General features: G+C 47.6%; 1 pseudogene; it reads right to left on the bottom strand.

Annotated features, from left to right (window-relative positions):
* Positions 1-47,273: 47,273 nt before the first annotated feature.
* Positions 47,274-136,525, bottom strand: LOC101601261 (annotated as a pseudogene).
* Positions 136,526-144,179: the final 7,654 nt, after the last annotated feature.

Genomic DNA, 144,179 nt, shown 5'->3' with positions numbered 1-144,179 from the left:
GCGAGGTAGGTAGTCATGGAGAAGGTTCTGGAAGATGAGGTATGTTGAGCGATCTGAGTTTTAGTTGCAGCTCGATCTGCTGTATGGACCTTGTGGGCTCTGTATGGCAAAGGCTCTCACAGTCCAGGCTCTTTCATTGTCACCTGCTCTCAGCGTGTGGGACTTTGTTTCTGCATGTATGTGTGTGTTTGTGTGTGGGGGTATATGTATGCCTGAAGGTATGTGTAGTCACATGTGTGCACATGCATGTAGAAGCCAAAAGGAGATATCAGGTGCCTTCCTAGATCTTTCTCCACTTTTGTTCTGTACTTGGTCTTAGCCCAAAAGACCAAGAAGCGATTCCACTTTGACTCTTTGAGACAAGTTCTCTTGCCAAACCTGGATCTCACATATTTGGTCAGACTATCTAGCTAGTGAGTCCCAGGGGTCCTCCTGCCTCCACTTCCCCAGGGCTGGGAGTATAGGCATGTACCACTACATCATGGTGGGCATTTCGTCTGGCACTGGGAATCTTAACTTGGGTCTTAAGGCTTGTGTGGCAAGCACTTTATTCACAGTAATTTCCCCAGTCCTAGTGTGGGACCTATTAAATGGTCTCAGTTAAAATTCTGTTGAGAGATAGATAGATGATAGGTAGATAGATAGATAGACAGACAGACAGGATCCTAAACTCCAGACCTAATTCCCTGGAGGTGAAGCATCACATCTCAGTCTTTTAGGCAGTCTTCCTCTACTGGCTAGCTTACTCTGGTCTAGGTGATTGTGAATATCCAAGTAAACATCTTCTCTGAGTCCTAATAGATGGTCTCCCGAATCTAGCCCAAGTATGTAGTACCTTGACAGCTTGCCCTGCCCACTTTGGAAAAGAAACAGCACCCAAGGTATTTGTTCAGTTGGATGGCCAATCATTTCCATAGCAACCAGCTGAAATTTAGGATAAACTGCATACTGCTCTAGCTGAAGGGTGGCAGGTGAGGGGATTTAGTGTCTCAGCGTTCAAAAACACCTTAACGTCTTTCATCTAAGCCCGGAGTCCCCACACGCTGTAGCACTCTCGGATGTCCACTCCTTGGTGTGTTCAAAAGATCACATGATGTCTTGGTCTTGCCTTTTATTTTTTTTTTTTTTGTAGAAACATCCCTGTCTTTCTCTCTCACACAACTGCCCAGCTGCAGTCCTGGGAGTTCTTCGCTCCCTGTCCTTTCCTCGTTGCTCTCTTCCTGCTTGGATTCACATTCTCCATCTGTTTGCTTGCTTTCTTTTCCTCCCTCCCTCCCTCCCTCCCTCTCTTCCTTCCTTCCTTCCTTCCCTTCCTTCCTTCCTTCCTTCTTTCCTTCCTTCCTTCCTTCCTTCCTTCCTTCCTTCCTTCCTTCCTTCCTTCCTTCCTTCCTTTCCTTTCCTTCCTTCCTTCCTTCCTTCCTTCCTTCCTTCCTTCCTTCTTTCTTTCTTTCTTTCTTTCTTTCTTTCTTTCTTTCTTTCTGTCTTTCTTTCTCTCTCTCTCTCTCTCTCTCTCTCTCTCTCTCTCTCTCTCTCTCTCTTTCTTTCTTTCTTTCTTTCTTTCGTACACCCTTATTGGGCTGGCGCCTGGGGGACAAGATCTGAGAGTACTCAGGAGAAGTTGAGCACCACGATGCTTCTCCATCTTCTGTATACAGCAGACTTCTTCTCTTTCCTTTATGGTGGCTTTTGAATCTTCTTTTTATCTGTGCTGCTTTGAAATTTCCTGGTGAAGCATTTTGGTATCAGGAGCCATCCATCTGGAGACCCTCTGCTGCTAGACATTTTCTTAAGTGGACGTTGGTGATAACAGTCACACCTCTGCTTTCTCTCTCTTTTTCTCTTCCTCTCTCTCCTGGACTGATTTTCTGAATCCCCAGTCATTTTTTTTCTTCAGATTTTTTTCTCAAATTTATTAACATTTTCCATGATTATAAAAAATATCCCATGGTAATACCCTCCCTCCCCCCTCACTTTCCCCTTTGAAGTTCCATTCTCCATCATATCCCCTCCCCATCTCAACCAGTCTCTCTTTTATTTTGATGTTATGATCTTTTCCACCTCTTATGATGGTCTTGTGTAGGTAGTGTCAGGCACTGTGAGGTCATGTATATCCAGGTCATTTTATGTCTGGAGGGAGCACATTATAAGGAGTCCTACCCTTCCTTTGGCTCTTACATTCTTTCTGCCACCTCTTCCGCATTAGACCCTGGGCCTTGGAAGGTGTGATCAAGATGTTACTCAGTACTCCAGTCACTTCTTTCTATCACTATGATACCTTCTGAGTCATCCCAAGATCACTGCCATCTGAAAAGAGAAGATTCTCTACCCAAAATGAGAGTAGCATTAATATAAGGGTATAAATATTAAGAGAAATGCTTACTGGGCAGTTTGATAATCATAGTATATACATTTAGCCAGACAACAGCAGACATTACACCTCTAGGGCTCATGACTACCACTGTTTTAAGTTCAGTATCAGGGATGTATTCCCTCTCATGGAGTGGGCCTCCAGTCCAATTGGAGGGCAGTTGGTTTCCACCATGATAGCCATGCCACTATTGCACCCATTGGCTCATTTGGCCTGGCTGGCCAATTATAAGGCTTGCAGTGTCCAGTGTTGAGTATCTTCACTGGTGGTATCTCTTTCTCTTATTGAACTACATGTAGAATGGCTTTTTCCAGCTTTCTGTGAGCTGGTCTACATGGAGGAGTTTATCAGCTCAGTTAAGAGCAGGATTTCTCAGTGGCCTTGCTGCTCAAGTATGTGGAGTCTTCAGTAATAAGGTCTTACCATCTATACCTGGTGGGAAACCAAGGGCCTCGGCAATTGCCTATAATGTTTTGGTGGCATCAGGGACCTCCCTGGCCAACAACTCACTGGGAGGTATCCCATCCCCCAGTCATTTTTAATTTTTTAAAAATATTTTATTTATTTGAGAGAGAGAGAGAGAGAGAGAGAGAGAGAGAGAGAGAGGGAGATTGGGAGAGAGAGAATGAGAATGGGCGCACCAGGGCCTCTGGTCACTGCAAACAGTCTCTAGACACATGTACCACCTTGTTCATCTGGCTTATGTGGGTACTTAGAAAATGAACCTGGGTCCTTAGACTTTGCATGCAAGTGCTTTAACTGCTAAGCCATCTCCTCAGCCCTGAATCCCAAACCATTTTTTCCTCTTGATCTGCATTTATATTCTTTTTTGTTTAAAAGCTTTTGTTTTCGTTTATTTTTATTTTTTTTTCCTAGTCAGGTATGATATATGTGTATGTATGTGTGCGTTCATGTGTTCACATGTAAATGAGGGCGTTCATGTGTCACACTGTATATGTGGAGGTCAGAGGACAACTTTCAGGGGTCAATCTTCACATTCTACCACATTCAGGCAGGGTCTCTCATTTACTCCTTCTATTCACTGCTGTGTTCGTCAGGCCAGCTGGTCTGAGAGCTTCGGGGAGATTCTGTTGCTTCTTCTTCCCATCTCACTATAAGTGTGCTAGGGTCACAGAGACCCATCGCAGCTTCTGCTCTTACATGAGGTCTGGGTATCTGAACTCAAGCACTTGTATCGCCAGTACTTTATCCACTGAGCCACATCCCCAGTCCTCATTTGTATTCTTTTGACTCTTTCCTAGCAGATTTTCTCAACAGGATCCTCTAATAATCCTCCCATAAACACTTTCTGCCTTTTAATTTAGTTCCTGGAATTCTTTTCTTTTATTTATTTATTTTTTTGAGGTAGAGTCTCACTGTAGCACAGGGTGACCTGGAATTCACTATGTAGTTTCAGGGTAGCCTTGAGCTCATGGTGATCCTCCTACCTCTGCCTCCCCAGTGCTGGGATTAAAGGCATGCGCCACTACACCCGGCTTTATTTTTCTTTCTGAGGTGGGGTCTTATGCTAGTCCAACCTGGCCTGGAACTCACTCTGTAGTCCCAGGCTGGCCTCACACTCTTAGTGATCCTTTTACTTCTGCCTCCTGAGTGCTGGGATTAAAGGCATGTGCCATCATACCTGTCTTGGAAAGCTTTTGGATTTGTTCCTTGGATTGTTCCCCCTAGCTGATGCAGATGGCTTCACACTGGTAGCAGAAAACATTTAACCAAGAACAGCTTGTGGCAAAAAAAAAAAAAAGTTTATTTTGGCTTACAGACTCAAGGGAAAGCTTCATGATGGCAGGGGAAAATAACGGCACGAGCAGAGGATGCACATCTCCTCCTGGCCAACATCAGGTGGACAAAAGCAGCAGGAGAGTGTGCTAGACACTGACCAGAGAAAGCTGACTATAACACCCTAAGCCCACCCCCAATAATACTCTGCCTCCACCAGACTCCAATTCCTAAATTGCCACCAGTTGGGACCTAGCATTCAGATCACGTAAGTTTATGGGTTGACATCTGAATCAAACCTCCGCCTTTCACCCCTGGTCTCCATAAACTGATAACCATTCATGATGTAAAATGCAAGGCATTCAAGCCTAACTTACAGTCTGCATAGTTTTTTTTAATTTTATTTTTTTCTATTTATTTATTTGACAGAGAAAGAGGGAGGAAGGGATGGAGGGAGAGAGAGAGAGAGAGAGAGAAGGAGAGAGAGAATGGGTGTGCCAGAGCCTCCAGCCACTGCAAATGAACTCCAGATGAATGAGCCCCCTTGTGCATCTGGCTAACGTGGGTCCTGGGGAATCAAATCTGGTTCCTTTGGCTTTGCAGGCAAATGCCTTAACCACTAAGCTATCTCTCCAGCCCAGTTTTTTTTAAAGAGTCATATTCTTAGCTTTAAAAAAAACTTAAGGGGTTGGAAAGATGGCTTAGCGGTTAAGCGCTTGCCTGTGAAGCCTAAGGATCTCGGTTCGAGGCTTAATTCCCCAGAACCCACGTTATCCAAATGCACAAGGGGGCGCACGCATCTGGAATTCGTCTGCAGTGGCTGGAAGCCCTGGCGTGCCCATTCTCTCTCTCTCTCTCTACCTCTTTCTCTGCCTGTCGCTTTCAAATAAATAAATAAAAATAAACCAAAAAAAAATTAAAAAAAATTTAAAAGTATTTTATTTTTATTTATTTATTTGAGAGAGGGAAAGAGGGTGAGGGTGAGGGAGGGGGGAGAGAGAGAGAGAGAGAGAGAGAGAGAGATTGAGAGAGAGAGAGAGAGAGAGAATGGGTGTGTCAGGGCTTCCAGCTACAGCAAAGAAACTTCAGATGCATGTACCACCTTGTGCATTTGGCTTTTGTGGGTGTCCTGGGGAATCGAAACAAGGTCCTTTGGCTTTGCAGGCAAGTGCCTTGACTGTTAAGCCATCTCTCCAGCCCTACATAGTTTTTATCAATCCCAATGATGTTTAAACATCCCCCATAGCCCAAGGTCTTTGAACCATAATACCAAAGAAAAAAAATGAACCCATAATGGCACAGAATAAGCATTCACACTAAAAAAGATGGCATTACATATAGCAAGGAAATATTCAACCAGTACCAGATTTAAACAAGGAAGCATCAAACTCTGTAGCTCCAAAGTCTGACAACCCTAGCCAGTGCCAATTCTAACCAGTGGCGAGTCTCTGGAGTTCCAATTCTACTTCTCCAAGTAGGCTACTCACCATCAGGGAAAACATCATCTGGTGCCAACATCTCTCCTTGGAAGCAATCCCATAGTCCTGCATCTCCACTGGGTCCAAACCCACAGTTCATCATCATGGCTCCATTGAGCCTCTACTGAGGTAATTCAACAAGCCTGCTTTGCACTGCCCATGGCCATTTCCAAAACACAAAACCATGTTCCAAATTTAATGACCCTCATTTCCTGCATATGTTATATTCCATAATACCAGGTGGGCTACAAACTTGTTAAGCCAGGGGGATAAAGCAAACTTTGAAGATCAGGACACTGTTTCAGCATTAAGACCCCTTTTCAAAGAGTCTGCAATCTTTTTTTTTCAAAAATATTTTTTTTATTAACAACTTCCATGATTATAAAAAGTATCACATGGTAATGCCCTCCCTCCCCCCATTTTCCCCTTTGAAACTGCATTCTCCATCATATCCCTTTCCCCTCTCAATCAGTCTCTCTTTTATTTTGATGTCATGATCTTTTCTTCCTATTATGATGGTCTTGTGTAGGTAGTGTCAGGCACTGTGAGGTCATGGATATCCAGGCCATTTTACGTCTGGTGGGGGGAGCACGTTGTAAGGAATCCTACCCTTCCTTTGGCTCTTACATTCTTTCTGCCACCTCTTCTGCAATAGACCCTGAGTCTTGGAAGGTGTGATAGGGATATTGCAGTACTGAGCACCCCAGTCACTTCTTTCCAGCACCATGATGCCTTCTGAGTCATCCCAAGGTCACTGCCATCTGAAAAGAGAAGATTCTCTACCAAAAGTGAGAGTGTCATTAATACAAGGTTATGAACATTAAGAGAAGTGCTTACTGTGCAGTTTGATAAGCATATTATATACATTTAGCCAGACAGCAGCAGACATTACACCCCCAGGACTCATGACTACCCCTGTTTTAAGTTTTCAATATCAGGGGTGTATTCCCTCTCATGGAGAGGGCCTCCAGTCCAGTTAGAGGGCAGTTGGTTTCCACCATGACAGATGTGCCACTATTGCATCTGTTGGCTCATTTGGCCTGGCTGGCTAGATACAAGGCTTGCAGTGTCCACTGTTGAATATCTTCACTGATGATTTCTCTTTCTGCCATTGAACTGCATGCAGAATGGCTTCTTCCAGCTTTCTGTGAGCTGGTCTATATGGAGGAGGTTATCAGCTCAGTTCAGAGCAGGATTTCTCAGTGGCCTTGTGGAGTCTTCAGCAATAGGGTCTATTCCTGGTGGGAAACCAAGGGCCTCAGCAATGGCATATAATGTTTTGGTGGCATCAGGGACCTCCTTGCCAACAACTGACTGGTAGTGACAGGCACTGTGAGGTCATGGATTTCCAGGCAATTTTGTGTCTGGGGGGAGCATGTTGTAAGGAGTCCTACCCTTCCTTTGGCTATCCCATTTCTGGCACTGGGAATTTTCTAGCAACAATCTATGGCTCCTGAGTGTTCCATTGTCCAAACAAGTAGGTTTCCATGTGATTTATTCATATCCTCTTAGATTTTGATTAGCTCTTCCTCCACCTTTCCTTTACTCAATCTCTTCCCCTGACCTCACTTAGGCCTTTTCACCCCCCATTAATCTGTTCTTCTGCTTACATATATACATTACCATCCTATTAATTACCTTCCTCCCTTCCTTTCTCTTCCCTTTATATCTCTTTTCTAGATTACTGGCCTTTGATACTGAGTTTTCTTCCTACTCACACAGAAATCCAGTCATCTGTAGCTAGGATCCACATATGAGAGAGAACATGTGCTGTTTGGCTTTCTGGGCCTGAATTACCTCACTAAGTGTAATTCTTTCCAGATCCACCCATTTTCCTGCAAATTTCATAACTTCATTTTTCTTTACTGCTGAGTAGAACTCCATTGTATAAATGTGCCATATCTTCATTATCCACTCATCAGTTGAGGGACATCTAGGCTGGTTCCATTTCCCAGCTATTGTGAATTGAGTGGCAATAAACATGGTTGAACATGTATCTCTAAGGAAATGAAATGAGTCCTTAGGATACATGCCTAGGAGTGCTATAGCTGGGTCATATGGTAGATCAATCTCTAGCTGTCCTAGGAACCTCCACATTGATTTCCACAATGGCTGGACCAGATTGCATTCCCACCAACAGTGTAGAAGGGTTCCTCTTTTTCCATATCCTCACCAGCATTTATGGTCATTGTTTTTCATGATGGTAGGCAATCTGACAGGAGTGAGATGGAATCTCAACGTAGTTTGAATCTGCATTTCCCTGATGACTAGGGATATAGAGCATTTTTTGGATGCTTATGCACCATCCATATTTCTTTTTTTGAGAACTCCCTATTTAGTTCTATAGCCCATTTTTAATTGGCTTGTTTGATTTCTTATTATTTAATTTTTTGAGTTCTTTTTATATCCTAGATATTAATACTCTATCAGATATATAGCTGGCAAGATTTTTTCCCATTCTGGAGGTTGCCTCTTTGCTTTGTTCACAGTGTCCTTTGCCATACAAAATCTTTGTAATTTCATGAGGTCCCAGCAGTTAATCTGTGGTTTTATTGCCTGAGCAATTGGGCTTATATTCAGAAAGTCTGCCAAGACCTATGTGTTGAAGGGTTTCCCCTACTTTTTCTTGTAGCAGTTTCAGTGTTGCAGGTCTATGTTAAGGTCTTTAATCCATTTGGACTTAATTCTTGTGCATGGAAAGAGAGAAGAATCTATTTTCATTGCCTACAGATACATATCCAGTTCTCCCAACACCATTTGCTGAAAAGGCTGTCTTTTCTCCAGTGAGCATTTTTGGCATTTTTTATTGAATATCAGGTGGCTATAGTGACCTGGACTTACATCTGGGTCTTCTATTCTGTTCCATTGATTTACATGTCTGCTTTTGTGCCAGTACCATGCTGTTTTTGTTACTATGGCACTGTAGTATATATAGGCTAAAATCAGGTATTGTGATACCACCACCCTTATTTTTGTTGCTCAGTATTGTTTTAGATATTTGAGATATTTTGTGATTCCAAATGAATTTTTGGATTTTTTTTCTATTTCCATAAAGAATGCCATTGGAGTTTTGATAGTGATTGCATTAAATGTGTAGATTGCTTTTGGTAAGACTGCCATTTTCACAATATTGATTCTTCCAATCCAGGAACAAGGGATGTTTTTCCACTTCCTAGTGGCTTCTGCAATTTCTCGTTTGAATGTTTTAAAGTTTTCATTGTAGAGACCCTTCATTTCCTTGGTTAAATTTAGTCCAAGGTACTTTATTTTAATTTTATTTGATGTAATTGTGAATAGGAGTGATTCTCTGATTTCATCCTCTGTGTATTTGTTGTTAGGATATAGGAAGGCTACTTATTTCTATGTATTTATTTTGTATCCTGCTACATGGCTATAGGTGTTTATCAGCTCTAACAGTTTGCTGGTAGAGTCCTTTATATATAGAATGATGTAATCTGCAAATAATGATAAATTGATCTCTTCCTTTCCAATTTATATCCCTTTTATGTGCATATCTTGCCTTAGTGCTATGGCTAAGACTTCCAGTACTATATTAAATAAAAATGGAGACAGTGGACACCCTTGTCTTATTCCTGATTTTAGTGGAAAAGCTTCTAGTTTTTCCTCATTTAGTAGTAGTATGTGGGCTGTCGGCTTGTCATAAATAGCCTTTATTATATTGAGATATGTTCCTTCTATTCCCAGCCTCTGTAGGACTTTTATCATGAAGGGATGTTGGATTTTTATTAAATGCTTTCTTTGCATCTAATGAGATGATCATGAGATTTTTGTCCTTCAGTCCATTAATATAATGTATTACATTTATCAATTTGCGTATGTTGGACCATCTCTGCATCTCTGGGATAAAGGCTACTTGGTCAGGATGAATGATCTTTATGATATAGTCTTATATTCTGTTTGCCAATATTTTGTTGAGAATTTTTGCATCTATGTTTATGAGGGAGATTGGTCTATAATTTTCTTTTTTTGTTCTATCTTTGCCTGGTTTTGGTATCAGGGTGATACTGGCTTCTTAGAAGTAGTTTTGTAGTATTCCTTCTTTTTCTATTTCCTAGAAAATCTTAAGAGTCAGTGGTGTTAGTTCTTCTCAGAAGGTATGGTAAAATTCAGCAATGAATCTATCTGGGCCTGGACTTTTTTTAGTTGGGAGATTTTTGATAACTGCTTGGTTCTCCATACTTGTTATAGGTGTATTTAAGTGATTAATCTCATCTTGATTTAATTTAGGTAGGTCATATAAATCAAGGAAATCATCCATTTTTTTAAGATTTTCATACTTAGTGGAGCATATATTTTATAGTATGTTCCTATGATTTTTTGAATTTCCCTGGTATCTGTTGTGATGTTGCCTTTTTCATCTCTAATTTTATTAATTTGTGACTCTTTTCTCTTTCTTTTGGTCAGATTTTCTAAGGGTTTATTAATCTTGTTTATCCTTTCCAAGAACCAACTCTTTGTTTCATTGATTCTTTGGATTTTTCTCTTTTATTATTATTTTTTTTTGGTTTCTGTTTCATTAATTTCTGCCCTAATCTTTATTATTTCTTCCCATCTACTGATTTTTGGTTTGCCTTGTTCTTCTTTTTCCAAGGCTTTAAGATGAATCATTAGGTCATTTACTGGAGACCTTTCTAATTTCTTAATATAGGCACTTAAAGCTATAAATTACCTCTTACGACTGCCTTCATTGTGTCCCAAAGATTTTGGTATGTTGTGTTCTCATTATCAATTGACTCTATGAAATTTTTGATATCCTTCTTGATTTCTTCGTTGACCCATTCATCATTTAGTAGTGTATTATTTAGTTTCCATGATTTTGTGTATCCTCTATAGCTTTTCTTGCTATTAATTTGTAGTTTGATTCCATTGTGGTCAGATAGAATGCAAGGAATAATTTAAATTTTACCATATTTGTTAAGATTTGCTTTGTGTCCTAATATGTGGTCTATTTTAGAGAATATTCCATGTGCTGCTGAAAAGAATGCATATTCTGCAGTATTTGGATGAAATGTCTTATATATATTCTGTTAGGTCTATTTCTTCTATGATCTCATTTAATCCAGATGCCTGTTTATTTTTTGCCACAATGACCTGCCAATTGATGACAGTAGGGTGTTGAAGTCACCCACTATAACTGTGTTTGGTGTTATCTGCGACCTTAGTTCTAGTAGCATTTTCTTGATGAATTTGGGAGCTCCCATGTTAGGTGCATATATGTTTAGGATTGTAATGTCCTCCTGTTGGAGTGTGCCTTTAATCAATATAAAGTGACCTTCCTTATCTTTCCTAACTAATATTGGACTGAAGTCTACCTTTTAAGATATTAGGATAGCAACCCTGCTTGTTTTCTAGGCCCATTTGCTTGAAACACCATTTTCCTACCTTTCCCCCTAAGATAGTGCCTATCCTTTGTAGAAACGTGAGTTTCTTGGAGCCAACAAATTGAAAGATCCTGTTGTTTAACCCAGTCTGCAAATCTATGTCTTTTAGCTGGGGCATTGATGCCATTGATATTAAGAGATGTAATTGATAGGTGTGTATTTATTTTTACCATTTTTTTGTAGTTTTCTGGTTTTACCTTTGTTCTCTTGTGTTAAATAGTATTTGAGGGGCTGGAGAGATGGCTTAGTGGTTAAGCACTTGCCTATGAAGCCTAAGGGCCATGGTTCGAGGCTTGATTCCCCAATACCCATGTTAGCCAGATGCACAAGGGGGCACATGCATCTGGAGTTCGTTAGCAGTGGCTAGAAGCCCTGGTGTGCCCATTCTCTCTCTCTCTCTGCCACACTCAAATAAATAAAATAAAAATGAAACAAATTTTTTTAAAAAAAAATAGTATTTGAGTATTGTTTGTTTTTTTCCAGGTTCCTTACATGTGTGCTTTTCTTTCTCTTCAGCATGGAGGATTCTTTCAAGTATTTTCTGTAGAGCTGGTTTTGTCTTTAAATATTCCTTTTGCCTGTTTTTGTCATGGAATGTCCTTATTTCTCCATCTATTTGAATGGATAACTTTGCAGGATAAAGTAACCTTGGTTGACAGTTGTTATCTTTCATTCTTAGAATACTTCACTGCATGCCCTTCTGGCTTTTAAAGTTTGTGTTGAGTAATCTGCTGTGATTTTGATGGGCTTGCCTTTATAGGTAACTTGATTTTTCTCTCTAACTGCTTTCAATATTTTTTCTTGGGTTTGTATGTTTGGTAGCTTAATTGTAATATGGCGAGGAGAGGTTCTTTCCAGGTTTTGTCTGGTTGGTGTTCTAAAGGATTCCTGTATCTGCATTGGCACCTCTTTCCCAATTTGGGGGAAGTTTTCTTCTATGATTTTGTTGAAAACACCTACTCTGCCTTTGGAGTGAAATTCTTCTCCTTCTACTATGCCCTGAATTCTTATGTTTGATCTTTTCATAGTGTCCTGAATATCTTGAAATTCCCATTCATACTTTCCTATTAGTTTGTCTTTCTCTTTGTTGGACTGTATTAGATCTGCCACCTGGTCTTCTGGTTTAGATATTCTGTCCTCTCCTTCATCCATTCTACTGGTGAGATTTTCTACAGAGTTTTTTATTTCATTAACTGTGTTCTTCATTGCTAGTAATTCTGACTGGTTTTTCTTTATTATTTATATTTCCTCATTTATGTCTTGTATTGACCTCTTTATTTCATTAAATTGGTTTCCTGTGTCTCCTTTGATTCCTTTGATTTCCTCTTTGATTTCTTTGAGAATATTTATAATCATTCTTTGGAAATCTTACTTAGGCATTTCCTCTAACTCATTCTCACTGGAGGTCATTTCTGATGTATTAATACTTTTTGGTGGATTTATATTGTCTTGATTTTTTGTTGTTTCTTGTGTTATAATGTATGTATTTTTTCACTTTGGATTAATTTAATGATTGGATTTTCTAGTTAGTTGCAGTATTATTAGATGTATCAGTCAATCTGATGTTATATATCTTCAGGGTAGGAGCTTAAGGTGCTAGGTGTGGCTCTCAAGACTCTCAGAGTATCTACAATAGTGACCCTAATTGTTGGGTTTGCCTGCTATAAGAGTATTCAAGTAGGCTGAGTGGAACAAAATGCAGGCAGATTCTAAAATTTAACTAAACAATGTACATATTCAATGAAAAACAGCACAGAGTATTTGTGCAAGAGTAGGTATTATGACCACCAGATCCTTTAGCAAAGTCATTGTCCCTTAGGTTGTGTGGTGCCCCACACCCTTAATCCTGTCAACAAGGAAGTTAAGATTTCTTGTCTGTTGAGAGTTCAGCTTGTGACCAAGTGAGAGCCTTCCCTGATGTACAACAGAAGAGGAAACAAAACCACTATAAATCAGGAAGCAACAAATAACAAGCCCAAAATATTTAAGAATGGAAAATCCAACCATCTATCAGATTTAACATATAATGTATCCTGATATGGAAGGTGCAATTAGCACTTCCAGTTCAGGCCTATATACCAGACTTATTTGGTGGGTACTGACCTGGTGTAATCCCAGTTACCTTTGGGAATGATTTTAGTCTCAGTTATGCTGTATTTCTGCTTGCATCCCTCTTTGGTGCACTGTGGGTTCAAGTAGGCTAGCTGGGTCATTAGATTGCTGTGTTGGTCACCAGTGCTGGGTGCTATGCGCTCCCTTCCCCTGGTCTCTGGTGCTTGCTGGTGTTTCTGCTGGTGGGAGGGGAGGGGAGGCTGTGGATGGTGGCTCTACCACTGGTCCTCATGATCCTCTACCTCATAATCTGCTCCTCGGTTGCTAGCTGCTGTTCTCCCTTCATGTTTCTTTCTTTTCTTTTTTTTTTTAAAGGCTTATTTTTTTTTAATTTTTTTTTTTGTTCATTTTCATTTATTTATTTGAGAGTGACAGACATAGAGAGAAAGACAGATGGAGGGAGAGAGAGAGAATGGGCGCGCCAGGGCTTCCAGCCACCGCAAACGAACTCCAGACGCGTGCGCCCCCTTGTGCATCTGGCTAATGTGGGACCTGGGGAACTGAGCCTCGAACCGGGGTCCTTAGGCGTCACAGGCAAGCACTTAACCGCTAAGCCATCTCTCCAGCCCTCCCTTCATGTTTCTTGAGTTTGGGAAGAGCTCCAGTGTGAGTGGAAGCATCTCCTCACCTGGCTTTTCCTGTGGCTCAAGCTGAGCCTTGCAGCTGTGGCCCTGTGGACCTGGTGCCACTGCTATTGGAGCTGCTTCTGCCTGCCTCTGTGGGCTCTAAGTGCTCTGGGTCTCTCCTATTTCTCTGCTGCTGTTGGTAATTTCTTATGCACCTCACTTTTTAGTAGAAGAGTGTGTTTTGCTGCTTTTTCTTCCCTAGGCTGCTTTGGCATGGTTTCTATGCTGTCATTTTAACCAGAAGTCCTCAAGTCTCCATTCTTCCTGTTGTCCCAATGCAGGTCATCTGGCTCAATCTCATTGGTTGTAATCTCTCAAACAATTGCAGCTGAACGTGCAACAGTTTAGGCCCAAAGATTTCATTTCTTTCTGTGCCATAACCCACTGCTCACACCAGTCCAGTTCTGTGCAATGCAACCCTGGACAAGTTCTCAGGGCACTGTCATAACAGCAAGCCTTTCACACAAACTGCTTCTAGCCCAGTCCTGTCCAGTCCAGTCCAGGGAAAGCTCTTTTTCACCCTCATCAGCCAAATTTCACAGTCCATATTTCTTATTGCATTCAAGTCTTTCAACTCTGACAAGAATAGTCCATAAAGCTGTACTTACAGCACTGGTAGGAGTCTCTCAGGCCAAAGTTTCAAATCCATCCACATTCCTCCTACAAATCAGTTCCAAAAGGCCAAAACCCATGCAGTCAGGTTTCTAGCAGCCATGACACCACTTCTTGTCACCAACTTTATTGTTGCAGTCAGATTTCACATTGCTGGCAGAAAACATCTGACCAAAAGTGGCTTTTGGGAGAAAAGGGTTTATTTTGGCTTACAGACTCAAAGGGAAGCTCTGTGATTGTAGGAAAAATGATGGCATGAGCAGAAGGTGGACATTACCTCCTGATCACCATCAAGTGGACAGCAGCAGCAGAAGAGTGTGCCAAATACTGGCAAGGGGTAGCTGGCTATAACACCCCATAAGCCCGCCCCCAACAATACACTTCCTCCAGGAGGCTCCAATTCCCAACATTCCTCTAGCTGGGGACTTAGCATTCAGAGCACATGTGTTTGTGGGGTGCACCTGAACCCAGTAGCATACTGGATGTCAATTTCTTGTTGCTGGGAGAAAATACCTGACAAAATCATTTTAAGGGAGGAGGGGTTTATTTCAGCATATAGTTCCAGGTTACAGCCCATCAAGGCAGGAAGGTATAATAGCAGCAGCTGGTCACATTCAGCACATGAAGAAGCAGAGAGATGGATGCTGCTGCTCAGCCAGTTCTCTCCTTTTTATACAGTCCAGGATCCAGTCCATGGAATAGCAGCACCCCCAGTTAGGGTGAGTTTTCCCATCTCAACTAACTAATCTAGAAAATCCTTCACCTACATGACCAGAGATTTGTTTCCATGGTGATTTTAAATCCTGTCAACCTGACAACCAGAACTGAGCCATCACACATATTTTTCTTTTTCATGGGTGCATCTCCTGTTTCTCTGCAGATAATTTTAGAGACTGGGAATATATGCTTTTGCTTCCTGCCTTGCATGTTTAATCTGAGTCTCACCCCACTCCACAGCTTAGGTTTTGTGTTTCCCATCTATCAATGAATGCCCCTGGCTGTCTGGACTCTCCATGTGCGTGGGTCTGGTGTGGAGTGGGCATAAAGGGCAGTGGAGGGGAAGGAATGGCTCTAGGCTGTCCTATCTCAGCAAGAAGTGCCTCCCATGATGCGGCAGGGCTGTTAGGAGCTGGGTTGAGGCTGAAGGAGCAGAGAGCTTTGTCTAATGCCGCTGCTTTAAGCCTTCCAGCAGTTGCCCTTGGCCAGGCAGGTTGGGTTCTGAATTTTGAACGTCTTTACACTCCCTTTCTCTTCTCCCCTTCTTCAGGAGGGCCTGCCTGCTTTATAAGCTGACTTTTTGGGCAGTCTGTCTATTTTTAGCTTGATTTGAGGCCCCCATCTTCGAGGCAGCAGGTGTCACCATGCTTGAGACTTGCCAACCTGTCCCTGGGCTTGCCTCCCAATGTCCATTTACCTTGAAGCCTCCTCCGGCCTCCAAGTCAGTTATTAGTCAGCCATCTGCTTCTTAGTGTCCAAAATTTTGTTTCAGATTGCCTCCTCTTGTTCTCCATCTCAATGAAATCCCTCCCTCACTTTAGTGAGGCAGAGAGAAAGAGTGAGAGAGAGATGTAGAGAATGAATCTCTCCAGTGTGCATGGCACTTGAGAATTTGCACAGCCCAGCCTGCCCAGCTCCTCAGGGATCTCCACAGGAGCCTGGTGGTCTAGGCAGGGAAGAAGGTTTCCTCTGCCATGCTTGACCAGCGAGTGGAACCAAGCTCCCTAAACAGCGTTTACAAAAGTGAACAAGGTGGCCTTGGAGGTGAGAGTAGACTCCTTCCTTCCTCTGCTTCCCCAAGCTCCCCGTGTGGAATTTAATGAGAAGCAGAATGCCAGTGGCACCGAGGGCCCAGCGGGAAGGGGAGTGTGGCATCGAGGCTGCTAGAAACAGCCTTGGGACAGGGAATCTGCAGGAAGATCACTTTGATGTCATAACTGATGATGTGAAAATTAAAAGTTGAAATCAAAGGCAGAGCTGGAAGCTGGGTGAAGGATGTGGAGGGAGGCTGAGGGACTCTCTCCCTCTCCTCACAACTACTCTTTAGGCCTGACATCCCCAAATCTAGGAGAATATATGTGGATGTGTGTGTGTGTGCATGTATCCTCTGTGTCTGCACGTGTAGCTATGCATGTGTGTGCCCCCTTCTGTGTGTGTATGCACTCGCGTGATCGTACATGCATGTGTATCTACCTATCTGAGATTGCGTGTGAATCTATGCTCATATGTTTCTATCTGTATGTGTGAATACATGCAAGGCATGTGTGAGAATGTGTGTGGTGACCTGAAGTGTGGCTCAGATATGCAGCGTGGCCCAGTGGGGAGCCCTAAGGATACTTATTAGCCTTGAGGGCAGGGTACTCCTTGTCTCCCTCTGCCGAGGCTGCTAGGCTGCAATGGAGGGCTGGCGATTCAGACACAGCAGTTCTTGAGGTTGTGAAGAGGCTGGGAAGGTACCTGGCGAGGGCCTGCTTCCTGGTTTGTCCATGGCATGGTCTCGGTGGGCCTCCTCATGCCCCCTCCGACACTAAAGTGTCCTCAGTGCTCTCCTCCCAGGACTGCATCACTTCCTCAAAGGCACCGCCTCCACATGCCACCACGGGGGTGGGGTTCCAACGTGGGAATTTGGATCCGGCCACAGCACCCAACTGTTTTTAAATTTCAAGCTACTCTCTTACATTAAAAAAAAAAGATTTATTTTTACTTATTTACTAGAGACAGAGGGAGAGAGAAAGAATGGGTGCACCAGGGCCTCTAGCCACTGCAAATGAACTCCTGACACATGTGCCACCACGCGCATCTACCTGGCTTACGTGGGCACCTGGAGAATCGAACCTGGGTCCTTGGGCTTTGCAGGCAAGCGCCTGAACTGCTGAGCCATCTCTCCAGCCCCTGCTCATTCTTAATTTGCTCTTGAACTCCATAAATACTTAGCTCCTCCTAGTGCCTGTCCTGCTCAGAATGCAGCGCAGGATGAAGCCACCCCCCCCCCTCCAAGTGCTCGGCCCATAGGCAGCTCTCCCTGCAGCCGGCAACCTCTGGATCTTCAGGCTGCCTGTGGAGACTCGCCCAGAACGATGCTACTGCAGAATTTTATGCATTCCCCCCTCTTCGAGGGTATGTCTGCCAATAGCTTTTATGATGCTGAGTAAAAAAGCATTTTTCTCCCTTTAGATATTTTTATTTCACCTTTAAAGCATGCACACAGTAAGGGCGAGAACATCTCCATGAAATCTCTGCAGTAAATAACTCCTAGAACCCTCACTTACTCAAGCCAGAGGACAAAAGGACAGGCCAAGCTGGAGATGGCCCTTACCTTCAACATCTTTACGTGGGGTGGGGGTGGGGAGCTCTGCTAAACCTCCAGCGGGGGTGGGGCCTGGGGATGGGTGCCTCCCCTGCTGCTCCTAGGAAGGCTTGGCTTCCCTCTGGAGTCCCTGACCAGAGCTGTCAGTCCTTGGCCACATGTGTGCTCCATGCTGTGATGAGCACTCTGTGTGTTTGTGGAGGCAAGGCCTTGGCTCTGTTCTCTCTGAACTGGGCTTCTGTCTTCCCCTCCGCTGGCTGACAACTCTCTGCCTGCCGAGTCTCTTGGGCCTTTGTCGTCTGGTTTTCTCATCTCTGTAAAATGCAAGTCACAGCAGTGTCTACCTGCCAGGGTTGTTGGGATGAGTGAGTAAGTCCATGCAGGTAAAGCACTTGCAGGAGTGGCTTGTCTCCTTCTCCACAGTGGAAGACTTGAATACTCAAGGAGTGGCTGGAAACATCTGAAAGGTCCTCATTTGCTGGCCTGACTTCCAGGCAAAGACTTCTGGGAGGAAGTGTCCAGAGCACTGTGAGAGACCTGGTAGTCTTTTATAACCCAGTGGTGGAGGTCACCTCTGTTGCCCTCTGGTGGCAGAGGTAGTCGTAAATCTGCCTGGGTTTAAGGAGAGGGGACCTGTCCATAGGCCTGGATCCAAATTAAGTGAGACACTAATGAATCTAGAAGAAAACCTGAACTATAATATTATTAGAGTTGTTATCAAATGTTAAGTATTATTTAAATTAGTACTGCTGGGGGCAGGGGGTAGTAAAGAAGGGCTTTAGGGAGGTGTTACTTGAATAGAGTTTTTAAAATATTTATTTGAGAGAGGCAATGTGTGTGTGTGTGTGTGTGTGTGTATGTGTGTGTGTGTGTGTGTGAGAGAGAGAGAGAGAGAGAGAATAAATAGGTGATCCAGGACCTCTAGCAACTGTAAACAAACTCCAGACGCATGCACCACCTTGTGCATCTGGCTTTACAGGCATACTGAATCGAATCTGGGTTCTTTGGCTTTGCCAACAAACACCTTAATGGCTAAGCCATCTCTCCAGCACCCTTGAATAGAGTTTTGAAGAATGGATAAGAGTTGGGTAGAGGAAACAGCTTGGGCAAAATCAGGGAAGGCTTGAAACAGTGATGTGTTCAGGACACCATGAGCAGTTTGCTGCTGTTGCAGCATTTGGGGTGCAAGGAAGAACATGGTCAAGGGAAGTTGGAGGGTATCTTGTGGGCCTGGCTTTTGTCCTGAAGGAGCCATGGAGGGTTACATGAAGGAAAAGTGACTCAGCCAGTTGTATCAGCTCTTTCTGGCAGCATTGTGGAGGCAGGGTTGGAAGGAAGAAGGTGGTGTCTGTGGGTCAGAGGGGCGGACATGACAGAATGTTCCATGAGGCACCTGGTACCCTAGGCTGAGTCTGTCCCTTCTCCGGCATCCCAGGAGGAGACAGAGCTGTCCAGTGTACTCTCCTCCTTGTTTAGCCAACTGGAGGACCAGCCCAAGCTTCCAGGGCATCCTTCAGCCTAGGTCCGCACACATCACCTGGGAAGGAAAGCATAGAACGGGGGTTTTGTCAAGGTACAGCCCAGAGCCTTACATCTTTGGCATTTTCTTACTAAGTGATGCTGGATAGCCATTTCTCCTCAGCATCCACTTAGTCCTGAGTCTATTATGTGTCCATGTTGCCTGGGACAGCATGGATGAGGGACTTGGGCAAGACACCGTCGTCCTGTAAGAGCACAGCACAGAGGTGGGGACCTGGCCTCAGAAGCCTCCACAGGCATGGCTCTGTGACCACACACAGAGCAATCCCCCTCTGCCTTAGCTTCCTCATCAGCAAATGGCCGCGCAGTAAGAAAAGCTCCCTCAGTATGCCAGGCTTGGAGTCATGCAGATTCTCCGAGAACATGACCCATTGCATCCATTGAGGGGCTACCATATGCCTCCCTCCTTGACGTGCAGTGGACTACACTTCCCAGCCTCCCTTGCAGCAGGGCCTTGTGACCTTGATCTGGTCAGGGTGGATACAAAGGGAATATCCTTCCACACTGCCCTCCGTCCTCTTCTTTCTCCCTCTGCTGGCCAGTGGCAGAGGTACTGGCATGACAGACCTCAACCAGGACGGTTTTTGCCTGTATGGCGACACTTGGCAATGTTGCCATGACTTGTAGGAGAGCTAATGGCATCCGGTAGGCGGTAGTCAAGCAGGTATGTCGCCATGCATGGTGTGGCCCTTCAGAAAGAATTATCCAGGGCTGGAGAGATGGCTTAGCGGTTAAGCGCTTGCCTGTGAAGCCTAAGGACCCCGGTTCGAGGCTTGCTTCCCCAGGTCCCACGTTAGCCAGATGCACAAGGGGGCGTCTGGAGTTCGTTTGCAGAGGCTGGAAGCCCTGGCGCGCCCATTCTCTCTCTCTCTCTCTCTCCCTCTGTCTTTCTCTCTGTGTCTGTCACTCTCAAATAAATAAATAAATAAATAAATTAAAAAAAAAAAAGAATTATCCAGCCCATGTCCCTAATGCTAAGTCCAGGAAACTGGTCTAGAACGTCCAAGTGCCTTTACAGTCTAAATGGAAGAGCACGTGTCCTTGGACGGTGTGTGGCCCCAGTCCCTTGTGATCTCTCCCACTGCTGAGCCGCTGGCCCGCAGGCCGTTGTCAGAGCGGCTGGTCTCCCTGCTTGCTGCAGCGTCACTGCGCATGCCTGTTTCCTTGACGTGACCATTGAGGGCAAGGCGGCAGGACTTGCATGTTGACATAGTGCCCTCTGCCTGCATGCCCGGGGGTTTTATGTGGAGACCCTGCACACCCATCACCAGCTCCCCTGCAAAGACCTTCCACTGCTGGGGGCAATGTGCTCCCAGGCTAGGATGGCTCTGTCCCTCGTGGTCCCACCTTGGGAAGCCTAGGTTGATTATCGGTGACACCAGACCCTTCAAAAGGGTTAGGGCACGGTCCCCGCACCCCCACGGTTGCATGGCCTTTGTGGTGCTCTGTATCAGGAAGCCTTTGACTCAGCACTCCTCTCCCCCAAGGCAGCCCCCACCTAACCCAGGTTTAGGTCTCGGTGTCCAGAGGCGTCTCAGCTCATTTCCTGATTCGGCTTCCCGGGAGATGAGAGTGATAGCAATGTCTGCCCTGGCTTCCTGCCTGTGGGGACACAACTCATCTGCCTCCCGCGCCACCGTCTGTGTTTGCCTTTCATACAGAGCTGAGGGTGGGGACTGGCCAGATGTAGGTGGGCTGCAGAGCCTCACCAGGGAGGAACCTGGTGTCCATGGCTGTGAAAAGCCCCTGTGTGGTCCTGAATATGTGTGGAGGTGTGTTTATCTACACCTGCTATCCCCAAGAGCCTGAACACCTCCAACTGGTCTCCTGGCCCAATCCTCTGTGTCCACACAAGTTGGTGTCTTTTCAAAGGATTTCCAACAGGTTTCCCCTCCCTCACCTCAGGAACTTTGAACAGTGAATTCAAGTCTATGCCAGTTCTCTGGTAGTCCTTCCTTAGATCTAGTCCAAGTCTCTCTTGTTGCACTCAGAGACCTTTGTCTTGAGGCTGTAGAAAGAGATGAATGTCCTTTTTATCTTTTTTTTTTCTTTTCTTTTTCAAGGTAGGGTCTCACTCTAGCCCAGGCTGACCTGGAATTTACTATGTAGCCTCAGGGTGGCCTCGAACTCAGGGTGATCCTCTTACCTCTGCCTCCTGAGTGCAGGGATTAAAGGTGGGTGCCACCACCCCCGGCTGAGATGAATGTCTTTTGGCCACCAAGATATTAACCTGCCAAGTATCTGAAAGAAAAACTAATTCCCTTTCCCAATATACTTTCCAGATTCTATTTTGCAGACCTTGTTGAACCCATGGCCTTGGATGGGGACAATTGCCCAGGACATGTATAACAGGACAGACCTGTCTGCTCAGCTCCTCTCTACTCCTCTGACCCCTTGGAAGTCCCTGTGGCTGCAGAGAAAATGGGTTTGGTGGGCCTGGCAGACCTAGTCTCCCGAAACTGCTGCTGAGCTCCGCCCCTTGACCAGAGTAATCCCAGAGCAGGTGCTCCACAGCTGTTTATTTCTCTCCCACCTTCCTGCAGGAGCCCCTGTCTCCCTTCATCCTGTCCTGTTTCTCTCTTTTTAAAAAATGTTTTATTGCTGGGCGTGGTGGCGCACGCATTTAATCCCAGCACTCGGGAGGCAGAGGTAGGAGGATCACCGAGAGTTCGAGGCCACCCTGAGACTACATAGTGAATTCCAGGTCAGCCTGAGCCAGAGTGAGACCCTACCTCGAAAAACCAAAAAAAAAAAAAAAAAAAAAAATCATTTACTTATTTGAGATAGAAAGAGATACAGAAACAGGCAGGTAGAGAGAGACAGAGAGAATGGGCACACCAAGGCCTCCAGCCACTGCAAACGAATTCCAGCTGCATGCACCCCCCCTTGTGCATCTGGCTTACGTGGGTCCTGGGGAGTTGAACTTGGGTCCTTTGGCTTTGCAGGCAAATGCTTTAACCGCTAAGCCATCTCTCCAGCCCACTGTTCCTCTGTTGATGGTGCCCTTGAGAAAGGACCAGAGCCTGTTGTGCTCTCAACCTCCTCAGCTAGGTGGGCATGGGCAGGAACACAGAAGGCAGGGCAAGGGCTTTCCCTTTGTCTCTGGCCTCCGAGGACTCTCAGCACCTTCTCTGGTTCCCATGTGTCTCTGGCTCCCATAAGTTGATCAGCCTTCCCAGGTGGTTATGGGGTCACTTGACTCCATTCCAGCAGGATGCCCCAGATTTCCCAGACAGCTAGTGGGTGGAGCCACTTTCCAGGTGGGGAAAATGTTGTTTAGTGTGGGATATGATCTGCCCAAGGCCTCCTTCTCCAATGTCACTCAGCCTTACCTTGAAGCTTCCTCTAGGGGCCTCAGACCTCTCCACTGCCACACAGAGGTCTCTGAGCAGGGAGGGGAGGAGAAGGTCTGGGCTGTCCCACCAGGCCAGGGAGGATCAAAGCCCATGATCTTCCATTCTTACTATGCCTGCAGCTGTCCAGATGGGCAACTGCCTCTGAGGCCCCACATTACATAAATCCTCCTATGGTCTGTCAGACAAAAAGCAATTAGGAGGGAGGGGAGAAAAAAAAGAGAGGGAGGGAGACACAGAGAGAGAGAGAAAGGGGGAGAGTTGGAGTCACATAGGCATACAGAAAGGGAGCAGAGAAGTGGAGAAAAAACATCAGAGAGAAGGCAAAAAAAAAAAAAAAACCAACAAAAAACAAAACAAAAAAAAAGAAACAAGGCAGACAGAAGCAAGCCTGGGACTCGGAGGAATGAGACAGGGAAGGGGAAACAGAGATGGATTGGAATAGAGAAGAGGGAGACTTGGACAGACAGCCACACACACCACACAGGGCCAAATGAGAGAGAGAGAAAGAGAGAGAGAGAACGAGGGAGCTAGAAAGAGAGTCGGTATTGCAGAGCTAGCCATGCAGCATGCCCAGGAGGCAGGGAGACTATTTTCCTCTTGCAAGATGTAGGTTAAACTGGCTATGGGCAAAGGGGCAGCCGAGCACCTGCTCTCAGAATTTTGGACTCATCGGCTTGGGTGGAGGATGGTTCAGGGACTAGAGAACTAATTGCCCAAGTTTGCATTCTCCCATGCGTTTGTGCTTTGCCCAAGCTCTGCCGGGGAGAGCGGACGCAGCTCAGTGTCGCCCGCATTGTGGAAACAGGGAGCAGAGGGTCAGTGAGGCGTGACGGGATCCCCAAAGGCCCTAGGTGGGACATGCTGGGTAGGGATCTTCCCCTGGACCAGCCTTGTGGCAACCCGGCCTTCTTACCCTGTGTAGCCCAGAACCTGCCCCTGCAGTGCTGGCCCCAAGATCTAGGAACCTGTGACTGAAGTCTTGCCAGCATCTCTGGAGAGTGAGGACGGGCATAGGGGAGTTTCTGTGAATCCTCGAGTCCTGGAACCTTTGGCAATGTTGGGAGCTGGGTGCCTGCCAGCCTCAGCTCCTCCTTGCAGTTAGCCTCAGCCCCGCTGAGACCGAGAACCAGCCTGAGCCCGGTGGCCCAGTCCCCCCTCAGGATGGGCAGAGCTCATTGGGTTTCTCAGACTGCAGCCAGGGACCCGAGGAAGCTGTAGCTCTCTCCCCTCCCCCTTCACCTTCTCCTATTCATTTTTCAAACGTTATTTATTTTTCAAGTGTTCGCTCTCTCTTATTCATTTTTCAAATGCTCGATATGTACCCAGCAACTGTTCTAGATATCATGGGAAACAGAAAGGAACACAATGGATAGAATTCTCGGCCTGAAGGAGTTTACATTTTAGAGGAGGGAGACAAAAAAAAAATGAACAGCCAAAATAAATAAATAAATAAAATATAGGCTGTTATTAATGATGAGGAGGACTATGTAGTAGAAAGTAAGAGTTGGGGGAAAGATTGGGGTGCTTGCAGTGCAGTTTGGAGGAGATAGGTAGGAGAAACCTTGTGTAGTTAGACGACTCCTGAGCCAACTGCTGAAGCAATAGGGAGACGGTGGATCTGTGAATGTACAAAGGCCCTGAGGCAGACCTAGGCTTGGCAGGTGTGAGGGGTAGCCTGGAGGGGGTGTGGCTGCAGCAGAAGGGACCTAGGTGAGAGGACGCTGTGGGCAGAGAGCCAGTGAGGAGCAGAGAGGGGGCAGTCTTGGGGTGCTGCTGTTACAAGTCCGCTTCTACCCTGAGTGAGATGTAGAGCTCTTGGAGGGTGGGAAGCAAGTCAGTGCCCTGACATGTATTTCATGGGGATGCCTCTGATGACTGGATTGAGCCTAGTGTGAAAGATGGAAGCTGAAGGAGGAGGATGGAATTTCAATACCGTTCAAGTTCTAAGAGGAAGTCTCTCTCTCTCACACACACACACACACACACACACACACACACACAAAACACATGCACATGTGCATACACACATACCCTCACTACTACTCTTGCAGAGAGTAACACGTGTAGAAGGTGTGAGGATCATGGATACAGGTGACTTTGACCTGCACATTGCATGCTCCCGGAGAATGAAAAGGGCTGAATTTACAAGCAGGTTCCTGAGTGGGAACGGAAAGAGGTAAACTGTGGCTGCGTACACATGAGGTGCTGAGCACTGTTTATTCCATGCAGGTTGATATAAGCCACCACACTGGCCTATGAGGTGTTTTCCCCCTTTTTTAAAAAATTATTTTTATTTATTTATTTGAGAGAGAGAGAATATTGATACTGCAGGGCCTCAGCCACTGAAATTGAACTCTAGACGCTTGTGCCATCTAGTGGGCGTGGGCAACCTTGAGCTTGCCTCGCCTTGTGCGTCTGGCTTATGTGAGATCTGCAGAGTCAAACATGGGCCCTTGGGCTTTGCGGGCGTGTTCCTTAACTGCGAAGCCATCTCTTCAGCCATGTTTTTCCCTTTTATAAAAGAGGTCTCCAGGCTCCGAACCACTAAGGTGCTTCACTGAGCTTATGTGAAAACCAGGAGCTTTGTGGCTACTTGTAAAGCATCCTGCTGGGTCACGTGCCTCTGCAGGTTATCTCCATTCCAGTGTACAAACTTCAGGGTCTCCTGTGTGCAGAGCATCCTGGTTCCACTCCCACCACCACTGGAGCCCAGCTGGAAGGGCAGTCTCAGCCTCCGAACGGGGAGGTGGCCCAGTGTTCTCTCTCCCAGGTCAGCTCCGTTCACTTCCTGCTTCCTCCAGGAGGCATCTCATCCCCATGTCAGGCCTCCTCTATCTCTCCAGCCTGTACTTAAGTGCTAGGCCAAAATGGGAGGGGAAGAGGGAAGAGTCCCATGGAAGGAAACGCAGGGCATGGGGCAGCAGAATATTAGGGTGAGAAACTGGCGCACACCTTTAATCCCAGCACTCGGGAGGGCAGAGGTAGGAGGATCACTGTGAGTTCAAGGCCACTCTGAGACTACATAGTGAATTCTAGGTCAGCTTAGGCTAGAGTGAGACCCTATCAAAAAGCAAAACTAAATAAATAAGTAGAAAAGAAAGAAAGAAAGAAAGTGGCTATCGTGATGATGCTAGAAAAAAAAAGGCTCCCAGGTAAGGGGACCATAGTGGGTTGCAGGGAGTGCATAGCATCTGTGTCCGCCTCCCCCTCCTCCCATTTTGACACCAAAATCTCCACGGTGCTTTTTGTCCTTTTCTCAGCTTTCCCCTTCCCTATACTCTGCAAAGAGTGGGTTGATCAGAGCTAAGGAATGAGACCCTGGAAACATGAGGTACTTGTCCCAAACACATACAGCAGGCTGGTCTTGGGCAGGAACAAGGGTGCATGAAAGTAGGCAGCTCCATTTCCAGATTGGATCCCCTGCCATCAAGCCACGAGCCTGTCTCCAAAGGCAAGGCCGGGATCCTCTTTGCCCTCTGCCTTCTCACTCCTCCCAGTAGCCACCGAGATCGAGAGAGATCCAGGGGCTGTCTCGGGCTACACAGGTCCCTATGCTATAGTGTCAAGAAGACCTCCCTCCTTTCTTTCCTTCCTCCATTCTTCCTTCCCTTCACTTAGAGGGGGCGGTTGAGGCAGTGTCACACTCTAGCCCAGGCTGACCTGGAATTCACTATCTAATCTCAGGGTGGCCTTGAACTCACAGCGATCCTCCTGCCTCTGCCTTACAAGTGCTGGGATTAAAGGCATGTGCCACCACACTCAGGTTTAAAAATAATTTTATTTATTTATGAGAGAGAGAGAGAAAGAGAGAGAGAGAGAATGGGTACACCAGGGCCACCAGCCACTGCAAATGAATTTCAGATGCATGCCCACCTTGTGCATCTGGTTTACATAGATCCTGGAGAATCAAACCTGAGTCCTTTGGCTTTGTAGGCAAGCACCTTAACCACTAAGCTATTTCTCCAGCCCCACTTGAAATTTTTTCTACATACATATCATATATTTTGACTAAAGTCCTTTCCCAATACCTTCTTTTGTCCCCCTTTCCATCCCTTCCCACCAAGCCCCTTCTTCTTCTTAATTCATCCTCTTCTACTCTAATGTCCCTCTCTCTCTCTGTGTGTCTCACTGAGGTAATTAGGGTTGTTTGCATGCATGACTGGGGGATTATTTACCAGAGCACATGCAATTTAGCAGTGGCTATACCACTGAAGAAAAATGCCTTCCAGAGAGAGATGTTTGTGTTCCAGACCTGGTTGTGCTTGCCTGGTGGAGTGTTTGGATTGGAGAGGTCATCTATGAATTATGTCAATCACCTCAAATGGTGGCCCATGGGTCTGTGTGCCAGAGCCACCTGACTGTATGCCAAATGTCCAGAAGGCCAGGGCCCTCTACAGACGTCAGAACCAGTGCATCGGGGTAGTACCTGAGGATTTATAGTTTCATAAATCCCACCATAGGATTCTGATGCATGTGAACTGGGACCTTACTGTGGTTTGAATGTAAATTCTCCCTAAGCCTCATGTTTATGACTAGGCCTCATATTTATTCTCCAGTTGGTGGAGCCTTTGGGAGGTGGAGCCTTGCAGGAGGAGGTGTGTCACCATGGATAGGCCTTGGGGATTACTAGTTTGGCCTCATTGAGTATTCACCATTCACTCCTGCTGCTTTCTCTCTGCTGATGTGACAAGATGTGATGCCCGTCTTCTGCCATGCTTTCCCTACCATGAAGAAACTTTTCCTTGAAACTGTCAGCTGCAATAAACTCCTTCCATCAGCTACTTCTGGTCATGTCTTTTGTCCAGTAGTGAGAAGGAAGTTGCTATAGACCCGAACATGGCCAGAGCAGATAACTCCTAAATCCCTCTGGTGTGAGCACTCTTCCATCCTGATTTCTGTATGCCTTGGTGTGCGGATGAACAAATGGGGCTGCACACCCATGTTAGGTGTCAAGTGAGTTCCCACAGGAAGATAAGAGAAGAGAACACTCAGTGAAAATGGTAACTGTCCTTAGAGGTCTCACAAGGGAAGGTCTTAGAGACAGATCTAGAACTTGGATGAAGGAATGTTGTTACCTTTGCATTGCTGTAACAGAACACCCAACCAAGAGCAGCTCACAGGAGGAAAGGATTGATTTTGGTTTATAGTCTCAAGGTGAAGTTTCATGATGACAGGAAAAGATTGTAGAGCAGACACTGGGCATCATTTCTGCCCCAGCAAGTGGAAAACAGTAGCAAGAGAGTGAGCCAGATTAACTCTGGCTAGCCAGGGGCTAGTAAACCTCAAGGTCAGCCCCCAGTGACACAACTCCTCCAGCAAGGCTCTTCCTCCAATCAGCTGGGGATCAAGCATTAAGAACATATGAGTAGGGGCTAGAGAGATGGCTTAGCCGCTAAGTGCTTGCCTGTGAAGCCTAAGGACCCCAGTTCGAGGCTCGATTCTCCAGGACCCACGTTAGCCAGATGCACAAGGGGGCGCACACGCGTCTGGAGTTTGAGTTCATTTGCAGTGGCTGGAGGCCCTGGCATGCCCATTCTCTCTCTCTCTCTGCCTTTCTCTCTCTCAAATATTTTTTTTAAAAAAAGAACATATGGGCTGGAGAGATGGGTTAGTGGTTAAGCGCTTGCCTCTGAAGCCTAAGGACACCGGTTCAAGGCTCGATTCCTCAGGACCCACGTTAGCCAGATGCACAAGGGGGCACACGCGTCTGGAGTTCGTTTGCAGTGGCTAGATGCCCTGGCGCACCCTCTCTTTCTCTCTCTCTCTGCCTCTTTCTCTTTCTGTCTGTCACTCTCAAATAAATAAATAAAAATAAAAAATTTTAAAAAAAGAACATATGAGTAAGAGTACATCTTATTCAAGCCACCACAAGGACACAAAACGACCTAACTCTCAGTGCTGCACACGCTGCCTGATGCTTTCAGCAAAGGGCAGCACCCCCCCCGGGGGCAGGGGGTGGGGGAGTGCAGCCAGCGTTGTACACTCACTTGGAAACACACTGAAGAGATTGAAGCTGCAGGTGGGAAGAGCCTGGTTTGAAGAGATTTAAAAAGATTCTTTCAAGTCAGAACTGCTAGAGACCACAAAAGTCTGTTAGCTTTACACCCCTTGTGTGCTTGTGTACCAGTGCCTTCACACCCATACAGAGACACTTGTGTGCAAGCCTTCAGATGTCTGCACATGCATACGTGAGTATACATGTTGTCTATGAGATGCAGAGTATGTTTTTCATATAGAACAAGTACACCAACACAAATACACATGTCCACACGCATGCGAATATATGTCAGTCCTTATATCACACACATCTGTCTCCACCTTTCCCTGGCTGTTTAATTTTCTCCCCGGAGCTGACGTCTCCCTTTGCACTTCCAGGCTGGTCTCTGGAGTGAGAGCCTTGTTTAATCTCCATTAGCTCCTTTATTTCCTGCACCAAATTAAAAGTGTGACCAAAAGTTAATTATTCTAATTCAATTTGTCCCTAATGTGGTGTGCGTGGTGCCGGGGGAGGCCCCGGGTGGAGGTGAGCCGAAAGTGGGCTGGGGGAGGAGGCGTCAGCATTTAATATGTCTTAATGGATCATACAGGAAAATGCCAGAAGATTTCTTTCTTTGTGATTTCCCTGCCTCTCCCCAAGGCTCAGCGTTTAGATTTTCTAGAAATCCCAGGGGGTGTTTGGGGAGCTTGACCATGGGAAATATTTGAGATTAGAGGTGGCAGGCTGTGTGTGCGGGTGTGTGTGTGTGTGTGTGTGTGTGTGTGTGTGTGTGATGCGTGTGCACAGGTGTGTGCTGTGCTGATAAAACTCTGGCCCCAGAAGCAGGCTGAGAGGTAAGCCAGAGCTTTCCTCATGAGAACATGATGCCGAGCCCCAGTCCTTGGACAAGCTGATATTATTGCCTCTGTTGAACACTGGAGAGCATCCAGCCTCTCCTCTTCTCCTTCTCCAGCTGCTTCTCAGATTCCCGCCCCTCTTCTCTCCTTTCAGACCTCTCTGCTCCTTCCCCATCCCTTTTGGCTCAGGAATGAAGACTTCAGAGCTAAGTTCAGCTCTCCAGGTTGGGGCAAAGCTCATGGGCAGAGTGTTTGCCTACCATGTATGAGGATACAGGTTTGATTCCCAGCACTAGAAGAAAAAAATTCTTTAATCCCAGCACTTGGGAGGCAGAGGTAGGAGGATCTCCATGAGTGCAAGGCCATCCTGAGACTACATAGTGAATTCCAGGTCAGTCTGGTCTAAAGTGAAACCCTACCTCGGAAAACAAAACAAAACAAAACAAAACAAAACAAAACAAAACAAAACAAAACAAAACAAAACAAAACAAAACAAAACAACAACAACAAAAAACCCCTGTAGGCTGTCAAACCCAGCTTTCCCAAGTAATCCTGTCCTCCCCATGTGGCCCCTACATCTGAACATAAGGCCTCGGATGGCTGCTGAGGTCAGAAGGAGCCAGGCCCTGATACTCATGAACGAGGCCAGCTCTGGTCTGGTGCTCCTGGCCCTGCTGAGTTGTAGCATCCTAGCTGGAAACGACAGATGATGACTATCAAAACGAAAGCCTTGGAAATATGTTTGGAATGCATAGCTGAGATGAAGTTCTGGATGACCCTCTAGCACATTTTGTGACATTTGCCCCAAGGCATGACACCCAAGGGGCAGAAATCATGGTCTCCTAAGATTGCCCATCTGCCTCTTGCCCACTTGGTGTCCATCTTTCCTGGATTGATCTGAACACCCTTGGTCCTAGGTAAGCCCACTTTGCCTGATGATGGTGAGCGAGTATTTGAGGACCATGTACACTTGGTCTCAGCTGAATCTTTGCTTCTCTGGGCAACCATCCCTCAGCTACATGTCATGGGCGTTGAGACCATCTGTGTGAGTCATGACAGGCTACTTGCCATAGCACACCAGGGCCACATCTTGGCATAACAGAGGTTGACTTCTTACTGCGGTAGCTGTCCAGGAAGCTCAGTGGCAGCCTTTGTGGATAATTCTACATCCCTACTTCCTTCCACTACTAGGAGTCTGTGGGGTGGCCTGGGAGGCTTTCTGGCTTGTGTCTGGAAGAATTTTACATTATTTTTACTTTCTTGCATGTCGATGGCCAGTCCTCAGCCCCATGGCTGCCCTAAATGCAAGCCATTCTGGGAAGAGCCAGCTGGTGATGGGCCAAGAAGAACTAGTCAGTTTCCAACATCTCATCCTTTGGGAACTCCCCCCCCCCCCCAATATTCTAGCTTGTCCGGGTCTCTTTTAAAGATGATGTTGAAGTAATTTTTTTTTTTTTTTTTTGCTTAAAAAAGACTCAGTTACTAATAAGAATTTATTACTTTTGTAATTCACCCTTTTTGAGCAGCTAGTACATTCTAAGTGGTGCCATTAAACAACCAGCTTTGGAAAACGAGTCACACAGCCTTTCCCAGCTGGGTTCTCCGTGACATTGCTTTGAAAAGGGCTCTGACCAGAGTGAGGAAGTGAAGGACATGGTCCACGCTGTAGGGGAGGTCCCCACGGGCTTTCCTTGTCACATTGCAGGCACTTTCGTTTCTTTTCTGCTCCTCTTTGACGGTTTCAGAAACAGAGGTCCTGGGACTTGCACAGCCAATTCCGAGAAGCCGGACATTGCAGGCCTGTCCTGCACGTGGTGTCTCTGGGTTGTTTTCTTCTGGTGGGCATGACTAGTCCAGGAGAGCTGAGCCCTTACACAGCCTCTGGTCTCAAGAAGGGAAGCCACGTTTCCTCTATGGACTGGCAGGGACCAGGTTTCAGTCTTTGCTCGGTAAAGCGTCGGACACAGAGCGAGGTCAAGTAAATATCTTGTAACGCAATCCAGCAGTCTCTGGTGTGAGACAGCCTCGGCCCATGAGAGAAGATGGACCTTCCCCAGACATGGCTGATCTGATGGGGGGAGCTGGAGCCCACTGGGCACCCGGGTCTGTTTACAAGTGGGACAGCAGGAATGGAATACAGGGCCTTGTGCATGCCAGGCAAGCCCTCTACCACTGAGCTGCATCCCCAGCCCTCACGCCAATCTGAGTAGAGCTAAAAATCCATAGGCACCTTGTCTCCCTCCATTCCCTTGAGAGTCTAGGGACACAGAGAAGCTCAGGGGACGTGTGTGTTACACACACACACACATACACACACCCTTCTCATGACAGCTTGTCCTGGTTTCAAAGCTGAAGAGGATGTGAGGCAGGGGTCAGGGAGGCCAGGCCAGTGGCTAGGCTCTTCTAAGAGGTCCTGTGTCCCACTGTTAGGAGTCCTGATCTATAGCATGAATTAGGAGGGAAAGGAAGGAAATTATCTTCCCTTCCTTCCTTCCTTCCTTCCTTCCTTCCTTCCTTCCTTCCTTCCTTCCTTCCTTCCTTCCTTCTATTATTTTGAGTCATAATCTGACGATATAATCCAACTTGGGCCTTGAACCAGAGGTTCTTCCTAGCCCAGCCTCCAGAGTACAGGCATAACTTACAATATCAGGACAAATTCTCAGATGCCGGTAGTCTATGTCCTACAGTCTCTTTCTGGAGGTACTGACGAAGTTGTACTCACTCTCTGGAAGTAAGTGAGCAGCTTTCATCTTTCTTTGTATGTGAAAAGAGTAGAGATTCCAGAAACAAAGAGAACTGACTCTGAGGCACTTAGCATACACAGTGCCTCAGCTCACTCCTTAAGATTGGTTGTATGAGGGTTGGGTCATCTTTTCTCTAAGGCACCTTTTATTTCTAACTACTTAGAATTCCATGTTTCACAATGTCTCACTTTTTCTCTTGGTTAGAGATATCTATTGAAATCTGCTTTTGTACACAGCACCCAGCCTCTCCTTCCTCCCTACCTCCTCCCAGGGAATGGTCCAAATCGAAGTCACAAAGCACTATGTCTCATCAGCTGTCTTGGTACCTAAACAACAAAGGGGAGTTTCACCCTTAGTATCCTGTTCAGGGTGTGGCCTCTGGGTGTGGACCTCTCCGTTAGAATCCTAGCTCCATCCTCTATGAGTTGTGTGTGTGATCTGCCTCCTTGGGTGCCACTTTGCCCCTCTACAGAAGTGAGGACACTAATTGTCATCTTTCTGGGTGGCAGTGAAATGAGGTTCTCTTGGTGAGATGTTTCCCACAGTCTAGGCCTGGCAGGAGTGTCTCCCTACATGCTAGTGACGGTTGTGTGTCTCGTTCCTGATTTCGGCAGTGTGCGGTGCTGCGGGTTTCCGCCTCGCCAGCCCCTCAGGGAGGCCACGGTGTTCTCCCTCACACAGCCTCTGCCTGCAGTCCTTCCTTCTGCAGTATCCCAATACTCCCCAACTGCTAACCAGCCCCTGAGACGATCGCATCAGGGTGTCTCTGCAGGTGCGAACCTTTGCCAAGGATCACTATTGTCATCTTGTCTTCACACCCGGTCCACGTGTCCCTGATGTCTAAACCTTTATGGAGAGGCCCTAAGGAATTATGCACCCAGAACACACTGTCCTCAGCTAGAAGGCCATAATGTTAACATTTTATTTTACTAATCTACTTTCTTCTCTGTGAGCTACCTAATGGTGGAGATCATTTTCTCTCTATTCCCATGTTATATACCGCTTCAATGTAACTGCTGTAATGAAGTCATCATCGCACATAGACCACCGTCGGTGCTTCACGAAACTTGCCCAGCTCTGTAAGTAACACAAAAAACTGCTGTTGGGTGCATTGAGGACATGCAACATGGCTGTAGGGGTTTGAGATGCAGGGATAGTCAAAGAAGGCTTATTGGAAAGGAGGTGGCCCAGTGACATAATGCTTGCCTAACATGTACAAGGCCCTGGGTTCCATCTCAAACACTGAAAAAGAGCTAAGCCTACCATTAATTTTGGAAGTTAGTTTAAGGTCTCCTTCATGGGAACAGGTGTACCTTGAGGGCCTGTGACCCATTATCATTTTAAAAATTATTTTTTATCTTTAAATTTACATTTATTTATTTTGAGAGAACAAGAGTGAGTGAGTGAGTGAGGGAAGGAGAGAGAGAGAGAGTGAGAGAGAAAGAATTGGTGCTCCAGGGCCTGAGCCATTGTGATTGAATTCCACGTGCTTTCACTAGCTAGTGGGCATGTGCAACCTTGCACTTGTCTCACCTTTGTGTGTCTGGCTTACATGGCACCTGGAAAAAGATCAAACATGGGTCCTTAGGCTATGCAGGCAAGCACCTTAACTGCCAAGCCATCTCTCCAGCCATTAAAATTATTTTAAAAAATATATTTATTCATTTGAAAGCAGGAAGAGACTGAGAGAAGATGGAGAGGAAAAGAGAGAGAGAGAGAGAGAGAGAGAGAGAGAGAGAGAGAGAGAGAGAGAATGGGTATGCCAGGGCCTCTAGCCACTGTAAACAAACTCCAGAAACGTTAACCACTTTGTGTATACTGGGTAATTAAACCCAGATTATCAGGCTTTGCAGGCAAGCACCTTAACTGCTGAGCTACCTTTCCAACCCCTCAGTCCCTACTTAGGAAGTACAAGGAGCACGCAGTTTCAGCTGATCAACATGTCCGGATGAGGGCTTCACTCTCCTGCTGCTGATACTTGGGTCTGGGACATCCTTAGATGGCTCCTAGTATCTTTCCCTCAGTTCTCCTCCCATAGATTTAAGTTTCTGCCCCATCTACTTCCTCATTCCTGTAGTCTGTGTCCAAGGGCCCATCACCCTTTGTCTGGGTCCTTGCAACAACTTTCCCTTTGATGTATCTGCATCCACTGTAGGGCCTTATCCTAGTCTGAATTAGGTTACATCATGAGGAACATAAATACAAAAGGATGTGGAAAGCTCTGCATGGAAGAGTTCAGGGCTGCCATGGTTTTTGTTTTAATACTCTGCCATTTTACTGTGTTACTTCATGGACATCTGCAGTTCCTATTTTCTTGTTTTCATCTTACAAGACAGCTGGCTGCCCCTGAGACCTTGCTTCAGGTTATACTTTTAGGGAGGGGGTGACAACTACATTGGCTGATATGAGAAGTTTCCCTAGAAAGTGACCAGGAGATGGTGAAGTAGGACCCTGGGCCTCCTATGCCATCACCTGGGAGCAGCTGGCCTAAGAGAACATAGCAGTCATCGATCACAGGCTTGGAGAAGTTGTCAGCTTGTGAAATGCAGTGTACGGTCCTGACTTCCAGTATGTGGTCTGTGCTTTGAATCACCAGCTTAATGTCTGGTGCCGTGTCACTAACAGCCAAAGCACCTCACAAAGAATACACGGTTTCTGTCACCCCAACCCTAGATGGGAGGGGGACAGGTTCTAATTCCAGAAGGGGACGTTTCTGCCAGGAGATGGTGCAGGATTCTTCTGTGAGTGACACTGGGAAGCTTGTCTTGTCACTTTGATGCTTCATGTTGGCAGAACAGTAAGCAAAGAAAAGGCAAAGTGACTGGTCATGATTTCCATAAGAGGCTGGATCTGCTCCCTAAATGAGGACAAGGGGAACCCGGGGATTTCCTGAGGCATCTCTTGATGCTTCTGACTTGGGGACAATAGTGAATGGGTAATGGCAGCAAACATGGCCTCCTCAGGGGCTTCCAGTCCTCAGGAGTGTTGGTCTGGGTTCCCCCTCCAAATAAGCAAGCGAGCCTGGCCAAAGCATTGGCTGAGGGATTAGGAAATACAGAGCACGTGGTACAGCACAGACATAAATATCAACTGTGGTCTCAGGACTTGCCATAGCAGTTGGTGCTTTCCTTTTCTTGTTGATACAGGATCTCCTCACTCTGCAGCCCAAGCTGACCTCAAACTTCCCATCTTCTTGCCTCAGCCTTGTAAACTCTGGGATTATAGTTGCCATACCCCCTACCTGCTTAGAACCATTCCCTTATACATTCAGCTTCTTGCCTGAACAGAAAGAGAGAGAGATATCACAGCCTGCCATCTCTTGAAAATCCAATGACAAAGCGAACACATTTGGGGTCTGTGCACTAGAAGGGGCAGACCACAGCAGACACTTCCTCCTCCCTTCCCCATGCACGTTACCTCTGGAGCTGTGATGTGATGTTGGAGTGCAGTGGTGGACAGTTCTGGGCAGGCTGCCAACATCTTACCTCCAGCATGCTGAGGGGATGTCTCTGTTTTTTGTGTGTGTTCAGCTTGTACATGTGTGGCAGGGAGGGCAGGAAAATGTACATCTTCAGGGGTCACCATCCAACCGTGGGGACGGGAGTCTAAGGGAAATGTTTCCACCTGCTTCTTTCAAAGGGGTTATTTGGATGCAGTTCTCTGTGGTTACTCAAAGATCCCGAGCTTCCCACAGGAGTAACAGCTCCATTATCGAACCTTGGTGGGTATTCCCTTCTTCCCTGCTGCCTTGCTCTTTTCTCCTGGGATCATTTCCCAAGTCAACAATCTACCCCCTTCACTTTGCTCTGGGTTCTGTTTTGAACAGAATCCAAATGAAGATACTGGTTTTTCTCCTTTGAGCCCATAGAATTGCCACGCATATTTTCCTGTATGCTACTTCTTCCTGAATCCTTCCTGACCAGTGGGCCCAGGCGAGGGCCTGCCCCCATATTGCTACACTCTCAGCACCTGTTTAGTAGGTGTCAGGCTTCTAAAAGGCTGGGTAAACATTTGTTAAGCAAATAGTTTCCCCAGTGGATTCTTCCCAGGAAGAGAGAGTTGCCAGAGATGGCTGAGAGTCTCTCTCCCCTCCCACTGGATGCTGTAATAAGGATGCCCAAGCCTGCTCTCTGCATGAGGACAGAAGTCCATTATCTGGTTATATCAGACTTTAATACACCTCAGCAAGGGACCTGGGTAAGTAGGCTGGCTAAGAGTGTGGAGACCCTCCCTCTCCTTGGCCCTCCCCACCCCTCCCCCAGCCAGCCACATTAAGTGAGTAAGTAATGAGAATGGTTAGAAATTGAATTTTATGAAAAAGTAATCTGTGGCTTAGAGCACAGGCAAGAGGAAGGGAGAGGGATTTGGCGAGGCCAGGGAGATGATTGCAAGGGCTGTCAGAGGGAAGGAAGGAACATGGGAGGCGACAAGGAGAGAGTCAGGCAGGAGAGCCATTCAATTAGAGAGGCAGAGATGGATTTTATCCCCCTTCTTCTGTGCTGCCCCTTTCTCTCTCTCTCTCCATTCTTTTCATCTCATCTGTGGGTATTTTGCCTTCGTGTTCATGGGGTGGAGAAGAAGGAACTGAGACAGAAAGGCAGCAGGGGGGAGAGAAGTCATTCAGAACGCAGAATAAATTACTCTTCCTGCAATTCCAAGAGCAAGCGTGAACCAACAGGGAAGGTGTAGGGTTGGAGGAGGTGTGGAGCCAGTGAGGATGGGTGCGTTGGCCTGTCCATCACCCATTCACCCCCACTTTGGCTTCCCCGATGGCATCTCCAGTCATCCAAGGCTGTGGCCAGGTTTATTGGTTACTGGTTTCCAGGAGGTGAATGTATTTATTAGGCATCCTGTGATGTGTGAATCCCTCACTGAGTGTGTGTAAGAGTGATCTTGGGCTGGGGAGATAGCTCAGTGGATGCAGTGCCTGCTGTGCAAGTGAGTACTTGAGTTCAAATCCCTAGACTCCGTGCATAGCCAGACACTGAAGCTCTAGCAGGTATAAGCCCAGTGCGAGCAGGGTGAGAAGGAGCTGGAGCCACGAGACTCTAGAATTTCACAAGCCTCCTAGCCTGGCTGACACAATGGCGAACAACGAAAGACCCCACCTCAAACAAGGTGAACAGGGAGGGTGTGACACTCAGAACTGTCCCCTGACCTCTACCTGTGCCCCTGCACTCACACACATGAACACACATGCCCACACAGACACAGATCTTGTTGCATGCCGAGAGAAACTGGTGGGCTGGGATCTGTGTGGATCTTCATGGAAGCTGTGGTAAGGCCAAAAGCCCCTGCTGACCACTGCTCGTAACCCTCATCAGGAGATGGCCAATGAAAGGCCTGACTGTGGTCAGGGCAGACCTGTCCCCTAGATGCGCTCATTTCTGCTACCCAGCCAGCCTTCATCACAAGCCTCATCTACATCTGGAAGTGTACCCTACCTTGGTATCTTCCAGTCACAATGCCCTACGCCCCCTCCCTAGGTTTCAAGCCTTTGGTTGACACCTCACCCCACCCTACGGCCATTTGCAAACAGCTAAGTGGAGCTCAGCTGGAGCCTGGTGCTGGCTGGTGATGAGTCTCCCAGCAGGAGAAGGCTTGCTGTGCAGAGACAGAGACCGAAGCAGTAGCATTAAGTCTTCCTGCTCTTCCATGCGAGCTGTAAGGATGCTCAGGCCGATGCTCTATGAGAGCACAGTCGGGTACAGCCAGGGCCAACACAAGCCCCAGGGGGTTAAATGCCAGCCGTAGTGATGCCCAAGCAGGGGCTGATGGGATAATGGAAAGGGGTATGTGCTTGGCCATTACCAGGCAGACAGAATAAGATAAGCATTGGGGTGAGGGGGAGGGTCTCTGTGTGTCTAGCTGGGCTAGGAAGGTAGAAACTAGGCATAGATTCTGCCACCCAATCATGGAAGGTTTGTATTCTTCAAAAATCATCATGTTTGTCTAAATAGGAGAGATTGTGTTAATTTTATTTGTTTATTTTTAAGTTTTATTTACTGGAGAGAAAGAGAGAGAGAGAGAGAGAGAGAGAGAGAGAGAGAGAGAGAGAGAGAGAGAATTGGTATGACAGGGCTTTCAGCTACTGCAAATGAACTCCAGACACATATGCTACCTTGTGCATGTGGCTTATGTGAGTCCTGGGGAATCAAACCTGGGTCCTTTGGCTTTGCAGGCAAGTACCTTAACCCTTAAGCCATCTCTCCAGTCCTGTTTTTTTTTTTTTTTTTTTGAAGTAAGGTCTCACTCTAGTCTGTGCTGACCTGGAATTCACTATATAGTTTCAGGCTGGCCTCAAACTCACGGTGATCCTCCTACCTCTGCCTCCCAGGTGATGGGATTAAAGGCGGGCGTGTGCCACCACACCCAGCAACTGTGTTACTTTAATTGCAGATAGTGTTTAATTAGTCAATGAGCTTAGCAGCTCCTCTGGGAAAGTGACTACGTTTTTAGCACAAGTCCTGCATCCAGAAGGGTCTTGTTCATCCAAGTGTGTAACCAGGTGAACAAAACAAGTCTAAACTTTGCCTTCTGGAGCTTCTGTTCTCTAACAGAAAGAGACATTAATCAAGAGCACGCAAATATCTACATCATTACAACCACAGTCCATGCTGGGAAAGAAAGTGGGGGTGTTGTGAGATAGTGTTACGTGGAGATTTAATTTGAACGGCAAGTTTAGGATGGCTTTCCCAGGGGATGTGAGGCTGAAGCCGAGGTATGAAGCAGCAATATGAGAAGTGGGAAGAGAAATTTCCAGGGGATGGAATCCGAAGGGAGAGGGCCTTGACAAGGTTGGCGAGTGTAGATGAAGCTCACGTGGCTGGAGACCAGGCCTGATGCTGGAAGGGCAGATGGGGATGGAAATACCAGGATGGGAGCAGCCAGGGTCCTGGGTGATGGATGGTGCTGTCCACGGTGCTGATCAGGAAAGGCACCGAGGTGCACAGCGACAGTGGGTCCCACAAGGCAAGGACATGCTCAGGAGGGCTGTGCCTTCAGAATAGGGTAGGCAAAGGATCCCTCTCTCCACAACACCCCAAATCTTTCTTCCTCTGACCTTTGGGCATTTGACACTTCTGTGTCCCTGGCACTTGTTTTTTTTTTTTTTTGTATTTCATAAACTCACTTCTCTGTGCTGATGTCTGAGGGAGCTAGGGGCAGGAAAGATATTGCTTCCCTGCCATAGAAAGGCATAAAAGAATATTTTATAAATGTTTTCTCATAAAGAAAGCATGGAACTTGGCACTCACTAGACAATCATCTCCTCTGTCTTCTGCTCATTCATTCATTGACAGAATCTAGAATCAGGATGCAGAGATTTCAACCTAAAGCCACAGGAAAGTAGCAGAAAGGAGTGGAATGGGTCAGGTGTGGGAACTGCAGAGGGCAACAGGGAGGTGTGGGGCAGGATATGGGGTCCACACACCACACAAAGGGTACAGGTAGCTGCTCTTTGGGCCTCATGTTGTCATGTCTTATGATTTCTAAAGAAGTGCCAGAATTTGGGTTTTAGATGGATTTTCTACTTGTGAATTTCTTGAAGCAACTGAATAACAAAATATCCCTTCTCTTTTGGGCTATACAAAACACATCTCTGGGACCAAATAGGTCTTCGCTTTGCAGTTTCTTAAGTCTATTCCTTCTTCATTTGATAGACAGATGGTGGGGTCTGTGGGAGGGTGACTTGCCCGACATGTCCATTGTTGTGAGCTAGAATGCATTTTCTCCAACTTGGAGTGCATGATAACTAACATTCACTGTCAACTTGATAGATTTTAAAAATCACCAGAGAAACACATCTCTGGGTGTGTCTATAAACATTTCCAGAGATGTTTAACTGAAGAGGGAGATCTCACCTTGAATGTGGGCAGTCTCGTCCCATGCAATAAGATCCCAGGTTGAGTAAAAACAGAAGCTGAGAGGAACACCAGCATTCAGCCCTTCCTGTGGCCCCCGACTGCAGGGGAAATGTGACCAGCCACCTCACACTCCTGTCACCATAGCCAGAGCTGCTCTTGCCACCACACCTTCCCCACCGCGATGGACTGTACGCTCAAGTTGCGAGCTGAGATAAACCCTTCCCTCTTTAAGTTGCTCTTTGTCATGTATTTGATCATAGCAGCAGAAAAAGTCACCAATACAAAGTGTATGCCATACCCTTTGCCCAGTAGACCAAAAGATGCATACAAAATACAGTCTTGCCTTCAGAGGAGTTTACAGTCTGTGGGGGGGGGGCAGTTCCATCCCCCCAGGACACAGTGAATGCCTAAGGAATCAGAGAAGAGGCACCCTACAAAGTCTGCAAAACACAAATAATAATGGGGTAGAGAGCTCTTCAGAGAGCTTTCCTGTTTCTTTGGCTCCAGCAGGTCAAAGGCTGTCTGGTGCTTGGAGGCCCAGCCCCACTGGGAGGTCTCAGCACAGGCACAGGTCCTCAGGTTGGAGATCAGGGCTCCTTACCAGAGCTTGGATGAAGGTTAGGTCATGTGGGTCCCTTGGCTGTAGCCTGCAGAATATGTCTGTGTGGCAATTTACAGCTTCTCTCTGCCGCCTAATTGCACCATCAGTGTGCTGTGTCGCAGGGCCGGGGTGAGGATGGATGGGCTGCTGTTATGGGCCTAATGGCCGCAGTAAAGTGCTGTGTTTACAGTGTTAAATAGCCCAGCCCACCACGCTTGTGGCCATCCCTCAGCTCCACCTTGGGGCCCTGGAGCTGTGCAGCTGGGCCAGGTTTTGTGGGTGGTTGGAGATGGGGCACCTTGTGAGCTCCCTCTGTTCCTTACATCAATCTGACAGTCTTTGAAGAAGGAAAGGTGAATGTCTTATTGGCCCCTTTCTTCTCCTCTCCCTGGGTCTCTGAGCTCACATACATCCCCTGAAGGAGAAGGGCCTCCAAAGGCAAAGGATAAAACCTACCGAACTGGGGAGGGGATTGTTACTGCATAGGACTTTATGCCTGTCCTCTGACTGAGGACATTCACCAAAATAAGGCTTTATTTCTCCCTTTGGACTTGGGGCCCTGATAATAAGGACTCTCCTTAGTCAAGGTGTACATGTCTGCTATCTTCCAACAGAGTCAAAGTGGGCCAAGGATTCCTTTTGTTGGTTCTTTAACTTTCTTGTTGGGTTTGAGACAAGGTTTCCATATGTAGCTCAGGCTGGTCTCATGATCCACCTAAGTGCTAGGTTTATGAGAACATATCACTATATTCAATGGTTCTTCCCCTCTTTAAGCCTCAGTTTGTTTTAAGAATTTTTTTAATTTATTTATTTATTTGAGAGCGACAGACACAGAGAGAAAGACAGATAGAGGGAGAGAGAGAGAATGGGCGCGCCAGGGCTTCCAGCCTCTGCAAATGAACTCCAGACGCGTGCGCCCCCTTGTGCATCTGGCTAACGTGGGACCTGGGGAACTGAGCCTCGAACCGGGGTCCTTAGGCTTCACAGGCAAGCGCTTAACCACTAAGCCATCTCTCCAGCCCAAGCCTCAGTTTGTTTTAAAAAATATTTTGTTTTTACTTATTTATTTATTTGAGAGAGAGAAAGAGGAGGAGAGAGAGAGAATGGGTATGTCAGGGCCTCTAGCCACTGCAAAGAAACTCTAGACACATGTGCCACCCTATGCATCTGGCTTATGTGGGTACTGGAGAATGGAACCTGGACCCTTACACTTCACAAGCAAGCGCCTTAACTGCTAAGCCATCTCTCCAGCCCAAGCTTCAGTTTCTTTATCCACCAAAGAGACTCAACACCCTTGGTAGGAGTCATCCTTGTTCCTCTAAGCTTCAGTGTCACCAGGAGCTCATTAGAGAGCCAACTCAGACCCACTAAGTCAGAATCAGAGTTTAACAAAATACCAGGATGTTCATACACACTGAAGCATGAAGAGCCAGTCGACAAAGCGCCCGAGACAGAGCCTAGCTGATGGGGGTCTTAAGACACTTTCTCTTCCCTCTCACTTATTTTCACTTTCTTTTTATAAAAATTTTTTGTTTATTTTTATTTATTTGAGAGTGACAGAGAGAGAGAGAGAGAGAGAGAGAGAGAGAGAGAGAGAGAGAGAGAGAGAGAGAATGGGCGCGCCAGGGCTTCTAGCCACTGCAAATGAATTCCAGACATGTGCGCCCCCTTGTGCATCTGGCTAACATGGGTCTTGGGGAATCAAGCCTTGAACCGGGGTCCTTAGGCTTCACAGGCGAGCGCTTAGTGGCTAAGCCATCTCTCCAGCCCCATTTTTACTTTCTAATGTCCCTGCCACAGTGGATGGGAGTGGGGAACGAGTCAGCCTAATGAGCTGGGATGAAGTGGGTGCTCAGTTCAGTATTGAAGGTGAGAGCAGGTTGCTGTTCTGAGCACACCACACCACCCCACCGGCTTGTTGGCCAGACTTTGGTTTTGCCCTAACTCTGTTTTTCTCCAGATTCCTCACCTCCCCTGCCAGCTGAGGAGAGAAAGGAATAAACTCCAAGAGTCAGAAATTTCCATGCTGCTTGGGATGGTGTCTGCTGGAGCCATTTTACTTGGGGATCTGGGAGAAGAAGGGTTGGGGATGAGCACCATTCTGCTCCCCAAAAAGGGACTCCAAGTACCTGGGTCAGCTTCAACCCACGTTGTGGAGAACCCTAGGCTAGGCACTCACCCTCATCTCTCTAATTTGCTATGCTTCTCAGGGTGAGTCTCTCTCTCTGGAGAAGACTAGTCCTGATAAGGTGTGTCCACTCGGACTTGGAGAAAGAACCTTGGTGTGCCACCTGATCTCACGTTCAATTTGAAATTGCCTCTGGAGAATCTCTGAGGAGGAGCATTAGTGTCCACCTCCTGGGGTGGCCTCTCCATATCTGGAGAGCTCTTGTGGTTATGAGACATCTGGATTACAGCCTCCCTGTATGTCACTTCACTCCCACTCAAGGACAAGGGAAGGTAAGGCATGGTTTTTGCCTACAGCGCACACATCTAGGAAGTTGGTCCTGTGCAGACTCCTGTAACAGGATTTTGATTTGGCAGATGCTAAGGGTCTGAGAATGCAGGAGATGGAGCTAGTGATTACTGTGAGTGTGTAGCAAATTAGGGAGGGCGCGTGGAGGAAGGGGTGTTTGAATTGGGCTTACAAGACTAGGAAGGTGTTTGGCAGGTGCACTGATTATCCTTCTAGATGTCTCTCAAATCCAGTGCTCCCTGTCATTGTCTCTGCCCTGCCCTAGGTCCAGTCTTGGCCCCCCGCACCTAAACTAGTACAATGATATCTTAGCATTTATCCATCACTCTTCTAGCCCATGGCCATCCTGTGCTTAGTGTCAGAGCATATTCTTTTTTTAAATTTTTTTGTTCACTTATTTATTTATTTGAGAGCGACAGACACAGAGAGAAACACAGATACAGAGAGAGAGAGAGAATGGGCTTGTCAGGGCTTCCAGCCACTGCAAACGAACTCCAGACGCATGCACGCCCTTGTGCATCTGGCTAACGTGGGTCCTGGGGAATCGAGCCTCGAACTGGGGTCCTCAGGCTTCATAGGCAAGCACTTAACCACTAAGCCATCTCTCCAGCCCTCCTTTTTGTTTTAATTTTTTTTCAAGGTAGGGTCTTGCTCTAGCTCAGGCTCACATGGAATTCACTATGTAGTCTCAGGCTGACCTTGAACTCATGGCAATCCTCCTACCTCTGTTTCCCAAGACCTGGCATTAAAGGTGTGTGCCACCACACCAGACTTAGGGCACATGTGTACACACAGCTGTAGTGGCCCTGTGGCATCCTGCTTGACATGGAGGCCTGTAGGTTCCCATTGAGGCAGGAGAGAAAGACAGGGGAAATTTTACAGACACAAGAAAGGAAAGAAGCCCCTTGACCCAGGGTCTGGTTAACACTTCTAGCCATCAGTGAAGCAAGAATTCCAGTGCGATTCATAATTGCTTAAGGACTTTCTCCCTTCCCAGCTGCAAACCTGAAATTGTCTAGGAATCACATCTGAAACCCACTTAGAGGAAAAGGACATGTTCTGAACCCCTTGTGCAATGCTGGTAGTTTCTGGTTTTACTTGATCAGGTTATAATTCCATCCAAGGCATCTCCGGGCCCACTCTGTAACCTTGCATATGAAAAGACCGAGAAAATGAAAAAAATCGTTTCTTAGAAACCCTTTGGGATAAAACTTGTGAGCTACCAAAATGGCATATATGACTAATTCTAAGACATTTAATTACCAGCATCCCTTCAGGAGCCTGTCCCTACTCTGAAGCATGTGTCTTACTCTCTGTTTTTCTCCTGTGAGGGGCCTGTCCCCAATATGGGATGTATTTCTTATTTCTTACTCTCTGTTACTCTCCCTTGGGAAGACATATCTATACTTGGGTATGTCTTCATTTCCTTCTGAGTGACTTTTTTCTCCTGACCCTCATGCCTAAGCCTATACTAAGATATTTTTTCATAAGATCTCCAATTCTGCTTTATACCAGCTAGTCCTTAAATATTTTTTAGAGCAGAATCCATAAATCCTGGGTTTAGCCCTAAAACTCTAGCCAAACTCCTTAGGCTGCCGAAGGTGAGAGTATTCAGGCATGTGTCTGCCCCCTCACTGCTGATACATGTCTGACCACCGTGTCACCCAGCAGTCACACACTGTTTAGTGCTCCCCAGACACTTGTGCCCTTAATGTCACCGAGTCATTGCACATGCTATTTCTCTTTTAAAAGTTATTTAAGTCATCTTTTTGTTTTTAACTCTTTTGTTTTTATAAAATTTGTAAGCAGAGAGATAGACAGACAGATAGGTAGGCAGATAGGTAGGCAGATAGGTAGGCAGATAGATAGGTAGATAGATAGATAGATAGATAGATAGATAGATAGATAGATAGATAGAGAGTGAGTATTGGCATGCCAAGGCCTCTAGCCATTGCAAACAACCTCCAGATGCATATGCCATTTTATGCATCTGGCTTTACATTGGTACTGGGGAATCAAACCCAGGTCTTTGCAGGCAAGCACCTTAACCACTAAGCCGTCTCTCTAGCCACACGTGATTCATTTTGCTTGGAGCACCTTTCCCTCAGCTGTCGTAATCGCTTGTGAAAATTCCACTAATGCCCCAAGACCCAGACCCATGCTGCAGACACCCTTTGTAGCTCTCTCCTCCCCTGCACCTGCACCTTCTTTATTTTTGGAGAGACTATCCTTTGTTCTCTCTCAGCGCTTCAGCCAGCAGTAGCTGCTCAGTTCATGTGACGGAGCAGGCGCCTTAGTTATGAGGTGGCCTTGCGGGCAGAGAGTTCAGCCTTGGCAAAGGCCCAGACGAGGGACAGGATGGCGAGCGGATATCAGGCTGTGCTGTACTGGGAGGGAAGATGTCGGCTGCAGCCCTTCTGGGTTCTTACGGTACTCTTATGTCCTGGGGTCACAGTGGGGATGGATGGGAGAGACTGGGAGCTCTTTCAACTCCTTTAGCTTTGCCTTCCTCACTGAGATTTCTCCCAGTGGGCAGAGGGTGGGTGGCAGCAGCTATCAGATGTGTAGTACCCAGCCCAGAGAGCCAGCCGGCTGACATATATCAGGGGCTTTGTCATCTTGTTGCTCGCTGGAAAGGGAAGTGGGGGAGATAATTGTGTCTCCTCGGGAAGAAATACGGATGCATGCAAGGGCATCTTTCTTTCTGCTTTGGGAGAAGAAACGTCTGCTCAGCATCCTCCTGAGTGGGGTGCGGCTGGGGAGTGTGTTTAACGCTTAAACTCCTGCTGGAATGTCACTTCCCATCAGGTAAATCATGCCTAATTATGCCCAAGAGATTTGCAATCATTCAAAGAGGCTGGCTGGGCACAACCTTGGAGCTAGGAGGGCAAACAGGAGGTCAGGAGGCCGTGAGCAACCAAGGGACAGTAGGCAAGCTGAACGGGAATCAATCCAGAATGTGACCATGATGACCATCTTTGTCTTTCATATCTACTCCATGTCTGTCTTTCTAGATGCTCCAGTTTGAACCAGTCCAGGCATTTATTTACTTTTTCTTTCACATTTTAAAATTGATTTTTTTATTGTACACCACTCTTGTATTATACTGATCTGGAAAAAAAAAAAAGATTTAGGAGTTATGCCCAAAATGAGAACCAAGCCCACATGGCAGGACCAAGTAACTGGAACATGATTTATAAATGAGACATGGTGAAACACACACTTGGATGTGATCAAGGGGCATTCCATTTCACTGCCACAAAACCAGGCAGAGGAGGGATTCTAAGACACACAGCAGGAGGCGCTCCTACCTCACCCCTTCAAGGCCACAGAGCTGAACCCATTTTGGTATGAGGAACGGCTTATTTTTCGTGACCACATGGGACTATTTCAACAACCACTAGAAACCCTAGAAGGGTCTTTTTTTTATTATTTATTTTTAACTTTTATTTATTTATTTAAGAGAGTGAGAGGTAGGTTAAAGATAGAGGGAGAGAGATAGAAAATGGGCATGCCAGGGCCTTCACCCAGTGCAAATAAACCCCAGGCACATACACTACCTTGTGCATCTGGCTTACGTAGGTCCTGGGGAACTGAACCTGGGTTCTTTAGCTTTCAGTTAAGAGCCTTAACTGCTAAGCCATCTCTCTAGTCCCCCAGGAGGTTTTTGTTTAGCATTATTTATAGATGTGTATGTGTGCATGTATGTATGTATTTTCATAAACTAAATGCAATGCATGAACTTAGTTCAAGATTGATCCCAGCGTTCTGGGATCAGGAAGGAAATAGTTGTTTCCTTAAAGTCACCATGTAGGCTACATTCCGATTCCACTGGAATGACCAGAACAGGCTCTAGGACAAATCATGCATTGTGGTTTCTCGCTGGCTGTGCTTCAGCATGTCTCCTCCCTTACCAACTCCCCAGACAGGTCCTTAGTAAACAAAGCACTAGAAGAACTAGAAGCACTCCCTCAACTCTGCTGGGTAAGAGGAGCATTGCCCAGGCCTGGACCCAGAGGTGCTATTTGGACTAGATTCTATGAAGGGAGTGGGTGCAGGAGACAAAGCACCAAGATGGAAATGGAAGCCACCGGTCCCCATCTGCAGCTACAACTTAAGATCCCAAAGATGTGGTCAGTGTGACAGGTGTCAGGGAGAGGGGCACGGGGCATGGGGACAGGGAGGGTGCTCCTTGGGGTCGCAGTCGGCCAGCTGGCCTTCACTTCTTGGTCTTGCCCTGGGCGGCCACAGTTTCCATGGCTTTACACCACAGTGTCTATCCCCCCAGGAACTGCATGGGCTTGATGGGCTTCCAAGTTCTTGTCCAATTCGTAGACAGTGGGAATCCCAATTGGCACGTTCAGCTCCATGATGACCTCTTCAGAGAGACCCTCTGTGTGCTTGATAATGCCCTGAAGGCTGTTGCCATGGGCCGCCATCAGGACTCTTTTCCTTTCCTTGATCTGGGGGATATTTTCTTCATTTCAGAAGGGCAGTGCTGTGGCAATCGTGTCCTTCACACTCTTGCAGGAGGGTAGCTGGTCCTCAGTAAGGTCTGCATACCTGCGATCCTTACCGACATCGCTGTAGAAGGGATGGTCGGGCTCCATCGGCAGTGGTGGGACATGGCAGGGGCCCTCCATCTTTACCTGGGCCTCACCATGCTTGGCAGCAGCTTCTGCTTTATTGAGACCAGTCAAACCCCCAAAATGCCACTCATTGAGGCACCAAGTCCTCACTACTGGCAGCCACATCTGGTCAATGGCATCCAGCACTGTCCAAAGGGTTCGGGTTGCTCTTCTTTGTCACGGAGGTGAAGCAGATGCCAAATTCGTAGCCAGCATCTGTCAGTGCCCGCCCACATGCTTCACGTCCTTGTGGCCCTTGGGGCTCAGTTTGGCATCCTACCAGCTGCTGAAGCAGTTCTCCAGGAAGCCATGGCAGAAGGCTCTGAAATACTTTGTTTATTTGAGGTAGAAAGAGGCAGATAGAAAGAGAATGGGCATGCCAGAACCTCTAGCCACTGCAAATGAACTCCAGATGCATGTGCCACCTTGTGCATCTGGCTTATGTAGGTGCTAGGGAATTGAACTTGGATCCTTAGCCTTTGCAGGCAAGTGCCTTAACTACTAAGCCATTTTTCCAGCCCTCTTTAATATTTTTTGTTTCATATATGTACATATATTATAACAAATTATACTCTTTTATCCCCTCATCATTGCTCCCATTACTCTGGAACCTTCCTCAGTGGGGTTATGGTATTCACTGTAGGTCAAAAAGGCCTCAGTCAGTCCCTGTAGGGTAGTTAGGGGACTGTGCCTCAGGATTTCCTGCCAACCCTGGGGCTCTTGCTCAGGTCCAGGCAGCTGTCCTTCCTATCACTCAATTAACTTGCTTTCTAAATGTGTTTAATCACACTACCCCCCTCATAGTCTCTATCTGCATTTTCCACTAATTAACCATCACAAATTGCTAAGTAACGAAGCAACAATGTAGCTATTATGAATGGCTGGGAATGGATGGAGATCAGAGTGTGGGTGTTGAGGGACTTTTTGCCGGGGAAAGGCCCAGGAGGCCTACAAAGAGGACAAAGTGACTATAAAGAGAACCCCAGGTCTGAGTCGGGCTGTTGGAAGACTTGAAGCTTACTGACAGCCCCTACTGTTGGCTGCAAGATTCGGGAGGACAGGGTTGAGGGTTGAGAGAGGGTGGGTGAAATTGACTCCTAGGTATGGAAAATTGAGAGATTGCATCAGATGCGGCCAGCTGGAGTAGCAAAGAGATCCATCGGGACACTTGGTGACAGCGTGTGTGGTGAGAGGCTGTCTGGGCCACCATCAGTTGCTGAGTGCAGACTCCAGGTGCTCAGGGTTGGCCTAGCTCATCACAAAACATCACCAAGCTGGGCTCCAAGGCAGACGACAGCCATGCTTAGTGAGAACATGACTGAGGAGGAGGAGGGAGAAGAGAACTAGATTCGTCCTAGAAGGAGGCTCAGAGAGTTCACAGAGGAACGTCTGACGATGGGGAAGCATGGAAGTGAGGGGGGGGGGGAGCACCCTGGGTGGGGAGGGGCGGCAGGGATACACGGCTAGTGCGCTCCAGGAAGAAGGAATGGTCTGAGGTTGTAAAGTGGACGCTTGTCCTCCATGATCGTGCTGGGGTATTCTCCTTGTCTTTCCCTGGCCTCACTCTGCTCATCTATTAAATAGGAACTCAGTGATAAGCAAGTCGTGAAGCTTTTTGTAAGAATCAAGTGAACCCACAGCTGGGAAACGCATAGAGTGATGTTTGACAAGGATATTGGATCCCGTGGACCCTGGTGGTGATTATAATTACTCTGTGGGGATTTCAACCAGTTGCAAGAGTTCCCAAGGGTCCGTGGACAGAAACTCAGGAACTTGGAACTGAGTGCCCAGAAGGGCATCTGGACATGGGTTTTTACAGTGACGGGAGCCGCCCCTGGCTTTCGTTTATGTGAGGACTGGGGGTGGGGGGGAGGCTGATGCTCACCTCAGTGCTCAGGTATGTCAGCAGAGGACCCTTCTGCCCAGCCCACCAGCTGGGCCGGGTGGGGAACTCAGCTCAGATAGCTGGCGCGGGCTCAGGGGATGGGTGGCTGCTGGAGGGAGGATGGAGGTCAAGTGCAGCTTTGGGTCCATGGGACCACATGTTGCTGAGGCACCAAATAAGGTTGCTTTACAATGCGGGACAGTGAGGAGTGTGGGGCGAGGTGAGCAAACCAGAGAAGCATCTAACCCACATCTAAGCTCCATATTAAGGTTTTGAGGCTGTAAGAAACAGAGGCGCTCAGGCATTCTCTCAAGTCTCTCCTATGAAGGAGCTCACTGTAAAGCCTCCATAACAGGCTTGGCTTGGGAGGCATGGGGTTTGGGTGCCAGTTATTGGACCCAGGGAAGATAATTCAGAGTCCAAGGTGGCAGCTGGACTTGGCTTTCTTATTCTCCTGGAACCATGTAGTGTTGAGATTTCTCTCTCTCTCCCTTTCTCTCTCTCTCTCCTCTCTGAGACATAGTAAGTACAGATCAGCTGAGCCCCACAGGTGGCTTCGCTCTGGTTCACCCTGCTTCTGCTGTGGATAAATCCTTCCAGTGTTTCCCCAGTGTCTGAATACCTCAAAGTTTCTACTCACTTGTAACTTCAAGTCATTCAAGATCCTCTGTGGTCCTGGCAACATCATGACCTTGGCTTGGCCTTTCTTCTTAACTTGATGATGTCTTTTCCATTTTGAATTCAGAATGTAGAGAATTTGATGACTCAGACCAGCCTTACTAAGGTAGAGCCTTTCCAGCTTGGCCATCTCCAAGGAGACTATGCCTGGTTCATCTGCCTGTGACCTGGTCACAAGACAGTGGCCACCTATCCTGGCATGGGTGATGCCTTCATTATCTTACCTTGTCCAAGAGATTGGAACTGGGGTTTCATATCCACACACACCCTTCTTTTTAAACAACACTGAGCAGCTTCTCAAGCTTGACAAGCAAGCACACAATACTAAGTGTGTTCCTCTGTCTATGAATGACAGTGACCAAGTTGTAAACACATCCAGAGATGAGGTGAGGCAGACACTTTCAGAAGTCCCCATCTGTTGTGTGACACATTTGTGACCGCTTGCAAGAGCCTCTTAAGACTGAACTGGCTGATGTTCCTCCATAGGAGTGGGGCAGATAGGGTCCTCACACCCTCACCTGAGATTTCACACACCCTGGGCTAGCTGCATGCAGTGACGCCCATGATCCCGTCATCTCAGGGGGAGAGTCGAGTCCATAGAGCATAGAAGGTCACAGGACAGGGAGTTCCATCTAGGCAGCTCTGGGGAGGTCGTCATCCATGCTGCGATGGGACTTTGATGTGATGGGGATAATCTGTACTCGTGTAAGTAATCCCTTGCCAATGCTCTGTAAGGGAACACATTTGTTTCCCGGGTTGAACTTTGGTAGAATCATACTTTAGTCTGTTGAGGGGCAGAGGGTGGGGGCAGGAACTTGTCAGCGTCTCCTCAGCATCTCCCCATGAAAGACATCATGCAGTGCCATCCCTACAAAAGCCTTCTTCCCCCTGCTGCAACGTGTCCACTTCCTGATGGAAAATGCCTGATGCTTTTCTGATCCTATTCCACTTTGGTCCAACTGGCCTAAGAGCCTAGAGATGTGGGACCTACTCTGATTGTGTAAGAATCTTGCTCACCCCTGAGGGTGCTGTCTCCTTTCTTGGACTGTGATGTGGTAGAGAGCACAGCCTTCTGGATGGAGTTTGAACCCAGCTCCATCATTTCCTCCGTGGGACTTGGCACATTGAGCCTCTGTTTCTTCATCTGTGGAATGGGGCAGAAGTACCAGCATCATGAGTTCCCGTTGAGTGACTGGCTCATGACACTGGCGTAAATGATTGTTATCTGCTTTTAAGGACGTGGCTCTTCATCACTTGTCATGGTGGTGACAGTGATATGTCTAAAAGACCCTGGATAATGCGCTTTCCTCCGAGTGACGGCATTGATTTTGGTACAATCAGGTCGAAGGAAGGGGTGGCAGAGCCTGGAAGGTAGACTCTCTCTCTCTGTCAGCATGTTCCAAATCCCTTTCTTGCATTCCTCAGTGCTCCTCGCTCTCTTTGATTTTTGTGCCTTTCGTGGCTCCTCTACGTTTCGTGTTCCCTGCACACACACTGTCCCAGAGCTCTGTAGGCTGCTTTTCTTTCTTCCTTTCTTCCTTTCTTTCTTTCTTTCTTTCTTTCTTTCTTTCTTTCTTTCTTTCTTTCTTTCTTTCTTTCTTTTTTTTTTTGGTTTTTCAATGTAGGGGGTGCCCTCTAGCCCAGGCTGACTTGGAATTCACTCTTTAGTCTCAGGCTGATCTTGAGCTCACAGTGATCCTCCTACCTCTGCCTCCTGAGTGCTGGTATTAAAGGCGTGTGCCACCGTGCCTGGCTCACCCTACATGCTACTCTTACTAACACCAGCTCTGTGGCTTGACACGATTTTCCCATGTCCTCTTGGGCTGGAGAACTAGTAAGGGACTCATCATCCCCAGTACACTTTCATGAAGCTCAGCATCTACTGGCTCCTTCTCAGTGTTCTGGCCTTGATTTCCCTTTCTTCCTCCACATCACCCTTAACTTGGGTCCCATGGCTGCTAAGCCCATAGCCAAGATGTCTCCACAGAGCCTGCCCCCACCCCTTCTAGTCTCAAAGAGACTGCTAGACATCGGGAAGGACGTCCTCACACCCTGTGTGAGCAAAGCAGCTCTTTGAATGTCCTTCGAAAAACATAGCTCGACCTCTACCCAGGCCTCTGGGAGATGTGGGGCTTAGAGGAGGCTGGGTGGGATTTGCACTGTACCCGGGGGATTTGAATGCAGTATTAGTCTCTGATTGTTAATTCTTCTCCACGAGTGTTGGATAAGTTAAAATCTTTAAAGATTTTTGGCACTAAATAAGTTTCAGTGGAGGATTTTTTTTTTTAAAAGCCAAATTGAACAAAAACCCAATATTTTTTGTCCCCTCCTCTCTGCCAGCTTTGTTACCATGCAGGTGTCCTGCTTGGCTGTAACCAGTGTGAGAAGATGCTTTCTCTATTTAGCAGTGTCTGTCTCATGTGAACATTTCTATCATGCCCACTTTGTTTCCAGAGCTGTCATTTTTAACAAGGATAGCACATTAGTATGACCACCACTGGCTTGCTGCTATTGTTGGGCATTTGAGTGGTGGCCAGATTTCCAGTCTTGTAAACCATACTGCCATGAACAACTCTGTGAAATGACATTTCCCCCACCACCCCATCTCTCTTTGGATTATTTCCCAAAAGGAGAAGTACCAGGTCAAAAGGCATAACAGCTTTGGAGCTCATGTCACACATTGCCAGATGGCTTTTTGAAGGACAGACTGAAGTTGTCTAACTTCAGCCAGATACATAGGGATGAAACTGTGCCATTTGATGGGCATTTCTGTTTCTTGTCATTAGGGTGCATCACCAGTTTGCTGCGTGGCCTTGGGCACATAAGTTTCCCTCTCTGGACCTAGGTTTTCTTGTCAGTGAGAGATGTAGGTGAGAGGATCATCAAAAGTCTCACCTGGATCCTTACTGGGTCCCTCAGTGGAGGTTAGATAGATGGGTAGACATTGTGGTATCTGTCATGTTGGGATTTGAGTTGTCTTTCTCTCTCTCTTTTGGTTTTTCGAGGTAGGGTCTCACTCTAGCCCAGGTTGACCTGAAATTCACCATGTAGTATCAGGGTGGCCTCGAACTCACAGAGATCCTCCTACCTCTGCCTCCTGAGTGCTGGGATTACAGCCATGCACCGCCTGGGTTCCTTCTCTTATCAGGGAACCAATGCCTGATTGGCGTGCTTTTGGCATATTGGTTGGATGGTGCAGGGTGGGGAGGATGGCTGGCAGTTGTTGGCAGCCATCTGCTCAGCTGCATTGTTTCTCTTGGTGTCTAATCTGCCTGGTGGATGTCTCTGCTGGGCTGGTCATGAAATGTGATGAATTCCATGTCGGGGCAGGTGGAAAATATCTGGGAGTAAGCGATAACTGGATTTGAACCCAACCTTGCCACTTGCCAGATTTGAGATGGTTGAGCAGATGAGTTAATATTTTTGGAGCCTCGGTTTCCTCATCTTTGAGATGGAAAGGAAAATACTAAAGGGCTGGAGAGATGGCTTAGAGGTTAAAGCGCTTGCCTGTGAAGCCTAAGGACCCAGGTTCAATTCTCTAGGTACCAAGTAAGCCAGATGCACAAGGTGATGCGTGTGTCTGGAGTCCTTTTCCAGTGGCTGGAGCCTGGCATGCCCATTCTCTCTCTCCTCTTCCTTAATCTCTCTCTAATAAATAAAACTAAAAAAAAAAAATTAAAAAAGAAAAATGCTCAAAAGGGTTTTCTGGGAAACTAAGTAGGCAATGGATGAAAAAGACTCTGACACTACCTGGCCCACTATCATCCTTAATAAGAGCGATGGTCTCCAAGGGCCGTATGAACTCAAAGGGTGCTCTAGGGACTCTCAAGTTGGGTGCACACATCTGCTATCTGCTCTGCTCCTACAGAGGGTTATAGATGCCAGTGTGCTGGGATGGCCTAGCTTCATGCCTTTTCTGGATTCTGCCCACCATTCACCCTCCTGCCAGCCCCCTTCCCTCTGGGCCACCTTGCCCTTGGGTCCTTCTAGAGTGCTAGGCAGTTGGAGAGCCTGAGGCCAGTGGGCCCAGCCGACCTGGATTTCTCCTGCTGTAGCCTGTGTTCTGGACTCCCCTCCACAACTCTGCCTCGTCCTGGCATTTCCCGTAATCACGGGCTTCCAAAGTGGACTCCCCGATGCTCTCACTAGCACCTGGAGAACCTGGAGCATCTCCTCGGAGCAAGTTATTGTCTCTTGGGCTTTGCCCAAACTTCTGCCCAGGGTCTCCCGAGTCCGGGCGCCTTTGCCCATCACATGGTGCGCAGATCTTCACAGAACAGACTCTCCATCCTCCCCTAGCCTTGCCATGGAGAGAAGAAGTGCAGGGAGACCGTCACCACCACCCCAGGCAAGGCAGCCAGCCAGCCCTTGAGAATCAGGACGGGATCTCAGGCCTGGAAGCTTCCAGGCTTACACGTTTGAAGATGAAGGTGGCCTCATTCTGGACAGGAAGCCATGCAGGGTTTCTGGCAGGAGAACAGGGGACCTTGCTGCCCTTTTCAAATGTTGCCAACAACAAGGGACCATGGCCTTCCATGCTACTGTAACACCCACATAGGGGGTAAGACTTGTCACATTCCAGCAATTCTGCCACCTGCAGATGGAGACCCAGGGGACCCCAGAGGTATGGTGTCATTCTTCTAGAACTTTCAGTCTCAGTGATGGTGCTCTTTCCAGCTCCATTAATAGTGACTTGCTTCTCGAGGAACTAGTCTTACTTTGGTGTTTTCTTGTGCCAGGGACTGGAGGACCCAACGGAGTTGCAGCTGAGCAGGTTGGCCAAGGCCAGTCTGTGGGCTCTGTGGGCACTGCCTGTTTTGTATGTGCAATTCTATTGGAATAGAGCCGCGTGTTTTATATTGCCTATGCCATGCCATTCATACGTATGAGCTGGTGCAGAGAGCATAAACTACGAAGAGCAAAGCAGTGACAGAGGTGCTAGACAGTCGAGATGGAACGTGTGCAGGGCAGGGGTTCAGCTCCTTCTCAGGGACCTGCTGTGATTGGTGGTAAGGAAGGTGGCCTTCCTGCCTTCCATCTCCAGGGCCAGGGCTGGACTAGGTGCCCCGGTGTAGATGTCTGAACCTTCCCCAGCCCGTCTCATACTCCCCCAGGAGGCTCCTCACCCTTTCCTCTTTCTCCTCTTCCTCTCTCCTTTTCCTCCCTTTTTCTTTCTTTTGTAAAACAACTTTTTTTATATTTTAAAATACTTTATTTATTTATTTGAGAGAGACAGCAGCAGATAGATAGGTAGAGAATGGGTGTGTGAGAGCCTCTAGCCCTGCAAATGAACTACAGACATATGTACCACCTTGTACATCTGGCTTATGTGGGTCCTGGGGAAGGGAACCTGGGTCCTTAGACATTGCAGGCAAGCGTCTTGACTGCTAAACCATGTCTCCAGCCCTAATTTATTTTAATTTTAATTTAATTTAATTTTTTTCCTTTTTAAAAATTTTTTAAAAATTATTTATTTATTTATTTGAGAACGACAGACACAGAGAGAAAGACAGATAGAGGGAGAGAGGGAGAATGGGCATGCCAGGGCTTCCAGCCTCTGCAAACGAACTCCAGACACATGCGCCCCCTTGTGCATCCGGCTAACGTGGGACCTGGGGAACCGAGCCTCGAACTGGGGTCCTTAGGCTTCACAGGCAAGCGCTTAACCTCCAAGCCATCTCTCCAGCCCCTTTTTTAAAATTTTTATTAGCATTTTCCATGATTATAAAAAAAATCCCATGGTAATTCCCTCCCTCCTCCCCCTACACCTAATTTTTATTTTTATTTATTTATTTTTCATTTTTCGAGGTAGGGTCTCACACTAGTCCAGGCTGACCTGGAATTCACTCTGTCATCTCAGGGTGGCCTTGAACTCACTGCTATCCTCCTACCTCTGCCTCCCGAGTGCTAGGATTAAAGGCGTGCGCCACCACGCCCGGCAAGCCAGCCCTAATTAAAAAAAAAAAAAAAACAACTTTTATTTATTTACAAACAGAGGGAGAGGGAGAATGAGAGGAGGAAGAGAGGGAGGGAAGAAAGGAGAGAGAATGAGCATGCCAGGACATCTAACCATTGCAAATAAACTCCAGATGCATGTGCCACTTTGTGCATCTGGCTTTACATGAGTACTGGGCTGTTGAACCCAGGCAGGAGGCTTTGCAAGCAATCACCTGTAAATAATTGAGCCATCTCGCCAGTCCATAAGAATGGTTTATTTTCACACGTGTGTGCGTGCGTATGTGTATGCTAGGGTCTGTTGCCACTGCAATCAAATGCCTGTTCAGCCTTGTGAGTCGCTGAGGAATTGAAACCCATGCTGGCAGGCTTTGCAAGCAAGGGCCTTTAATTATGGAGTCAGCTGCCCAGGCCCTTTCTTTCTTTCTTTGATTGTGTGTTGGGGTGCGTGCTACAGCACACGTGTGGGGGTCTGAGGACAACCTCAGGGTGTTTGTCCTCTTTCCATTGTGCTGAGACAGAGCTTTCCTTTGTCGTTTTGTTTTCTCTGCTTCAGTCTGAATGCACCAGTCTAGCTGGCCCCCAGTCTTCTCAACTGTGCTGGCTCCACCTCCCCTCAAGGCGCATGTGCGCATGTGCTATTCTGCACCTGGCTTTGCATGGATAATGGGGAGCTGAACTCGGGCTTCCAAGCATGTGCCCTTAATCACTGAGCACCTTCAGCTAGTTAGATCCCCCCCAACCCCAAGGTAGGGCCTCACTCTCTAGCCCAGGCTGACCTGGATTTTACTATGTAGTCTCAGGATGGCCTTGAACGCACAGCAATCCTACAGCAATCCACTGCCTCTTCCTCCCAAGTGCTGGGATTAAAGGCATGCACCACCATGCCCAGCCAGTCTATTTTTTTCTTTTCAATATTTATTTATTTGCAAGCAGAGAGAGAGAGAGAGAGAGAGAGAGAGAGAGAGACAGAGACAGAGAGACAGAGACAGAGACAATGAGCATGACAGGGCCTCCAGCTGCTGCAAACAAACTCCAGATGTGTGTGCTACTTTGTGCTTCTAGCTTTATCAGGGTACTGGGGAACTGAACCCAGGCCATTAGGCTTTGAAGGCAAATACCTAAGTGCTGAGCCATCTCTCCAGCCCTTCTTTCCTTTCCTTTTTTTTTTTTTTTTTTTTTTGAGGCCGTTCTATGTAGCCTAGGTTGGCTTTGAACTCACTGACCTCTTGCCTCAGCCCCTCAGGTGCTGGATTATGGGAGTGAGCCACCAGGCCCAGCCCTCCAGAAAGCTTTCCTGACTTCCTGTTGGAGCCTAGGGCTGGATTCTTGAATCTCTTTGCTTATACTTTCTGCTTCCTATGAGGCCAGAAGGTTGTGGAAGAGTCTGTACCAGCCCAGCCCTGCCTTGCTGACCTCCCTGTTAGATTCACAGTACATGTGGTGGTTGACGCTGTGGGAAAGAGTCCCTGCTGCCCGGCCATGGAGCCATGGCGCCCTGTGGTCTTGGTTTGCCTATCTGTAAGGCCACAAGCATTTGCCTGGGTCCCAGAAAAGAAGTAGAGCCTTTCATTCTGCAGTCACGTTGGCTGGCCTTGCAGTTCTGTCGTAGGAAAAAGGGAAACAGAACCTCTGCATGCTGAGATCCATGGCTTTTGCTATGGAGCCCAAGGCAGTAGACTCTCATTGCTGAAAATCATCCTCAAAGTCCTAGAATGATGCAATTAGCAGCCTCTTTGTTCTGGGTGTTAATTAACTTGTGTTTTCTGCACACACCTTCTTCCAGGTACAGCCCATCGTCTCTGGGGTGCTGGCAGGGGAAGGCAATTAGATCCTTGTTACTGTGCAATTAATTATGGCTTGGAGACTGCTTGAGGAGGCTGGAAGGAATTCCTTGACAGCCCAGCCCTAGGAAGAGCCTTGCTTAGGGGCAGGTGCTGAGGTCCAATTCAGGGTCTGAAGCAATGGCTGTGGAGTCATGGTGAGGAGGCTGCAGAAAAGTAGATTCGGATGCCTCACTCCCCTGCTGAAGAACCTCACCAAGCTCCTTCCCTGAACATCCAGACATTAGACCTGTCTTTCCAGGGCCATCTCCATCACAACTACACACAGTTGACATGTCCCTGGCAAATCCAAGGCCTGTACCACCTGAGTGCACTTTCCATGTCTTTGTCACATAATTCTCCCCTTGGGAGACCTTTTCCCTTCCCCGTGTGTTTGCTGGCAAGTCTCTTGGTCTTTTAGCTTGAATGGTGACATCATCACCGTGAATGAAGATCGTCCTGAAAGCCTTTCCAGAAGGAGCTGAGGGCCTGGCGAGGCGGTCCAGTGGGTAGAGATGGTCCAGTGGGTATCAAGTGTTTACACATGGCAGGAAGACCTGAGTGGGGAGCCCCTGCAGCCACGTGAAGGCCAGGCATGGTGGCGAGCACCTCAATCCCAGTATCGGGGAGGCGGAGGCAGAGGAGGATCACGGGGACTTGCTGGTTTGTGAGTCTAGGCTAATCAGAGCACGCTGGGTTCAGCAAGAGACCCAATCTTAGAAGCGAATGCCTTTGCCTTTAACTGCTGAGACGTCTCCCTAGCTCCACCCCGCCTCCACTCTTGGAAAGTGAGGTAGAGGAGGCTTGCCAAAAACACCCAATGTTGACTCCTGACCTCCACATGCACCCACAAACCCACATGAGCCCACGCGCATACACACGTGTATGCACACCATATACACAGGGTGGGGGGGGGATGGGATTTGAGACGCAAGCAAACTTGGACTCTAATTACTTCATTTTCCAGGGTATCAGCCCTGTGCCCCTGTCCCATGCAGAGGAGCAGATCTATAATGTGTGCCAGCTGTCCAGCTTAGGAGAGGGTCCTCTGCACCCCACACCATGGTCAAGTTGTGGTTCCTTGTGTCTTTCCTGTAAAGACAACCTCACCTGACTTGGCCATTTGTCTACAGGGTTCCTCAGCTCAGGATCCTAGACATACATATATATATATACACTCACACATACATTCACACACACAGTCACACACATACACGTATACACACTCACTCACACAGACACAGTAAAACAGAGGCCGGGGGAGGCCTACAGGACCTCAACACTGCCCCCCTCCCGGCCCCTTCCGAATCAGAATGGGACCCAACCTTGGATTTTCACAGCCTGAGCTCATTATACCTCCGAGAGGGTTCCAGGCAGCGGTTCTGATCCAGGGCAGTACCACCACCTCGGGCACTCTGGACCTTCACCACGATGGGTGCCCCTGGCACTGAGGAAGTAGAAGTAAAGAGGCTACCTGTCTAAGCAGGGCCCATGTCACTCACGTGTCCAACCCCTGGTATTTGTCAGAGGCTAGACCATAGCCCCACAATGCTTAGAGAGCCACTGTCTCTCCACGTGGTACGTGTGCAGTCCCAAAGGCAGCAGGCTGTGTTTCATGAGCATTGTACTCAAAATTGTTTCCAGCTGGAAAAACATCGTGGTGACATTCCTCCTAGTGCCTTGGTCCCATAAAGAGAATACATCTGCCTGTGGCGCTGTTTCTAGGTGCTGTGTTCAGATGCTCGAAGTTCTTCCTGGGGTTGTCTTGGCTGGCCCAGCTCATCGGCTCACAGATGGAAGTATTTATCATATTATTATTATCATTATTGCTGGGATTGAACTGGGGCTTCACACTTGCCAGCTAAGTGCTCTACCACTGAGCTCCTCACCCCATGCCTCACATTCGCTTATTATAAACAGTTTTTATTTAGATCTACAATTATGGAACCATTGTGCATGGAGGTGGGCCCTATAGCTTCATTTTATTTCAATAGGATGTTGTCAAAAGAGGTGTAATGAGCTCAGGCCGTGAAAATCCAGGGTTGGGTCCCATTCTGATTGGGCAGGGGCCGGGGGGGAGTGTTGAGGTCCTGTTGTGGCTGTGGGCCTCCCCTGCCTCTGTTGTTCTGTGTGAGTATGTGTGTGACTGTGTATGTGTGTGAATGTATGTGTGAGTGTATGTATGTATGTATGCGAGTATGTGTGGCTGAATGTGACCGAGTTTATGTATGTACATGGATGTCAGGAGGGGTATGAATGTGCATATCTGTGTGACTGCATGTGTTTATGTATGTGTATGTGTGTCGGGCTGTGTATGAGTGTGAGTGTATGCATGTGACTGTGTGTCTGTGTGTCAGGCTGTGTATGAGTGTATGCATGTGACTATGTGTCTGTGTGTCTGTGTGTCAGGCTGACCATGCGCAGCAGCAGAAGCATGTCTGTGTGAGAGCAGGCAGGGCCCGTGCGGGCTGCTGTTCTTGAAGACCCGTGCTTGTTCCTGCTCCTGTCCTCACCCATGTCTATCTGTCTGTCCTCAGAGCCTGTTTGATTTGGCAGCTTTCCCCGCTGTAGCTTTAGCCATTTAAGCCAGAGGCAAACAATTATTCAGGTTGAAGAGAGCCTACCTCAAGGCCTTGCTGTTCTAGGGGACATGCACGGGGACACCTTCCAGTTCTGCCAAGGGTCCTGCCAGCCCCACCTTACCCAGGCCATCTGACCTGTTTCCGTCACCTCCCTCCACCCTCACGTGTGCCTTCCTTTATCAGATACGGGATCATTGGGGCTCTTGGCTTCAGCTGACCTGAGCTCCCCATTAAATTGGGACCCTGAGCCTTAGTTTACCCTCCTGGATAATACAGGCATGCCTCCTGCACTCGCATTTTTCCAGCCTATACTCTTCTCTTGGATGGTAAATCTTCATCCCACACCCTTTGCCCCTTTTCCCACTCCTTGCCTGCTCCCTGTAGGAAGCAAGGCAGCCAGTGCAGTGGACAGAGAACCAGAGAGTAATGCAGGGCTCGCTCCTTCCCCACGCAGGCCAGCGCCTGCCCTGCCTCTTCTCCAGGGCCGTGTTTGTGTTTGCACTGGAACGTGGCTTCTAACTGAAGCTAATGTCCCAGGACAGCGGTGCTCGCCTTTGGGAAAATGGGCTGTCACACCATGGCTAATTGGCTGGGGGCTGTGGTGGCCATATTGTGGCTCCGTGGTGATGATTCTGGAGAACTGGCAGCTTTATCTATTCTCCATGTCCAGTCAGATGTCCGTCAGACCTGGAACAGGGAGCTAGGGCTATGTTGGGAGGCGTTAGGGTGTGAGTGAGTGAGTGTGTGTGTGTGTGTGTGTGTGTGTGCACTCACACACGCATGCCTGGAATGTTGGTGGAATCTAGGGGACGTGGTAGTGTGTCCCTTTAGGAACGGGGTGTCAGGAGCCGTGGATCCAGGCTGCAGGGAGACGGGGTGGGGGCGGTAGTGAGATGAAGGGTCTGAGCATTGGGTTCAGCCCTGGTCTTGCAGCACCAGGTGACTCCTCTTTCCACAGCAAGTATAACTCCATCTGGTCCTAAGGCCAGCTGAAGTCCCCTCTCCTGCCCCCCGCCACAGGTTTGTGTGGTGGGGTGAGAAGAATGTCACCCATAAATGATGGCTGGTCTCTGGTATCTTTTGCTTTCCTGGAATGACTGGGTCAGGAGTGGGAACTGGCCATCCCAGACTCTTTCAGGACTTTCCCTCCCAAGCCCAACGCTCCAGCCTACGCTTGCCATTGGACGGTTCTGCCGGCGGCCTGCTCTGTAGGCCGTCTCTCTTCCTGCCCCTTATGCCCTGAGGAATAATGGGTTGGCTTGCTGCTGTGGGCTGTGGGCATGAGCTGACTACATGGGGGTGATGGAGGGATCTGAGGTGACTGGGTTAGTGGTGGATTGCTGGAGCTCTAGGCTGCTAGAAGCTGATGTCCTGACCCTTGCTGGCAACTGGTCTCCAGAGATTCCATCTGCAATGCCCCCACCCATCCCCAGCAGATAACCCAGGAAGGCTTCTAGCTTTTGGAAACCAGGTGTCTTGGTGCTCCTCCCCGCCAGATTCTGGACTCAATCTATGGAATGGTTTCATACTTCTATTGAGAGATTGTTTATCACTCATTTAAAAGTCTAGTTTAACTGAGCACCATGTGTTGTTTCCTAAATTTGGCAAACCCATAAAGGGACCTGGTGACTGGAATGGGTGTGCTGGGACCATAACCTTGGCCCTTGACTGTGGCCAGGTATACCCTGAGATGTGAAGGGGGTCGATGACCACAAGATGGGTGGGGGACACCATACCTGGCACAGCCTCTCCTTTTCATTTTATTCTATGACCTAAGAAGGCCGGGTCTGAAAGGCTCCTCCCAACCTGGGCATCATCATTCCTGCAGGGACTAAATCCACAGGCTCATATAGACGCGACAGACAAGCTGGGAGGTGACATGGTCCAGCAGGTGGGAAGGGCAGGCCCAGTACGGCCTTTCCATTGCACAGTGGACATGGGGAGGGGGCCATACCTTGAGCCTCCAACCCAGCGTTCCTGCCTGGACTTACCAACTTTGTTCCTGCTGCCTTCTCCCTGGGGCAGGAGCCCCACAGAGAGCGGTACACATAGAACAGAAGACAGAGGGCCTGGTCACCGTGACAGGGCTTCAGTATTCTGTTGTGACTTTTGGCTGGCCCTGGGGCCAGACGGAGTTGTGGAACGAGGAGCCACCTGGGGCTACAAGGCCTGGGCTGTACCCAACGCTCAGACCCTTTACCTCACTGCTGGCCCTGTCCCTCTGCAGCCTGGATTCATGGCTCCTGACAGCCCCTTCCTCACTGCCTTGTATCCCTTGCTTCCACCAACAGATCTCATTCACGCTGTCACCCTTTTTCTTATGCTGGACTTATGCTTTTATTTATTTTTATTTTAAATTTAATTGCACGGGGGGGGGGTGGATGGATAGGCATGTTATGTCCACCTGCCACTACAAATGAACTCCAGATGCTTTACATGGGTATTGGGGAATCAAACCTGGGCTGTAAAGCTTTGCAAGCAAGTACCGTTAACTGTTGAGCCGTTTTTCCAGCTCTTGCTTTTCTGTAAATCCTACATAGCCTATCACAAGTTGACCTTGCCTCCTCAGGGCTTAGTGTATTGCGGGCAGTAGGTGTTTAATACATAGCCATTGAACAGATGGATGGAGGGACACAAGAGAGTTGAGAGTCTCAGATTCTTGCCTTGCCTTGGTGGCTGGACAAAGCCCTTAAGCTCTCCCTCCACAGCCATCATGCCCCAAAGCTGTGACAAGCTAAACACTGACACCGGTGACTTGCTTCCTCCTTAGCCACAGTTTCTTAGGCCCTAAATCTTTTTAGGACACTTTTTTTTCTTTTGTTGTTTTTTTTTTTTGTTGTTGTTTTTCTTTTTTTTTTGTTTTTCGCTTTTTCGAGGGAGAGTCTCACTCTAGCTCAGGCTGACCTGGACATCACTCTGTAGTCTCAAGGTGGCCTCGAACTCATGGCAATCCTCCTACCGCCACCTCCCAAGTGCTGGGATTAAAGGCATGTGCCACCATGACCGGCTGGGTTTTTTTTTTGTGTGTGTAGTTTGCATGCATGTGTACACACATGGTCGTTGTGTGTGAGTGCATGTGTGTGTGTTGTGTGTAGGCTAGAGGTTAATGTGTTTTCCTTAGGTGCTCTTCACCTTGTGTTTTGATATTTTGATTTTTGATATATTTTTCACTGTCTCTCAGTGAACTCTGAGCTCCTTTATTTAGGTAGTTTAGCTAGCCAGAAATCCCGAGGAATCCTACTGTCTCTGCCTCCCCAGTGCTGGGATTCATTTTTCCTTCCTTCCTTCCTTCCCTTCCTTCCTTCCTTCCTTCCTTCCTTCCTTCCTTCCTTCCTTCCTTCCTTCCTTCCTTCCTTCCTTCTTTCTTTCTTTCTTTCTTTCTTTCTTTCTTTCTTTCTTTCTTCTTTCATTTTCTTTATCAGATAACCTTCCTCTGCGTCACTTCCTCACTTAATAGTCTTCCTCTGTGTCTCTCAGGGTCAAGTGCAAACCATTTCAGTATGGCCTGTGTGCAACCCTGTAGGACTGGCCTACTTTCCCCTTTAGCCTAGGCTCCCAACACCCCACCCACTCCAGTCCCCTGGCATCAGTCATTCTGAATGGACTGTCCATGAACCCAGGAACCTGCTATTTCTTTCTCACCCTGGAACCTTGGTAGATGCTTTTATTCTAGATCCTTTGGGGACCTGACTGCTGGGAGCTTTCTCTGATGACCTGGGGACCCCACTGTCACACCTCATCTGTTTTTCCTTCTGCATTGTGCTGTGACACCATATTCTCATCACAATTTTGTCATCTTATGTAGCCAACACACACCACATGGTATTGCTACGTCTTGAGTATGCTGCAAGCCGTGACTTCTTCAAGGGGACTGTGGCTGGTTCATCTCTGCATTCTCAGCATCCAGCGCCATGGCCGGGAGGGGTGGGATGCAGAAGGCACAGTATCTGGGAATGCAAACCAGCTGGGCAGGGTCTAATCCAGCAGCCGCAGGGCCACGCGTGGCTCTTGAGCCCTGCAATGTGGCCTGTCTCCAAAAATGCACCGTGAGTTCAAAACTCGCTCCAGGTCTTCTCTCCCAAGCTTCTTGTGCAAACACAGGAGTCAAGTATCTCATTAATACTTTTTAAATGTTTTACATCATGAAAAATTGACTATGGATATATTGGGTTAAATAAAATGTCTCATTAAAGTTAATCTCATCCACTTACGTTTTACTTTTTGAAAAGGGGTAGAAATTGCACATCTGACACTTAATTAATATCTGTTGGTGACTGTTGCCCTTGATATAGCTTTTCCAGCCTCAAATCCTTGCTCTTTTAACACTGGACAGGCTTGGATGAGTGACTTAATTACCTCAGTTTCCCCATCTGGAGATGGGGATGGCATTGGGATCCTGCTTGCAGAATTGCTATAAAAATTAAATAGGTTCACACTGTGGGCTTTACAGATAGGAAACCCAATATAAATATTAACCCTCACTCACTCTGATTAGTTACCCAATTAATATTTGTGGAATGAAGCATTAAATTTCTGAATTCTAACCACCTCACCCCACCTCATCCCTGCAGCAAACGTTTATCTGTCACCCAACATTTATTCAGCAAATATTTATTGAGACACGACAATGCGCCAGCATCGTGATTGACACTGCAGGCAAAGAGGAGCATTTAATCAATCAATGAATGAATCTCATGACTCTTTGCAGAGCCTGTCTTTGATGCAAGGGGCTGACTAGAGTCTAGGATCCACACAGGCTGCATGCTGACCTCGGGTTGAGATTATTGGCCACAAAGACAAGACAGCCCTTAGCAAGAGCTTTGTGCTGTGTGGGCTGCCTGTGGGACAGGGCGACCATAAAGATGGGTAGAAACCAGGTGGGGAGAGGACAGAGTGTCAGGAGATGTCTTAGGAGAGACAAGTGGAGGCCTGGCAGAGGCTGGCCAGGTAGAGGAAAGCCACTCCCAGGAGAGGAGAGATGCCTCTTTCATCCTCCATTGAACACAGAGCAGAGAGAAGCCAGGGTCACAAAACTTAACCCGAAGCACACAGCCGCATCAATATCAGCCGAGACGGCTGTTTGTTCCTAAGTGGACAAGCTGGCTGGCTGATTGAATTTTTCACTCATCATTAGGGTGTCAAACAGAATGTACAAAACACATCCCTCCAGCCAGAGGTCTCAGCATCCTTAGGCTTGAATCCCCAGACAGTAGCATCCTTCCAGGCCTCCCTGCCAGACCCTAAAGCCAGACTCTGTGGCCATTTCGGGCACAGCTGGTAAGTTAAAAGCAGTTTAGTGATAATTCCACCTAGAACTGAAGACTTCCAGCGACTGCTAATGAATTTAAATGCTGGGGATTTTCTCTGCCGCCTCATTGCATATGCTCCTCACATTAACATGCTAATGAGGGGTCTGTTGACGGAGGCACTGGAGCTAGACCAGGGACGGTGGCCTAAAAAGGGTCATTGGCTGCGCAGGGCTTTTCCAATGCCTTATTGGAGCTGGATCAGTGACCTCTCCAAGTGGGTCAACTGGCCCTGGCTGCCATGGGGTTGGGCGATGTAGTCTGCTGGGACTGGTTCACTCCAGTTCCTGAAGCTAGAGCTATTGGCAGAGAGAACAGGGGAATTGCTGTGAGATCCAAGGCTTGGGGCCCCATCCAAGAAACTCTGCCTTACTCAGGGACCCAGATGGATTATGGGAGAGGCTCAGACTGCAAGTCTGCGTTCTTAGACAACTCTAAATTTTCAGGGAACCCCTTCCCCCCAAAATCATGAGGATGAATGTGGAAGAGACAGAGGGTACTGAGTGGTCCCAAATGCATGGAGGCTAGGAAAGGCCAGGATGAGACCTGGGCAGCCCTTGAAAACAGCAATAAGTGGTAGTTGGCTTAGAACCCCCACGGGGATGAGAGAATGGGTCTCCCTGGCTTCTCTCCATTTTGATAGAAGACAGCAAGAAAAGAGACTAAGGATATAGAATAGTCTAAAAAGTTCCATTGCTGACTTTTGGGGCCAGAAAGCCTGATTGGGAGTCTACTTCTGCCACTATTAAAGCTGTGTGACCTCCAGCAATGGGAGACTGAATCCTTTGGTGCCTCAGTTTCCCCATCAGTCAAGTGGCATTACCAATAGGACCTGCATCATTCATATCAGTGGCAGGAGATAGGGTCAGCTGGACGACTCAGTGGGGAAGGTAGCTGGTCCTTTCTGACCTGTGTGCTGGTTGGACTTTTAGGAAAGAGTTGGGAAGAGGAGAGGTGCAGAGGAGCCGTCCCTGCCAGCTGGGGCTGGGGAAGGGGCTCTGAGGCATGAAGCCTCCTGCCTTGCAACTGGCACTGCCCACCACAGGGAGCAGCTGTGGGCTCCCCACCAGAAAGCACTTTCCTTAGCTTCCTACAAATCCACTGACAATTCTGCAAATTTGCTTAAGGATTAAATTAATACGCAGCTCTTCCTTTGGCTCCCGTAGCTGCGCAGATACCCTGGGCTCTCGAAGGAGAGTCTTCTGAGGTGGCGCATGGATAAAGAGAGGCCACCTCAGAACCCGCCTTCTCCAGGGGGACTTCTTGGGATTGACCTAGGACCTCCTGCAGCCTCTGCCCACCCCCATTTGCTTTCATATATGTGCACTGGCCTGCTCAGCACCCATTGTGCAACACTGCAGAGAGCCAGGGACGCCGGCTGGCAGCTATGACCATCTTAAGTTTATCTCTGTATGCCCTCTTCCTCCCTCCGGCCAGGGTCCTGGACCTCAGAGCTCTGGCAGACAGGAAGCTCCTCTGGCAGAGGGAGGGTCTGTGTCTCTCCAGGGGTGTGTCTGCATCTGGGACTGAATTTTCATACTTTCCAGAATCCCCACCCCACGTATTTCCTAATGGAGTGAGAGGCCTTCACAGGGCAGAGACCTGAGACCACCTTGCTCTGGTGGTCTCTGGCAAGGCAACAAACAGCTCTAGGTTAATTCTGAAGGTGGGACGTGGCCTGAAGGCTGACTGTGGGGGTATGTTCTGTTCATGCTGTCCTTCTGGGACGGTATAGGGCCAGCAGGTCCTTCAGGGTCACATGGAGGACTGGGAGGAATGGGTGTAGAAGGGTTATCTAAGCTATTCTAAAATGTCTCTGTGTGTGTGTGTGTGTGTGTGTGTGTGTGTGTGTGTGACAGAGAGAGAGGGGAGAGAGAAAAAGAGGGATTGACCTGTAACCCCACAATAGGATTTAACATCTTTTGGGGTCCTATCACCCACTTCCCCAGAACCACCAGCGCCAGGACTATCTTGAGGCCTCACCTCTCTCTCATGGCAGGATGGACTCTCTCATCCTGGCTGAGGGACCCCAGGGGCTGCAGCTCAGTGGGCCTCGTAGGAATGCCCATGGGACAGACCCTCCTCTCTGCCTCCCGCCCAGGGCTTCCCAGGACGGGTCACCTTCTTCATCTCGCGGTCTCTGTCTCCAGCCAACAGATGAACTTCCTGCTGAGAACTGGAGCTGGAGAAACAACCGCACCCATGCTGGCGCTGTGCTCAGAGCCTTTGATTAAGGGTCGGGAGGGTTAGCGTCTTGCCATTCAGCGTGTGGGCGGGTGTGTTGTGTGGGGGGTTCTGATTGCTTCGCATCCCAGCCAGACTTCTGCCTGGAAAGCAGCAAATGAGACTTCTGGGGACTCTGGGGTGGGGGCGGGGTAGACCATGGAATTTAGAACCCGTCCATCCCTAAGTCACCCTGGCTCAGCAAGGACAACCCAGGGGCTCCCAGAGAAGGCTCAAGCTCCAAGAGACATAAAGGGGCCTATCTTCCTACAGAATGCAGCCTCGGCTTACATGCTTCCGGGTGTGATCTGCTCACATCACCCTAACGCTCCCATTGCAGAGAGGGACAAGTTCCACCTATTAGGAAGTTCTTTCTCCTATCAGACTAAAATGTATCCACTCGCCATCCACCGTGTTTCTGGCCTTTGGAGATATTCAGAATGAAGCTCATGGCTGTTTGGTGCCTGGCCTTCAAGACTTATTTAAGGCAGATCATTTCTTCCTGGTTGGAGAGCTCCCCCCCGCCACCCCGCTACACTTTAGAGGTTCCACTTGTTTTTGTTCATCTCCAGACATTCCCACAAGCTTTGGAATGAAAAGAGCTGGGCCCTGCATGTCCTCATAGCAGCTTTATGCCATTAGGCATGGCTCCTTGCCTCGATCTTAGCTTCCAGATCTGTAAAATGGGTTCAGATTAGTGACTTGTTCTCACTGGAAAATGGGTCTGAATACATAGTCCAGAGCCCAATACGGAGTAAGTCTTTGAGACCAATAGCTTGTTCCTCTTCCTTATCCAACAAGACTTTCCTTCCCCACCATCCACCTTACTTGACAGAACCCAGCTGGCTCAGCCAGGCTTCATTGCCTCAGCCATCATCAAAGGAGATAGTCCTGTGCATGGTCTGAAAATGGCCTCTCGTGTTAATCAAGAGTCCTCTCCTGTGACATTGCCTTCCCTCTGATTGCCACACTGGGGTGTCTACTTTGTCTGGCCTGACCTTGTGGAGAGACTTCTCTAAGGCTTTCTGACCCCGGGGAGCCCCTGGTGGCCACCGTGCTTGTAGAGGCACATGGCACGTGGCTGTGGTGCTATTTCAAGACTTCCTGTCTGAGGTTTCCATTATCCCTGGAGATTTGTCTGAATTGCAGACCCCACAGGCGTGTGGCACACGCTGCTGATGCTCCGCCCTAAGGAATTGCATCTTTGGTGAGTCAGGCAGTCTGGTGGAAAATTAACAGGTTGGGGAGTAGAGCCAGAGATGGTAAGAAGGTCTCAGTGGCTTCCGAAGCCTGTGTGACTAGGAACTATGTGAACCAGACCACCCTGTTGGGTAGCAATGGGCATCTCCAGGGCAGTGTCCTGCGTCTTACGCCACCCACTCAGGTGTGCTGTGCTGGCTCGTGTTCTGTCCATTTCATCGCATCTACTGATATCTTTCCATTTGCTGTTTAGAGTCAGGGCCTTGTTCTGTAGTCCAGGCTACCCTTGAACTCACCAGCTTCCTGCTATAGGCTCCCGAGGGCTCGGATGACAGGTGTGTGCCACCACAACAAGATACTGGTGACTTAATTAGGGGTGAGTCCTCCCCAAAGGTCCTCCTTCTCTTAATCCACCCCAGAGGAATTTTGCTAATGGCCGCCACAACCTTTCCCATCCTGCATGCAGTTCCTATCTGGAGTTGGGGCCAGTTTCCCAGCCCTTGAGGCTGCTCTGGTGTCGAGACACCTTGTCCTGCAAAATGGCGTGTGGAGAATGAAGTCTGAGGAGCAGGGTCTGGACTCAGGTGGGGAGGGGCTGGGCTTTGTCCTTGGCCAGCCTGAGGACTGTCCTGAGGCCATCGTGGACGGCAGCCAGGGTGGCTGCCAGGACAAGGAACCCTGAGAAGAATAGAGAAACCTTTCCTGGGCAATGGTCAGTGCTACATAGGCAAAGCCAGTGTCGCCTCCCAGTTGAGGGAACATGCAGCTGAACACAGCTCTGTGAGTGACCTGGGGGAAGCTTCAGAGGAACCCCAGCTGACCTGCTGAATGAGAAGAAGGAAGAAACCATGATGTTTGAAGTATGGCAGGTGGTTTGCTGAGTAGCAGTGATACGTGAAGCACCCTGTGAAAGAAACCCGGGTTTGAGACGTGATCCCAGGAAGGGCTCTGAAGACGGGGAAGGGACAGGAAAGAGGTAAAGCCATGCGGCATGTGAGTGAGGGGTGGCTCTGAGGGCTCCCTGCGTCTCCTGGACAACTTGGCAGAGCCATCTTTCCTCCACATGACCTTCAAGCAGGGGAAACCCTGCTGATAATTAATGACTTGAGCCAGGAGCCTAACTCGAGTTAATATGTGCACGTGAAGTATTTCTGTCACAGTTTCAACCACACAGAATTTCCTAGGAGCACCGTCATTGTGCAGATGGACCAAAACTGGACTTTGTTCTGCTGGAAACTTCTCTAAGAGTTACTTACTGTTTTTGGAAAGTCACATTTGTGATGGCAATACTGTTTGTGGCCATTGAACCCCATTCCCTGAGTCAGACTGCCTTTAGGGCTGTGCCCTTGTTCCTCATAGTGACCTGATTGGGGACCATCCTCATGGAGACTCATACAGGGGAACTGGAGCATCGACATATTGAAATATACATTTTATTACAAATTATCTCCATTCTACCTTTCCTTTATGATACAGCCAGGACATTATGTTGATTCATTTCCAAATGATGTGTCTAGGTAGGTTATACTAGGTATGAATGCCATCTCTGGATGGCAAGGGAACCATTGCAAAGTCTTTGTTATTAAAGGGAGGAGGGGGTCTGATAAGGCTACGAGTTCACTGGCATTTCTACCCAATAACAATGACACGTGGGGAACCTAGGCTTTGTGGATTGATGCAAGGAAGGGCCTACTCTGGTTAGTAATGATGGGGGCTTCAGGGCAAAGAGTTAGGGGATGCTTCACAGGGAAGTGACATGTGAGCAGGTCCCACAGGATGAATCCACAGAGTCTCCTATCATTCCAATATGGCTGTAAGAGCTGGCAGCGACTCTGAGATATTGGTGTATGCTAGCTGAATGAATGGTTTGTTTGTATTTGTTTTGTTAAGACAGGATCCCACTGTGTAGACCAGACTGGACTCAAACTTGAATTGATCCTCCTGTGTCTACCTCTAGCATGCTGAGATTAAAGTGTGAGCCGCCATGCCCCACTGGGTTCCATGAATGTTTGTGCCATTTCACAAATGAGCAAGTTGCAAATTGAAGCTCAGGGAACTTCAATGACTCACTGAGTTCACACAGCTGTTAAGTCACGGAAATGATCACATACTCCCTCAGCAAACCTTTGCAGTCCACCTGCCACATAAAGTCTGTTTCTGTAGGCTCCGTGAGTCAATATATAGCATGGGAATATCTGAAAGGTAGATGCAAGACAGAATACAACAGAACTTCTCAGAGGAGACAAAAGCAAACAGGCAAGCCAGGACTTCTCTGCTTCCAACATTTGGGGCCAGATGACACTTGCAAGGGGCTTCACTGTGCAGCCTCCCCTCTACCCACTCAATGCCAGTAGCAGTCCCCCTGCTAGGTGGGACAACTGAAACTGTCTCTAGATCTTGCTGAGGTTTCCTGGTGAACAAAATCACCCCCGGTGGAGAGTATGGCTGTGAATAAACAAGACATTGGTAGTGTTGGTCCTATGAATAAGATGAACTGGGTTAGTAAGCTGGGCAGTGCCAGGAGGGTGTCTGACTAGCTAGTGTGAGCAGAGAGAGTGTCTGTGAGGAAGCAGCCTTCGAGACAAGGTCTGGACGGAGCAGCCAGACAATAAAGAGAAGGAAGAGCGTTTCTCTTTACACCATTCTCCTTGTCTTCTTCCTCTTCTTTTTTTGAGGCCAGGTCTCACTCTAGTCCAGGCTGACTTAGAACTCCGTAGTCCAGGCTGTCCTCGAACTCACTTCGATCCTTTCGCCTCACCCTCCCAAGTGCTGGGATTAAAGGTATGAGCCACCGCACCTGGCTTTTCTTATCACCTCGGACTGTGCACCTCTTTATTGTACCCTCACCTCCCTGCGAGGTAGGTGTGGTTGTTTTGTCAATTTAACCAATGGGGAAACTGAGGCACAGAAGAAGCAGCAAGAGCAAGGTTCTTGAGGTTGATCAAATGAAAATCAGTGTGGCCAGAGTGTACTGGGGGCTGGGAGACTGGTGGGAGAGGCGCTAAGGCTGGGGGGCTGGCCATGCTGGCCTTGTACTTTGTATGTATTGGATACCATGTAGGCCTAACTCATCAGCGAGCTACGGAGTTCCCCTCTAGGAACTTCTCACAGTTGCAGAGAGCTGTGTGGTCCAGGGGAAGGCAGCCTGCTTCCCTTGGCAGGTCATTGCCAGGGTATAAGGCGTATCCTCTTCTCTGGGACAAGGGTGAGTTAATACCTTGCTCTGCAGCACCTCAGGTGTGGCTACGGAGCAGCTCTATGCATCCTTCATTGGAGTAAGTGCCCCGTTGCTGGGATGAACATCCAACCAGACAGTATTTATGAAAGGAAGGAATTTATTTCAGGCTTACAGATCCAGAGGGAAGTTCCATTAATGGGGCAAGAAGCTGGCTCCCATTCATAAATCCAAGCAGAAAGAAACACTGCCACCAGCATCCAGCAAAACCAAAAAGCATCAAGAAGCAGGGACCCCTCCAGAGCTCACTTGCCTCTGCATACCTTTAGGCTGAAATTCAGATCTGCTCCCAGTGACAGCGCCTCCAGTTGGGTGGATGGAGACCCAAGAGACAAGCTTTTGTTAAAGTTTAATTTTTATTTATTTATTTGAGAGCGACAGACAGAGAAAGAAGGAGAGAGAGAGAGAGAGAGAGAGAGAGAGAGAGAGAGAGAGAGGGAGAATGGGTGTGCCAGGGCCTCTAGCCACTGCAAACAAACCCCAGATGCATGTGCCCTCTAGTGCATCTGGCTAACGTGGGTCCTGGGGAATTGAGCCTTGAACCAGGGTCGTTAGGCTTCACAGGCAAGAGCTTAACTGCTAAGCCATCTCTCTAGCTCCAAATGACAAGCTTTAATAAAACACTTGACTCTTTGGGGGACATACATTCAAGCCACCACACCCATCATGCCCCGTTCCTTCCTTCCTCAGTGGCAGGCCCTGAGAATCTGTCCAAATACACCTCCCAAACGCTATGCGCCACCACGATCTTTCCAGGGAACTTGATTGGCAACATCATGATATGCTGTTTGGTTTTATTCTGGTTGTAGGGAGAAGCCACTGGAGAACAGGTAAGCTGTGATACCGTGTGATCTGACTTTTGCTCTTGAACAACTGTTCTGGCTGCTGTGTGAGGTAGCAAGAGTGGCAGTAGGCAGGCTGGGGGTGTGGGATGGCACAGGCTGGCATGGGGCCAGGAGTGAAGGTGGTAGTGAGCAGTCAACCCCTCTGCATGTCTAGGGGACAAAGCCAAGAGCACCTGTGTGTAGTGGGAGGGAATTCCAGTCACTCTGGGACATTTGGAGCTCTCATTCCAGCCTACAGGCTCAGGTCCCAGTCTTGACACCAATTCCAATGTAGATCTTCCTCCCTGTCTCAGAGTTTACCTGTGGTTGTACTTCCTGAGACGGGAAGGCTTGTCAGGCCAGGAGGAGGGAACTTGACAGGCAGCTGGGTGTTTCTTGGAGTTTGGGATGCCTCCTACACTGAGCAGGCAGCTGGGGAGGAGGGGCCTGGGGTTTGCTAACCTAGCCCCAAGTCTCATCCTCACTCTTCCCTTGTCCCTAGCCAACAGTTGCCGTCCTCTGCAACAACTGGGGAAGTCTGGATCCAGTCTCTTGGGTTCCAAGACGGAAGGAAAACAGGGAAGTTGTTTGGGGGACAGGCATCAGGATCTCTGGTGTCCTGAGTCAGGTGTGTTGGAAGCATCTTCTGCTGGGACACTCCTACCTTTCAGGTCTCTCGCTCCCCAGGACTGGAGTCGATTTGTCCGTGTCCCTTCTGCAGACAAGCCTCTGGGCTCCAGTGTCCTCAGCTGTATGTGGCAGGGGTAGGGGTGGGTGCCCAGCCTCCCTCCTCAGCTTCTCCCCATTTCCTGGCCACAGTGTGAAGGCCAGGCTCATGGAGGGTGCATAACATGGCCACAAGTCACAGAATCCCCCTGGCCTGGATTAAGAGGGGCTCTGTCCTCCCAGCCCTGCTTCCTGCTCCAGCGAGGAGGGCAGACAGCAGGCAGGGTCACCTCCCTGTAGCTTTTGGAGGCAGGTCCAGTGTGCACATTTCCTAAGAGGAAACAGAAGCCCAGAGGGATCAGTGGTTTTCTGGTCCTGCTCGAGTCACTCATGGAAGAGGTGTGTTTGGAATGGCTTCCTGACTCCAAACCTAGTGCTGTCTCTGCTGCATGGGGCCTCAGTTTCCCTTCTTTTCTGGTCAGGGGAATGTTTACTCTATTTATCTAGAAATGTCCTCTCTGCCTATTGCTTTCAGAAATCTCCCACAGAGCAGTGTTTTCTCATGATCAAATGTCTTGGGAGGGAGGGAGGGACATTGTAAGTGCTCAGTTCTGGCCCAGGGTCTCAGGCTCATGTCTTTAGATCAATTCCAGGTGTGGCTTTCTGCATGGTTTCATAGCTTACCTATTGTGCTCCAAAGAATGGTTTCTCCTACAATGTTAAACTCGATCTTATCAGCAGACCACACCATCTGTAGCATATTATGAATTAATTAAAAATAAACCTGCAATTATCTTCTTAATAGAGCAATTATATTACATTGTAATTTTTCTGTTTAAATGTTAAATTGTTAAATGTTAAGATGTAATATGTACCACAACTTTTGTAAGCCAATTTTGGCAAAATCTTCATTGTTTTAACACACTGGCAACCTTGAACAATGGAAGTGTCCTCACAGGGTCAATGTGGTCACAAGCTTTTCTTCGAACCTGGACAGAATGTTCAGCGGGAGCAGGATGTAGACACTGTTGTTTATTTCTCAGGATTTTCTTCAATTATGTTCTCCTGGTAAAGAGCTGCTTTCTACCAGAGCTCGGAAGTTCATGGCCTATTAAATAATTTGTAAAGGCAAAATGGAAGGAAACTATCAAAGAGGACAGAGCCCTGACTACAGGTTCTTTCTTGGGCCTTGGACCGGGGTCAGAGGTCAGCCTGGTGGGAACATGTGGTTCCGTTGGTGGAAGGAGGATGGGGCCAGCAGCGTGCACATGTCTTGGCATGTGTGTGCAAACTCTCAAGCTTGTTCAAGAGGTACACCCAGAGAGGGGCAAGCTGAGACGAGGGAGAAGGGCATTCAGTGCATAGTAGGCACTGAGGGACCTCCAGCAGTAACTTGCACTATGATTACTGCTCACTACACACAGGGCTTTTGTTCGTCCGTATCCAGTCCTCTCTCTGAGTGCCATTCGATTCAAATGTGAGGACAGTTGGAGGTGATGGGTCCTCTTGCTCCCTCATGCTGGACCGAACTCCACCCCTCCTGTGTGAGTTTGTGAAGTGGGTCAAGCCCTCGCAGGGTTGCCAGAAAGACAGTGGTGAGCTTATGCACACCACGTCGGTGGCCAGTGAGAAGATGCCTGCGCTGGGACACACGCAGGGTCTCTCTCACGCAAGACAAGCACTCTACCACTGAGTTTGTACCCACAGCCCCCTAGGGCTAATACTAACCCTGAGGGTAGATTATTTTCAGTTGGAGGGTGAGTGACTTGTGGGAAAGGAGAGGGATAGTCGTGTAGTGGTTTAAATGTATGGGCCCACAGACTCAAGCTTGAATCTTGAGTCTCCAGTGGACGGAGCCCTACTAGGGAAAAGGTCTGTCGCTGGGCATGTATCTTAAGTCCAGCCTTGTGTAAAGAGTGGTTGGAGCTCTGCTGGTGGTTTTGTGTCTGTTTAATGGTGTCTCTCTGCTATTGATCGATGGAAGTGAGCCAGCTTCTTCTACCATTAGTGGTATTCTCATGGAGTCTGCAAGCCCAAAATAAATCTATTTCCTCCCATAAGCTGCTTCTGGATGGATGTTTATCCCAGCAGCAAGAAACTAACTGCAACAGATCCCACTAGAGGTCTTTGTGAAAGCAGTCAATATGGGGGCCTGAGCTCCCTGACTCTTCCCAGGCTCAGACACCATGGTCATGGGGCCAGGCATGAGACTGCACTGAATCAGAGATGCCTGGCTAGCTGAGGTATAGCCTGGGAATGAACCCCAACCCTGTCCAGGTGGGGAACCAAGCATGGCGGAGCCTTAAATCATAACAGCTATAACTGGACTGCAGGTGACATTGACTTCTCAGTGTTTCTGTTTCTCAGAGGGGGAGTGAAAACATTCATCATGCACCAGCCTCCCAGCCTCCCTTTTCTCTTCCTCCTTTTACTCCCTTTTTCTCTTCTTTCTTCTCTCTCTCCTCCATCTTCCTCCTTCTTCCTAAAGCTCTGTGGCTGTGAACACGGAGGCTGAGTCCAGGCGATGTGAGGCTTGAGATAGAGCTCTGGGGGAGGTAAGGAAAGACCTCTTCCTCCCCCGTCCCTCCCTTCCTTCATCTTCTGCTTCCTGTACTCACTTACACGCTCATTGCCCACCCTCCCACTGACTTGTTCCTCTATGCCATTACCTTGTCATCTTCTGCGGTCCCTCCACCCTCCTGTCCCCACAGCACTCCAGACACTCGGGTGTCAGGCTGACTGGGAGCTCCTAGGGTGGCACTGGTGAATCCCAGTGTGAGTCACAGCATGTGGCCCTGCTCATGGTCCCTGGGCACTTGTGTACCAGCTTTATAGGTCCAGGTCCACACTGATATGATCCCCCAGTGTGAGCTCTTCCCGACAAGCTTGTCTCCTCACTGCCGTGGGGTCATCTTGCCGCCGCCTGCCCTTGCCCTGCTCTGGCCTGTTCCGTCTACAGCTGCCTTCCTGACATGTGCTTTTCCTGATCTTCCCCTTCTACAATCTGTCCTCATGTGGTCACCAGTTCAGGGCTCCAGTCTGTCACCGTCCTGCAATGCCTCCACGCTTGCCACATAAAACCGAGCTTTTAATGTTAGCTTGTGGCCTCTGTCCTGATTCTCTGATGTTGTCTTTGTCTTGGTCCATGTACCACCCTTCCACGCAAGGGTCCATTTCCTTCTACCTAAACCATATCCTTGAATTTCCCACTGTGATGTGTGTAATTGCTTATGGATTTCTCCCTGCATTGGATGCCCATCTGGCCACATATCTACGCGTCCAAATTCAACCTACAACCAAGGTCATGCTGAAGTGCCACTTACTCCATGCCTCTCTACGGTCTTGCCCCTCTCCCACATGGAACCCCAAAGCCTCCTTTAGGAACCTATTGCGTCATGCTTCCTTACGGCGTAATCTTCTGCTAAGCAGGTACCTACTATGCTGGGTGAATATCATCAGGATCAATTTCATCTCCAGCCTCAGTAAGGAAGTTCACTTTCTCATGGCTTGACTTTCTGATCTGTAAAATGGGTTCCTGCTGGGTTTCTCTGAGATGCTGTTGAGATCAAATGAGGTACCAGATGGCTTGTGTTAGTGACGGTGGAGGATAGCCATCCTAGCAGCCCGTCAAATGAGATCAAGAATGTCATTGGTTCTTGTAACTCAGTCACAGGCAAGAAAGAGCCGGTGGGGCTGGGCACTCTGTTTTCATCTCTCATCCAGATCTTTTTGTGTATAAAGACTTCATCTTTCCAGTGAGCATGGGTAGAGCTGAGCCCTGGTCTCACACCGGAAGACTCTCCAGCAGTCAGAGGGAAAGAAATTCCAGAGAAGCGTCTCATCGTCTCATCATCTCATGGGCCTTCACCTATCAGCAGGAGGTGGAAAAGGCTGTTCCCTGAGGAAGGGGGACAGAGCGTTGGTGGACAAATGAGAGAGTGTTCCTTCCGATGAAACAGCCCTTCCCTGTGTGCCTAGAACTGTGTTAAATGTTAAGGAATCGAGGTGAAGTCGCACATGATCGCCACTCACAGAGCACACGATGCCATACACAGGATAACAGGACCAAGGGAGTTCTGTGAAATAGCATGTCCTTTCCCGAAGGTGCATACTGCTACTTTCACTATTTCATAGTACGCAACATGTACTGGAATCTCTGGGAGTGGCGGGGGTGGGGGAATGTGAGCAAGAAGGAAGTGGATGCTAGAATAAGAAATCATAGACAACCGTTTAATTGTTTGTCTCCGGCCATTTTGCACACACTTCCTCACACCCTCTACCTGCGACCCTTTCAACATAGGAGTTATAGTCTGCCTAGGAGGGAGAGGTGATCCCCAGAGGTCACCAGGCAGGGAAGTAGCACTTAGAATGAAGTGTACCCCAGGGGGAAGCCCAAGCCTTCTTGTTCCATCCGTGGCAGTGCATGGTCAGCTCTTGCCTGAGAAGCAAGGTTTCTACTGTTGGAACAACCCAGGCAGGGCTTGGCTGCCTGCAGCTGGGGAATCAAGCATGGAGTGAATGAACAGCCCATGGAGAAATGATTTGGGAGGCAGGTTGAAGGAACAGAACCTCACAGGGGTGGGGGGAATCCCATGCCTGAGTTTCCCTTCCCTCCCCTCCCCCTCTCTCCTTCAACCCAACTCCAAGTGGCAGATTTATTAGTTTTAATTAACAGCCCCAAATGCTGGGAAAACGTCCAAATTCCAGCTCTCGCCATCACTGGGTTTCCACATGAAAAGGGGAGGGAGGGAGACCGTGCCAGGAATAGTAATGAGGAGGGGGGCAGCACGAGAGACCACCTTCTCTGCCTTGGCCTGGTCTCAGGCCACTACCCTCCCCCGGCCCACCGCTGCATCTCCTTCCCCAATCTGGCTTGACTCAAGCACTACTCCAGAGGTAAGGGTTGAAGCTGGCTTGGTTGAGAGGAAGCATGGAACGTGCCGTGTACCCACACATTACCCCGGGCCAGGGTGAGGTCAGAGTGTTTCTGCTGCCATGTGACTTTGGCCACTGGACTTGTCTGGGGTCATGTGAAATTCATCTGGAAAACCACAGGATGATTTGAAGCCCGCTAAGGGTCCTTGCTGGCAGCTTGAACTTGTTATTCTCAGTTCTTGTGCAGCTGGTGGGGGAAATCCCCGATTCTCCAAGGCTGCTATCAAGGGAGCTCCAGTCCCTTCCTCTCCCCTCAGCCCAGGCCCTTTTCCCATACTTGGCTTTCATCATGCTGGGCTGAGATCATGCAAAATTATTCAGCCGGCAGGAAGGATACCGCGAGCAATCATGGTTTGCTGCTGGGAAGCTGCAGCCTTAACTTAGGCTGGACAGCAGGAGTCAGGGCTGTGGGAGGCTGGCTTGTTTCAGCTCTTCTGAAGATGGAAGATGCTGGGCTCCCTGCCACTGCCATCCGCATTCTCCATCCCATGCTCAGCTCAGAGCTCAGAGCGAGTGGCCAGGCTGTGTGGCCCCAGCTTGTTGCCTGGCCTTGCTCAGTGCCTTCAGCCCAGGCTCCAGATCTCTCTGAGTTCCAGCTCCACCAGGCTGAAAGCAGCAATCTAAGCAAAGGGGTTTGGGGTTTTTCAAGTAGCCATCTTGGCTCAGAGAAGTGTGTAGGTCTGGGGGCTTTGGGGGAGGGAGGTGGAGGAAGAAATGACGTGGAAGAGCAGGAAGAAGGAAGGCGAGCCGGGAGGTTGCGCACAGGCTGGCTGCACCTCAGGGTGTACCTCTCTTGTGCAGCCCTTGTCCACGTGCGCTTTGCTCATAACCCCTGCCGGGGTTGCAGTGGAGAACAGGGAGGGTCCTTCGGACTAAGTGTACTTGATCCTTATCCCCTCCCTCTTGCAGTTGACCTACTACCTGTCCCCCCAACTCCCATTAATAACTCTAGGGCAAGCTCTTTGCGAGGAGGCAAGTGAAGAATACAATGCCGTGAGCCTTCTAAATCAAGCCCCTCAGCGATCACACCTGCCCTGTTGTCTGATTCTAGGTCTCCCTGCTGGAAACCTGCCCTACTCCCGAAGCCCTCCCCCGAAGCCCACCTCAGCTCTCATTCTTCCTTCCAGCTCACTTCACCTTCCATTGCCTTGTCATGGACTTCCCGCCATCATTTACTTGCCTCCCTCGCTCACCAGCATCCGGGTCCTCCCAGCCAGGACTAGAGAAGCAAGACCGAGGAGGGGGCTTAGGTTCACTTCCTCCCTTGATTATTTTTGACAGAATTGGGCACTGAATGACGATAAAAAGTCATGGAGTGGGTCAGGTCTCTGCCCTGGGTACACTTGCCTAGACCCAGGCCCAGGGCAGGAGCCCAACCCCCTGCCCCAAATATAAGAGTGTTGAAGGCAATTGGGGTCCCCCAGGCTCCCCCCAGAGCTCCAGATGTAATCCCAGGAAAGAAGAAATCCACATAGCCTCTTGGAGGCGCCCCAAACAAGGTAATATTAGATTTCCTGGCTGGGGCTGGGTAAGTCCAAAGAACATAGCTCCAAGACCCCCTGCAGGTCTCCAGGTAAACAACCCCAAACTCTTCAAGGGGGCCCTCTGTCCATGCCTGCAGCTGGAGCCACATCGCGGTCCACTTGCAGCAGCTGGTACCGTGTGTGTGTGTGTGGGGGGGTGGTGGTGGTGGTGGAGCATGTCTCCTTCCCAGAAAGGGAGGAGGGAGATAGAGCAGTGAGGAGCTGCATCCAATGCCCACTGGCTCACCCACCATCCTCCCACAAAACTTTCTTCCTAGTCTTTTAGGATTGGGAGTTGGAGGAGCTTAGGAGCTAGGACTTGCCTCTTACTTCCGGGTCAGTTCCAAGCTTTTGGGCTCCACGTAGGATAGAAAAGAGGCTTCCTGCAGAGGTTGGGTGGTGGCTTCCCTGAGTGGAGGGAGGAGCAGGCTCTGGGGTGGGCATGCGCGGGTGTCTGGGCATGCCTACCACGTGGGCCTGCTGCCTGGGACCTGGGAGGTTCCCTGGGTGTTCACTTTATACAACTCATTAAGCTCTCCATTTATGGGTTATTCAATTTTTGGTATTTGTGTTATATTTCACAATAAAAAGGTTTAAAAACTCTAATAAATCTCACAGAAACCAATTACACATACAAAGCATGCCTGAGAGCTCTGAGGTGTCCAGGCGCAGGCTGGGGCCAGTGCTTGTCTGTGCGGTGGGTCCGTCCTCCCGTTCTGCTGCCCAGGGACAGGCGGACCCAGCAGACAGGGCATTCACTGAGGAAAACACGTTTTGTCACAGGAGCATGGTGGGCAATTGTGGCCTCCAGGTGGGAGTTGGTGACAATGCCCGGAGGTCATGGTTGTCGGTGTGGTCTCCAGCCTCACCTTAGAGGCAATATTTATGAGCTCACCACACTGCCCAGCCCTAGGGGCCAGCAGCTACTGGGAAGTTTGCAGCCAGGGTCCCCTCTGCTTTCCCTTTCTGCAAAATGGGAGGACTGAGGGGATCAGGAGATTGTACCTAGGTTTTATTCACTGAGGGGAGGTGCATGTGGTCCACGGTCTCAGAGGGGTCATCTTTCCATACCCAGCATTCATCCAGGCCTGAACCGAGAACCTGTTCCCAGGGGCTCTCTGGAAGGCCTCTACAACTCCGCTTCTCCCGTACTTCTGTCCGTCCTCCCTTCCTTCTTCCTCTTGTCCCTGGTTTGGTCCCTCTTGGGGCAGCAGGCTGACTTGTCCTGAGAAGGCTGCGTGCTCACTCTTGTCTCTGGTGATGCAAGCCTGCCCCCCCGCCCCCCCCCCCCGGCTCCCCTGACGAAATCTATGACTTTAAGTTCTCTGAGATTTAAGGCCTGGTGGTCGGTGGCCTCCAGCTCCCCGGGCTGTGGGTGGGAGGAGGGCTATGATTCATTTCTCCTCTCCCAGTGCTTAATAAGAACACGGCTATAAATGTAACCGGGCTGTTTACGAGCCCTGCCGGCTGCTGCCTCCTCTCCATGCCAGTGGTCCTGCCTTTGGTTTCTGGCCCCTTCTGAGTGGCCAGCCCAGCCTGCTCGATGACTCTGGAGCAGGGGAAAGGGTGCTCACCTAGGCTCCTGTGGAGGAGGAGCAGAGCCTTCCTACCGTCTCCCGTGGCCCTAGTTCTTCTACTTCTCTCAGAATGCCTCTCCCTTCCTATCTTCTGTGCCCATGCTGGCTAGCAATGCGTGTGTGTTTAATGCACAGCCATCCCCAGGACACCTGAGGCTAGGCCAACCCAGAAAGTCCCATATATAAGGAGCTATGGGGACACTCAGCGCTCAGCCCACATGTCACCAGAGATTTCCCCAGGTTGTCACAAGGTGTCTGTGCTGTGAATCTGCCATCTGTTTAAGGTGTCTCCAACCCAGGAACAGGAGGGATGAGCCAAACACTCCACTTGCTGGTGGAAAGGTCGGGGGGTGGTGGTTGTGGGTGTTGGACACTGTGACCATCCCTCCACTGAGCCTCACCCTTGCCAGCTCCCTTACTCCCCCGTACCCCCTTCCCTGTCATGCTATCCTGCCCTTTAACTTTAGATCTTTATAAGTTCAGTTTCCCACGGGGGCACTAACCCACATATGCTGTTGTACTGAGCACAGCTCTCTCTCTCTTTCTCTCTCTCTCTCTGTGTATGTGTGTGTGTGTCCACAATGGGCACTGGCTAGCACTTGTGGAGAGCCAGCCACACGTGAAGCTCACATCTGTAGGCAGTACTGTGGGCTCCCCAGCATACACGTCTAGTTTAAGCTTTGCCACCTTGAACGGGTGTCTGAACCCCTCTGAGTGCCAAACTGATCACCTGCAAAGCAGGACAAACTGAACAGCGCCTGCCACACTGGCTGGTTTTGTTTTGTCAAAGATGGAATGAGACAATTGGCACAGGCCGCCCACACAATGCCTGGCATGAATAGATGCTCTGCACTTGTGAGTTTCCTTCTTTCCTACCTGGTCTGCGAAAATACAGGAGGCATTTGAGGCAGGCTGGGAGAAACCTAACAAAACAAAAGCCCACAAAAGACACAGACTCCAGGAGCTGCCCCGTCAATGCTCAACACAAACAGACCCAGGATATCATTGCTTAACTGATTTTGCAGACGGGGAGGGGGAGAGAGAAAAAAAATCAAAGGATAGCTGCAAATGGAAAACAAACTGAGGAAAACCAATACTCATTTATCTAGAACAAATTCGCTGCCAGAAGAGGGGCCGGCGCCTCCGCCCAAGGACCTGTCGATTTCAACTGCGTAGCGCGAAGACAGGCTGGGAATCTGCTTTCTTCCCCAGACCGTGGCAGACATGGGAGAAGAAGAGAAGAAGAGCTTCAGGGAAAGAAGCAAGAGGAGACCCCAGGCAGATGGGAAATGATGTCAGGCAGCTCCCGGGTGAGCTTCCCTCATCCTGCTACAAGTGTCTCCCTCAGTATACAAGGCTCTTCTGGCTTGGCACAAGGCTGGGGGAGGGGGGTTGTTACAGAGAAGCAGATGCCATCACTGGACCCTAGAGCAAGGCTTCCATGAACTTCTGGGCACATCATGCATTGCCCGAAGCTTCTCGGCCAACAGGACAAGCGGGAGTTGAAATTCAACCTACACTTCACTTTGCAAAACACATGGTCTCTGCATGGGGAGTAGGTGTGTTCAGACTCCCAGGGTCATGGGGAGGGACCATCGTCCCAGTAACCCAGATGGGTGCTCCCTTGCATCTTCTTTACTTTTGTCTTCTGCGGGGACTGGGAGCTTCTCAGGGGCGAAGTGGAGCCTCCGTCTTCTGGAACTGATCTAGACACGTGGCTGACTGCTTGGAAGGAGTCTGGAGCAGAAGAAAACGAAGGCACAGGAAGAGAAGTGGACAAGGAAAAGGGAAAGGAGTAAAGAACAAGGAGGAGATGTGACAGAGGGAGGCCAGACAGATCCTGCAGGAGGGCAGAGGGGCAGGTCTGGAGAAGAGAGTGAGTGAGGTCAGGGATTCCATGTGAGAAGGTGGTGTGTGGCCAAGAAGCCTGAGGTTAGGGTAATCTTGAGGGGTGGCATCTCCCGAGGTCTGAGTGGCTGTGTTTCTTTCACCCAGATCTGTGAGTGGAAAACACACCCTCAGGGGAAAGACACATGTGGGTGGGGTCTGTAGGAGGTGATCAGGGCAGAAGGCTATGCCCTGGGGAACGGGATTAGTGCCTCTGCCAAGCAAGGACACAGCAAAAAGGTATCTCCTATATGCTGTGGCATGGGCTTCCCTAAGACCATAAATGCACTGGAGCCTTGACCTTGGACTTCCTAACCTCCACCACTGTGAGAGACAAACCTCTGTTGTTTATAAGCCACTCAGTGGATGGTGTTTGGTTTTGATTTTTGTAGCCTCAATGGATTAAGGCTTGTGATCCAAGGACCTGCCTGTGCATCCATCAGTAAGCCTGGGGTGTCCCCCATGCCCTGAGCTGGCAAGGCCCTGAGTCCTCGTGGACTCTTGCTTCTGTGGGTTATGTAGGGTGCAGGTCTGGTGGAGTGACCTGGGTGATCCTCTATCTCTGGGAACAAGGTATTTGATAACTAGCTCTACTGTCCTATGGCTTCAGATCACGAAGCTGCCTGCAGCATTAGATGAACCGAGGACATCATCCTGGAGTGGATATGCTCCTGGCATTGTGCCAAGCTACCTAGGGAGATCTTGGGTCTTCCATTTACTTAGTGTGTATCTCAAGAGAGGCTGGTTACCCTCTCCGAGCCTCAGTTTTCTCATACCAGCAATAATGTCTCCTTCAGAGATACCATAATAACAAAATAAGGTTTTATGTGCCAAGTGCTTATAAAAGGGCCTGGCACATTGCATGTGACAGTAGGGATTCATAGATGTGCCTCTCCAGAAACTTCTATATGTTCTCTCCTCTCTTTATTGAAGTTTAACATGCAAACCTTAAGTTGCTGAGTTCTCAAATGTCATAACCTGCCCCCCTAATGAGGCTCCTTTTGTCCCACCTGAGAGATATGTGAAGGTCCTGTGTCCCATTTGCACCAGAGGGGACAGACTGTGAAGGGACAGGTTCTAGCGCCAGCTCCAATGGAATAAACACATGTCTCTCTGTGTCTGCTCCTGGCCCCAGGTGGGGTTATAGTGATGGGAAGTACACAGCAGCTTTCTGGCTGGAGGCCTGAGGAGAGTCCCAGGGAATCATCAAATGTGAAGGTAATGGTGGAAGGCGGGGGGTGGCTTGGGAATCAGATCCTATAATGCTGTTTGTGAACATGAATGAATCTGATCCTGAATAGTCTATCAAAGACTGAGAAACACACTGAAGGTCAGGCTCATGTTAAATCCCCCAAAGTGCCGTGGGCCATGCTTATAAGGGACAGATCCAAACAACAAGGTAGCAGCTTTGACACCTGCGTCGATGTCAGAACCACGACCCGCAGGAGGGTGGTTGGAATTCATGACCTGAACCAAACTGGCTTGTGTGCAACAAAATAGCAACAATGAAAACAGCCTTCTCCATGGGTGTCAACTAAGAGCCAGGGCCACAAGTCGAAGAGGCCACCAAAGTCACCTGGCATTGGAAGAGTCGAAGAAATTTCAACACTCGCAGGAACAGACAACAGTAGACACTCACAGCTAAAGGGCACAGACGCTGAACCATTAGACAAAGAGTTTAAGACAGGGATCGTAAGCACGCTTCCAGAAACATGGGCAAACAGTCTTGAAATAAATGAAATGATGAGGAGACTCAAAAAAGGTAATAGAAAATGAAAGCAGAATCAATTGGAAATCTTAGCAGTGAAAAGCGCAATAAATGAAACAAACACGTCTTCGGAGGTGGCTTCAGTTTCAGCATTTAAATAGCAAAGAAGTCAGTAACTTGAAAATAGGTCATTAGAAATTACCCAGTCTGAATGACATGGAGAAAAGTTACTTAGTAGAAAGGATCAGAGCCTCAGGATCTGCGCTACAATACTAACAGGATATTCCGTGGAGCTATTATTCAGGAAGCTCACTGACCTCATGTCTCCTCTAAAGGAATGGTTCAAGAAAGTTCCTGGAATAGAAGAGAATTTGTGCCAGAGGGCAGTGTGGAATGTTATGAATAAAGAAAAATAAACAAGAAAAAGTCAATGTTTGGATCTTATCTGGGCAAATACAATAAACTTAATCTTGGGTTCTTTAAAATGTGAGGACAGTGGAAAGAAGCCTGTTACTCTATTTGGGTTTTCACTATGGGTGTAATATGAAAGACAGCATGCATAGGTGAGGGTAAGTCTCCTCACCCCACTTGTTTGGGTGGGTACTGAAATGACTCATGGGCTGAAGGCTTGATTCCCCAGCTGGTGACAATTGATTCCCAGCTGGCTAAAGATGGTTTATTGATGATGAGGGTGCCAACTTCATTGTAGATAATCCATTGGTAGATTCAAAACTGAACAGACTGTGCTGGAGAGATGGCTTAGTGGTTAAGGCACTTTACTGCAAAGCCTAAGGACCCTGGTTTGATTCCCCAGTACCTATGTAAGGCAGATGCACAAAGTGGCACATGTGTCTGGAGTTGTTTGCAATGGCTAGAGGCCCTGGTGCAGTCATATTCTCTCTCTCTGTCTTTCTCTCTTTCTGTCTCTCTCTGCCTCTGCCTTTTTCTCTCAAACAAACAAATAAAATAAAAAATAATTGAATAGACTATTGGGAGGTGGTATAAATCGGGAAGTAGAGTCAGGAGGAAATGAGTCATGATAGGAGTGCTTTACATGGGATATCTTGCCCCCTCCCTTTTCCTCTGTCAGCCTCCCTATTTCCTGGCTAGTATGAGGTTAGCATGCCCTTGCACCATGATGATGCTTCTTGGCTGCAACACCAAAAGCAATGGATTCAGCTGACCATGGACTAAAACCTCCGAAACTGTGAGCCTAAATGAACATTTCTTTTGTGAAGTTTTCTTAGGTGTCTTGTCACAGTTATATATATAGTAAAAACTAGTATGCACAACTTGGAAGTGCTAACATAATGATTCTAAGTAAGGATGTGAAAAGTTAAATATGTCTATTGATGTCCTATAGACATCAGTGACTATAAGGTATATGAAGGGTAAGAAAATAAAAACTATAATTGATAAATTAAGTGCAATACAAAAATTGTTCACCTAACCTAGAAGTCAGAAAAGGAGGGGACCAAAACAAATGAAAAAAAGATTAGAGGGAATAAATAGGATGCTGTTAACATGGTAGATTTCAATTCAAAATATTAATAATGACATCAATAACAAATGCTCTAACACTAACTTCTAACACTAGCTCCATCATCGGAATGAATTTGAGAAAGAAATTCTCCATCAAGCATATCGACATAGGTAGGTTTAACGAAAGAGAGCAGAGACATACATACTATGCAAATACTGGTCAGGAAAGCCTAGGTGTCTATATTAACATCAGACAAAGTAGATGTTAGAACTTTAAAAAAAGTATCAGGGGAACATGTTATCATATAATGACTAAAGAGTCAATTCATAAAGAGGGCAAAAAAAGCTAAATGTGGATATACTTAATAATAGAGCTCAAAGTACACAAATAAAGAAAACTGACAGAGCTGGGCTGGCAATGCAGCTCCTTCAGTAGAGTGCTTGCCTGGCGTGCATGAGACTGGAGGTTTTATTTCCAGCATTGCGCAAAGCAGGCGCGGTGGTACAGGCCTGTGATCCCAGCATCTGGGATGTAAAAACAGAAGTACCAGGATTTCAAGGTCATCTTCAGCTACATAATAAGTTCAAGGCCAGCCTGGGACACATGAGACCCTATCCCAATAAAATATATATAAAAAAGCACCACACCCCCCCCACAACAACAACAACAACAACAAAATAACATGACAGAACTGAAAGGAGATATCAATAAATGCATAATTATAACTGGAAATGTTAACATTTCTTTCCCATTTATTGATGAGCCTAGTAGGCAGAAGACAGTCAACCTAACACAATGGAATGCATATTATTTTCCAGTGCACATGGGACATTCATTACGATTGCCTATACAGTAAATCTTAGCAAACTTAAATTGAAATAATGACAAGGGCATGCTCTGATCAGGATGTAATCAAACTGGACATTGGTACTGGAAAGATAAAGGAAAATTCTCCTAGACACTTTATTTTTATTTAATTTATTTTTTATTTAGGTGAGAGAGAGAATGGGTGCACCAGGGCCTCTAGCCCCTGCAAACAACCTCCAGACACACGAGCCACCTTGTGCATCTGGCTTATGTGGGTCCTAGGGAAATGAACCTGGGTCCTTGGGCTTTGCAGGAAAACACCTTAACCTGTAAGCCATCTCTCCAGCCCTCCTAGACACTTTGAATTAAACAACATATTTCTAAAGGAAACCATAAGGAAAATTCAAAAATATTTTGAACTGAATGAAAATAAAAACACAGCATATCAAAATTGATGTATAAAGTGCAGGCAGATGTTAGAGGGAAATTTATGGTGCAAAACAATATTGTAAAAGAAGAAAAGTTTCAGATTAACACTTTTAAATGTTTTTTTTTTCTTAAATTTTTATTTATTTATTTGAGAGCAACAGACACAGAGAGAAAGACAGATAGAGGGGAGAGAGAGAATGGGCGCGCCAGGGCTTCCAGCCTCTGCAAACGAACCCCAGACGCGTGCGCCCCCTTGTGCATCTGGCTAACGTGGGACCTGGGGAACCGAGCCTCGAACCGGGGTCCTTAGGCTTCACAGGCAAGCGCTTAACCGCTAAGCCATCTCTCCAGCCCAGATTAACACTTTTAGAGTCTATCTTAAGAAACTTGTTGGGGACATAGCTCAGTGACAGTACACTTGGCTGGCATGTTTGGATTCCATCCCTAATACTGCAAGAGAAAAGAAAAGAGAAGAGAAAAAACTCAAAAGAGCAAAACAGATCCAAAACAAGTAGGAGAAAAATGAGTAAAAGAAATAAATGATATTAAAATAGAAAAATAGCTGATCATGGTGGCGCATGCCTATGTTCCCAGAAATTGGGAGGAACAGGCAGGCGATTCAGTACAAGATTATCCTTAGATACATAGTATACTGGAGACCAACTATGGCTACATGAAACCCTGCCTCAGTAAAATAAAATAAAATGAAAAAGGAAGTAGAAAGCCAATAGACAAACTAAATGCTGGTCATTTGAAAATTAATAAATCTCTGTATCAAGACATTTAGATATACAGAGAGAGAAAAAGAAGAAGAAATATCAGAAATAAAGAGGGGGAATTACTACAGATATTAAAAGGAAAATAGGGCTGGAGAGATGGCTCAGTGGTTAAGGTCCTTGCCTGTAAAGCCTAATGACCTGAGTACAACTCCCCAGCACCCACATATGTCCATCATGTGGAGTTTATTTGCAGCAGCTAGAGGCTATGGTGTGTCCCCTTTCTGTCTACCAGGCATGGTACTGCATGTTTTTTTTTAAATATGGAATGGAATGCTTCATGAATTTGCATGTCATCCTTATGCAGGAGTCACTCATTCCAATTTTAGTAACATATTGCCAAATCCCAGGACTCAGGAGGCCAAGGTAGGCAGATTTCTGTGTTTGAGGCCAGCCTGAGACTACAGAGTGAATTCCACGTCAGTCTGGGCTAGAGCAAGACCCTACCTCAAAAAAATAAATAAATAAATAAAGGAATTAAATAAAAACTTTAGTAACATAAGTGAAATGGACCAATTTATCAAACACTGTTGTTATAGTCTGAATGCTTATGTTTCCCCAAAGTCATATGCTCAAATCCCAACATCCAATGTCACAGTAACAGGAGGAAGGGCCTCTGAAAGGTAATTAAATTATGAAGGTAAGTATCTCATGAATGGGATTAGTCATCCTATAAGAAGAAACATAAAGACTATGACTTCTGTCTGCCATGTGAAAACCAGAAGATTGCCCTCAGCAGACCCTAGACTTGCTGGCATCTTGACCTTGAATTTCCCAAGAGCTGTGTAAAGGAGATGTTTGCTAATCCATTAAGTTTATATAGTATTCTATTACAGTTTTTTTTTTTTTTGCAGGTACCTTCTCATCACTGGGACAAAACACTTGACTGGAAGTAGTTTATGAAAGAAATAGGTTAATTTAGGCTTATGGTTTCAAGGGCAAAGTTTCATCATAGCGGAGGAACCGTGAGAGGCCTAAGGAGGAAGCCTGAACCACATCTTCATATCAGCATAAAGTTGTCTAAGTACTAGACCTGGAAATGGGAACTATTATCCCAAAGCCCATGCCCAGTGGCACACCTCCTCCATCAAGGCTCCAACTTCCCAAGGCTCTACCAGCTGGGGATCAAGTATGAGACTTAATCCAAAGCACACGAGTGTATGCGGGAGAGCTTACATTCAAACCACCACGTTCTGCCATGACCACAAGCAATCAAAGCTGACTCAAAACATAAGGGATAACTAAAGTCATTTTGTTAAGAAAATTGAATTTGTAGATAAGTCTTTCAAAAAAGGAATATTCTAGTCAAGATGGCTTTTCTAGAAAATTCTGTAAAATATTGGGAAGAGTTCTACATGATCTCTTCTGGAAGCTAGAAGAGACACCAGAGCCAGAAAAGAAGGCACATGAAGAAGAAACTGTAGATCCATTGCCCTGGTTAACACAGACACAAAATTTCCTCAAAACAGTCATAAATTGATTCTAACAGTCTATAGCATGTACAACACACCAGGATTAAGAAGTACTTGTCACAGGAATACTAAATAAGGAAAATGAAATCAGCTGCCATGTTGACAGTCTCAGCAGCAGCATGTCCAACAGCATTCAGCATCAGGAGGGGATTATGGTCAGGTTATATTGTGTATATGTGTGGAGGTTGTCAATACATTAAAAAAATCAACATTGGCTTATGAAAAAAATTGTCAAAGACATAAAGAGACTTCCTCTACCTGATAAAGGATATCCATTTTAAAAGGCTACAATCTAATGGGGGTCCATAGAATGTTTTCCTCTCAAGATGAGGAACAAGTCAAGAATGTCCACTCACCACTGCAAGTTCTAGCTGAGGTGGTCAGGAAAGAAAAATAAATAAACATGTATGGATTAAAAAGTAAGAAATCAGATTGTTCCTCTTCCCAGAGCAGAACTTTGCTTCCATAAAAAAGTCTAAGAAATCCACTAAAATAAAACCCCTACAACTAAGTTTCCATTTCAGTTTAGCAGGTTACAGAACAAAAAAAAATGTTATTTCTATATATGAGCAATGGTCAATCAGATGACTACTGAAAAGCTTGTAAAACAGGATCATTTCTAATAGCCTTTAGGTAAAAGATTTAAAAAATCATATACTAGTTCTATATACTGAAAATGCTGGTAAAATAAATCCATATACTACCTATGCTAAATATGATAAAATCATTCTGCACACTAAAAATGCTGATAAACTAAATTAAAGGAGGCTTGTATATACGAGGCATTTTGTGTGCATGTACTAGGGCAGTCAACATAATAAAGCTGCCAGGGCTGGGAGGTGACTCAGTGGGTAGGAAGAGTTCATGCCGTATGAGCTGAGGAACTGAGTCTGATTCCCAACACCCATGTTAAACAGCTGGTCATTGCTATGCATACCTGTAACCCCAGTGTGGAAGGGGCAGAGACAGGAGGATTACTGGGGCTCTCTGACCAGCCAGTCTTGGTGAAAAACAATGCACTCCAGGCTCAGTGAGAGACCATGTCTCAAGGAATTAAGGTGGAGGAGCGATAAGGGAGGACAGACAACATTCTCTTCTAGCCTCAGCATGGGTACACACTTTGCACACACCACTCACCTGCATGCATGTGCGCATGCACACAATGCACACAAAAAAAGATGTTAGTTTTCTCCAAATAGACCTATAGAGTTAAGAAAATTCCAGTGAAAATACAGCATGATTCTATTTTTTTTTATGGGGTGGATACAAGCAAGCTGTCTCTCAAATTTGTTTGGAAAGCAAAGCAAAAAGAAAAAAAATTAGAGTAGCCAAGACAATTTTAAAAAGAAGACCCACAGTGGAAGACATAAAAGGATCCAATTTTAAGGTGTGTTATAAAGATTCAGTAGTCAAGGCAGTGTGGAACTGGCAAAAAGAATGACACAGAGAATAATCACATGTCAATGGGCCAGCACAAAAAGTCAGAAACAGACCTACATAAATAAGATCATTTGATTTTGACACATTGGAAAGGTAAGACACCCCAGTGATTGCTGTTGAAACAACAGAACATCCATATACACAAAAGATGACCTTCCCCTAAATGTCATACCTTGTGCAAAAATTCACTCAAAGTGGATCACAGATCTAAATGTAAAAAGTGGAACTTTTCGAGGAAAGTATAGTGGCAAATCTTTGTCAAGGCTAAGTCAAGAATTCTTAAATATGACATCAAAAGAATTATCCATAAAGTAAGAAAATGATAAATAGGACTTCACCAAGATAAACTCCTATTACATGGAAGACATTGCTAAGAGAATGAAAGACAAGCTTTAGGTTGGAAGCTGAATTGGTAGTTAAGAGCACTTGCTACAAGCATGAGAGAGCCCGAGACTGCCCACGTGTGATTCCCCGGCACCCACCCGCATACACAGCTGAGCATGACCACACATGTCTCTAACCCTAGGCCTATGGGAAGCAGCGACAGGAGAACTCTCAGTGCTTGTGAAAATCGTAGCTTTGCGTTGTGGGAGGGGGGGAAGAGAGACTGTCTTAAGGAGACACGTGTATGAGTGATAGGACACACGATATTCTCTTCTGGCCTCCCTGTGCCTGCAAGGGCATCTGCATCGACACACACACACACACACACACACACACACACACACACACACACAAGATTTAGACAGTGAGGGATATATACAAATTGCATATCTGACAAAGGACTTTTATTGGTAATACATAACTCTCAGGACTCAATAATAAGAAAACAAACAACTCAATAGCAGTTAAGGCACTTGCCTGTGGAGCCTAAGGACCCAGGTTCGATACCCTAAGACCCACATAAGCCAGATGTACAAGAGGGCACATGTGTCTGGAGTTTCTTTGCAGTGGCTAGAGGTTGTGGTGTGCCCATTTTCTTTCTCTATTTCTCTCTCTCTCAAATAAATAAATTAATTAAAAATAAACTATTAAAAAGAAAAATGGACAAACTGCTTAAACAGGCACCTCCCCAGAGAGAATATACAGATGACAAACAAACACATGAAAGAGAATGTTCAATATCATTAGTTTCCAAGGAAATGTAAATGAAGCCACAATGAAACAAACACTATTACATGCCTATTGGAATGGCTAAAATAAAAACTGCCAAGAATAAGCACTGGTGAAGAAACCCAAACTCTCACCCTTTGCTGATGGGATGCCAAGACACCGATCTGTGTTTAAACATGTACATCATGCAGCTCAATAGCATTGTTGGGAATTGCCCTAGAAAATTTATGTTCAGCAGAAATCTACAGGTAATTGTTCATAGTGGCTTTGGTTATCATTGCCCAAAACTATAAACAACCCTAGTGTCCTTGGGTCAACGGCCATAGTACATCCACACAATGAAATATATTTTAGCAACAAAAGGAAATGAATTACAATACAGAGATACACCTTGAGTGAATCTCAAAGGCATTCTGCTTGGTGTAAAAAGCCAGTCTCATGAGGCTGCTTGTGTATGATTCTATGTATTTCCAGGGCATTCAACAAGAAGGCCAAGCAGGCTAGTGGTTGCCAGGGAACAGGGGTTGGGGAGGGTTTACTACCTGGTTCAGCACAAGGGAGTTTTCTGGAGTAAGACAAAGTTCTGCATTGGTGGGCACATGAATCCATATATGTTAAAACTCAGAACCAGTCGGGCGTGGTGACACACACTTTTAATCCCAGCACTCAGGAGGCCAAGGCAGGAAGATCACTGTGAGTTCAAGGCCACCCTGAGACTACATAGTGAATTTCAAGTCAGCCTGGACTAGAGCAAGACCCTACCTTGAAAAACAAACAAACAACATAAAAACCCCTTAGAACCATAAAAGCCCCTGAAAAAGTCAAATTTATATTATGCTTACCACGTTTTAAAAAATGACAAGGTAAAAATGTAATACTTTGAAGGCCCTCCAAGGATGGACGATTGTTACAGAGGAAATTAAGTCACAGGTCTAGTCACTGGGAGATCCCACCCAGAGCCAAGCCCTGGCGGTACAGGGTTTCATGGTCAAGATGAGAATCGGGTTTAGCTTTGTTTATTACTTTCATTATAATCATCCTGATGGTCCAGTTTGGTGGCTTTAGGAAACCAGCTCTGTCTAACTGCGCCCACTAAACATATCTTTCTCCATGTGGGCCTCTATTTCAACTCCCTCTCAAATGCCCTTCTCTAGCAACTCGTGCCATTGTTGCCCATGTCAGAGGCCTGGCTGGCACCTTGAGGCTTCTGTCCTCATGCTGCCCTATCAGTCCACGACAAGTTCCTTCACATAGTTTGAGTCTCCTCTTGTCCAAACCTCCGCCATAGTTGGGACTGTTTCCTACCCTGGACCATGGTAGCACCCTCTTCCAGCTCCCCCACAGCAGTCCTTTGGCTTCCTTTCCCCCTCTCACAGACCCAGCATGCTCTTTCTGAAACACAGACCCCATATCCCTGCCTGAAGTCATTATGGTTCCTTGGGTGGAGGAGCAGAACTTCCCTCACCTGGCCCTGTGTTAGCTGCTTCTGTCCAACTTCAATTTCGTTTGGGCTCTGTGATGGTTTAATCTCTGGTCATCAACTTGACCATAGTGATTCTAAATCTTTGGTCATGTCTTTGAGGGATTTTCTAGATTAGGCTAGTTGAAGTGGGAGGATCCACTCTAACTGCGGCAGATAACACCTTCCTATAGGCTGGGCTCCTGGTCCATAGAAAAAGGAGAAAGCTAGGCTGGAACCATAGCTTGGTGGTTAAGGCGCTTGCTTGCCTGTGAAGCCAAAGGACCCAGGTTCAATTCTCCATGGTGGTGCATGTGTCTGGAAGTCATTTGCAGTGGCTGAAGGCCCTGGCATGCCCATTCTCTTTTTATCTTCCTTTTCTCTCTCTCTCAAATAAATAAAATGTTTCTTAAAAAGGAGGAAGCAGGGCTGGAGAGACGGCTTAGCAATTAAATGCTTGCTGTGAAGCCTAAGGACCCTGGTTCGAGGCTTGATTCCCCAGGACCCACGTTAGCCATATGCACAAGGAGGCGAACGTGTCTGGAGTTCGTTTTCAGTGGCTGGAGGCCCTGGCACACCCATTCCCTCTCTCTCTCTATCTGCCTCTCTCTCTCTCTGTCATTCTCAAATAAATAAATAAAAATGAACAAAAAAATTTAAAAAAAGGAGGAAGCAAACTGAGCATTCAGCATTCATCTCTTTCTCATGCTTTTTCCTCTTTATTCTCTCTTCTTCTCCCTTTCCCCGCTACCTTCCCCCCCCCCTTTTCCTCTCCCTAATTCCTTCCTGGAGATGTGAGAATGTGAATCTAGCTTCCTGCCTCTGTTACTCTTTCTCTGCCATGATGCACTTTTCTCTCTGGTACTGTAAACTAGAATAAACTTTTCCCTTTCCTGAACTGTTTCTGATAGAGCATTTTGTCCCAGCAATGAGAAAGTAACTGATCCAGGCTCTTAACCAACACTCCCTCTTCCTTGAAGTTTGAGCCTCATTCGGTCTTTTACTTGGAAGTTCTAACTCTGCTCTTGCCTGGAATTATCTGCTGCTATAGTCTGAATCTTGTGTTTCTCAGAAAGGTCTATTTTGGGTCTTATGTAACGAATGCTTCTGAACTGAAACCGTCTCTCCTAGAGAGAGATTCCTTAAGACTCAAGAAGTAAAGAAAACTTCCAAAGGGAGAGTCACGAGTCCCCTCATGGAGGGTAGTCAAGCAGTAACGATCGCTGGGGAGAGGAGACTCCCACCAACCCAGCTGCCTGTAAATCATGCGGGAGCCCTGGGACGCGCAGCTTTTCTGAGTCATCACCTATGCGTGCCGGTGGACTTTTTGGCGATGCAGCCCCCTTTGAGTTGCCCATGCTCCTGTCAGTAACCCCTCACCTGTTCTCTGTTCGTAAGCCTGGGTAAACTTAATTGGTTTACCAAGTTGGACTTGGGCCATCACTTTGGTGTGTTGTGTCTCCTCCCAGGAAAAGTGAGTGCAACCGTGATAAAGGCTGGGTCCCCACCTTGGTGTTCTTGAGGGAGTAACGGAACCTCTAAGAAGTGGGTCCTGGAGCTGGAGAAATGACTTAGTGGTTAAGACACTTGCCTACGAAGCCTAAGGACCCAGGTTCGATTCTGTAGTTCCCAGGTAAGCCAGATGCACATGGTGGCACACGTGTCTGGAGTTCGTTTGCAGTGGTTAGAGGACCTGGCACACCCATTCTCACCACCCCCCACATCTCTCTGTCTCTAATAAATAAATAAATAAATATAAATCTTTAAATAAAACAGAAGTGGATCTGGTGGAAGCTCCTCAGGTTACTGGGTGTGTGCCCTTGAGGAGGTCTGTGGGAAGCTGCTCCTTTGCTCTTTCTCTGCAGTGAAATGGGCAGTGCTGCTTGGCCGTGTGCCCAGAAGCCATGGGGACCACCAGCTCTGGACTGGAACCTCCAACACTGAGTCAAAAGGCACTTTCTCCTCATAAGCTGAGGGTCTGAGGTGTTTGCTGTGCAGATGGAAGGGTGGCTGTTGTACTCTCTTCCCTTGCTTGGCTGCCTCGTGCTTTTCTTGTAGACCTATCTTGGATGACTTCCAGAAGTCCTCCTGGACCTCACTCCTCCACCCCTGGAACAACTTAGGAATTCCTTCCTGGGCTCCTCCCAGCCCACTCTGCCTACTTCTCTTACAGTGCAGTCTGGGGATGCTCAGATGGCCTGCCAACTCTTGACACTGTTTTCAGAACATGGTCTGGACCTGGTTCACACTAACATTAGCAACAGGCTTCCATTGCACCCAGCATGCATCTTAGCCACAATTCAGGAAATGATCCTGATGAGTAGATTTCACGGGATCACACAAGCTGTGGTTTAGTGTGAAATGTCTCCTCTGCATAGGCTCATATGCGTGTGTTTGAACGTTTGGTCACTCGCTGGTGGCACTACTTGGCAAGGCAGATCCTCTGAGGGGAAGTGGATTGCTGTGGGTGGGCCTTGAGGCTTATAGCCCAGCCCCACTTCCTGTTCTCCTCTTTCTCACTCTGCTTTTTGACTGCGGATGCAACGTGAGGAGTTGTCCTCCCGTTCCCGGCTGCCATGTCTTCCCTGCCATGGTAGAATGAACCTCTTGAAACTGCAAGCCAGAACAAACCTTCTCCTAACTTAATCTGCTTCCTTTCAGGTTTTTGGCCACAGCCGCGAGTGAACCATACAATGTGGGTATCCGTTGTACACATATACTCCCAGAATTTGCCAGGCTCAGTCTGAACCCACCAGTTCAGTATCTACTTGGGAAGTGAGGGAAAGACACCCATGTCCCTATCCCCTACACAGTCACTTGGTACAATGTCATGCAGGACAGAGGAGGACTTCAGACGGAGTCAGAAATGTTGATGTGAGTTTTGCCTTTACTCCCATTGTGACCAGGGATGAGACACTCCCAACCTCAGGTTCCCATGGGTGGAGGAAGCTGCCCGGCCTGTGTCTTGGGATGGTTGAGTGAGAAGTGCCCCAAGGGTGGCCGAGTGGATAACTCACCCATAGTTAGCAGTCACTCACACCCTCTCTGAAAATACCCAGCCAAAGCTGAGAGAGAGGAAGGTATGTCTGCAGGGTGGCCTCCCCCACTTCTCTCACCCACCTCTTAATTGCAGGGTGGGCAGCTGCCATCACCCCCTCCCTCACCCGCATTTGGTTCAAACCCTTAATTTGTCAGTCAGGGAAGCAGCTAAGCATTAGCAATGGGTGGAACGTGCCAGACAAGAGTGGCATTCACTCCGCCCACGACTGAGGTGAGAAAGGGTGATGTGTGATTACCCTGTGGTGGCCCTGGGCTGGGGTGGCACTTTGCCCCTCTTGGCCTTTCGTTTCTGCACATAGAGAACATTCCTTGGCTTGAGGCATGTAGTCACTTGCAGTGGGTGCTTTGCTCTGGTCTAATCGCCACCATTAATAAAACATTGCATTAAACAGAGCTCAGAGAGGATAATTGGAGCCGTTTGTCTCGTCTGCAGCCATACAGAGGTGTCCGCTCCTTGGCAGAGGCTGGTGACCAGGCATCGAGGACAACATGATGGGTGCACAGCTCATATGTCAGAAACCAGATCTCAAACAAGAGTTGAAACCAGTCCAAGCTTCGATAAGAAGAGTCCGGCTCAGGTCTCAGGACAGAATCTCATCCACTGAGCACTCAAATTGCCCCTTGGGCCATGGTGACCTGTGACTTCCTGGCCAGTTACCCCCGGATGGCTTTGCTGTCCCTGGACTTCTATGTGTCCCTGCTCAGTGGACGCGTTGCTCTGTTAGAGTGCCTGTGTTCACACTCAGGACTTCTCCCCACTCCTCCAGCCTCCCTCACCTGCTCCCGTGTTAAGCAGCCCAGATTCTCTGTGCTCTAAGTTGCTGCTGCATGGGTTAGCAGGGGTCCATGCCCCTGACCACAGAGGTTGGCTTAGGTATGGACACTTGACGTACTCTAAGCCAGTGGAGAGTGTGTGATGTTGGACTTTGGAGGATCTGTTGCTATTAAAAGTAAGCTAGGGGCTCAAGAGATGGCTTGGGGCTGAGGTGCTTGCCTGTGAAACCTAAGGACCCAGGTTCAATTCCTCAGTACCCACGTAAGCTAGATGCACAAGGGGCAAATGTGTCTGGAGTTGATTTGCAGTGGCTGGAGTCTTTCACATGACCATTCTCTCTATATGCCCCCCTCTTTCTCTTCAATAAATAAAATGTTAAAAAAAAAGTGAGCTGGACATGTTTATAAAGTTCCACTGGGAGGGAAGACTTTTTTATTTGTACATGAGGGGTGTGCCAGGGTTTCTTGCCACCACAAACAAATGCCCATCTGGCTTTTATGTGAGTGGCTAGGGAATTAAACCCAGGCCAGAAGGCTTTGCAAGCACTTTTAACCACTAAGCAATCTTCCCAGCCCCATGAAGGGAGTCCTTACTAAAGAAGGAAGGCTGGAATGAAGAGTGGACAGCTTTGGTGCCTCTGGTAATGTTAACATGTTAACATACTAACTGGTAAGTGATGCAGGTAGCTGAGTGGTTGGCTTGAAAGCCCAGAGAGTCTACCTGAAAATGAAGCTGATAAGTTTTCTAACTTTGTAATTGTGACCTTTGCCCTGGAAGGTGTTAGCATAGATTCCTTGCCCCATGCCCCTATAAGCCAGAAAAACTTATACAATAGCTCACATTTCCTGTTTCTAAGTGTTTCCTATGTGCCGAGTTCAGGTCTATTTTATTTTTATTTTTTATTTTATTTTTCACCAAAACCATGTCTGTGGGGATTAGGACTGCCCCACTAAACAGAGGCCGAAACAGCCTCCGAGGTGGCGACAAGCGAGCACTGGTGGGTGCGGAGCCCAAGACTCCAGGTCTCCTGTTGGCAGCAGAGCCTAGCCTCGTGACCACTGTCTTGTAGGCCGAAGACAGGGTTCTTAAAATCCTGAGGTGGGGGACAAGATAGAGCCACCAGCCTGGACCTCTCCCAACCTCTTTTCCAGAACCAGCTCCTGAACTGGTCTTCAGCTCCCACATGTCCTCAGAGAGTTCAGTGATGAGGCTGGATGGTCAGTAAGGAGTTGAACCCAGGCCTCTCTCTGACTGCAGAAGCTGCTTTTCTTGCTTTCTTTTCTTTTTCACCTCTTTTTTTTCTTTCTTTCTTTACTTCCTTCCTTCCCTTACTTTCTTTCCTTCTCTTCCTTTCTTCCTTTCTTTTTTGGTGCTGAAAATATAATTCAGGGCTATGTGCATGGAGTTCAAACACTTTACACTGATACCACTGAGGTACAACCAAAGCCCATTTTGTATTTTTTTAATTTTGAGACAGTGTTTAGGCTACCCCTAAACTCACTCTGTAACCTAGGCAGGCCATAAACTTGTGATCACCCTACCTCAGCCTCCTGAGTAGCTGGGATGATGGAACTGTTCCATCAAGAGCAGCTTTCATTGGTTTTTATGACTACTAGGGGCCAGCCTGCTCATTTAGTGACAGGCTACTTTCCGTTGTTGTCTCCCCAGCACTGAGAAGCCTTGACTCTTAGGTGTAGGTGCGGAATAAGCATGAGTTTAAAGGACAAAGTGACAAAGGGTCTTAAAGAAAGGCTGAGGGACGGATGCTGAATAGGACTTGGTGCTGTGATGATATCTTGCACAGTTACTGAAGAGAAGCCCCCTCAGAGGTGTTCAGCAAGGGAGCAGGTACGGATGGCTCTCATGAGGAAGGGCACTGGGACTGGGAAGAATGGCCAGCCCTCAAGGACTACAGAGCTACCAGGAGGGCCAGTGCCCTATGCAGAAAGCTAGATATCCAGGCTTCTAACCACTATGGATTCCAGGGCATCTCCTGGGCACTGGGCTGAACAGCATAGGGCAGGACTTCATGAGGCCTTCTGCTGGCCAATTTCCATCTTATTATGTAGGATAACTTCTCCCTTCCTGGGATGATTAGGCCTTAATAAATAACATTTCTCCCTGATATTGTGCCATCATTAATTCTGCTTAGCTCTCCTCTGAGAAAATTTTGTGGAAACATTCTCAGTGGTGCTATTTAAAGCTAAATTAATTCGGCTGATTATTTCTGTCCAAGTAGATTTGTGCCCAGGCGACCGGGGCCAGCATTGAGGAAAAGTGAGGTGAGTACTGGTCCCTTCCCTGAGGACTTGATCAGAGTTCCTGTAGGTCCCGGACTCTGCAGAGTTCAGGCTTAACGTCTCCCCTGGCAGGTAGCATGGAGAACAAAAGGGATCTGGTCCTGATTTTGGGTCCTCTGGGCCTCACCTAGGCAAGGGAGATCTGAGGAGGACCCAGTGGCTGATTGTACCTGTTGCACCTCCGCAAAGGCAGGATGGGTAACTGGTTCCTTTACCTGCTTGCTGATGCTACTGAGTGTTGTGAAAGAAGGTGAGATTCCTGAGTATGAAACAAAGATGAATTCAGTGCACACCATAAGGTTTCTGTATATGCACCTGGCGGCGACATTGGACTTCTCTCCATGTAGTCCTATAAAGCGATGAGGCTCTCAGGCCAACAGCAGGGTCCCAACCCTGGTAAACAGTACTGGCTCATGATGCTGACCTCCCTGTGATGGGCCAGGCAGCCAGCACACAGCAGGGTTCTCCACAGCAGAACTGGGTTCTGCGAATCCACATCTCTGAAAACTCACTAAGGATTTGGCACAGCTAAGCCCATTTCCAAGAAAAAAGGCAGAATTTTACGTAGTTGAGTGCGTTTCTGTAAAAACAAGTAAGGGTTATGCAGAACAAAGATGATCTTTGTGTATCAATATTGGAGTGGATAACAAAGCCCAAGGCAGAGTTCTGTGAAGCTAAGAGGGTTTCTGCAGAACCATGCGGGGTTGTGCCTCTGAAAGCAGGTGCTGGGTCCCTGAAGAGCCTTGGTGGCAGGTGCAGGTTTTGTCTGACAGGGGCATGCTTATGTGTTTAGGGCTATGAAGCAGCTCTCTAGAAAGCCAAGAGGGGCTCTGTGTACCCACTCAGCTCTGGATAAAGCAGGGGTCGGCATAACAAAGTAGATTTTCCTGAGGGCTCCGGAGGATGACTGTTCTAAGGAACAAAGAAGCAGCCTTGTGTGTTCTGTGTGCTGAGACAGGATGCTGTGTGCCAGGCCAGGCAGGACACACTAGCTCGACCAGGCCCGGGTTAGGTGCCTGCATGCATCCTAGCTGCAAGGGAGGCTGGAAATTGGTTAGGTGGCTTGTTCAGCCTCCATGATGGATGGCTAGGCCTAATGCAAAAGTGGGGGATTCTTTAAACAAAAGAAGGGGGTTCAGATGTTGGACAGCCAAAAACAATGACAAATTTCCATCGCACTTGCCTTTGATCATGTTACCAGAGGACCTTTGCTTATGTTGGTTTTTTTTTTTTACTTGACTTTCTCTCTGCCTCATCTTCTACCCACTATTTACCTGTGAGCCCTCCACATGATTTAAGACAGAATTTAAATATCATGAGTTCATGGAGGCTTTTCATATAATCTCTTCTTCTCATATAATCTCTCTCTCTCTCTCTCTTTCCCTCTGGGAATCAGGAGCCTGGGAAATCTGGGAGGGGGAACCCCAGACCTCTTAACCTGAAACTATTGACCCAAATGTAGCATGACTAGCTGGTCCTTACCAGTCACTCCTCATATGCCAGCTCTAGTCCAAGCTCTTTACACATACGCCATGGATGTCACACAGCCATGCTGTGACTCCAGCCTTCTTATTTGCTCTGCTTTACGGAACAGGAAATGGAGGGGCAGAGTGTTTCAGCAGCTCTTCTAAGATCACAGAGTAAGTGAGGGAACTGGCCAGAGCTCAAAGTGGAGCCTCATAACTGCAGTCTAATGTCACTCCATTAAGTCTCTAAACACTTCACACTTTCCAGCTCCAGGTGTAGCTCTCATTTAAACTTGACTCAGGAGATAAGACTCACCTTTCAGATGAAGAGACTGAGGGTCCAAGAGGCTGTGGAATGCTCCCCAGGAAGCCAGCAGGTGGGGAGGCTCACAGCTTCCTACATTGTTCTTGGGAACCTACACCCTTGCAGACTGTCCCCCCCCCCAACTCCTTCCAGATGCTGCAGCTGTGCCTGCATGTCAGTGATGGGGATGGTGGGTGTCGCGTGGGGGAAGGAGGCTGTTTATTTACAACGTGACAATTTTGATGTATTTGCTGGGGGGGAAAACACCCCAGCATCACACAATTAAATTAAAAGACCGCCGGTCGTGGGCGAAGCTCGTCTACAGCTGACTTAGAACCAAATGGATCATAGAAAAGCAACAGAAATTGATGTGCTTTTCTGCTTCTCAGCCTGCAGACCTCACTCCATGCAGCTCTTAGATGCTGCTCTGGAGGATGGGTGGGAGGGCAGCTCGTCTGGGCCTTTGCCCTGACACAGCCTGAGTAGGGCGGAGTGGTAAGACCTGGAGATATGTGTATTCATTGGTTTTTGTGCTGTGAGGGTCTTTGTGGCATCACAGAATGAAGGCTTCCACATTCTCCTCTGGCAATTCCTTCTCTCTGCTATCCAGACCAGAAATGTGGCTGTTTTTTTCTTTTTGTTTTCCTTTTCTTTCTTTCTTTCATTTTTTTTTTTCCTGCTTTGAGACAACAGCCTCCCACTTGGCATCCCTGCTTCCAGTACTTCCTTGATTCGAAGACCTCCACTTTTTTCCTTCCCTACCTTTTAGTTCAGGGGACGTGATGAATCTTATGGAGGCTGGAGCTTCCAGATGAAACTGCTCACTCGATAGTGACATAAAAGCAATGACATCTTGGAGTTGGAGGAGTATTGTTTGATTTGTGTTGTTTGGCATTAGTGTTTCACAGGCCTGGTCACTCCTATTCCTCATCACAGAAAGGTGGGGGAATAACAACCCTGGGGGGCTGGAGGGATGGCTTAGCGGTTAAGGCATTTGCCTGCAAAGCCAAAGAACCTAGGTTCGATTCCCTAGGACCCATGTTCGCCAGGATGCACAAGGAGTTTGTTTGTAGTGGCTGGAAGCCCTGGCACACCTATTCTCTCTCCCTCCCTCTTGCTCTGTCAAATAAATAAAACATAAAATATTTAAAATAACAATCCTGGTGGTGGAGGTCAGAGGCTCCCGGGCACAGGCTGTGTGGCTTACCCTGTACAGCCGAGATGGGGTGGCTAAGGGGAATCCACTTCACATCCAGCTGTTCTCCTGCTTGTAGAGATCTTCAGTTTCTCAGCCTATCCTGCAGAGCCTTTGTATCGAGCAGGTTTATGCTATGGTGAAGCTGGATAACAAACATCCCCTACATCCCCATGGCTTGTAACCACAAACACTTTTTCTCACACAGGCCTGTGCACTATGGCTGCCGTTCTGGGATCAGCAGTTATCACCAGGGCGCTCTTCCATGGCACACAGTGAAAGCACAAAAAGCCCAACTGCTGGAGGAGAGATCAGTGAGGTACTTGCCAGCAATGCCTAACGACCCAGGTTTGATTCCCCAGCACCCATGGAAAGCCATATGCACAAAGTGGTGCATGCATCTGGAGTTTACAGGGGCTGGTGGCCTTGGTGAGCCCATTCTCTCTATCTGTCTCTTTTTTCTCTATTTCTCTCTCTATTCTTGCAAATAAATCAATAGAACTTTGTTTTGCTTTAAAAAAAAAAAGGACTGTAGAGAGATGGCTCAGTGGTTAAGGCTGCAATGCCTAAAAACTCAAGTTCTGTTTCCTAGTACCCACGTAAAGCCTGATGCACAAAGTGGCTCATGCGTTTAGAGTTCATTTGTAGTGGCTGAAGGCCCTGGCACGCCCATTCTGTCTCTCTTCTATCTCTTTCTGCTTGCAAGTAAATAAAAAAAAAAAACTCCCCCCAAAAGCCCAACTACCCCAGGTTCCTGTCAGAACCTTTGACCTTTCACTGGTCAAACCATGTTCTGCAGTCAAACCCAGTGGGGCAGGAGCATGTCGTGGCAGGAGGCAGCCACCTGGTGAAGAGAGCAGGCATTTAATTTTATTACCAGGAGGAATGAAGGGCTGGTGAATTTGCCATGAGCCTTCACCAGAAAAGCTCTGGCTTGGCTCTCTCCTGGCCTGGGTGTAGAAGGTTTTCAGTTTGTTACATTTTGTTTGTAAAACACTTTGTGATTTTGTTGACACATGTTTTGAGAAGGACACCTGCATTTGATCTCGGAATGTTGAGAACAGTTTGTGATGTTTCCTCTTTAGTTGTGAGGATGTTTCATATTTATCTATAGTTTTAAACTAACCAAAATGTCTCCTGTTTCTGAGATAGAAAAGTTAGTATCTACTTTGTTTTGCTTAAGCCATTATCTGCATAAACTCTACATAAACCCTGTGCACAGAGATGTTCTGATACACGTTCTACAAGTGGTTGCCTCGGGGCTCTTGTACATAAGAAACCGCATGGAGTCCCCTGGTTCTGTTGACTCACCCTGGTCTCAGCTTAATTCCTTGAAATCATTATTGAAAACAGGTTAGGTTGGCACCAATAAATGATGACGCCAACACTGCCAACACGTGGGGAATGGAGTACTGGGGCTGGGGGCGGGCAGTCTATGTAGACAGCCCCCCAGGTGATGCCAGCAGGAGCTGGAGAAGCAATGAGCACCAGAGTGACTGCCTCTCTCTTTAGCCCTGGGCCCTAGAAGCTCTGGGCACAGTGGATCTTGTTCCTCCTGTAGCTGTCAGCCTCTCTCTGCTTCATGGGACATCCATTCCTAGGCAACATGCCCATTATCAAGGCCAAGTGCCCCCCCGTGAGATGGAAGCCTGCTGCCCTGCCCTTGCTCTTCTGTGTTTGCTTAGGACTCCGGCAGGTGGGCTCAGCCCCTCAGCCCTTAGACTGCCTGGCAATTGTGTGGTTGGGTCAGCACCCTCAACCCCATCCCTGGGAAGGGCTGTCCTACACCTGGGCTGTCTCATTCTACAGCTCACAGTGCCAGGGCTGGGGAGCACCCGATTGTGCCCAGTGATATTGCTGTTTTCAGCTTTGATGCCTGGTTGGACTGGACAGTGGAGCTCCCAGAACATGTGGCTGTGGTGTGGATGCACAGGGGATTGTGGGTAGTGGGCAGTGAGGCTGGAGTGGGAGGAAGGGAGAGGCAGGATAAAGAGGTATGCGGATCCTCATTTGGGCAGCTTTGTTGCTTAGGGCAACAATCCTATATGAACTGGTCTTTGACTCAGAGGGGCTTGCATTGTTGGCCATCAGACTTGCAGGATTTGGGGCCAGATGCCTCCTCCTTGTGACTGGATGCTCACTTGAGGCAGGACTAAGTTGCTTGTATCCAACTCCTAGCTCCTGGTCACCAGCCATTTCTGCTCCATTTTAATGAGTACCTTCCCTTCCGGATGGGCTGTGCCATCCCCATCAAACCATAGGCTCCCGCTATTGGTATTTGGGTCCTTCCTACAAGACTCAGGCATCCATGGCTGGAGGCAAGGGCTGTATATGTTCTCCTTTCAAGTCCTCCGAGGTCCTGTTGTTCCTAGGAGCAGGCATAGCTCTCTATTCATTTTCTGTAACGGAGCTACTAAAACCATCCATCCTCTCTCCGCCTTGTGCGAGGACCGTCCTCCATCCTTTGCTGAGCCCCAGACAGAGGCGTTCAGTAGTTGTGGGGAGAGCTGGGGAGGCATGCACACGCGGTAGGTAGGTAGCTAGGGCGGGCGAGAAGAGCCCTTTACTCTCTAATCTTTTCCTTCCGGGCTGACAGGTACATTTCAAGGGAAATTGAATCTGCACATTTCAGCTTCATTTGCACTTAGCGCATCCGGCTGGCAGTGGGCAGGCGGCTTTTGATGTCTGCTTCTTGGTGCCCAAGCCTTTTTAAGCCTCTTTTCTTTGAAGCCGGGGAGACTTGCCAGGGAGTAAACAGACTTGCATACCCTTCAGCAGCTTGGTCTTTGGAGACTTGGCTCTCAGAAGCCCCTGGGGCCAGGGCCCCTTGCTCCATTCCTTCATCTAACCAGCATGTTCAGGACCTGCTGTGTGAAAGCTTCCTGTGGACCCTTCCTGCTTGAAAGGGTTGGGAGAAACCCTGGTAGATTTCCAAGTCACACTTACCAAGCCCAACTCCTGAGAAGTAAGAGAAGGGGCTGCATTTACCAAAGGCTTTCTAGAGCCGCATTGGCTTTCCTATGATTCTATCAGCATCCCTCCCCACCCCCAATCTAAAGTTATTCTTGCCATTCTTACGCTTAACAAACTGATACCTTAATCTTACATGGTGAGTACAAAGCATGGTGAGAAACCAAGACTGCAATAGTACACACCCTAACTTCACCCTCTCTGCACCCAAAGGCAGCCACGCTGCCTAGCCTGCTTCCTGCACAGAACAGCTCGGTCCCTTAAGCCCTTCTTGCTAGAAAATTTGCAGGGGAGCCTGGGGAGATTGCTCAGTGGTTAAGAGTGCCTGCCTGGAAAGCCTACCTGCCCAAATTCAAGTCCCCAACATCTGTGTAAAAGCTGGACACAAAAAGCGCTGCATGTGTCTGGCATTAGCAGTAATAAGAGACCCTGGAGTGCCACCTACATAAAAAAAGAGTTGACACACTTGGATGTGTATAACTGTATGCAAATCATAGCTCCTTTTGAAAAAAGGAGGGCTGAAGAGATTGCTTAGTGGTTAAGGTGCTTGCCTGTGAAGCCTAAGGACCCAGGTTGGATTCCCCAGTATCCACATAGGCCAGATGCATAAAGTGGCACATGTGTCTGGACTTTGTTTGCAGTAGCTAGAGGCTCTGGCACTTCTGCTCTCTCTATTTGCCTTTCTCTCTGTCTAATAATAAATAAATATTTTTGAAAACGAAACTTTGAAGGATATGTGGATGTCAGCTTGGCCCCTTCTCTCTCTAGTCTTGGTGCCTTCCATTCCCCAAAGCCCCTCTGGCTGAGGTCATTTCCTTTCCTGTACCTGGAGAGAGATCATCTCTGGTCCTGCCTGCAAGAAGGCAAGCTGGATAGGTCTGAGCAACAGCTGCACGTAGGGAGCCGCGAACATTATCCTTCTGCCTGGCGGGACAGGAGGGGCTCCTGCAAGGCCTGGCCCCTGCTCACCCTGGCCTGAGAAGTCTGGATGCAGGAAAGTCTTCTGAGGGTCCAGTGGCTCTCTGAGCTTCTGCAGGTCTGGACATCACTATCCTCTCCCCTGTTCTTCGTGTGCCGAGCTCAAATATCTGCCGGCAATACCGACGGAGTTATAGCTTCAAGAGCCTCCAGCCCTGCTGAGTTCCAGGGTCTGTGAAATAAGGGTGCCTGAGCCTCAAGGATAAGGGTGGAAATAGAGAAGAAAGAAGCGGGGGTGGGTGACTCAGGACACATATGAGGTTGGAGACCCGGCCTCAGACCTGGGGGTCCCTTTAGTGATGGGAAGGTTCTTTTTTGCAGTAGGCTGAGCCCTCTTCATTATAGAACAGCGTTTTAAAAAGAGACATGAGAGTCTTAAGCCTCAAGAATAGACAGCAAAGGCATTTTATTTATTTGTCTGTTTATTCATTATGTGTGTGGTATGTGTGCATGCATATGTGTGTGTGTGGATGGGTGGGTGGGTAGATGGGTACATGTATATGCATGTGTGTATGTGTGGGTGGGTACATGTGGGGGGCATGTACATGTGTGTGCATATGTGTGCATGTGTCGGGGGCAGGTACATGTGTGTGTGCATAGGCTGGTGGAGGCCAATGGTCAATGACTTCTTCAATTACACTTCGTCTTATTGTTTGATTTGTTCTTTCTCTCTTTCTCCCTCCCTTCTTCCTTTCCTCCCCACCCTCCTCTCCTTCTTTCTTTCCTTTTCCTTTCTTCCTGTGTCTATGTATGTGTACGTGTGGAGGTCACAGGACGACCCCAATGCTGGTCTTCCTCACCTTCAACCTTGTTTGAGGCAAGGCCTCTCATTGTTCACTGCTAAATTCCCCAGGTTAGCTGGCTGTCAAGTTTCTGGGAGATTCTCATGTCTCTACCTCTGATCTTGCCATCATTGTGCTGAGATTACAGAAGCCCTGTACAGAGTCTTTCTTTCCACCTTATTTCTTGAGCCAGGGCCTCCCAGTGAACCCAGAGCTGCCGGTTCCACTAGACTAGCTAGCCAGCAAGCCCTAGAGATCCTCCTGCCTCAACCTCTTCCGTGCTGAGATTACAGGCACACGCTGCCGTGTCTGCCTTTCCCTGGGTGCCAGGGATCTGACCTCAGTTCCTCACACTTCAGGTCCTCACTGGCCATCCCCTGGGCACCTGGCAGAGGTGTTTTATGATGTGGTGGAAATGCCACCGGCAGTGGGAGGAGCTGCTGAATTCTCCCGGGGTCTGGACAGCAGGACTTGAATGACCTGCAAGATAACTGAGGAGCTCTTGAACTCCGTCCATGACACGGTGAACTTGAGGACCCTTCTTGCCTGACAGCTGGTACAATATGGTGGGGTCCCACTTAGTCCAGAACGCTCCAACCAGGATGTCTGAGCAGGAGTCTGGTGTGTGTACTTGCTGGGCCTAAGCAGCCGCTCCCTTGGAAGGGCGCTAGTAGAAAGCAGGACTAGCTGGGACGCCAAGGTCACGGCAGGAGGGAGCACCTGTACCAGCCCTTGCTGAAGAATAGACAGAGTCGTTATCCCCGCAACTAATCCCGGAAGAAGCACGGTTCCCCCTCCGGTGCTTTCAATCACCCCTGAATGGGAGCGGAAGGCTGCGCAGGCATCAAGCCCACGCAGAGAGAAGCTGACAGTTCCCTCCAGCCCGCTCCCCAGCCGCCGGTGCCAGGCTCCCAGGTACTTGAGTTTCAGAGTCAGGCCTCACTAATGTTGGACCGACTGGGGAGGTGGGATCCCCTGGTCCCTGGGGTGAGAGCATTAGTGGGTAGGGCCATTGGGGACGTAGGGGACATTTTGGACTATGGCAGTGCTGCTCACTGGCCATGACTGAAAAGTCACCCTCTGGAAGAGAACAATAGCGACCATGCCAGTAGCTCACTGAGCAGAGGCTGTATGAGATGAGGCTCGGAATGCCTGGCCTGCACTCGGGTCTCTTCGTGGTGACAAGCCTGTGAAGTTCCTGCCCTGCAGTCCTTCTATCCAAAATGTCATCTTAAGCCACTCAGAGCCTGAGGCATCAAAACCTAAGGAACAGATGTTTACTTCCTTGTTTTTTTTTTTTTTTTTTTTTACCCCAACATTCACAGTTGGTACTGGCTCAAGGGCCCCAACCTGTTCGGTGGCCCCAAGTCTATGGGGAAAGAGCTCCCCAGGGAAAGGGTGGACAGGGGCACATGTTCTCACCTCAGTCTCCCATGGGCAGACATGCTTGTCTGTGTCCCGCTCTTGTCTCTACTGCAGAGCACCCACCGGCTACATGCTGGGAGATTTGGCAGAGAGGGTCTGTAGTGCACATTCCTTGTCCTGAGCTGGTCCCTGGGACTGTGGGATTCTTGGGGTGATAGAGCACAGCAACTTTTGACTCCTGAGGTACAGACTTCCTGTGTGGATGGAGGAGTCCAGGAAACAGTGGGGGCTTGGCTGAAACTGGTGGTTACTTCCAGGGATCCAGTCTGTTGAGGAATTGCAGGAGGCCATGGCTTCTTTTGCAAAGGAGGCACAAGGACATAGTCCATGGGGCTGTCGCCACATCCCGCAGGCACATGTGGCCCTTAGGCTTGGGATGTGGAAGACATAACACAGGTTGGAGTCAGAGAACCTGGGTTCAAATCTAGACCTGTCTGCTTCCAGATATAACCTCTGTCATGGGGCCCAAGTGCCTTTCTCTTGGTACCACAAGGGTTAAACATGGCCCTAGGCATAAGAGGATGGGTAGGGGTGGGTGGGTTGCCTTCTACTTGCTTCTCTCTTGTCCCTGAGGTCCTCACTGTGAACCTTCAGGGTGGCAGAAAGATGAGGTGGCTACAGGGGCATCACTCTCCTTCCCTCCCAGTATCCTGTCTTTTTGCCATACTCTAGCCACCTGTCAGTAGACCAGACACAGTGCCCTTTAGAAAGAAATCTTAAGGCCAGGTTTGAGGAAACTGTTTTTGGAGAACTCTCTTTCCTTGTAAACATTCATTTGTAAACCTTATGAAGGGCGCTGACTCAGAGCCTTGTTCCAGGAACCCGGCTGGAATGACAAGGCTGATGGCTCAGGTACACAACTGAGCCGGCGCAGAGACTGGAGCCGGGGTGTTGTGACTGTTCCACGCTGCTGGGACGAACATCCAAAGCAGGCACAGTTTAGGGGAGGAAGGGATTTATTTAAGCTTAAAGATGGAGGGAGGGGAGTCCCATTAATGGTGAAAGAAGCTGCTTCCAAACAACCAGCAAACACCAAAAGCAGCCAACACAAACCTGCAGCCAACGGGGGCCCAGCCGGAGCTCAGACCTCTCTGTGTACCTTTGGGCTGGCATTCAGATTTGTCCTCAGTGGCACCTTAGGGCTGGACTGGCCCGGCCCCAGTGATACCTCCTTCAGCCAGGAAGCTGGAGATCCAATTACAGGCTTTAATAAAATACATGAGTCTATGGGGGAGCCATATGCTCAAACTTCCCCAGAGGGTTACTGTGTAAGGTCTGCTGGCCTGACTTAGCACTCTCTTCCTTTAGTCCCTCCACCTCTGGATGTCGAAAGGGGGAGGAAAAGTACAGGTTTCAGGACCTTGCTGCTCAGTGAATGAGTGTCAACTTTACCATCCACGGGCTCTGTAACTCTAGGAGAATAAACGAACCTCTTTGAAGTTCAGTACCTTCACCAGCCAGATTCAGACAGCCACGCTTCTCTGAACACAGTGCAGTACAGACTAAAATGGCAAGACGTGCCAACTCTCCTAGCAGACAGCCTGGTCATCGTAGGTGTTTGATAAATCCATCTCTCGGCTTTTGTGGCATCTTGTCAAGCATGGATGAAATTCACTGGTTGTGTTTGATGCTGAGAACCTGGCAGTGGCTAAGACCTCCATTCCTGTTCTTCGGGGCCTCTGTACTAAGGAGTCCATTTCCTCCCTCCCTTCCCACTTCTCTTTGGGCTGCAGGTGGGACCTCTGCATGGCTTCCACAACCACACCCAGGCTCATAAACCGGGTAGGGGGGAGTGCATTTGTGTCTCCAATGACCAGTCCTCATCTTCCTTTCACCTCCCAGTTGAGTAGTGACCCTTTCCAGAACCTTCTACTAGATTTTTTTTTTTCTGTTTTGAACCTGGCAGAGAAAAGAGAAAAATCTTGAAGCCTGTGGGGAGTCAGACATGTTGGAACCTCAATGGCATACTGGGGAAATCCCCTGACACACGCATGCACACACATGCGCGCGCACACACACACACACACGCACACACACGGTCTCCCCCTGTAATCCGTCTGCTAGTAAGAGTCCTCTTTAAAAAAGCAGAGCTCAAGGACAGGTTAAGAGAAAAAGAGTTTTTTATAAAGAAAAGAGCAAGGCTGGGGGCAGACTTGGCTTCAGGCAGTGAGGCATAGCCGTGCTGGGAGGAGTGAGATTGTATAGTGGTTCAGGCTCTATGTGTTCAAGATGCTAGGGGAGGGCACTGGCCACTCAACCTGCCCTGGGCCCCTGGCTGCCACACTTTTACTTAGCCTTGAACGAGTCATTCCTGCTGTTTCTCAACAGTGGCAGCAGCATCAGATGTCTCTTGGTCCATACTCAAGGGAAGAACATGTTTCCAGCCTACAGACCCACCCTGACTGCCCCTTTCTGGTGTTTTGCAGCTCCAGCTTAGGGAGGACCTCAGGTGTATTTCAACCTCCAAAGAAGGGGGCTAAGGAGAGCACCCCCACCAGCGAGGTTGGAGAACCTCAAGGAGCCGGTGCAGGATCTCAGAGGTCCCCTCCATGTCCCAGACTGTGATCTTGAATCCAAGGTGTGATGGTTGGTGCAATGAGCATGCCAGAGTTTCTTGGGGAAGGCAGACTGGCTGGTACTGCGCCCCGTGGAGCTGTCCATGGTACCAATCTTCTTAGGGGTGGAACAGAACTTGTTCCAGAGACAATGCTACTTACTTGAACTGATGGGCAGTTTCCATAGAAGCCACTGAGAGGTTGTGAGGCGCTGCAGAGGTGTGGCTCCAGCCGCCCAGCGTGGTTGCTTCTTCAACTCATACCCTTCTCTCCATGGGGTTGGTGCTGAGGAGACCGGCGGCAGTGCTTGAGCCAGGGCAGAGGGCAGGCAAGGAACAGGGCTTCCCCAGTCATGCCATCTTCATTCTCCTTTAGACCTCCACTTGGCAGTACCCTTAAGGCTACCTTATCCCTTCTGACTTGGTCCTCTCCAAGTGGCCTTCTCTCCCTCCCTGCTGAGGTTCACTGCCCTGGGACGATGCATGGTTCACCTCTCTGATTTTCTTCTACTTCCGCTTTCCCTCTCCAGCTGCACTGTGTTGCTCATCATTCTGCAATCGTAGCTTGACCTGGCACACCTGCTCTTCCAATACACGGTTCCCTGCCTGGAATGTCTTCCCACACAGACTAGTTTCTTACCACACTGGAGCTCAGGTGTCCCAGCCTCACACCAACCCATCCTGATTCTGTCCTTGTTGCTTCCCAGCACAAATCACACAGTACCATCATGAGTCCTCCAGGGAATTCAGCACTGAGCTTTCTTTGAATTTTCAGAGTGTGGGACACAGCTTGGTAGAATGTAGATGATTCACAAATAATTATGGATGGGTCATTGAAGGGTGAGGCTGTCTAGAGTGTGCTGGGATAGAGGAGACTTAATAATAATGGCATACTTTGTTTACTATGTGTCAGGCATTTTAATATCAAAAGCAAAAACATGCAGAACTTTTATACTCTATAATAATTCTCTTTATGCACCAGAGAAGGTAGGCATTTCCATTATCCTCACTTTGTTTTTTTGCATTTCATATGTGGGTACTGGGGATTTGAACCAAGGTTGGTAGGCTTTGCAAGTAAAACAAGAATCTTAGGGTACCTTGCAAATACACCCAACACATCAATAAATTTAGGGTACCCTGCATTCTTGTCTTATGAACTTAAAGAATTAAAATTCATAGGCTAGGATGCAAGGTTTAGAGAGATGTTGTTAGATTAAAAGGAGATGGAAGAGGAAGCATAGAGAGTTCCTGCCGAGAGTGAGGCAAGGGGAAGGGCGGTAAACCCTCCAATTATCCCTTCTTTTTTTTTCAATTTTTATTAACATCTTCCATGATTACAAAAAAATCCCATGGTAATACCTTCCTTCCCCCCACTTTTCCCTTTGAAATTCCATTCTCCATCATATCCCCTCCCTATCTCAATCAGTCTCTCTTTTATTTTGATGTCATGGTCTTTTCCTCCTCTTATGATGGTCTTGTGTAGGCAGTGTCAGGCACTGTGAGTTCATGGATATCCAGACCATTTTGTGTCTGGAGGAGAACGTTGTAAGGAGTCCTACCCTTCCTTTGGCTCTTACATTCTTTCTGCCACCTCTTCCCCATTAGACCCTGAGCCTTGGAAGGTGTGATCAAGATGTTACTCAGTACTCCAGTTGCGTCTTTCCAGCACTATGATACCTTCTGAGTCGTCCCAAGGTCACTGTCATGTGAAAAGAGAAGGTTCTCTGCCCAAAGTGAGAGTAGCATTAATATGAGGGTATCAATATTAAGAGAAGTGCTTACTGGGCAGTTTGATAAGCATAGTATATACAGTTATCCAGACATCAGCAGATGTTATACCCCTAGGGCTCATGACTACCCAATTATCTCTTTCTTATATCGAGGAGGAAACTGAGGCAAAGGGGGGATTCTCCTCTTATTCATAAGCTAAGACAGCCCATGCCAAATTCATCATCAGGCTCTGGACCTCCTGTCATCATCCAGGACATCAATTGCTAGGTCCAGAAAGGTCTGGAGCACTCATCTGCATGCTATCACATAGAGGGAAACTGAGGCTAGGGTTTCCTAAGCCTCTCCACCCCACTGACAGATTCATTCCTACACAGCAAGAGAAGGGATGGGGTTCTTTTTAGCCAGACCCTGTTTATACTCAGCCCTGTTTCCAGGCAACCTGTTTCCTGGGCAGTGCCCTCTGGTACCACTGGGTTGCCATGGCAACCACCATGGGTATAGGGGCGTCTTCCAGGTTGGTGAAAATGCAGCTTTGGCCCCTAACTGGTCCCAGGACCCTTTAAGACAGAGTGAGCATTTCCAGCTGGTCCTTCTGATGTATAACAATTAGGCTTCTGGTGGGAGGACCAGCTTAGGCATAAAGCAGGGTGGGGATGGGAACTGGAGGTGAGTGAAAGGGAGGAGACAGAAACCAGACCTTGGTTCACCTGAGTGCACGAATCCTTTCCGATGGTTCAGTGGGTAGAGTGCTTACTGTGCAAACACGAGGATCTGAGTTTGGATCCCCAGTACTTATGTAAAATGTCCCATGTGGGGTGTGTACCTGCAATCCCAACATTTGGTGTTGGGGGAGTGAAGACAGGAAATCCCTGGGGCTCACTGGCCAGCTAGTCTAGCAAAATCTATGAGCTATATATTCAGTGAGAGATGCCCCCCTCTCTCTCCCTCCCTCCCTCTCTCCCTCCCTCTCTCTCTCCCCCTCTCTTTCTCTCTATCTCCCTCTCTCTTTTTCCCCTTCGGAACTTCTGGGTTGAAAGTATCCTTGTCATTCAAAAATTGTTAACTAACCCCTGGCTATATCTTTTATGAAGCAGTGAGATTTTTGAACTCTTCAGGGGAGAACTCACAATTTCTCTTTAAAAAATTTGAAATATATATCAAAAATAGTCATTCCAAAAGTAAAACTCACCCCCAATCCTATCACATTAAACTCTACAAAAATAAATTGAAATTGTTCCTCTCTCCCACTAAGTCTTATCCTCCAAGGTTAAATCTGTTACTAGTTTGTAAAATCTGCAAGCTGATTTTTTTCTCTCCTTATATAGATCTTGCTTGTTTGTTCATACATATAAAGTATATTGAATGAAATTAGAATTATTCTTCAACTTGGTTTGTACCTTGTTATCTCATCTTTGTTAATATTATTTTTAATGGATAAATCATAATTGAATACATTCATGAGGTGCAGTGTGATGTTTTGATATATGTATCCAATATGTGATGATTACATCAAGCTAATTGAAATATCCATCACCTTACTCACTCATCTTTATTTTGTGTGATGTGATGTTTGAAATTTACTCTCTTTGCTATTTTAAAATGCATCTTGCTGTTTGAAAACTTCACAGTATGTCCCAGAGAGTCTCTAGGATTGTATCAGTGAGTATTCATATTCTGTCTATTGCCAAGGAGGGCTTTCAAACAGAGGAAATGGAGGCCAATTCCAGAGGTTTCTGAGAGGAGGAGTGACTGATTCCTTGAGAATCCCTGACAAGCAAGGAGGAAAATGACGCTGGGAGCAGCAAGGAGCCAGCAGCATACTCATAGGATCACATCTACTTCTCAGCCCACATACACTTAAGGAGAGGGTGAGCTCCACTTCCCAGAGCCAGGAAGCGAGGCCAGCCAGGACTCAGTCCCAAGCTGTCCCCGCCAAGCCTGTGGGCTTTCCCCAACCCTACATCTGCAAGCCACCTAGCTTTAGTCTTTGGGGGCCTGGAGGAGCCCTCCTACCCTCCTCCCTGCCGCCCTCTGTCCTTTCCCTTCTGCAGAGGCAGGTGGAGCGCTGAGCTCCACAGAGCACTTTGGAATTCATAAAATGGAAATTTATTGAACAAGCCCTTGGAGAAGGGGAAGTAATGAAAACCGCTATATAAATTACGAGGCCATTGGTATTATACAGCTGGAGCTAATGCTGTGAGTCCCCACAAGGGTACAGGGCCTCCCAGCTCTGCCCCCCGGGCTGACAGGAGGAAGGACCTTGGGGAGTGAGGAGCCTGTGAGCTGACACGCAGGCAGAGCTACAAGGCCATGTGCTCCCAGGCCTCAGCGTCCCCAGTAAACTATACTATTCTTTGTAACCCAGAGGACCACGCATGTACTGGATTATGTCTATTAGTGCTATAATCACTACCGTATTTCCTTGATTTGTTGACCTTCCTTATTTTCTCTTCCAACCTTTTAGTCCGGGGCGGTAATATGAGGGAAGCTGGAGCTCTGGCTTTCCTCTGATGAAGCTGCCTGAGTGAGTGAACTTCAAAGCGATGACACCTTGGACTGGGAGCACGTCGCACTGTTTTTGTTGTTGTGTTTGCATCATCATGGAAAGGAGGGAAAAATAAACAAACATCCTGGCAGGTGAGGGAGGCAGGAAGCTCTCAGAGGCGCTCCGTGTGCACTGCTTTCTATAGCCAACCCTAGGCTTGATTCTCCCAACCCGAAGATTCTTTTCTTCTGGGATTTGGGATCTTCTTGCTTAAAAAGGATGAAATTGAGCCAGGCGTGGTGGCGCACGCCTTTAATCCCGGCACTCGGGAGGCAGAGGTAGGAGGATCACTGTGAGTTTGGGGCCACCCTGAGACTACACAGTGAATTCCAGGTCAGCCTGAGCTAGAGTGAGACCCTACCTCGAAAAAACAAAACAAAACAAACAACAAAGGATGAAGTTGGACTGGAGCGATAGCTCAGTCACTGAAGTGCTTACCACTCAACAATGAGGACCTGAGTTTGACGCTTGGTACCCATGTGAAAAACAAAACCAAACCAATGTGGTGGCACGAGCTTGTCCTCCTAGCACAGGGAATCCAAGATTGGAGGACCCCTGAGGCTTCCTGGCTGGCCAGTCTAGGCTATTTGCTGAGCTCTGAACCAACGAGAGATGCTGTCTTGGAAAAGGTGGATGGCATGTTCTCGAGGAGCACCTGCAGTCATCCTTTGGTTTCCACATGCATATGGATACGTGTTTCCCTGCACACATGCAAAAAACAGGGAAGTCCCAAAGGACCCTAGAGGAGGGCGGATCACTTTGCTGTGTCTCTGAGCCCTAGCATCTTCCCACTCTGTGGAGACAACAACCCGGAGGAAGCCCTGGCTGATTTGTTGGGGACAGTGTACTCTTGCAGTCCAGGATCCTCTATCAAGAGTGCCTCTCCTGCGGGTGTGGTGGCGCACGCCTTTAATCCCAGCGCTTGGGAGGTAGAGGTAGGAGGATCACCATGAGTTTGAGGCTACCCGAGACTACATAGTGAAGTCCAGGTCAGCCTGAGGTAGAGTGAGAACTTACCTCCAAAAACCAAAACCAAACCAAACCAAAACAAAAACACAGAGTGCCTTTTCTGGACCATCAGTGCCCCAGAACATGAGTCACAAGCATTGGGGTGCTGTCTCGTTCCCATCATGGTCATACTTCACACCTGGCTTGCTTCCATTCTACTCTCTCCTGGTTCCCTCATGAGGCAGAGCTACAGATGGAAGCAGCAAGGCCCAGAGAAGACAGCGTGCTTTCCACGTGGCACACCATGCTACCCAGAGGGAGTGGGACTAAAAGTCCTCCTTGCCTGCAGAATGCCCTTCCCGAGCTTTGCCGATGAGTGACTTGGTGAGAAGAGGGACTGGAGGCTGGTGAGAGAGATGCCCTGAGGCCTGGCTGCTCTCTGCTGATCCCCTCCAAGTAACAAGGGACCGGAGGCTCAGCAGCTCCCTTGTGCTTTTGCCTATCTTGGACTGATCAGCTACTTTCCCAACCTCTGTTTTCCCCATCTGCAAAATAATGTATTTGGGTTAATAAAATGGTTTCCAAACCTATCTGCAACTCTACACTGGTGAGGAAGCTTGTGAAAACCAGCTCTAGGACCTGCCCTGCCCTGCCCTAGAATCACTGGGAGAAGGCTCAAGTGTCTATTTCACCAGCTTCCCTGGGATTCTGGTGACCAGTCTCTGAGTTGAAATTGGGCCCATCTGCATGGTCAGTAGGACAAGTGGGAGGACACAATTGTACAGAGGAAATGTGAAGTTTGCTTCCAGAACTGCCAAGCTTTTGTCTCCTGGTTAGGGGACCTTGGACAATATCTTTGCCTCTGAGAGTTTTGTCTCCTCTTCTGTAGAAAGTGGAGGAAAAAGTTCTTTGGAAGAACCATAATGAGGATTAAATCTCATGATCCACACCAAAGGTTCTGGCTTCCCCTCTAGCCATGTCTCCAATGTCAGCCTGGCCCATCCCCCTTTAGCCCAGCAACATCTCTGGTCCCTAGAATCTGAGAGGTGATGGGAAAGACAAGGGAGAGAGGAAGAGAGAGAGAGGGGGAGAGAGGGAGAAGGAGGCAGGACAAGGAGAGATGACAAAGAGTAAGAGAGAGAGACAGACCTTGGAGAGGGAAGAGCAGAAGGCCAAGGAGGCAGAAAGCCTTCTGGGGGTTAAAATATGCTCTCTTCTTTCTAGAATGTGCCTGTTGGTCAATTTAGTGTGCCTGTGGCTGAGCAGAGCCTCAGAAGATGTGGGTGGGAGGAGGCTGGAGGTGAGGAAGGTACCAGTGGAAGCCAGGACGTTGACATGTAGTTTGGGACCTTGCCATTCTGCCTCCTCCCCTTTCCCAGCAGAGGGGGAATGCTCATTGGGATTTGGTAGCACCCAACCTTTGGCTTCTGTTTTTAATTTAAAATATATTTATTTATTTATTTGACAGAGAGAAAGAGGAAGGAGGAGAGAGAGAGAGAGAGAGAGAGGGAGGGAGAGAGAGAGAGAGAGAATGAGCATGCCAGGGCCTCCAGCCACTGCAAACAAATTCCAGATCCATGTGCCACCTTGTGCATCTTGTTAACATGTGTCCTGGGGAATCTAACCTGGGTCCTTTGGCTTCCTAAGGTCCTAAGGCAAATGCCTTAACCTCTAAGCTATCCCTCCAGCCCCAACCTTTGACTTCTGACACAACCACAAAAAAGTCACCCCAGGCAGGCCACAGGAGCTCAGCAGCCTCCAGGACCTAGGTACTGGTGCTGGGTTGGAGACAAGATGGAACCTACAGTCTGTGCCAGTGCTTCTGTCCATGTTGTACTTCGTAGGGGCTTTCCTTCAGCTGCCATCCACTGAGGCTCCAGAGCCTTCCAGGCAGGGAGTTGCAGCATCAGTCTTTTGTTTCAGCAAGCACACCAGCGGCACAGGTTTCCAGTCGTGCTGTGGGCCTCAGATGCAAAGGCAGGACAGGGACCCATTTGACCCTCCACTCCCTTCCTCCTTCCTCTGCCCAGGAGCTCCCAAGGGCCCACTGCCTCGTGTGTCCACTCGATCTGGGTTGGCTGAGTCTCAGCCTTCCCGTCAGTGTTGTGTTAACAGGGAACCTCCATGCCACCCTCTCAGTAGGGAGGGAGAAATTCTATGAGATGGGTCAATGGCCTGGCATAGTCAGATGCTCATCAGAGTGGAGTTGATCGTGACCCTTGGTCTTCTAGACATGGAGAAGGATTCTTGGACCAGTGGAGGAAGAGAAGAGGTTGAGGGTCTCCTGGGTGGATACTGCCTTGGGCCAGTGCGAAGGGGGCAGGGCCAAGAACACTTAGCTTGCTTCAGATCTGCAAGGAAATGGAATAGGGGGACTGAGGGGAACAGGTGTTCCTGGGGCTGGGCAGTCAGTCATCCAGATCCCAGGATGTGTTGCATGGGGATTTTAACAAAGGCCCTGGAGTGTAGGAACTCAGGAATGCAAGGGAGAAATCCATTTGCATGTGTTTTGCATACGACAATGGGCCTCAAAGTCTTCGTTCAGGCAGCCTTGATGCAAATTGAAATCTTTCTCTTCTGGACCCATTTGTCACAGCTTGAAGAACTCCTGGGCTAGCTTGTCTTGTAGAAAGGCCCCAAGCCTGGGAGGGGGGGGGGAAAGCATTGTCCCCAAAGCCACACAAGGGATGAAAGGCAGTGTGAGAATACATGGGTCCAGGTTCCTTCTCCTGTGGGAATTTCATGTCACATAATGATAATGATAGTGATGATTAAATTGGTAGGACTAGTGAACATTTACCAAGCACATGCCACCTGCTGGGCACAGATCTAACACATCAATTTATTCCATCCTCTCACTAACCCTGAGCATGTATTAGTATTATCCCCCATGGACTTATGAGGACATCCAAGAACAGAGGGTTAGGTAGCTTGCCCAAGGTCACAGAGCTGGATATGGCAGAGTTGGGATACAGATCTGGGCAGTGTGTGGCCATAAGCCTCGCTGCTACCAAATCCTGAGCAAACCAAGGCTCACTCCTCCACCAGGGACTGTCTCTTCCCGCCCCCTCCTCTAGGCCTTCAGCACTGACCTTAACCTGAGTGGGGGTGGAAGGCCATGGTCCCTGTGGCTGGGGCTCTATCTGGACATGACTAGAAATGGATTGCCTTCAGATCACTCTGTCTCCAGGGTGTCAAGCCCAGAACAGCCGGGGAGACAATTGCTGGAGGAGTCCCATTTGTTAATCTCCCATTCGTTAATTTATTTTATTTTGCATCCTCAGAATTAGGCCAAGTCTTTGCAACACAATATGCAAATGTATGCAAAGTTAAATGAGCAGGCATCTTTAAAGTGTCCCTGCCTTAGAGGAATTGTGGTTTTTTGCAACCAGGGCTGTGGGGAGGACTGGGTGACAGGCATATGTGGGGGAGAGGGACCCTCTGTCGCTTCCCAAAACACGGCTCTTCCAGATCTCCTGAGTTCCTCCCAGGGTAGTGCTATGATGAGCATCACTTGCTCAGGGGGCCAGTGGGGCCCAGAGGAGCGGCTTGATGTGACACACAGGAAGGAAGTGTTGGGTTCTGGGTTCAAGATAGAAGGGAACCAAACATAGACTATGTCCTGGAGATTCAAGACTTTTATTTAGCACCTGAATGAAGAAAGTTGTAGGATCAAAGAGGAAATCTGGAACCCTGGGTAAAGGAAGAGAATGGGTTTTTAAGGGTTACTGGAGAGAAGAGATGGGAAGCTACGCTGCGAGGGAGGGGCCTTGGTGCTGTGACTGAGGCGGGGCCGGGGAGGAGGAGGCATTCTCTCTTCTTAGCCCAGGTCTGCTCAAGCACCATAGCAGGAGGTGGTTTCCAATGCTCAGGTCTTGTTTCAAGTGGAGGATGGGGAGGAGAAGACAGCTCTTTATAGGAAGGGGACACATTGGCTCTAATTTTCCTTCCACTGCCCTCAGCCTTACTTTTTACTCATCTAGTCCTTGGGCAATGGGTGCTGCAGTCTAGTTGGCCTGGTGGGGGTGGAGCTGGCCTGTAAGCCCTGGCGTTAAAGTCTGGGATAGGAGTCCAGGGGACACCCAGTGGGATTTCCAGGTTCTTGCACCAGGGAAACATGGTTAATAATAGAAATACAGACAGTTTATTAAGAAACACAAGGTCATTCCTGAGAATGGGAGCAGGCTAGCTTGCTGGGAAAAGGCATGCACTCAAAAAAAAATGCCTTGGATTAAGGGCCTTCAGACCTCTGTCTACTCCACAGCAACTTACCTCTACCTCACCTTCCAGCAGCCCCTTCCTGTGGGTGAGCCTAGGCCCCTAGGTGAGGAGATGGAGGGAGTCCCTGAGGATACACCCTTCCTTCTCCCTATCTTCCCACAGGGGACTGAGTTGCTACTTGCTAGGTGTTTAGAGATCCCTGGGTCATAGGCCTTGGCCTAATTGCTAGAGGAGCCACCCTTGGCTTGCTAGAGAACATGACAAGATGGACTTCCCAGCAGCGGAGGGTGGGGAGGAGAGAGGGGGGGGGGGAGAGAGAGGGCGAGAGAGAGAGAGAGAGAGAGAGAGAGAGAGAGAGAGAGAGAGAGATTAGTCATAGTGTCATCAGTTCTGAAAGCAATGGAGCCTTTCGAGCCAGTTGCTCTGGAGTTCGCTGCCTTGAGACTCACAAAAATTGATCGATGCAGACACGGCAGAAAGGCAAGCGAAGCGAGATTTATTTTAGGAAAGAAAGTAAAGCAGAGCGCTCCCAAGTTGGAAGAGGCCCTAAAAGGCTCATCAGCATGGTGACTTGGGTTGGGGATTTTTGCAACTTTGGTAATGTAAGTAAGCCATAGAGTTGGGATGAGCTTGATTGGTCAAGTTTAAGTGTATAAAGAAGACCTCGATTAGTTAGTGGGTCAGACTCAGAATGGGTGTGCTGGTAGGACAAAAGCCTGCAAAAAAAGAGTAAAAAATCCTAGGAGGAAGACCCAGGAAGTAACACAGAGCTGTCTGATTGCTATCTGGATGAATCAGGTAAGGGTTAGGACTGGGCTTGCCTTTCAGTCTTGCCAGGGCACGTTGGTGGCTGTGGTCTATTGGGCCTGTGTCTCTAGCAAACCACCTACAAAAGAAGGTTATCTCAAAACTCATGTCTATCAATGGGAATCAGGTTTCTCGAAAGGAAGAGTCCTTTTCTTCCTCTTCCCTCTCCTGCGTCTCCCCTTTCTATCTGTCTACTGGGGTCCTGTTTCAAAATGAACTCCCTGAAGAACCAGGACGAAGTAACAGAAAAGCGAAGAGGAGTCTGGTAAGCTGGACTGGGGTGAGAACCAGGAGCTGCTCAAGTCATGTCTGGAGATGTGAGGGACGATGGAGTGGGGTTCCCTGAGAAGAGCGAGAGCAGGCAGAGAGCTCTGAGGAAGGGATTACTAGAGAATAATAATAATAATAATAAAAGGTGGGAGGGGACTGCTGAGGATGGGTTTCTGCATTCAGTGGACCTTGGTAATGGACTATCATCCAGCCAAGAAGGCCAGTGGATGGGGGAGGGGCCCCACGGCAGGACCTGGACCCCAAGTGCATCTTCCCGTTCCTCCGCCCGCAGGCGGTCCTTGTGGAGGCTCTCCAAGGATGCAGCCTGTTGCTTGGGGAAGCACATCCAGGCAGAAACCAGGCTGCAGCCTGGTGTCAGGAGAAGAGCCCACCATCTGTTCATGAAGAAACAGACGCCATTGGCTCAGCCAAGTCAAACAGCCGGGATGAAAACAGGTTCCCGGGAATCCCCGCCGCTAGAGCCAGACTGCCACCCAGCTTCCTTCTCGATGCGCAGTGCAGGAATCTTAGAGTAGCTACACACAGTGCTGCCCAGGAGACAGGGCAAGCCTGGACCACTAGGGCACCCATCCCCTGTGAATGTCCTTTCTCACTCCTCCCTCACAGGCTCATTCTCCAGTGTCAGTTTTATGGGCAAGAGTGGGATGGAACTTGAAAAGTAAATAAAATTTTTTAAAGAAAATAAATAAGGGAGCAGGTCGCTCTTTTCCCCTTTAATTTTTTAAAGGAAAAATTAATTTTCCCTCGCCTAAGTACCTGTCGTCTTAAATTAATGTCTCTGAGTGCAAAAATGACAGAGAAGTCGGATCATTAGGCAAATTTTAATTAGAGGCTCAGATGTCCTTTACTAATAAGATGTTACATATATTTCATTCTGTTCTTGCCACCTTACCACCAGGACATCTTTGTAACACAACCGGCAGCCCTTGGGGAGCCAGGGGAATGAGGGCTGGGAGAGGGCATTGGGAAAGGGATGGAAATGAGGGTTGGTTGGGGGCCAGAACAAGGGTATGGTACGGTGGTGAGTGGGGAGGAATTTCTGCCTTTTTCTAAGAAGTTGGCCATTCGGGGTCCAAGCCAGCTTCTTCTTATCTTTGCAATGGACATCCCTGGTGCTTCCAGAGTGAGCTCCCATGTCACCTGTGTGTATATATGTGTGAGAGGGAGAAAGATAGAGATATAAGGAGAGACAAATGAGTGCATATATGTTAGAGAGAGAGAGAGTGTATGTGTGTGTGTGTACCCAGAAAGAGCAGACAGAGACCAAAGAGCCTTTACACGGATTCTGAGCCAGACTCCCTGAGATTCATATTTGAAATCTCATGATGTGTCCTTGGATTACTTACTTTCTCTATGCCTCAGTTTCCTTGCCTGTAATGGAGATGATGGATTTCTGCCTCCTATGGATGCTGAAATGCTAATAGATGCCTTAGAATTTGTCCTGCAAAACAGGAAGCCCTTGGGGCTCACGTGAGTGTGGAGGCACACACATGTGCGCATGCGTGCCTGCCATGCTTGTGTGGGAAGAGTGCCAGATTTGCACTTAGAAGATGTGGCTTGAGCAGCTTATGGAAGGAAAGGGTTTGTTTGGCTCACAGTTTTGAGGTGACGTTTCATCATGAGGGACAAAGCGTGACAGAGTAGGCAGCTGAGACTCACACCAGCTTGGGAGGCGGCAGCCGTGGCGGCAATGAGCTAGCTATCACTGATAGGTATAGACAGGCCAGACTCAAAATGCCAAAGTCTGCCCCCAGGGCCATACCACCTCCAATAGGGCTCCACCTCCCCAAGGCTCTACCAGCTGGGGACTAACTAGGCTTACTCACCAACACTGGAGGCTGTGGAGAGCTTGGATATTCAAACCACCACATACACCTGTCATCCTGACTCCATAACCTTAGTCCTCTGCTGATGATCTTGGTCAAGGATGAGGCATGATCCAGCCAGAACTTCTTCATGGGAACTCAGGCCTAGGGGATCCCTTGGGTCTCTCACAGTGATTTCTCATTGTCTGGGTGTTAATTCCCACCTGAGACCTCTCAGGGTGAGGCAGGAGAAAACGCTGGCTGGGAGTCCCACGCTGGTAAGTCTGTTCCCTTGGCAATGTTTGGAGAAGCAGATGGAGAGGAGAAATGTTGACAGGGTCTGCGACTGAGTAGAGAGGGAAAGGGTGCTTAGCAAGCACCTGCTATGTTTTAGGAACTGAGTGCAGCCATTCAACTATTCTGACCCACTGACTCCTTAAGGACGCCAAACGCACTATTGTTATTATTGCTTTTTGTAGATGAGGACATTAAGGCTGGATCATTTGACTTTGGTGACCCAGATGCTAAGCTGATAGTCAAATGCAGGTCTGTCTTTCCTTTTTGTGGGGACTAGTGGCTGGACCCTAGCAAGTATTAGGAGTCCAGAGGCTGGAAGAGCCAGCACCTTCCTTCTGGGCCTCTTTCTTCCCCTTGGGACAGTGAATCAAAGGAGCCTTGGCTCCTCTGAGAACAGAAATAAACCAGAGTGCCCAGTGGCTGGCATGGGGGTGAGGGCTAAACTGAAGCTGCCATTCTCATTCCCCTTGACTCATTGGCCCCAAGTTCATCTTTGGGGCATGAGGTGCAAGCTGAGGGCATAGCCATCACTGGGGCCATTACTCACCAAGGCAACACCTTGGCAGCAGGCACGCGCTGGCTGGCTGGACTCGGCTTCCTGTGGAAAGGAATGGAAATTGCACTCATTTTCCAGGAACAAAGAGGCCTTGGGCTCAAACAGACCTCATCTATTTCCTCTCCCCTACTTACCACCTATTCCTGCCTCTGTCTGGTTGCATCAGGGCTTTGCTACCCTTTAGAGACCCAGACAGTGAGAGACAAACAAAAAAAGAATGAAGCAGGGATCAAGGACCTTTGTCACCAGCCTTCCTTCCTTCACTCAGAGGAGGAGGAGCCTGGGCCAGTGGATGTGGTGGGAAAAGAGTGGAGTTGCTTAGGCTGGGAAAGAACAAGGGAGCTGGTGCAGAGGTCATTCAGACTGGGGAAAGGGCTGCTTTCTTGTGAGCTTCTGTCACCTAAGAAGCACTTCAGACAGGGTCTCTCATTTCGCCCTCATAGAAACCAGCCCTTGCTCCCATTGAAGCACCAAGGAAAGAGGCTCAGAGAGTTTGTGACTCCACCATGAACTGGGAGCTGAACCAGGACTCAGATGCCAGTTCTGCCTGAACTCCAGGATTCCTTTCCACTTGACTGACTTCTTTCCTTACCAGGAGCTTGGTATTCTGAGTTTCAAAGATGAGCATTAGTGTGATACTGCCTTCTGTTTTTTAAATTTCAATTTACTAATTACAATCAGAGAGCAAGGGAGAGAGAGAGAGTGTGTGTGAGAATGGGCACACCAGGGCTTCTAGCCACTACAAACTCCAGATGCGTGTGCCTCTGGCTTATGTGGCACCTGGAGAATAGAACCTGGGTCCTTAGGCTTTGCAGGCATGTGCCTTAACTGCTAAGCCATCTCTCCAGCCCTGATACTATCTTCTAAATCCTTTAGGTCTGGGTGTGTGTGTGTGTGTGTGTGTGTGTGTGTGTGTGTGTAAAATGAAAAGATTGAACCAGGTGATTCCAAAGTCCCTTTTAACGCTTTCAGTGCTGAAGAGGTGACGCTCGATGTGGTGGTGCAGGCAGGCCTGTAATCACAGCTCTAAGGAGGCAGAGGCAGGAGGATCACAAGGCAGGGCTCGGGGGGGGGGAACTTGACCTGACAAGACGTCTGCTGTGACCCCTTAGGGGACTTACGTTGGTGAGGAGGGTTTTATCTTCATCCTTGAGGGAAGAGGGGGCTAAAGAAGTGAGGGAAGCTGAAGGACAGTATCAAGGTGACATAAAGGAGCATATGAGGGCTGAGGACACGGCTCAGCACTTAAAAGGGTTTGTTTGTAAAACCTGCTTGCATGAGTTGGCCCAGGTTCGATTCCCCAGCACCCATGTAAAGCCAGATGCACTAAGTGGTACATGTATTTGGAGTTCATTTGTAGCAGCAAAGGGGCCCTAGAGCTCCCATTCATTCTCTTTCTCACTTTCTCTGTTCACCAATATATATATAATTTAAGGGGCTGGAGAGATTGCTCAGTGGCTAAGGTGCTTGTCTGCAAAGCCTAAGGACCTGGGTTCCATTCCCCAGTACCTACATAAGACCAGATGCATAAGGCAGCACATGTGTCTGGAGTTAATTTGCAGTGGCTAGAGGCCCTGGCATACCCATTCTCTCTCAAATAAATAATTAGTAAATTTTGTGTGTGTGGGTACCACTGGATGCCAGAAGGAAGAGAAAGTACTTAGTTTCAGGTGGCAAGTGTCCTTGATTCGGCTCCACACTCTGTCATAGTCCAGGCTCGAGGTGGGATTCGCGTGTGCGTGTGCGTGTGTATGTGTGTGTGCAACCCCACGCTCAGGGGAGAAACTCATCCTGAATTTGTTCACAAGAGAACACAACAAGGAAAGTTTGAGAAAAAAAGATTATCTTGTCCCTTCCCTGTCATTTGGGGCAGAATAGCTCAAATTGGGAGCAAACAGATCAATATCACATCTCTATCTATCGGGCTGAAGTTGTTAGGCTGGGCAGTGATGAAAGCACACCTGGCCACTAATGACTTCAGAAGAGTTCTTCCCCTCACTGGACCTCAGTTTCTCCATCTGTAAAACAGCTGACTGGGGGCTGGAGAGGTGGCTCAGTGATCAAAGGTACTTGCTTACAAAGCTTGACTTGTTCAGGTTTGATCCTCCAGTACCCGTGTAAAGCCAGATGCACAAAGTACCACATGCATCTGTAGTTCCTTTGCAGTGGCAAGAGGTCCAGGTGCACCCATCCCAATCTCTCTCTTTGAAAATAAATAAGCTATTGGAAAAAAGGTTTCAAAGCCCAGCTGATGGGAGTTAGAAAGCCTCTCAGGGCCCTTCTAGTTCTTGCCATGTCTCGGTGCTCTCATTAGTCTTTTCGCCCAGTATCCCTCCTCTCCTTGCGTCCAAGTGTTGTCAGTGGTCTGAAAAATATGGGTTCAGGGAGAACCACTAACCTTAGATCTGCCCCAGTTATGCTATGCCTTTTCTACTTGCCAGTTACAAAATTTTCACTCCAAATTTTGTTTGTTACGTTGACAAAAATTGCATGCAACATGAGTTTTGTGCATGTATGTGGCCAGCACTCAGCACTGGGAGTCAAAATTGCAAGACGCACACCCTGTTTCCAGCAGCCTGGGCAGGCCAGAGGGTCACACACCTAACCAAGACCAGGGGTCAAGGAGGTGAGAGGACATCTGGCTCATCTCTCTCTCTTTATTGTGACTCTGGGCAAGACTTCCAGGACATCTACTTCTCCAAATCTTCCTGTGCATAGGCCCAGGAGAGGAGTGCTGGGGAGCTGTGGAGGATAAGGAACAAGTTATTTTCTCCTGTGCTCGTCTTTCCCTCCACTGGGTGGGTGAAGATGCTCTATTCTGTGGAGTTACAATAGTGCTCTCATCAATAGCTCATCTCCATGAGAACTGGCCTAAGACAGTACCATTTCTCCCACTTTCTAGTTTTAAAGCAGGGAAGGGGATTAAGACTCAGCAGTCTGAAGCCCTTAAATGTCTAAGGAGGTATTCAAAGTCTCATCTTGTATCTGAGGAGTGCTGTGCACAGGAGGAGGTTAGAAGAAACCCCGTCATGCATTGAGTTCCCGCCAGGCCTCTGCTGTCACACGTCTCTGTTTATTCAGTCTTCCCAAGACTCCTGTAAAACGGGACATCTTTCTCTGATCATGCTGCTGTAACATAAGGCCACAGACTGGGTCATTTATAAAGAATGGAAGTCCATTTATCACAGTAACAGAATCTGTGGAGTCCAAGATTATCAAGACTACTAGAAGGTTTATTGGCTGGTGAGGGTCTAGATCCTGCTTCCAAGATGATGCCTTGAAATAAATGCTGTGCCATCATGAGTGGGAAATGCTGCATCACCACCTGGCAGAAGGTAGAACTGAGCTCCCTCCATCAAGCCCCTTTTTAAAAATAATTTTAAAACATTTTAATTTATTTGTTTTCAAGGAGACTGGCAGGGGGAATGGGCACTCCAGAGCTTCTAGCTGCTGCAAAGGAACTCCAGACACATGTGCCACTTTGTGCATCTGGCTTTACATGGGTACTGGGGAATCAAATCCAGGTCTTTAGGCTTTGCAGGCAAGTGCCTTAACTACTGAGCCATCTCTCCAACCCCCGTCAAGCCCTTTTGTGAAGACATTGATTCATTGATGAGGACCCAGCCTCATGTCATAAGCACTTTGCCAAAAACTCCACATCCTAGCACAGTTAAATGGGGAATTAAGTCTCCAACACATGAAATTTTGGAGGGCTTAAAGACATCCAAACCATGGCAAATGATAATTGTTATTATCATGCCAGTTTTACAGATATGGAAGCAATGAGATAGAGAGATTAATTATATAGCTCCAACTCACCAGAGAGTAAGTGGGAGATTCTGGTTTCCAGTTCACAACCCATACTTCTTCCACTCCAAAATTAACACAGGTGCAAGAAGAGGAACAGAAATAACCTAAAATAATTTCTTATTGAGTTATCCTAAATTGCCCTGCAACTAGTGCCCATCTCTTCCCATCTGCAATGTCTCTCCACCACCACCACTTGCTTGTAACACGTGAAATACTAGATTACCTCTTGGGGTGAAATTCCTCTCCCTACTCTAGAGAAAGGAATCGGGTAGAGTTTATTTCTCCTTATCTTTGCCCTTTAGAACTAAAATTTGCCTCTTGGGAAAACTTTTTTTTTTTTGTCACATTAAGTGACTTTACAAAATTGGAAATGTTCAAACAACTCACTCTGCTCCACAAGGGTCGTTTGGTGGCTCCCTGGAACAGTAAATCTGCCGGTGGGGAGGCATTCTGCTGGGACCGACAGTACTTACTCCTGAGCCCCGACAGATGCCATCTCCTCTCCACGCCTCACCTCTATGCTGCATGGAGGGACTGTGTGAACAACAGTGGTGTGTTCCAAGGAGGAGTACCCAAAATGCCCAAAAGAAAACAGCTTCCTGTCAATGTTGGTAATGTGATACAATTGCTAACAGTACTCTTGAAACCAATTGCATCATTTGAAAAACACAAATCATGCCCTGTTTATTTTTCAGCAATCCTGAAAAAAGAATCACTAAAATGTCCTAAGTGTGTGTGTGTGTGTGTGTGTGTGTGTGTGTGTGTGTGTGTGTAAAAGTAAAGGAAGGCTAGAACTAGTCGGGACCCAGCTTGCTAGCATGAGTCAGCACCATGGACAACGGCAAGCCTGCCCCCCACCCCACCCCCCATACCCGGCTTCTCTTCAGTCCTACAGCTAGGGTCAGCGCCTCCAATGGGCAGACCTCCTTCTCCTGACCTGTTTCTCTAATCCCTGCTTCCTTCTGTCCCAGCTTGGTCATCTCCTGGGGTCATGAACAGCTGGCCCTGCCCTGGCACACTGACAGAATGAACTTACTGCTTTCAGAGCCCAGGTCTCCGACATAGAGGGCATCTGGGCTGCTCGGGCCTCCTCCCCCCAGGGTAGGTGACCTTCTTATTTGAAGGAGGAGCAGGTGGGTTGGTTTGGCTCTGGTTAAGATTTTTACTGTGACAGGTGGCTTAGAGCCATTGGACAGGAACCCTTGCCCTTCCCCCACATCCAGGGGACTCTAGCTGCAGGGTTGGAGAAAAATTAAAACTGAGGTTTGTTATGGAATTAGGGCCATAAAACCACAGGCTACAGCAACGCAACAGCTACAGCCATAAACCCGCCGAATGGAGCTGTTGCCCATTAAGTGGGAACATTTATGCATAGGTAACGGAATCATTCCTGCTCCTGTGATTGTGGCAATAACTGGCCCCTTATTGAGCTTTTGTGGCTGCTTAATTATGGTGAGTGGACAAAGAGGTCTGGAATGCAGAAGGACAGTGCACATAAAACTGTGGCAGAGGTTGAGTTTCATGACCAAGGAAGAAGACAATTTGTCCATGTTTCTGCTTCCATGACACCTAGTCCCATGTGTAGATCAGGTTGGGGTTCTGATTTGGGGATTTACGATGTTTTGAAGGATTCCTTGGGATCTCCTTACCCAGGTTCCCAAAAGTCTTGATTCAATGAGTCATGATCACTGTCAGAATTCAGAACTCAGCCTTGGTCTGGTCTTTGCACTTAGGCTCTTTTCTTCCCTTAAGCCTATGGCTTGCATAGCTATGGTCTTCCCTCATCTGGACAGGTCATAGGAGCTCCCTAAGGTGTTAAACAGAGTCTATTAAAGTCTATTTCGTAAAGGTATACTGTTCATCACTCCAGATGACAGGCTCAGGGAAGCTCCTACACAGCTCTAACCCACATAGATTTCTGACCCTAAGGTTAAATAGCTCCTTTCTGCATTCATATTAGTTATCTCTTGTCCAATTTACTAGCATCTTTGGGGAAGTAAACACTCCTAATCCAGATATCCTAAACCACAATAAGGCAGTAACAAGCAATGAAGATTGGCTGTAGTTTTACTTGGAAGCCATCTTTGGCTTCCTTCAACACCACTATGTCCTGTTACTCCAGTTAGCTGAGGATTAATTAGCCATTTCCGCAAGAAATAAAAGGATCCTATGGAAGATGTGAGGATATGGTACTGGAGGCCATTAGGCAGTTTTCTCAAAAAAAAGAGAGAGAGAGAGAGTGAGGGAGAGTGTGTGTGACACGAAGCTTTGTAAGATGCAGAGATATGCAATTAGCTTGGGTTCACTTGTTCAGAAGTTGCAGTGGGGAGGGGCTGGTGTGCTATGCATGGCTGACTTACCCTGTCCCGCTCCCCTGTGTCTATGCTGGGACAGGTCCTAGACAAGCTTGTGTGACAAAGGAGCTAGAGCATCCTTCTGCTGCCAAAACTGACTACAACTCAACTCTCCCTGGAAGTAGGGTCTTGTTGCTAATTTCCAGGGGCAGGAAATACCATTCCCTTCCCAGAATCCCTCCCATCGGCTAAAAAAATGTATTCCACCTGTCAGGAATAATCTTAGTGGATTCACAGATCTTCAGGAAGCCCTACAGTATGGCCAGGTGGGGAAAGGTGGCTAGTGTCACTTTATAGATCAGACCCTTGGGCTTCTGGTAGACTGACTTGCCCAGGGTCTGCTTTAGGTGGCACAAATGGGACCAGAACTGAGACTTTTTGGTTCCAAGGCAAAATTCCTGGGTTCTAACATCTACACCTTATCTGAACCTGCATTCCTATGTTGCATGTGGCTTTCATTTCTTTTTGAGATCTTTGAGAGAATTCACAGTGGGGCATCCCAGCATGGTTCAGAGTCTCCTAAGATTAGCCTATACTTCCCAAATGATAGCACTACCTAATATTAGACCCTCTGCAGGCATACTCCCTGGCATGCTGGTAGACCCATACCTAGGTAGACCTACAATTCACACGAGTGTGCTTGCCTCACAGGAGCTCTGAACTAGGTGTTGTTCCCCACTTCACTGATGGGAAGGTGAAGCACCAGGCTATTAACCAATTTACCTAAAGTCTTAGTTGGGAACAGAGTCTCTTCCGTGGCCAGACTTTAGACTTCTGCCTTTCCCCACCCCAAGAAGCCTTACTATTGCCCAGTGTTAGTACCAATCCTGCCGCATTGCCTTAGCCTGACTCTTCCACCCTCAATACCAAATCAAACTCCTCACCCCCCACTATCTCCCAGGTGAGTCCGAGAATTCTGTTAGGTAGGTTTCTCTGGAATCCTCCTCAACCCTGATATTTTCTTTGAGTAATTCTCCTCCCATCAACATCCTCCCAGCCATTATCTCTGCTCCCCATGTCACACTTCTTGGCTATAAACTCTTGCTTTTCCATGTCACACGAGGAGTTGAGCCTCATCCCTCTGCACTGCACAGTCCATCCCAGCAGCCCCGACATCTGTGGTGAATGTTGTGGTTTCCACAAGGGCCATGAATCATTTTCACTTTCGTGCTTCTGGTTTTTTAAAAAAATTTTTGGTTTATTTTTATTTATTTATTTGAGAGCGACATACAGAAAGAGGGAGAGAGAGAGAGAGAGAGAGAGAGAGAGAGAGAGAGAGAGAGAGAGAGAATGGGCGCGCCAGGGCTTCTAGCCACTGCAGACAAATTCCAGACACATGCGCCCCCTTGTGCATCTGGCTAACGTGGGTCCTGGGGAATCGAGCCTTGAACCGGGGTCCTCAGGCTTCATAGGCAAGTGCTTAACTGCTAAGCCATTTCTCCAGCCCAACTTTAGTTCTTCTGTTTGTGTTCCTACCCAGTGCCTCACACTGTCTCTCCTGTGGAAAGAACACGGTGGCGACTCAGGTTCGAGTCTCTGCTCTGCATTTATTTGCAATGTGCCTCTGGATAAGCCGTCTGTTACTTGTGGGACTCGGTTTCCATTGTGCACAGATGGCACCAACAATAACTCACGCTCACCTGGGGCTTTGCCATTTATGAAATGCCCCGTCAGGCATCATCTCATTAGCTGTTCACGACTCTCAATGAAGGTGACAGTATTAGTTTTTTCTTTACTTGTGTGTGTGTGTTTGTGTGTGTGTGTGTGTGTGTGTGTGTTCATGTGTGAGCACAGGGTCGTGCACCGCAGTGCAAGTCTCTCCACCTCTCATCTCACTGTCTGCGTGCTAGGATTACCGAAACCCACCATGGCTTCTAGCTTTGCATGTGGGCTCTGGGGACTGAGCTCAGGGGCCATCAGCTTGAGCTATGAGCACTTTATCTGCCAAGCAATCGTCCCACGGTCCTGATCTTTACATGGGAGAAAACTCAGGGCTTTAGAACCTGGCTACAGTCCCATGCCTAGGATGTGCTGGTGTAATACTTATATGTAGGTCCCACTTGTGAAGTGTACTGTCAGCCTCAACCCACTTGGGGCCAGGAAATTAAGAATCCAGGGTCATAGCGGGCTCTTCCTGAGGTAATCCTCAGCTCATGATGCAGACAGCCAGTCACACTTTTGCATGCAGCACTCATTTGAGTCCTTGAAGGGTCCTTTGCAATCTCTCACACCTCCCAAGCTTCATAGGGAGGGGCTCCCATAGGTTATTCCTCCAGTAAAGGATGGCTTTTTTTTTTTTTTGGTCTTTTGAGGTAGGGTCTTGATCTAGCCAAGGCTGACCTGGAATCACTATGTAGTCTCAGGGTGGCCTCAAACTCACAGCAGTCCTCCTACCTCTGCCTCCTGAGTGCTGGGATTAAAGGCGTGCACCACCACACCCAACTAAGGATGGCTTTTAAAAACAGCTACGAAATCACTTCTTGCCCTTCTCTTCCCTAGTCCAAGGAGCCCCTTTCTCTTTCTCGTTTAGCCTTTCCAGGTATCCACCCTGGGGTTGGCCAGAGCATCTCTGCTGAGGTTCAACCCCCAGAGAGACAAAGAGAGAAAGGGCAAAAATATAAAATAAAGATTATGCAAAAGAATTACCCTGTGTGCTTCTCCCATCTCCTTCATCTCTCCGGGTAAATTACCCTATTATTCTGCTCCCTTAGGACTCCTGATCGTCCTTATTTCTCCTTTTGAGCTAAAGTCATTCATGCAGCAAATTAGTTCTTTGCTTCGAAATAGCTCTGATTGTAGCCACTGCTGCCACCACCAGCAGCAATACCACGTCCCCGGACAGTTTCCAAAAAATAAGGATAAGAAAAAGAAAGAAAAGGAGAGAGAGAGAGAGAGAGGAGAGATAAAAAGTACCTGTTACCCCACCTTTCTTTCATTGTGTTACATGCACAGTGACATGTCCAATTCCTGGAAAATGATTTCTTCGAGAGGTAAATTTGGTACTGAGAAGGAATATAGATGGAGTTCTAACCTAGAAACAATCTGGATGGGACAGGGACAATTGGCCACCACAGCCATGTGTTGGCACTCTGTTCTCTCCTCTTCCACCCAAGCCTTGGTTTGTGGATGCAAAAACAGCTCTCACCTCAAAGCTGGAGAGATGGCTAGGCTGTTAAAGCAGTTGCCTACAAAACCTAATGACTTGGGTTTGATTCCCCAGTACCCACATAAAGCCAAATGCACAAAATGGAGCATGCATTTTGAGTTCATTTTCAGTGGCTGGAGACCCTGGCATGCCTGTTCTCTCTGTTTCTCTTCTGAGAGGAGGGGCAGAGAAAGAACATGTCAGGGCCTCCAGCCACTGCAAATATATTCCAGATGAATTTTTCCCACTTATGCATCTGGCTTTACATGGGTACTGGGGCATCAAACCTGGGTCATTAGGCTTTGCTGGAAAGTACCTTAGCTGTTGAGCCATCTTGCCAGCCATTGTATCCCTTCTTAAATCATGAGCCCAAATAAGCCCATCTCTTTCTAAGTTGTTTATGTGAGATATTTTGTCACAGCAACAAGAAGAGTAATCAATATAGATATACATGGCAAACATATAACTGCATAAATTATAATGTATTTAACATTCCAAAAGGTGCTTAAAAAGTTTGAATTTTTGCTTTCCTTCATAAAGGAAAATTTGGAAGTAAGGCACACTTTCCCTGCCAATAAACAGCAAAATGAAAAATGAACAGTATAGAAGAAGGCCAGCATATGCATTTAGGGTTATCATTAAATATGTCTAGACAATGACCTAGATCAAGAATTTCAAGTAGGGTAACAAGCCCTCCTAGAAAACTGAGAATGTGTATGTCCATATATGTGCATGTGGGCACACGTGTGTATGAGTGCAAATGTACATATGGGCATGTGTGTGGAGACCAGAGAACAACCTTGGGTGTTATTCCTCAGGTGGCATTCACCTTTTTTTTTTAAAAAAATTTTTATTTATTTGAGAGAGAGACACACACACACAAGGAGAAACAGAGAGAGAGAGAATGGGCATACCAGGACCTCTAGCCAGTGAAAATTAGCTCCAAATGCATGCACCATCTTGTGCATCCGACTTACTTAGGTACTGGGGAATTGAACCTGGGTCCTTAGGCTTTATAGGCAAGCACCTTACCTGCTAAGCCATCACTTCAGTCCACATTCACCTTAAATTTTTTTTTTAATTTGAGAAAGAGAGAGAAAGAGAGAGAGAATGGGTATGCCATGGCCTCCAGCTGCTGCAAAGAACTCCAGACACATGTGCCACCTTGTGCATCTGGCTTTTGTGGGTCCTGGTGAATTGAACCTGGGTCCTTTGGCTTTGTAGGCAAGCCATCCCTCCAGCCCACATTCACCTTTTTGTGTGGTAAGGTCTATCTTTGGTCTGGCACTCACCTGTTAGGATAGACTGGCTGGCCAGTGTGCCCCAGGGGTCCACCTGCTTTTGCTTCTCTACCACTAGAATTACAAGTGTATGCCACTTTACACAGCATCTTGACATGGGACATGGTGATGCAACTGAGGTTCTGATACTTGAGAGGCAAGCACTCTGTCGGTTGAGTTACCTTTGTAGCACAGAAGCAGCTTTCTGAAGTTGAGCTCTTTCCGCAGTTCTAGTGGATGTGATGCTGTGTCTGTCATGGGCTCCCTCACAGAGAGTCAAGCTCAGCCCCTTGGGCTGTTTCCTTCAGTCTCTGAAGGTTCAGTTATGGACACAGCAACACTGTTGACTTTTTCCACGTCAAGGAGCCTAAAGAGAAGGTCTATTGTCTGGTTCCTCTGCTTTATTTTTGTTGTTGTTGTTTTAATCCCCACATTGAGCATTGTAATAGTTACTGCTCCAAATACACAATGATTTCTTAGATATGTGCCTCCTTCTTTCCTTCTTCCCTTCCTCCATTCCTTTCTTCCTCCTTTCCTCTCTTTCTTCCTTTCTCCCTTTCTCTCTTCCTTCCTTCCTTCTTTCTTCTCTTCCTCTTTTTTTTTTTTTTTTTTTTTTTTGAGGCTAGCCCAACAGATTGCCCCTCTTTTTTATGAGAGGGAGTAAGAACAACAGAGAAAGAGAGAAAGAGAGACAGGGAGAGAGAGAGAAAGAGAGAGAATTGGCCCTGGGGGCTTTGTTTAAATGCATGCTAGCTCTTTTAATTCTTTTCTTTTTTTTTTTCTTGATTTTTTTGATTTTTTGATTTTTCAAGGTAAGGTCTCACTCCAGCTTAGGCTGACCTGGAATTCACTATGCAGTCTCAGGGTGGCCTCAGACTCTCGGTGATCCTCCTACCTCTGCTTCTCAAGTGCTGGGATTAAAGGTGTGCACCACCACGCCCAGCTTAATTCTATTTTCTATATGTTATTATTTTACAGCATCTTATCTTTAGATAATTTCCTCTGATTGATCATTTGATCAATTAAGTTCTCTCTTCAACTGTACCTAATTTACTGAATCCCTTCATTTATTTTTTTAAATCCCTTCATTTCTAAAAGTACTAACTGAATCTTTTATAAGTATTTCTTACAATTTGTATAGGTTTTTTTGTAGTTATTGTTGTTCTTTCCTCCATTTTATTTTATATATTTATTTTTTGGAGGTAGGGTCTCATTCTAGCCCCGGATAACCTGGAATTCACTATAAAGTCTTAAGATGGCCACAAACTCACGGCAATCCTTCTACCTCTGATGGAGATTCTGCATGTGCCACCATGCTTGCCCGATTTACATAGTTTTTATTGACTGTTGCTTTTTCTGATTTTCATTCCTTTGAGTATTTACCTATTTAGAATTGCTGTGCCATATTGTCATTCCATGTTTAGTGTTTTGAGGAATGAGCATGCTGTTTTCCAAAAGATCTGTACCATTTGATATGGATACCAGCAATGAATTACTGCTCAATTATTTCATGTATTTTAAAAATATTTATTTATTTATTTAAGGGAAATAGAGAGAGAGAGAGAGAGAGAGAGAAGCTTGCTAGGGCCTCCTGCCACTGCAAGCAAACTCCAGACAGCACTTTGTGTGACTGGCCTTATGTGGGTATGAAGGAATGAAAACTGAGCCACCAGGTTTTGCAAGCAAGCACTTTTAACCACTGAGCCATATCTCCAACCCAACAACTGGACTTTTGAGAGTGACTGTGTTGGATCTATAGATGGCTTTGGAAGGTATAGGTAACTGACCACATTGTCTTCCAATCTATGACAAGGAGACCTTTCCATTTGTATAGATTATCTGTGCTTTCTTTTCTTTCTTGGTGTGTGTATGACGTGTGTGTTCATATGTGGGACTGCAGGCATGTACATGTCATAGCATGTGTTTGAAGGTTGGAGGACAACTTTTGGGTATCAATTCTCACTTCTCATCTTGCAGGCAGGGTCTCTTATTTACCACTTCAGTTACCAGGCCAGCTGGTCTTTGAGCTTTTTGGTCATTGTCCCACCTCTTTGTAGCGATATTGGGATTGCTCTCCAGCTTTTCCATAGTCTTGGGATCTAACCTCAGGTACTCATGCTTGCAGCAAGAGCTTTATGCTGAGCCAGCTTCCCAGCCCTCTTTTAGCATTGCTCTGTGGTTTTCAGTGTACAGGTCTTTTACTTCCTTGATCAGATTTACTTCTAGATATTTCCTTCTTTTAGATGCTATCGTGAATGACACTGCTTTGGTAACATATTCATATCACTGCAGGTGTGTAGAAACAATTGATTTTTGTGTATACGTCTTGTGTCTTGCATTTTCATTTAACTTTTAAATTAACTCTAGTAACTTCTTTTTAAAAACCCTTTTTAATGCCAGGTTTGGAGGTGCATACCTTTAATCCCAGCACTCTGGAGGTAGAGGAAAGAGGATCACCTTGAGTTTGGGGCCACCCTGAGACTACATAGTGAATTCCAGATCAGCCTGGGCTACAGCGGGACCCTACCTTGAAAACCCCCCCCCAAAACACACAGAAAAACCAAAACCCTTTTTATTAATGTCTCTCTCTTCACACACACACACACACACACACACACACACACACACACACACACACAACACACGCTGTCTCTGGATCATAATCCTTGCCTAGCACTCTTCTTTGTCCCCTTTCCCTTCCACTGAACCCCTTAGTCCCTCTTCCATTTTGATGTTATTTTTTTTTTTGTCTTCCATCCTCCAACATGCTAATGAGCCCAGTGTTATGCAGATCTTGTGCAGATAACTACAGCCACTGTGAGATCCTAAATGCAACTGCTACTTCGTGTCTGGAAGGTAGTGTTCCATAGCACTCCTCCACATCCTTTCGTTCTTACATTCTTACATTCTGCCACTTTTTTTTCTTTCTACTGTTTCTTCCACAATGGTCCCTAAGCCTCAGAGGGTGATAGACACATCTCATATAATGCTGAATGCTCAACTGTCACTTTTCTTAGAACCTTGATGAGGTTTGAGTCTCCTCAGTAGACATCAACGTTTGCAAAAAGAAACTCCTCTAACCAAAAATGAAATGGGCCTTAATATATGGGCATAAGCAAAAGTTTTCGAGGAATCTTGTAGCTTCTTATGGATTCTTTGGGATTTTCCATAAGTAGGGTCATGTCTTCTATACAAAGAGATCATTTTACCATATGCTTTCCCATGGAGATGCCTTTGTTTATTTATGAGAGAGAGAGAGAGAGAGAGAGAGAGAGAGAGAGAGAGAGAGAGAATGGATGTTCCAGGGCCTCTAGGGCATTGCAAATGGACTCAACTCATGAGTTACCGTGTGCATCCAGCTTTATGTGGTTACTGGAGAATCAAACCTAACCTGTGTCTTTTGGCTTTGCTGGCAAGCACCTTAATCTTGAAGCCATCTCTCCAGCCCCCCACATGTATGCCTTTTATTGATTGTTGTTTTTGTTGTTTCTCATTGCCCTTGTCAGGATGATTTTGAAAAGTTGAGGTGAAAGTAAAAAAAAAATTGGGGGGGGGGGGTGCTGGAGAGATGGCTTAGTGGTTAAGCACTTGCCTGTGAAGGCTAGGGACCCCGGTTCAAGGCTCGACTCCCCAAGACCCACGGTAGCCAGGTGCACAAGGGGGCTCAAGCATCTGGAGTTCGTTTGCAGTGGCTGAAAGCCCTGGCGTGCCCTTTCTCTCCCTCTACCTCCCTCTCTCTCTCTCTCTCTCACTCTGCCTCTTTCCCTGTCTATCACTTTCAAATAAATAAATAAACATAAAAAATTAAAAAATTTCGTTTTGGTTTAGCCCAAGCTGACCTGAAATTCACTATGTAGTCTCAGGGTGGCCTTGAACTCATGGTGATCCTCCTACCTCTGCCTTCTCAGTGCTGGGACTAAAGGCATGCCCCACCATGCTCTGTGAAAGTAGATATTTTTATCTTATTTCCATACCTGAATTTTTAGTTGCTTGGGTTGTTAAACTTCCTTGCCCCAGATTCGGTGCATTTTTGAGATGGGTGGGATGATTTCCTATTTTCACATTTATCCCAGCATCATAGTTATCTGTCTTTTAGAATAACTAGTTGCACTGAAGTAGAAATATATTTTTTAGCTTACCCAGTCTGTTCTTGGTGGGCCCTCCTGTGCAAAGTGTCATAGCGTCGTGACGCTCTTGACAGCTGAGGTAGAAAGGAGAAGATGCATTCCAGTGGTGTAGCAGGGTGGCCCTCACTCCGCTCCACTCAGAATAACACAAGCAGCTATTGAGATCTCTCAACACCATGGGAGAATGTGAATCTCTAAAATAATCTGGAAGTTGGTCAAACTTAGAGGGGGCTGGTGAGGAGGGGGAGCTCTGGGAAATGGGCTGAAAAGATGGGAGATGAATATATCTTGTATCCCATACAACAGCCAAATGTGCTCAGTTTCTCAGCCAGGTGTATTCAGGTACCTGATCATCACTTTGGAAATGTGGCATCAGTTGCTAGGGAACTTATCCTTGTGAACATGAGTCATACCTGAAGGGGAGAAAGGCAGGGTGTAGGGAGGAAGGGGACAAGGGAGGGAGGGAGGGAAAGAAAGTCATCACATTACTTGGGGTGCTGTAGAGGAGACTCACTTTAGCCTTCCCTTTCACCTCCTGCCTGAACTTCGCACAATTCACTTCCCTTTCCTTGGGTCTCCCTCACATGCAGACCTTCTAGAAAGTGAGTGTGGCAGACTCCGTTGGGCTTTAGTATTCTTGTCTCCTGTTTCTCCATCTCTGGGTACATCGCACCCTGACTTCCTGCTGGCTCAGGTGTGTGAAGCAACCATGCTTCCACCTGTCCAGGGAGCTGGTGAACGTGATGACCTTCTGCCAACACCTAGGGGTATGTTGCCCAACTCCTGTTGCTGGGAACAGGGAGCTTTCAGCTAAACTGTCTTTATTTTAGGGCTTGTAGAGTCTCAATCACCATGGGGAATTAAGGCTGTCTTCCTGGTTACATGTGAAATTTGCCTGAGTGAATGTCAGCTCACAGGATGATTGAAGTCAGAGCGTTCCTATTTGGATCCCGTCAATCACTCCTCCCTTCCTCTCTGCTCAGTCTGCAGATCCCAAGTGAGAGTCATGGGGAAGGGCAGATAAGCTAATGACAGTTCTCCAAGAGGCCCTACCGGGTAGAAGATACATCCAGGGAGTCTTGTCATGGTAAGATGCCCTCCCCCCATCTGCATCTCCAGGGAGCTCCCAAGCTAGTGGATGAGGCATTGCCCTGGTCTCGAAGAAGACCCAGGTCCTACTAAATGTAGGTCCCTGTCTGATGTGAGAGACCTAGTCCTAGTCCCAGGGGAAGCTCTGGACACATCTTCAGGATATGAGGAATGTGATGGAGCTATCCTCTCCCGGATGGCCTATTGGATAAGAGGTTTAGGCTGTCTGTGGGTGACTTGGATAACCCATGGGATCATGCCTAAGCTTTCCAGCACACAAAGGTAACAAAGTCGCAGCTGAGCTCTGTTGCCCCAGGCAACCCTGACCATTCTGTATGCTTTTTGGAGAGTTTTTCCTTCTTTTCTTTTAAAAATATCTATTTAGGAGAGAGAGAGAGAGAGAGAGAGAGAGAGAAGAGGCAGATGGAGAGAGAGAATGGGTGTATCAGGGCCTCTTGCCACTGCAAACAAACTCCAGCCACATGTGCATCTGGCTTACATGGGTACTGGGGAGTTGAACCTGGGGCCATAGGCTTCACAGACAAGTACCTTAACCACTAAGCCAACTCTCCAGCCCAATTTTTCCCTTCTTGACCTGCTCTGCACTGCCTCACCCTGACTCCTTTTAAACCTTTTCTATGAAATCTTTAAACATATAGAACAATTAAAAGTGTTACTCATACATCGAGTAAGATCAATATTTTGCTCCATCTCCTTCACCCCCCCCCATGCCTATTTCTGTATCTATTGTTATATGAGACTTTTGGTATATGTAAAAGTCAGATATGGAACGTGAGTATATCTCACCCCAAACACTTCAGCCTGGGTGTATTTTCTTGTGGTTCTCTAAGTGTGTCTGTGTGGGGAGACAAAGGAGACGAGGATCACATCAGCGAGATGGCAAAACGTGCACGTCTTTACTGTCTTGGGAGGAGATTTGACAAATGCTCACTCATGCATGACTTCCAAACTCTGTGAAGGAGTGTGTGTGTGTGTGTGTGTGTGTGTGTGTGTGTGTGTGTGTGTGAGAGAGAGAGAGAGAGAGAGAGAGAGAGAGAGAGAGAGAGAGAGAGAGAGAGAGACACCCAGAAGGTCTTTCCAATCACTGTTCAAAGTACCACAGTTCTCAGAAACAAAAGAAACTGTTCCAGAGTGTCACACCATGGAGTCGGGCATGATGCATGGTCTTGGTGTTCACCCATGCTGTTCCTTTCATGTCCCTGAGTATTGGTCACCACACATTCAGCCATTCTCCTCATGGACAACTTGTCTGGGGTTATTCCCAGTTGGAGGTGACTGTGACTAAGTTGCTATGAATAGCTTTGCCCAAGTCTTTCTGTGAACATATGTTTTCATTTCTGTTGGTATCTAAATGTAGAATTGCAAATCATAGACTAGGTAAATGTTTAGTACTCACACCTGACTGTGAAATGTCTGCCAATATTTTCTCCTTTACTTTTAGTGGGTTATTTGTGCTTTATTATTACGTCGTAGGAGTTCTTCTGCAGATTTTTCAATACAGGTAGGTCCCTTAACAGACACATTTTGCAAATATTGCTTTCTATTCTGTGCCTTGCCAGTCATTTTCTTAACCATGTTTTTGATGAGAAGACACATCAATTTCTTATGAAATCTAAATGATCTTTTTTCTTATGAAATCTAAGTGATCTTTATTTTTTAAATTTTTTCTTTTTTACCTCTTCCTTAAGAGGTAAAAAAGAAAAAAAAATCTTGCTTGCTGGCAGATTATTTTACAAATCCTGTTTTAGTTCTACAAGTTTATAGTTTTGTGCATTTAGGTCTATGATTCATCTTGAATTAGGATTTACACACTATGTGAGATAGAGTCAAGTTCATATTTTTCCATGTGGATAGCCAGTTGTTCCTGCCATGCTTGTTGAAGGCCGTTCGATCCATAGAATTTCTTTGGTCCTTCATTGAAAATCAAAGAGTCATATAAATGTGGATCTACTTCTTGATTCTGTATTCGGTTTCATTAAGTTCTATGACTATCTTTATTTTGCCATCCTGTTTTGATTATGCTAGACTAGCTTTACATCAAACCTTGAAGTTAAGAAACATAAGTATGGAGCTGGAGAGATGACTCATTAGTCAAGGTGTTTGCCTTCAAAGCCTAAGAACCTGGGTTTGATTCTCCAGTACCCACATAAAGCCAGATGCACAGAGAGGCACATACATCTGTAATTCATTTCCAATGGCTAGAGACCCTGGCATGTCCATTCTCTCTCTCTCTTTCTCTGCTTGAAAATAAATAAATAAAATATTGTTTAAAAAAACTTAGCCCTCCCACCTTGTTTTCCTTTGCCAGTTGTTAATATTGTCTTGTGTATTTTAGGTTGTTGTAATCCCATGTACAGTTTAGACCAAATGTAACAATTATGATGAATAAAGTCTGCTGTAAATTGAGATTGTGAATATGTTAAAGCTATAAAATTTAAAGACAATTTATAGATTAGGAAGAATCAACATTTTAATACTATCAAGTGTTCTAATACTGGACATTCATTTAAGTTATTCTGAATTTATCTCAATGATTTATTTTCCTTTGTAGTTTGTAGGATAAGGACTTATAATCTTTTGTTAAACTTACTCATAGTATTTTACAGTTTTTTGGTTATAAATGGAATTTAACTTTTTGTGTGTTCTAGAAGTTTACTGCTACTGTATGAAACTAT

This window comes from Jaculus jaculus, chromosome 9 (assembly GCF_020740685.1).
Source record: "Jaculus jaculus isolate mJacJac1 chromosome 9, mJacJac1.mat.Y.cur, whole genome shotgun sequence".
Taxonomy (NCBI): domain Eukaryota; kingdom Metazoa; phylum Chordata; class Mammalia; order Rodentia; family Dipodidae; genus Jaculus; species Jaculus jaculus.
This window is presented reverse-complemented; position numbering and strand designations above follow the sequence as displayed.